The 137,672-nt window shown below is 43.7% G+C and overlaps 2 protein-coding genes across 6 annotated transcripts; one reads left to right on the top strand and one right to left on the bottom strand.

Moving 5' to 3' along the window:
* Positions 1–47,178: 47,178 nt before the first annotated feature.
* Positions 47,179–48,315, bottom strand: LOC147612138 (GDSL esterase/lipase At1g28570-like). The gene has a single exon (XM_086784174.1). It carries the CDS (start codon positions 48,313–48,315, stop codon positions 47,179–47,181), a length of 1,137 nt encoding a protein of 378 aa, XP_086640300.1.
* A 19,689-nt stretch (positions 48,316–68,004) lies between these two features.
* On the top strand, positions 68,005–137,268 carry LOC147612137 (DEAD/DEAH box RNA helicase family protein). Of its 5 annotated transcripts, none has more exons than XR_015263658.1 (21): positions 68,005–68,251; positions 69,005–70,864; positions 70,970–71,089; positions 99,843–99,896; positions 100,139–100,251; positions 100,387–100,596; positions 100,670–100,748; positions 117,137–117,190; positions 117,300–117,374; positions 129,698–129,751; positions 129,968–130,012; positions 130,292–130,386; positions 130,509–130,644; positions 135,309–135,407; positions 135,524–135,579; positions 135,669–135,758; positions 135,859–135,987; positions 136,130–136,293; positions 136,401–136,425; positions 136,527–136,642; positions 136,739–137,268. XR_015263658.1 is itself a non-coding variant. In XM_086784004.1 (21 exons), the coding sequence occupies exons 1-21, from the start codon at positions 68,198–68,200 to the stop codon at positions 136,803–136,805; spliced, it is 3,708 nt and encodes a 1,235-aa protein (XP_086640130.1). In that variant the 5' UTR covers positions 68,005–68,197; the 3' UTR covers positions 136,806–137,268. The 5 variants fall into 5 exon arrangements, 2 of the variants coding, with proteins under 2 accessions (XP_086640130.1, XP_086640131.1); XM_086784004.1 differs by having other exon boundaries at positions 135,656–135,758; XM_086784005.1 differs by lacking the exon at positions 68,005–68,251 and adding an exon at positions 68,435–68,726 and having other exon boundaries at positions 135,656–135,758.
* Positions 137,269–137,672: the final 404 nt, after the last annotated feature.

The following is a 137,672-nucleotide window of genomic DNA, read 5'->3' as shown; positions in this document are numbered from 1 at the left end:
ATCTTAACAAGGTTTTTGAAAGCAAGATGTGTATAACTTTTCCCAATAAAGAGATGAAGTTTAATGGAGATTACTTTCATACATGTTCAATTATTTATTAACGTAGTGTCTCTATAACGTTGGGCATGTATGCTCAATGTTTCTCTTTAAAAATTAGATTTCTGTCAGAAGGACATTACTTATTAGGCTACCTTCATGTGATTCTTGTAAATTTGTGTTAATCCTTCTTTGGATTAACAAAGATGCTCCTCCATTTAAGGACATTAATATGTGTTATGTAAAGGCACTATAAAAGTTATACATTATGAGATGCTGGCCACCCAAGTTCTTAGTTAGTACGTTTTGGGCACCTAAGTGTGAATAAGGGCCAGTTGTATATAAAGCAATTTCTCATATAATGAAAGAACACAATCCCCCTTTGTGCTATGAGAGCTCTTGCTTTGTCTTGTGTGTGTGTGTGTGTGTGTGTGTGCGTGTGAGAGAGAGAGAGAGAGAGAGAGAGAGAGAGAGAGAGAGAGAGAGAGAGAGAGAGAGTACTCTAGTGCATGTTCCTCTTCTATGCATGTGTGTGGGAGAGTGAGAGGTAGATTGCCTTGCATTGTGGTGCGAGTGACTTTGCGAGCAATGACATTGTGGAGGTGCAGATAAGAGGGGTGGAGCTTTCAAACGTGAGCTTGGGGAGCCTCAAGGAATGTGAGCTCAAAGCATTGGTAAGTACCCAACGATAGTTGTTGTCTATTGCTTCTCCCTGTTATGGTGGTGTGGAGTTCTCACTTGGGAGGTGTGGTAGCCCATAACATTTTTGGCCTCCGCCTACTGCTGGGGAAACACCATTGTTTCTTCCATCCTCTTAGAGCTCCATCTCCCATTATGCAAGATTCACTATTGCCTTTGCATTTAGAAGGTGCATTGTGAAGAAACTGTGTAGATAAGGTTTGAGTGGAAGAGAAGAAATTAGAGTAATTTTGGAAAATCGTGTGTTTGGAAGTGTGTGTGAGAACTTGGTATTGCCTAGAGGAAAGCTACACTTGATTTTTCTTTCAATGATGTTTTCGTCACCAATCTCGCTACTCTGAACTAGCAGGGGTGACACGTTTTGTTTTGTTTTTTCTAAAAAATCACGAAAACTACAAAAACAAGAAGCCATCGATTGTGTTCATGACTTGCATTGCATTCCTAATCCTTATGGATCATTTGGATAGGAAAATCACACTCTAAACATCATTTTGTTGACACTGTTGTTAAACACGTGAAAGTGCAGGGAAATAGTTCACGACGTGAATTGCAATCTACTACTTTATGACGTGAAACACTTTTCGCCAATCAGTGCTGGGAATTTTGGAATTACCTTACTAAAGTTAGGGCGTCTTTTCCTAACACATCTGACACAAAGAAACATAAAAATATTATCTCATGATGAAAAAGCAGAGAAGCACTTCAGGACGTGAACAACACTCTGTTTATGCTTCACAGCGTGAAGCATAGTCTATTTCACGACATGAACCATAATCTGCTACTTCATGATGTGAACTATCATTTGCTAGTTCATGGAGACCTGCTAGTTCATGGATCTAGATCACAAATTAAGGGTTGTCAGACCAATGATAAGAGAGTACCCTAACTGCACCATTGGAGTCTATTCAACTCGGATTAAGGCAATTCTAAGTTGAAAATTCGAAGCGTGTAACACAAGTTGCCGTGGCATGAAATACAATTCACGATGTGAACTGCAGTCTGCTACTTCACGATGTGAATCGTAGTCTTCTATTTCATGAAGATCTGCTATTCATGAGACTAGAACAAAGACAGTTCAACAGAAAACCAAATAAAACGGTTGGAGTAGTGATTTAGCCCATTGAATCATAATCTCATGCAATTGAGGTTAGGGAAACACATTGGAGAAGACATTACCCCTGATGACAGTGCATCCAGTCACCCAGGTTCTTCCTACCAAAGAAGTGTTGGTTCAGGTTGCTCGGCGAGTACTCAGTGTTGAGTGTTTCAGCTTGGAGAAACCTGACTACCATAGAAACAAGTACTAGCGAAGAATCCATGGAAGAAGGGCTAAGATTATCTGGCCTTGGAGAGGAAGAAAAACCCTCTTCTCTAGGGAAATTTTGGTCTTCAATATGACATGGAAGATGACATGTAATTTACAGGCATGGTCCCATCAACAAGCACAAGACACGGTCTAAGACCGGATTTACCAACTCAACCTCATGGCCCCAGGAATGCTAACATAGTGATGATTAGTGGGATGACCCCTAAGGTTAGGAGGGATAAGGAAAATGTCACCAGGATAGGTCAAGTCTTCTTCCCCACATAGGAGGAAGTGGAAATAGACTTGGAGATAGTTGAGACAGAGCAACAAGTGTGGCTATTGGAGCATTATTACTAAACAATGTTGGGAAGACTGGGGAAAACCAGAATTGGAAAGAGCGGATCTAATCGTTTAAGATGGTAGACAAAATATCCTCAAGACCAATGGGGCTATTGAAAAACGTTAGGCTAAAGGTCTTTTCGTTTCTCTACCATCATACATTTGTTGTAATGAACTTTTTGCACTAGTCAGATTCATATGATATTATCTTGGGCAGACCCTTCATGTGAGGGAAGCCAAATTGGTGCATGATTGGGCGTTAGATCAAGTGTATATTTGAAAGGATTTGTAGATTCTAAAGATCGACCCATATACGTGGAAGGCACACCCCATGGAAGGGCAACTATTTGGAAATGATTTGGTCACCACAGAACAAACCACATCCTTACAAGTCTGCCAACCAGTTGAGGAGAATTCACGACCAGGAAGAGACCAAAATGTACGGGTCGCTTCCACCTCGAGATTTTAGTGAAAACTGGATGCATGTGCTTGCCCATTATAGATGTGTTGCCCCCCAGAGGTACCCACCAGTACGTTGAATCAGGAAACATTCCCACCACGTCAGTGCGCATGGTAGATGTGCAATTAAGAGAAGAGGAAATAGAAGATGAAGACTTCAGCACAGAAGGGTCTGGATTGCAAGGCCACAACATCACCCAATGCCTCAGGAGATGGTGGAAACAAAAGAGGTATATCGCTTGACAAAATGCCCTATTATGAAGTAAACCCACGGACGCCTAGTGACTAAGATATCTTGAGGTCACTAAGGTGCACGAGGAGTTTTCTAAGAACTAGGGCAAGGATTTGAGTAAGATAACCCTGGAAGGAAAATGAGAGGAGAAAGCTATACCTCAAGAATCGAAAGTGCCTAAACTCACCAAGGCAGGACATAGAAAACAAAATAAGGATGAAGCCAAAAGTGCGAGGCAAAGAAGGCGATGGCTTGGACAAAAGATGAGGAGGACAACAAGCTAGACCTGATCTCAGAGCCAGACCATTTTAAAACATATATCATCGACAAACGAAAAGTGGTCCAATTGATGGCTGAAAGGGTAAAGGAAGATGGCCAATCCACATCTTACGATAGCCCAATAGAAGTTATGGATGTTGATATTGCAGAGCCAGGGGAGGATACCAAACTTGTTTACATTGCTAAGGAGTTAACTGTAGTTGAAGAACAAGAACTCCTTACTCTCCTTAAAGAGGATTTCTTTGCTTGGAAATACATGGAAATGAAGAGTGTACCACCTAAGGTGGTTCAGCACACTATTCCGATCATGGAAAGATTATGACCATCTCGACAAAAATCGTACCAGATGAATCCGAAATATGTAGTGATTAATAAAGGAGGAAACTGATAAACTCATATCGTTGCGGATTTTATTTATGAGATCGAGCACACCGATTGGCTTTCACCAATCGTGATTGTGCCAAAGAAGAATGGAAAATTGAGAGTCTATGTTGATCTTGAAAAGGATAATGTAGCCACTAGGAAAGACCACTACCTACCACCACTGCCGTATATGGAACATGTATTAGAATGGGTAGTAGGTGAAGAAGCTTACAGCTTCTTAGATGGGTTTTCAGGCTATAATCAGGTGTCCATAGCACCATAAGACTAGCGCAAGACGACTTTCAATACGATGTGGGAGACATATGCTTATAAGGCTATGCCTTTTGGCCTCACCAATGCCCCAACAACTTTCCAATGACTAATGTGCATGGCCTTCAAGGATTACTTGCAAAAGTGGATGGAGGTATTCATTGACGATTTGTGTGCACACTCACGCTGGACTGAACACTTGGCTTGCTTGAGGAAGGTGTTTGAGAGATGTCGACTATAACGTACATCCTTAAACCCTTTAAAGTGTTAATTCTGGGTCAAGCATGGTGTAATCTTAGGGTACATTATGTCTAACAATGGTATTTCCACTGATGAGAGCAAAGTAAATGTGATCTTGGTTTATGGGACACATTGGGTATTATCGATGCTTCATCATATTCTATGCTGAAATTGAAAGGCCATTGTATAGACTACTTGTCATCTTTGAATGGATTGAGGAATGCCAAGAGAGGCATATGATAAGTTGAAGAAAGCACTGGCTAGTGCACCAATTCCTGAGACCACCCAACTGGCTAGTGCACCAATTCCTGAGACCACCCAATTGGGATCTTGTATTCCATGTGCACATCGATGCATCAAATTTATTGGTGCAACCTGGGGAATTCAAATTGGATTACCAAATTTGCTTCGCCACATAGTAGTTAACTAAACGATGTAGAGATAAACTACACCACCACTGAATGTGAAGGGTTGGCCATGGTTTATGCTGTCAAGAAATATAGACATTACCTACTATTGGTCAACAAATTTGTATTCTTTGTGGATCATCAGGCCCTATTATATCTAGTGAACAAGCCATGAACCACGAGAAGAATCACACACTGATTGCTTCTACTCCTAGGATTCAACTTTACGATCACAGGTGAGAAAAGAAACACAATATGTTTTGGTGGACCATATGTTTAGAATTCTAAACATAGAATCTGCAACAAGTGGCATTGACGATGACCTCCCAAATGCTTGTTTGTTCAAACTTGACATGGTGTCTGAGTGGAGCAAGGAAATATCCGACTACCTAGCTCATGGTTTTCCACAAGATCGGCCTTTGAACAAGGATGTGATGCGTCGGCTTATTAAGCTGGCTACACCTTCTCAATTGATTGCTAGAGAACTATATAAGCTAGGCAATGACAATATTCTTAGGAGATGTGTGCAAGAAGATAAGTTTGTCATGATATTAGAAGAAGCACACTCAGGAATAACCGGAGGACTTTTTTTTGAAGAAGTTACAACTCGCAAAGTGCTTTAAGCGAGACTATGGTGGCGTACGTTATTTGGGGATGCCATAGAATTTGTGAAAATATATGAGGAATGTCAAAGATTTGCTATTCCACAGTAAAAAGACAGGATGCCACTCACCCCTATAATTGTGAGACAACCCTTTAAAAAATGGAGTATTGATTTTGTTGGACCAATTAGTCCAGTAACGCATCCGTCACAAGCTCATTATGTGATCGTGGCCACCACAGATTATTTCACTAAGTTGATAGAGGCGATAGCCTCTAAAAGAGCTGATGCTCAGACTATGGCCAAGTTCTTATATGAATAGATCATTTCTAAATTTGGTTGCCCACTTGAATTAGTTAGTGCCCGGGGTTCACATTTCATTAATGAGGCGATTCAACAATTACTTACAAGATTCCTTGTAGTCCATTGCAAATGGCCAAGCAAAGAGAACGAACAAGATTTTATGTGCTATCTTGACTAAAACCTTAGAAGCCAGTCACATGGATTGGGAACACAAGGTGACTATAGGATTCCTTGTAGTCCATTGTAAATTATCACCTTATTACCCAGAGGCAAATGGCCAAGCATAGAGCATGAACAAGATTTTATGTACTATCTTGACTAAAACCATAGAAGCTAGTCGCATGGATTGGGAACACAAGCTAATTGCAGCACTATGGGCTTATCGTACAACAGGATATACTCCCTTTCGTCTAGATTATGGCATTGATGTGGTAATGCCTATGGAATTATTAGTCCAAGCAGCCTACATACTATAGTGCAAGAAACGCTTACTGAAAATGCGTTAGCCGAGAGGTTGGTTAGCTTAGAAAAACTGGATGAAACCCGGCTAATTGCATCACATGGGCTTATGGTTGAAAAACTATGAAGAAAACATTAGTTTGACCATAACCTGAAACATAAGGAATTGGAAACGGGGGACCTTGTCCTCATGTATGGTGTTGGAAGCACCAAGAAAAAGAAACTAAAATACAGAGGGTTAGGACCTTTTTAGAGTGTCTGAAATCACCCCTCAAGGGTCAGTTCGAATTGAAACAATCGATGGGGTAGAAATGGAAGGATATATCAACGGAAGTAAACTCAAAAAATATAACGGACCCTTGACCTAGGAAATGCTCACACAAGAGCATCTTCTGAAACAAAAGAAAGAGCTAGTCAAGGAAAAAGAGGAAGCCAAAGCAAAACAGAGACTCCACGGAAAAATGATACATGTAAACATGGCTTCACTCACCTTGCTTAATGAGGGAGGATGACCTGGATATTGAGCTTGCATGCCTTAGTGTCAAAGTCTCTACAAAGGATAGTTATAGTAAGAGAATTGCATTGATTGATATGGGATCAAGTCATAATAACTTGAATCCTTTCACAAAGGCATACGGGAATGGACCTGTGAAATAACAGTTTGCTATTTCATGGAGTCAAAGTTAAAACCTTAGTTTGGGGGATAATGCATGGATTGCTAAAATTATATTGCTCACACCAAAGGCAACCCATTAACACTCATACCACACTCTTAATCTCATGAACCCCACAATCTGCTAGTTCATAGACTAACAATTCACGTGTTAACCTTTCACAGGTTAACATCTCACGTCTTAACACTTCACCTTTTAACCTTTCATAGGTTAACATCTCACGTCTTAACACTTCACCTTTTAACCTTTCATAGGTTAACATCTCACGTCTTAACACTTCACCTTTTAACCTTTCATGGGTTAACATTTCACGCCTTAACACTTCACGTGTTAACACCTCACGTGTTAACACCTCACGTTTTAACCCTTCACAGGTTAACATTTCTTGGACTGCTAGTTCATGTTTTAATACTTCACGCGCTATTACTTCACACTCTGCCATTTCACAATCTGCTAATTCATAGAATAAAACTAATTCACGAGACAAACACTAATTCACACACATCCTTTATTGATTCATCGCTCACCACACTAACACTCTTCCCATCATGATCAATGCATAAAAATAACACACACACACACACACACACACACACACACACAAACAGAAAAAAACAAACTAAGTCCATAAGCTCCTTAGTGTGACTGATGTTCTTGTCAAAATGTTATAGATGGCCTCCTCCCCCACCTCCGACCCAGAGTTTGAGGGGAACCCAGCCGTGAGACTCAGACCAGTGCTAAAGGATCACTAGCCAAGAAGAAGAAGAGAGCACCACATGGCACTAAGCTGACTTATGTTGGTCCGTATGCACAGGAATCGCAAGGTACCATGATCCACTCTGACATAAAGAAAAATCAAGTGAAAATCATTTTTGAGTATCACAACCCCGAGTGCCTGAGGATCTTAGAGAATACTAATGTAAAGTACAAGCTGGAGAAGGTGGGACTTGGCAAGATGGCAGAAGTCCTCCCCCGCACCATAATCCAAAATTATGTACAGAATTCCTCAAGTCTTATGACATAAATACCAAGAGAGGTACAATTACGAAGCCTGATGGATCATCCGAGCAAGTCCTCATCACAGAGGTAATGATACATGCGGCTCTACATTTCCCCCCCCATTGAGTCACATGTCCATACACTCGATCAGATGCCCATGGAGGACATGCTAAAGAAGGTCTCCTACAACTCGAAAGGGGGGAGAGTATGAGAATATATGAGAGGAATTTGATGAGAGAGATTAAGATTGCAGAGCAATGTCAATGCTCATGCAAGTGAAACCAGTAGACAGATATAACATGATACCGCCTCTCCATCGAATTGTAAAGGTCCATGAAGAGAAACCAGAGAATTGGGCATGGTATATACACAGGGAGATGGAGAATTACTTGAAGCCGCATTAATCAAAGGTGTGTAATCCTTATCTCCTCATAAAAGTACTAAGCCATGCAGCAAACATCACCATTCCCCAGGGAATTCAGGAGGTAGAGATATCTTAGGTCGAAGGAATCATGGAGCCATCTGCCCTCATTCTAGAAGAGCTATAGTAGGGACAAGTTGTCCTAAAGGAGACAAAGGAGCTAGTATAGAAGCTGAAGGATGGTAACAAATCCAAGAAACATAAAAAGATAAGGGGCAGCCTCCAGCAGGCAGCAGGTAGAGGGAGAAACACATCACCTGGAAGTAGAAGTGGCTCAAGACTATCAGTAGGCTCTAGAGCAACAGGAAGCAATAGGAATGGAGAATATAAGCTTAACAGCAGACAGGCGCAACTCAAGAGTTGACACTACACAAACCACCTTCCAACCTTGCCCATTTGGTCTTCAAAAACGTCTCCCCACTCTTTGATTCAATAATCTTAGATCTGCCAACCCCAGTGGAGATTGGTGCCACACAAGCTCAAGCAGAACAACCATTGCCACAAAAAGATGTGGGCAACGAGAATGAAGAAGCAACTCTAGCACACCTAGAGGCAACTCAAGCAGATCAAGAAGCCGAGAAGCGAAAAAGAGCTGAATAATATCGAAGCCCCAGCAAGCGAGGAGACTAAATGCCAAAGAGACTATAAGTGAAGAGTACTTCTTACACAATCTATAATAGACCATGGAAGGACTCGACAAGCTGATGCAGCTACAATTTCAAGAAACAGATGGCTTACCCTCCACAAGTAAGAGTATTCGATTTGAAGAACAATGATTATGGTGCTGTCACTTTGTCACCACTCATATGCTGCATGACATAAATACCGAGCTTTGGAAACAGGTCAAGGATACCATTGATCAAGTAAAGGCTCTCAAAGAACAAATGGCTACAACCGACGCCACGCACAAAGAGGTAATTCTTAAGGGTTTAAAGGCAGTTGAAGAACATGAGGCAAGGCTTCAAACCTTGGAGGGTAATAATAGGCTGATCAGCAAGATGATAGTCTGCACCACCAAAGAGAATGAGGAGCTTAAGGCTAAATTAGAACAAGCAAAAGAACAATTTCAACAAGGAGTTGTGACCAACAAAGAGCTGCAACACACACAACAAATGAGAGATGCATACGCTACCTTTCAAGCCAAGGAAGAGGGCTTCACAGGACACATCGATGAACTCAAAGAAATGATTGTTGCCTTAGAACAAAAAGTGGTAAGCCTCCAAACAGAGCGTGAACAGTTGAACAAGGCACATGCTGAAAAGCTAAAAGCCCTTAATGAGGTGATCAATGCAAAGACAAAGGAGATAGATCAAATGCTGCCATCAATAGGTACTTGAGCATGTACACCAGCAACTAACTAGCATCCAAAGCTTAGCAAAGGAGTGGCTAAAGCAGGTTGAAGAGGCGAATGCTCAAGCCACAACTTCCAGGATAGCATAAGAGAAAGCTGCATGTAGATATGAAGAGCTGGCTGCTGTATGTAGATATGAGGAGCTGGTTTCTGCTCGAGAGGTGCATAAGGGAGCCATCTCCGGACTCCTTAAGGAACTAGAATGATAGCTCACCCTCCAGCAATACTCTCAAAGGGTTGAACAACTTGATGAATTATGGCAACTCATCGCACGTGCTTTGAAGATAGGTTCGTTGCCCATAACTCCTTGGGCCCCTCCTCAGACTCTAACCTTGTTTTTATCTACACTAACCCTATCTCTTCTTTAATACAAAATTAACCTCACCAAAGACCTCACACTAATTCATCAAAACACAGAAAGGGATGCAGACCCAACCTTGGTAATCCGAATACTTCAAGGGGATATAATCCTTATTGACCTTGCAAATATTTTCTTCTTCCCCTTACATCCCATAGTGCTAAATCTTCCTAGTTGGTGTCAGGTGCTGTAGCAAATCAGACATCTTGGATGACAGTGTCGATAAAATCAAAATGTTTCTCCCAGATGACATACCGTTAACATCGGCCAACTACAAATTTGTTGCACGTAGCTACTAATAATGGGTAATTAGCCATGGCTGGATTGAAGTTTATAATACTCATCAACATCTTAATATCTATGAATCCACATTATATCATCCGTTTGGTATTATAAAACTCTATAAAACCATCCATAAAAAGCATTTGGAGGAGGCTATGCTCACTAACATGGTTTATAATTTTAATAAAAGGAGCATATCGAATATCCTAATATAGCCACAATGAATATACTAGAACTCCAAGAGTTTATGAAAACTAACAAATCCAGCCTACCGCCCCCAAGTTTAGGAGAAAGTCAAGAAGAAACACCAGGAACCTCCACTTCTTTTACTTATCCAATGTTTACTTCAATTAACCACAATAGATCTACTTGAACTCCAAGAGTTTATGAAAACTAACAAACCCAGCCTATTGTTAAAATGCAAGAAAAGTGATGAGCTATGGTGGATCAAATGCAAGAATCAACATCATAGCAAAGTGATTTGATAATGATTAAGATACGATTAGTGAGCAATTAATTGATAGCTTAATGTAGGCATGGATACTCAAAAACCAACAAATACTCATTAGGCCAATGCCTCAATTTATAGTGTTTACCTCCACAAGATGCCAAGCATCTAATCCCACTGATCTCTCCTTGATTCACTCCACCTATTTTGCTTGATTCTCTCCACCTCTTCACTTTTCCCAGAATATCTCCACACATCCTAGAACTTCTACGATTTCCTCATCATTGTCATCAAATTGACGAGCAATAGAGGGTTTTATATTGAAGAAGAAAAAGGCTTGAGCTTGTCAACCCATGCATCAAGCAGCCTTTGGAAAAGTAGCAAGGAGAGGCATCAATACAGAAACAATACCCCATAGCCAATGATACCAAAGGATAGAAGAGAAGCGAGAGAAGATACAATTAGCCTCAATTTTGTTTTTTGTAGGAGATAGACTAGGAAAGGGATTTAGTAATTTACTAGCAATTGAAGTAAACATTGGATAAGTAAAAGAAGTGGAGGTTCCTGGTGTTTCTTCTTGACTTTTTCCTAAGCTTGGGGATGATAGGTGTTGAAATATACAAGTAAATGGGTGTGTGCGTTAACAATCCCTTAGCAACCAAGAGGCTATAAAGAGAGTCTGTAAATGAGTGAGTAGCAGTGAAAAGGTGAGAGGTATCTACTGGGAGAGAATAAAGGGTAGCATGAGAAGTTCTAGGATGTGTGGAGGTATTCTGGGAAAAGTGAAGAGGTGGAGAGAATCAAGCAAAAGAGGTGGAGTGAATCAAGGAGAGATCAGTGGGATTAGATGCTTGGCATCTTGTGGATATAAACTCTATAAATTGAGGCATTGGCCTAATGAGTATTTGGTGGTTTTTGAGTATCCATGCCTACATTAAGCTATCAGTTAATTACTCACTAATCTTATCTTAATCATTATCTAATCACTTTGCTAATGATGTTGATTCTTGCATTTGATCCACCATAGCTCATCACTTTGCTTGCATTTTAACATGGTATCAGAGCCTAGCTTAGGATCCATCCAATTTTTGAGCCTATTTATCTTGCTAATCATCTTATTAATCTTAATTAGTATATAATCTCATTTTTAGTAGATAATCATCTTTAGCTTAGGATCCATCCAATTTTTGAGCCTATTTATCTTGCTAATCATCTTATTAATTAGTAGATAATCTCATTTTTAGTCTATTTTCAACATCTTTTTGCACCCCCTGCTGGTGGAGGGACTTAATCTCCCTCCAGGCTTAACATCAGGGTAAATGCTTCTAGGCAAACATAGCCACCTTGCCCACCACAATTCAGCCCATCTAATCGGCGCACCAAATCTCTGCTCGTAGCTATCGAATTTTGCGAATCTATAGGCGCCTATTTCTTGAAGAAAAACCTAGATCCACACTTGAACAAGGTGAATTGGTCTAATTCCTCTTAGCGTGAGGGGTTTTCAAGGGTGCTCTGCATGCTGGTGATCTCAAATTTGCAAAATTCCTCAAGGAGAAGTGACATCAAGCTCTGCATCAAATCTGCAAAGTGACTTTGGTAAAACAGAGATTAAGCATTCAATGTTTGGTCAAATCTTTTGTTTCTTGGCTTGATCCTCTACCAGACTAACTACTATTGATGCCTTTGAAAAAAGTTGAGCTCATTTGAACTACCCCAAACTGGCCTCCCTGCACACACTATTTTTTACACACAAAACAAGGGATTATTTTACTAATCAGTGATTAATCAATACTAATCACTATATTTTGGTACAATTGAGGGTTCAAATTTACCATTGGGTATCTAATATAGATCCCTATAACTTCATATTACAATTCAGAGATGGTTTGATACTCTAACCATTCAGTACAGATTTGTTACCCTTGGCTTTATGTAATTTTTGATGAATTTTGTAATCATCATCTAACACCAGATTTGAGTTGTAAAAAGGTAGGCACTGCCCTTGAATCTTGAATTGGATCAAGAGGTAAGACCCCCTTCACATCATCATGAGCACGGCACAAGAAATAGCTAAATTTAATGGGGAGCAGTTTTAAGACCATGTATTTGCTCATGAGGAAAAATTTGTGGGGGCTAGTTGAGGGAAGAGATGAATGCCCAAAGGTGATTGGGGAGAATGAGTGTGGAAGAGTAGGAATGAGAAAGCATTAGGACTCATTGCACTCAGTTTAAATGATGAAATCATTCACCACATCACAAGGATACAATGGGCAAAAGATGCATGGGATGAACTCAATAAATTATTTGGCACTCAAAGCAAAAAATTCAAAGATAAATCTGCTAATGCAATTCTACAAACTTGATATGAAGGAAAGTGAACCTTTAATCACACACTTGAACAAATACAAAAGCATTAAGCAACAAACACTGGCAGCCATTGGTAAGAAGGTAGATGATGATGATGAGGCACTAGCAGTGCTTCTGAAGAGTGTGGACAAAGGAGAATATGAAAACATTGTGGCAACCTTAAAGAATGTACCTGAATTGGAGCTGCATGAGATAGAAGGAGCTCTACTAGAGCAAGAGACCAAGGTCAAAGAGAAGAAAGGGGCGGACCCAAGAGCTAGAGAGAAAAAAGCATTCTTCACCACCTGAGGAGGATTTTCACAATGAGGATGAGGATTCTCACGAGGACGAGGACAAGGAAGAGGCAGGGGAGGAGGAAGGACCTTCACTTGCCACAACTGTGGGAAGCTAGGACACATGGCAAGAGACTGCTATATACAGCAAACCCAGTGAAGAAGGAACGACATCGGTAAACTTCATGGAGACTCCTAAAAGGAAGTGGAGTCAGATCATCTTATCTTAGAGAGAAAGAGAGAGAAACCCCACAACCCAATGTAACCTGCCCCAACAAAGTAAAACCACCTCTGAGCCATCGATGACGTAGGCCATGTGGTAGATGTATATGTGAGCACTTTAGTCAAGGTCACGGGCACTTGTAGTAGCCTTGGACACAGAGAGAGAGAGTGTCAAGGACTATGAGTTAGGGACTTGAGGCATTGGTCGTGGGCTACCAAGTAAGAGGAAAACTTGGTATGGGGTCCAGGTGTGCTAGGATTATTCACTTGAGTGAGGGGAGGTGTTGAAATATACAAGTGAATGGGTGTGTGCGAGAACAAGCCCTTAGCAAGAGTTTGTAAATGAGTGAGTAGTAGTAGTGAGGTATCTACTGGGAGAGAATAAAGGGTAGTTGTAGGATACCATCCATAGGAGGTATCACCATGAACTCTTCTCAGAAGGTAGCCTTGGAGAATTAGCTCTTAAACCTAAAGATTTTCGATACTACTAACATCATGGATTATGTTATGGAGTTCATAACCATTTAGAAGCAGTTGGTCTCTTGGGGAGCAAAGCTACCGAGACGAGGACTTTGTGAATCAGCTCCTAGCCAAATTGCCCACCAAGACTTTCTCTACTTTTTATGATGCTATAATGCTTCTTCCTTCTACTCGTGATCTACATACCATTGTTGGCGTGCTTTAGGATAGGGTCATGAGAAAGAAGACCAGTTAGGGTACGTCCGAGACCCTTCTTTAGGCTAAGGGAAAAAGCAAATGGCAGTCCCAAGGTTTCCATGAGCAACAAAGGTGACCACCAAAAATCCCTCATAAGGAGCTTACTTGTCATTATTGTGGTCTAAAAGGTCACTTCAGCCTGATTGTCACGCAAGAAGAAGAAAGAAGGTGGCTCTGCTAACGAACCCCCAATCAATACTTTTCATCCACCAACCAAACTACAAAATCTTCTTCTTCCACCAAGGAGACTATCTTCATTGGTATTTAGGAGCTTCCCTCTGACTCTCTTGTTCCTTCCACCTCTTTCTCAATGGAATCAATCTCGGCCTCCATGGTTTCCTGCCACTCAGGAAGAGCAAGAGTCTCTTTATCTATAATAGGCTCATATGACTCTATCACTATACTCATCAAAGCAAGGTTACAAGAATGACAAAGCTGTCGTAAGCTTCGTACCACTTGGTCTTAAAGACCCACTTGACCCCAATAACCTGTCAATGCAAAGGCAACGGTCCACAAGCTCCCATGCACGATTCTTCTCAATGGAATCAATCTCGGCCTCCATGGTTTCCTGCCACTCACGAAGAGCAAGAGCCTCTTTATCTATAATAGGCTCATATGACTCTATCACTATACTCATCAAGGCAAGGTTACAAGAATGACAAAGCTGTCGTAAGCTTCATACCTGTGTCAAAGATTATGCTCAAGAAGCTGATGAAGTTATATTAAAGAGATGAGAATCATAAACAGTGGTTATGAGCCATCGTGGAATCTTGGGAGAAATTCTCTATTGCACAAGACACGAGGAGAAGGAGGAGAAGCCGGGGTAGGAGAAAGTGGGGGTGGAGAGGAAAGGGGTAAAGAAGTTGATGGTGGAGAAGTTGGTGGTGGAGTTGGGGTGGCCAAGAAAGCAGAAGGGACCTCGATGATAAGCTTGGGAGGATGAGAGCAAGAATCATGTGATGGGGTTCAACAAAGTGAACATCCCAAGAAATCACCAAGGATTGTGACTCCAAATCCCATAATCTGTAAGCTTTGGAATGAGAGCAATATCCAAGGATTTTTCACTTCTTGGACTTGGGATCAAATTTGGATCTGTCAGAAACAACGTGGAGGTGGAGCTTGGAGGTTTGAAGCTTAACAAGTGAGCTTGGAGGCCTCAAGGGAATCAAGTTTAAAGCATTAGTAAGTGCCCTACGATGGTTGTAATCTATTGTTCATCCTTTAGGTGAATGCATTGAGTTCCTTCTTGGAGGTGTGGTAGCCCAAAACATTTTTGGCACCGCTACACCGGGGAAACACCTTTGTTTCTTCCTTCCTCTTGGAGTTTCAACTCTCATTGCATAAGATTCATGATTGCCCTTGCATTCTGGTTGTGCATTGTGTAGAAAATGAATGGATAAGATTTGTGTGGAAGTAAGAAATTGTGTGAAATTTGTTGTGGTTGTTGTGTGTATGTGTGTGGTGGAGTGATCTCAGGATAGAGCTTCACTATTTTTTCTAGCTAATTTTGATAGTTGCATCATTGGAACCATCAACGTGAATGAGAAGGTTGGTGTTTTGTTTTATTCTTTTCCAAAAATTCACAAAAAAGGAGCCATTTATTGTGCCTTGAACTTGTATTCCACTCCTTAGATGTGGCACAATCATTTTGGGAACGGTTGGATAAGTATTTTGCACCCAAAATTATAATAGCCGACGTGGGAAGTTTCCACGTGAAACTGTAGAAAAACGTTCACACTGTGAACCATTTTCTGTGCAACTTCATGCCACGCGAACCGCTCTTGACATCAACACTGCAATTAATGCCATTGCTGTAAATCACGAGATTGCCTTGCCAAAAATAGGTAACCTTATCCTGACACCTCTGATGCCACGAGGTTTAACAAGATTTAGAATCGTGAAAGTGCAGAAATCTATTCATGCTGTGAGCTTTTTTAGAACTCTTCATGGCGTGAACTGATTTGTTCACGACGTGAGCCATTTAGAAGACCTTCACCACGTGAACCCTTTTTTTTATTCACCACGTGAACCCTTTTTTGTTCACAACATGAACTTTTTCTGCAAACTCACGGTTTAGTCCAATCCAATGCACAGTTAGGCTAAGGCTACGAAGGCCGGTAAAGGAAGGACACCTACAACAAGGACGAGGGGTTCTGACCCTAAGAGTAAAAAGTTTTGAACATGTGAAAGTGCAAAAAAACGTTCACGATGTGAATTGTTTTCTGACACTTCATGCCGTGACTATTCTGTGCAATTTCACAGCCTCAGAAATAGATCGACAGAATCTGATCAAAACTAAATTGGGTCATCTAAGTAGCTTATCAAATCATACATACATGCACTTAAGATATGGAAAGCTCATCGGAGATGATCTTACACCTGACGGTGGTAGTGCATCGAATCACTCAGGATATTCCTATCAAAAGAGTGTGGGTTCAGGTCACTCAGCAAAACCAAGCACTCACCTGAGTGTCTTAAGAAACCTGACCACCGTTGGAAACTAGTAGTGAAGAATCCATGGGTGTGGAAGAAGGGCTGAGGTACTCTAGGTTTGGCGAAGAGGAGAAACCACCCTCCCTAACTAGGTCCAGTGGTATCATTGATATCGCTCTCACAGGGATTTTTTGGTCTCCAAACCAGTCATGACGAAGAAGCACAATCTGCGGACATGGGTCTGTCAACCAGCACACTGGACTTGGTCCAAGACAAGAAGTGCCCATCCAAATGTCAAATTCAAGGCTGTCGAACACCGAAACCCCCCTCGAATGAGATGGGACATGGAAAGTGCGGCCAAGGATGGGTAATGTAATCTTCCCCACCTAAGAGGAAGTAGAGTTAGATCTCAAAAGGAGCGAGGTGGAATGATAGCTATGAGAGTTGAGCTTAAGGAGCTTGATACTTGAAGGGCGAGAGTTGAGCAAAAGGAAATGGGAAGTTTAAACCTACTCCAACCACGAGGTAAGGAGCCGAAATTAGTCATGGGAAGAAGTGAGGGAGAAATTCCAAACTTAAAACCCATAAATGAGGAGCCTAGAGCTGAGAAAGGATTTGTAACCCTGGAAGAAGAGGAAAGAGTGGTGGGCAAAGTGGAGGACCGTCTGTACACCAAAAAAGATATTGAGCAGATGATCAATCATCCTATGTTCCTATAAGACTTGGAACTTTTAATTCTGCAAAGGCGTATGTCAGGCGTTTTTTTGAGTGGTCTTTTTGGCTTGTGTACATATGTGTGCATGGTGTGAATGAAAACTTGGCCGTGGAATGCGTTGCCAGATGTACAGGGTGGATGCATTTCATTTTGAGGCTCTTGCAGGCCTATCCGAACTGTGATCAACTGCAGATGATATCAGCTGTTCGGCCGTCTTGAAGTGTGTGGGCGTCCTAGAAATACAATGGCATCGTGGGTTGCATTTGAATGTGTATGGAAGCATGGGCATTTAAGGTTGAAGTGGCCAATGTTGCCTTGAGCTTTAGTGTGAAAAGCATTTGGTGGCCATCTCTTAGGTAAAATGAAAAATAATATAATATTATGTGTTCAATGATTAGAATAGCCATGTGGAGGCCTTATTCGCAGCCAGCAGATCTTCTGGAAAGGTGGCAAAGGCATGGAAAGTGCGAGGAGAGGTGGTAAAGGAAGAATAGGCCGCCTAGAGGGGGTGGCCCCGGGTTCTGGAGGTAGGGCGAAGCAATGAAGGACTGGTAAGCCGCCTTGGGGTAAGCTGGCGTAGCTGCAAAACAGAAAAAAAAGAAGCGAGGCTGCCTAGTGCGCGAAGGCACTGGTGAATATGCAGGCGCCCTGGTCATAGAGGGGGCCTCCCTTGTGAAGTGGAGAGACGTGGAAGCAGCTGCTGCTCTGCAGGCTTAGATGACGAAGTGCTCGTCGCTGTAGAGACAGGCGCAAGGAGTTGTCCTAGAGTGATCGTGGAGGGCCAGCGGAGAAGGTGTGGCCGGCTTGGGTTGACCAGAGGGACTGGGGCGTGAGCAGACTAGCGTAAGGAGGGCGCAGCTGCAGGTCTGCAACGACGTGGAAGCTGTTTGGGCTGGCGACAGGGCTCTGGAGTGGTGCTACTGGGAAGCGCTGCAGCTGCGAAGGACAAAAAGAAGGCTGCCTTGGGTTCGAGGCCTGGCGAGGAAGCGTAGAGTGTTGGCTGGGGTAGCCCCTGCAGTGATCGATCGAAGGCTGCAGGCGAGAGCAAAGAAGGCCGTCAGGTAGGAATTGAGGAAGTGATGGCCGTCCGCTGACTGGTGTAGCGACGTCACAGAGGTGAGACAGAGGTCGTGTGGCTGACCAACATATGAGGATAGAACCACTTGGGTGCAATTGTAAGTGAAGCCGGTTGTGGAAGCACCGGCGGGTGCTGGCATCAAAGGGAGCTGCTAGCGAGGACAAAAGGGGAGCAGATAAGCTGCAGGTGACAGAGGGCTGGTGTGGGCCGCATAGGTGAAGCCGACAGTGGACAGAGTGGGTGCCGAGTGAAGAGGAGAGAAAGGTTGGTGTTGCTGCTTGGTGGTGGGCCGGTATAGCAGGGCAGATAAGCTACTTGGGTTTGTTGTGAGGCTGGCAGAGGATCAATACAGAGACAGAGAGAGTGAGAGAGAGATGATGGTGTAGCTACTGCTGGCGACACATGCAGAAGGGATGGGCTGCAGAGACTTGAGGGTTAGCTGGTGGGGCGCCTTCTGAAGAGTGAGTGGCCGGGTTCATTCTGATGTGATTGGTACAGCAGGCAGGCGAGTGGATCATGCGGTGATTGGGGATGTGGTGTATCCTCGGCAGAGACTGGCCTGAGTGTGTGTTTGTAAGTGGTGTGAGTAAGGCTTCTATCGGGTAGAAGCTTGTATTATGAAGTGTTGTAACTGGAATATATTGCTGGGTGTTTGCTTTGGTCTATGGTGCCCCTGTTTTATGCTGTCTTGCTGGCATGGGTTGGGTGGTGAAGTGTGAGAAGAGTTCCAGCCGGTGGTGGCTGGTGGTGCCCCCGCGTTCGTGTGTGTGTTTCCAAGTTTGCGAGGTGGAAGGGCTATAGAGGCAGGTCTTTCTTTCTTTTTTTCACCTCACATCCTTCTGGTGCCCCCACTGAGGATAGCATTGGTGTTGTTCTTTGCCTAGAAGGGCGTGTGTTCCACTGAGGAGAGCTCAAGGATTGTACAGGTTGTCATGATGTGGTCTTATCCAGAGTTTCATGGCAAGAAGGGAGAGGATGTGTGTGACTTCTTGGAGCAGATGGAGTTGGCATGCATTAACAACCATGTCACGAATGAAGAGCAGGTTCTGAGGCTGATAAAGATTTTCTTAAAGGAGATGCCCGAAAGCTGGCTTAAGGATTTTGAAGCACAGGATGCTGGTGTTTTGACCTTAGACAGGTTGAAAGAAGGCCTTTTGGAGCGTTTTCAGCAAGTGGAGGATTCTAGTGTGCTTTGGCAGGAGTTGAGCATCTTGAAGCAGGTACATGGGCAATCACTGGATGATTTTGTGAAGGTATTTACATGTTTGTGGAGTAAGTGGTGTATGACATTGAAGCAGGAAGTTCCTCCTATGTTTTTGAAGAAAAGCTTGTTTATTGATGGTATGTTACCCCATTTGAGGGTCAGGTGGTTGAGTTGAAGAATCCCAAGTCATTTGATGATGTAGTTAGGGTTGCTAGGGAAAAGGAAGGCAAGGTTTTGAAGCAGATGGAGATGGGTATTTATCCGTATGAAGGTGTTGTGTCTGCAAGAGATATGCAGGTAAATTTGGTTGAGGTGGATAAGAGTCCTATGCAAAGTTTGATTAGACAGGAGCCTCAAAGGCCGATACAGGTACAAAGGGGGATGTTCTATATGCCTTCTGATATGATTAGGGACTCATATCACTTTACTTTATCTTGTTTGCACAATTATCCTGAGTAGCTTCACTCTCACTTAGCGAGAACCCTTGACTAGCCTTTTCGAGTGTTGTATCCTTGGGATTTCCTTTGGACCTATGGTTGACACTGAGTGTGCATAGCACAAAGATGTCTCTTGTACTTTCTTGGATAATAGTGAGAGCACCTTGTTCCTTCCATGTCTATCTATTGTCTTTTATTGTCTATTGTCTTCATTTTCTTTCAGTTTGTCTTGTTGATTCAATGGGTTTGACATTGAGTTTTGTGTCTATTATGTAGGATAAAGTATCTCCATATTAGTTTGTTTATGTTAGTTTATGTATGTGTGTTGTCATCAAAGGACACTCTACTCACGACACAACTCCCGACATATTGTCATCAAGAGAGCACAACTCCCATGACATACTATCATCAAGAGAGCAACCACTACCAAGTAGTGTACTTAAGGAAGAGAGTCCCTCTACAAATATAGTATTGAAAAGTACTCAAAACCATCTAGTTTGATATATAAGGTTAACACACTCTCAACAAAGCAATTAAAAGAAATAAAATAAAGCATTGAACTTAGTGTAGTGTCACTTTTTTCATTCTTGCTAGGTTTTGGAGTATTTAATGTTTTTTCAAAGCCATAAGAGACAATTAATATACCATTTTTTGAAAGTTGTTAGAGATGCTTAATATATACCATTGGTATGAAGCCATACACTCCATGAACAAAAACTATACCAAGCATCTTTTTCATTTTTCTCATGTGAATAACCCAGTGATTTTAGCAAGACTCGCGACTATATTGTGCACAAGTTCAATTATGAGGTTATCTTTTAAAAACACAAGTGAGAAAATTTGTTGAAGACTCCTCCACCAAATTCTGGAAGATATATATAATAATACTTGAATTTATTTTGAAGGTGGAATTGTTATCTAGATTCCATCACAAGAATCTTGTCAGCTTATTGGGATATTGCACCAAAAGTCAGTTTTCTTGTTTACGAGTATATGGCAAATGGATCTTTATTTGAAGCTCTTACTAGCAAGTGTCTCCTTTTATTTCTCTCTACTCTTGGTTGTCTTAGAGTTTTGGTTGAAAAATATTGTTATTTGTTAGTTTAGAAAATCGTGTGAAGGTGTTGACATCCTTCATTATAGAGAGGGTTGTTTGTTTGCACATGACCTCAGCATGCATTTTTGTGGTATATAAAGTAGAACCAATGCTCATCATATTTATTTATATAGTGCCCCATGCCACATTTTATGTGATGCATTGTATATAAAATAATGTATTACGCAATTAGCACTGAGATGCTCAAGGAACAATCAAGCTTTTGCAACTTGTTTCAAATAATCTACATTCTTCAAATTTACACATGCATGCAAGTAAAGGTGCAAAGCTTGTTACATGGAGAGATCGCCTCTATATAGCTTTGGATGCACCAAATTGTAATCATACATTGCCTTTTTTTTATCCTTTGAAAAAAAAGAAGCAAATGCATGTTTGCGAATAGTGGGCTAGTTAAAAATAGGACTTTTGAGTTTTATCTATTTTTTAGCTAATGTATACTACTATTTATGTTCCATAAAAGGCCAAGAAGATGAAATACTTTTTTTCCATCTCTCTAATTCATTTAAAGGCATATTCTATCTTTAAAAAAGGTTTGTAGGATATTCCATATTAGAGGTTTGCTAAGAATAGGAAAAGACATATATCAAATCCTAGGATGCTTTTCATGCCTTAGGAAACATTAGGAGAAGTAGATATTTATTAAGGAAATCTTACATGCATTGCGCACCCTTTTTGGACATGAAGATATGTCAATGGTTGCTTCATGTTGATAACCAAATTTTACACAATTGGGTTTTTGTTGTTGATCACAAGAGTGAAGCTCGAGCATTCACACTCATCATATGTAGTGATTAGGCAAGACTAACAAATCCTCTCTTTAGAAGACTTGGGAAGAGGAGCCAATAAAAAAATGTGTGCCATTTCTCGCACATGTGGTCTTGACACCCTGGACTTAGCACATGAAAAAGGCATATACTCATTACTAAGAATCATGTGTGTGTGTGATTCAATGAGTTCGTAAAAAAACTCACTATTTTGTACCTCACCTTAGTCTTGGCACACAATTAAAGGCATATGCTATGAATCTTGTGTGTGTGCCCTTTAATGACTTGCTAAAACATGTCACTATTTTGGCTTTAATGTTTTAATAAGTAACCACTTTTTATTGAACATGAAATCGATCCCCCCCCAAAACAAACGCAACCCCCACCTCCCCCCGCCCAACCCCCCAATGAGATGTTGTAAGTTTAGATGTGTCAGGCACCGCACAAGGAGTAACATCATAATGGTTCACCGTGTGTGTAGGTTGCAAAGTGTGTGTGAGACCATGGTATTGATGAAACAAAAACAAGGTGGGGATTTTTACTTTGAAGTCTTGTTTATATTTTGATATCATTTTAAACTCTCCTTAAAAAAAGGGATAGAAAAAGTCCAAGTATAGACAAAATCCTGGTGACTTGGAGATTGATTGGGCCAAGCTGCACAACATTATATAAACAAAGAAACCTCATGCTTAAGGATACTCAAGTTTAGCAATGAGCAAGCTATGTAGAAGTTTGTGGCCAACTTAAGGGTGTGAGGTGCCGACACCTTTCAATTCATAGTGTGTGCACTCCCTTTTGGAAATTAGAAGATCCCATTATTAGCAAAGACAGGGTTCCCAAATTGGGTTCACCTCTTATCTTAAAGAAAGGGTTGTTGAATTGGGTTCACGAGGATGAACTAAGAGTGTGGTAGTTAAATTTGATGCACTAGTCGTCTATGTGGCAACAAACTCCAAGGGTCATTCCCAGCCATCATGGTCCGGGGGGGGGGGGGGGGGTGGGGGGGCACTCTGAAATATGATATCAAAAATCACAAATCATTAATCAGGAAGCTAAGCTGGTGTTATCTCCTTCGATCTAGATTCTACATGCTAATGTGGTGTAATTTGCTACATTCCAGATTTTGGGTTTTGTTTTTTTAGAAAAATTAGAAAATTATATTAAAATGAAGTTTATGTACAAGAGAAGGCTTACAAAGAAAGCCTTAAAACACCATTGGAGGTAGGATAATCTAAGAGTAAGTCCCTTCAGTAGAACCAAAAAACCTTGGGGATACAAAAGTGATACCAAGATAAAACTAGATGTACAAAAAGGGTTAACCTTTGTAGCAGACAGAAATTCAAGAGACAGTATAAACACTCTAAACTCCTTGAGATAAGTCTTTTCACAACTCATGACATAAATAATAGCCTCCTTCAGCTTTGAGATGTATCCTAAAAATTCACTTTGCTTATCTAAAATAATTCTAGACAGTTGGGCAATTTCCATTGAAAATTCTTTGTAGTTGAGCTCAAGTCAGGTGCATTGGTTATCGCTTGGGCTGCTTCCAATGTAAGAGACTTTGTGATTATCTTCACACATTTAATGTAGAGCTATTTTTTCATTTTAATTAAATTTGAGTAATTTTATTCAATTTAATTTAATGTGGGGTGGAGGTGGCAAGAAGAGGAAGGTAGGGGGGATGGGTGGCAAAGAGGAAGGCGAAGGGGGATGGGGACGCACACAGGAGAGGATGGCAAGTTGAGCAGGGGCAAAGGAAGTAGGGCAAGGTGAGGAGGCAAAGATTACTTTAGGCCAAGGTGAGGATGGGGGCGCACACAGGAGAGGATGGCAATTAAGCAAGGGTGAAGGAAGTAGGGCAAGGTGAGGAGGCTGAGATTACTTTCGAGCCAAGATTACTTTGGGCCAAGGTGAGGAGGCCCGAGATTACTTTCAAGCCGAGATTACTTTGGGCCCAAGATTACTCAACAACCACCCACCGCCAAGATCAACGCCCCTTATGCCAAGATGTGACCCCCAAAACTTCTCCACAATTGATCCCTCTTGAGGTTTCTCGAATGGAAGGAAGGAGTGAAGAAAGGAGAAGATGGAGGGGGAGAGCTCAAAATTAAAAAAGAAAAACCATCCTGACATTCAATATGTCAGCATCTGCACAAAAAAACTGTAGCTACTTTTAAAAGTTCTAAGACAGTGATATATTGTGTCTTGAAAATTGTTGTTTCAGCAAATTGAAAAACTCATGTTGGAAATCTACAAATTGGCTCTTTCAATATCTTTTTCCAATTAGTGCCATGCAAATACGGCCACCAAAGACCTATTCAACCAGCCAAGTAAAAGAGCCTGTTTGTTCTCCTTCAACTTATATTTATCATTGTAGCATTCAAGGAGGCACTTGATAGTGTTATTAACATACAAGCTTAGAGGGTGAGGCCTAAAGCCAGCCATCAACATGCGTGCTCTCCACTTGTCTGTCTACAATCTACGGTGAGGGGTTCCCCTTCTTCTTAAGCCAGGATGTCAGGTATCCAAAGTTCGCACAGGTAGCCTTGGTTACCCTGGAGGGTACAAAACCAAGGGTGAGACCCCATACTTGCACCCATGCTTTCCCCTCCTCCTCCCTGTTACAAGCTAACTCATGGCATTCAACTCTTTGTAAACCTTCACATGTTATGACATTGACAATATCATGAGCTAAGTAGTGCTCCTCCACATTGACTCTATCTTTGCTTTCTCTAGGAAGGGCTACATCATTGGACTCGAAGACTATAGAATAGCAGTCTAATGTTTCCATGAACCTTTCCAAAAAGGGTGTCATGTTCGTATTTGCTTCTTGTTTTGCCAAAGTTAGCACTTTGGGGTTGAGACTTCTAACCATTCTAAGAAGACATTCTCGTGGGTTATCTAGGAAAACGCTCATAGCAAGGGCCTCTGTTGAGAAAAACAATGTGTGAGGGTGCAACATGAGTAGAGCAAGGGGAGGAGCATGCACATTAGAAAGAGAAATAGACTAAGGATACATTAGCAAAGGTTGATTTGTTTGGTCATTTGTAAAAGATGAAGTCAAAGGTCAAAAAGGTAGCACATGGAAAGTGCAAGGAGGCACATGTAGTGTGAGCATTTATGGACACATGGTTGGCACACATCTTGTGAGTTGGGAGCTCCATGAGAGCTATAAAAGGATGTACTTGGACCAACTTTAACGCAATGAGATTATGTGGGTTTATGATTAATTACTTCTCATTAGCTTAATCCTATTTTGAGTATTATCCTAATCAATATGCTTAATCATTTTTCTTATATGCTTTGATCCACCTTGAGCTAAATCAAGCTTGATTTCTCAGCATGATATTAGAGCCATGCCTCTTAACTCATCCCATCTCAATCAAGTAGCTAAATAGAAATCATTAATCTTGATTAAGTCCACTAATCTCATCTTATCCCTTTTCTCTCTTGTGGCCAAAATTTGATGAGGCGTGTTCTTCCAATCCCCTCCACCATTTGGTGGTAAAAGCTTCTAGCCACATTGTGTCCATCCCTAGGCAACTTTACATCTAGGAGGAATCACTCCAATTCGCGCCATCCTACACGTAGAGTGCGCAGCCAGGTTGACTAGAGAATCGGACCATTTGCCGCGTACAGAAGGAATTAGCAAAATTCCTTTGAGCTGTGGTTGGACATAGTATGAGAACCTTACATCTCAAATCTCAGCTCAATTGGTCCACGCTATGAGCTACACCAACAGAAAACGTAGGCGATAGAAATCTCAGGAAGATCAAAATTTTTAATTACATACTCCTTGTTACAAATTAAGCTTGTCGTTGTTATATTCAACTCATGCAAAGTATGTTTAGCAAGTTTCACATCATTTGGTGAGCTTATCAAGTTGTAAATTAAGTTTAAAATTAGCTTGCTCTCCAAAAAAACCTCTACTAAAACAAGGTTCTATCTCACTCATTTCTTGGTGTCTTTGAACAAGTGAGAGCTCAAATCACAAATTTGGGAGCCACTCTACAAGCCTATATCATCACATTCCATTTCCCCCTTGATTTGAAGGGTCAATTGTTCATTTAAAAACTAATAATTTTTTTGCACAAAACAATGAAAAATCGGGAAAGACAATTGTCATTCTTTTTGGCTTACTAGAGGTAAAGGAATATAGACGGCCTAGTTGTTTTGCTTATGGTTTGTTCTTTAGCAGGTCCTAGATATGGACTTGTAACTAGGTAAGGTTTTGATTGACATTTTCAAACGCTTTCCTCTTGTTTTGCCGCTTATTGTTTTAATCGATCATAGGCATATGTATGCAATAAATGCATATATGTGTCATCATAAATGTGCGTGTACGTATGTTTATGAGACCAAAGTAAGATAAGTTTCAAGGTTCACTTGTATTCAAGAGGGATAGATTGCACACTTATCGCTTGTAATCAAGAGAGGGATAGACTACACACTTGTCTATGTGAGAGATCGGGAGAGAGATACATATTTGACATGTTCAAATGCTCTATCCTCTTGTTGTCTCTTTGACTTTTGAATTGAATAGGGATATGTATGTGCACCATACGCATGTATGTGATATCCAAATGAAATGTGTGTGTGTGTATGCGTATATATGTGTGGAAGAGATGTGGATATAAACAATCACTCTTTGTACGTGTCTAAATGAGAAAGAGAGGGAGAGAGAAAGAAAGAAAGATATATTAAGCGTCTACTAAAAACCCAATGGACCTATGAGACCAAAATGATACAATAATGTCCATGGCATATCTCATCATGGAATGGAAAATAAAATAGAAAGAAAACATAAACATAGCTATCTCACTTGGGTGATACAAAATTGTCCATGGAAACTCATCATGAAAATACTAAGAACATAGAAACATGAGAGAAGCATCAGCTCTCCAAGTAGATGGTATACCACTCTCCAAAATATCAAGCATGGGGCTAATGAGTATGGCCAAGAGGTCTCCCTCAGCTATGTCACGTGGAAAGGTAGCTCGATGGCAGTGGAGCATGTCCTGGATCTGGAGAGCTGATGAGGTGATCGTGTGGTTGACGAGGGGGCGGGGGGCGTCGGGCACGCTGGAGTGTAGAGGCTCGGTCCGAGGTAACTCCTCTCGGGTGAGGTACGTACGGAGTAGTTCGTGGAGGGTCCACAAGATCCACTATATCAGTGTCCTCCACCTCCTGATAACCTTGGAAGGAAAATGAGAGGAGAAGGCTATGCCTTAAGAACCGAAAATGCCTAAACTCACTAAGGCAGGACGTAGAAAACGAAATAAGGCCGAAGCCAAGCACGAGGCAAAGAAGGCGATGGCTCGGACAAAAGATGAGGAGGACAAAAAGCTAGACCTGATCTCAGAGCCAGACCATTTTAAAACATATAAGTGGTCCAATTGACGGCTAAAAGGGTAAAGGAAGATGACCAATCCACATCTTACGACGGCCCAACAGAAGTTAAGGAGGTTGATATTGCAGAGCTAGGGGAGGATACCAAACTTGTTTACATTGCTAAGGAGTTAACTATAGTTGAAGAACAAGAACTCCTTGCTCTCCTTAAAGAGTTCAAGGATTTCTTTGCTTGGAAATACATGGAAATGAAGGGTGTACCACCCAAGGTGGTTCAGCATACTATTCCGATCATGGAAGGATTATAACCATCTCGACAAAAACCGTACCAGATGAATCCGAAATATGTAGTGATTATAAAGGAGGAAACTGAGATAAACTCATATCGTTGCGGATTTTATTTATGAGATCGAGCACACAGATTGGCTTTCACCAATCGTGATTGTGCCAAAGAAGAATGGAAAAGTGAGAGTCTATGTTGATCTCAAAAAGGTCAACATGTATTAGAATGGGTAATAGGTGAAGAAGCTTACAGCTTCTTAGATGGGTTTTCAGGCTATAATCAGGTGTCCATAGCACTAGAAGACTAGCACAAGACGACTTTCAATACGATGTGGGAGACATATGCTTATAAGGCTATGCCTTTTGGCCTCACCAATGCCCCAACAACTTTCCAACGACTAATGTGCACAGCCTTCAAGGACTACTTGCAAAAGTGGATGGAGGTATTCATTGACGATCTGTGTGCACACTCACGCTGGACTGAACACTTGGCTTGCTTGAGGAAGGTGTTTGAGAGATGTCGACTATAACATATATCCTTAAACCCTTTAAGGATATATCCTTAAACCCTTTAAGGTGTTTGAGAGATGTCGACTATAACATATATCCTTAAACCCTTTAAAGTGTTAATTCTGGGTCAAGCATGGTGTAATCTTAGGGTACATTGTGTCTAACAATGGTATTTCCACTGATGAGAGCAAAGTAAATGTGATCTTGGTTTATGGGACACATTGGGTATTATCGACGCTTTATCATATTCTATGCTGAAATTGATAGGCCATTGTATAGACTACTCGTCATCTTTGAATGGATTGAGGAATGCCAAGAGGCATATGATAAGTTGAAGAAAGCACTGGCTAGTGCACCAATTCCTGAGACCACCCAATTGGGATCTTGTATTCCATGTGCACATCCATGCATTGAATTTTGCGATAAGATGCATATTGGTGCAACCTGGGGAATTCAAATTGGATTACCCAATTTGCTTCGCCAGTAGTTAACTAAACAATGTAGAGATAAACTACACCACCACTGAACATGAAGGGTTGGCCATGGTTTATGCTGTCAAGAAATATAGACATTACCTATTGGTCAACAAATTTGTATTCTTTGGATCATCAGGCCCTATTATATCTAGTGAACAAGCCATGAACCACGGGAAGAATCACACGCTAGCTGCTTCTACTCCTGGAATTCAACTTTACGATCACGGTGAGAAAAGAAACATAACATGTTTTGGTGAACCATATGTTGAGAATTCTAAACATAGAATCTGCAACAATTGGCATTGACGATGACCTCCCATTTTTGGAGAATCTGTTTTCTGCTGCTCCATCCTGTCGTGTACAAGGATGTGATGCATGGGCTTATTAAGCTGGCTACACCTTATCAATTGATTGCTGGAGAACTATATAAGCTGGGCAATGACAATATTCTTAGGAGATGTGCGAGAAGATGAGTTTGTCATGATATTAGAAGAAGCACACTCAGGAATAGCCGGAGGACATTTTTTTGGAGAAGTTACAACTCGCAAAGTGCTTTAAGTGGGACTATGGTGGCGTACGTTATTTGGGGATGCCATAGAATTTGTGAAAAGATATGAGGAATGTCAAAGATTTACTATTCCACAATAAAAAGACAGGATGCCACTCACCCCTGTAATTGTGAGACAACCCTTTGAGAAATGGAGTATTGATTTTGTTGGACCAATTAGTCCAGTAACGCATCCGTCTCACAAGCTCGTTATGTGATCGTGGCCCCATGGATTATTTCACTAAGTTAGTAGAGGCAAGAGCCTCTAAAAGAGCTGATGCTCAGACTATGGCCATATCATTTCTAAATTTGGTTGCCCACTTGAATTAGTCAGTGCTCGGGGTTCACATTTCATTAATGAGGTGATTCAACAATTACTTATAGGATTCCTTGTAGTCCATTGCAAATGGCCAATTAAAGAGAACGAACAAGATTTTATGTGCTATCTTGACTAAAACCTTAGAAGCTAGTCACATGGATTGGGAACACAAGTTGACTATAGGATTCCTTGTAGTCCATCGCAAATCATCATCTTATTACCCAGAGGCAAATGGCCAAGCAGAGAGCACGAACAAGATTCTATGTACTATCTTGACTAAAACCTTAGAAGCTAGTCGCATGGATTGGGAACACAAGCTAACTACAGCACTATGGGCTTATCGTACATCGTATAACAAGATATACTCCCTTTCATCTAGATTATGGCATTGATGTGGTAATGCCTATGGAATTATTAGTTCCAAGCCTACATATTGTAGTACGAGAAAGGCTTACTGAAAATGCGTTAGCCGAGAGGTTGGTTAACTTAGAAAAACTGGATGAAACTCGGCTAATTGCATCACATGGGCTTATGGTTGAAAAACTACGAAGAAAACATTGGTTTGACCATAACCTGAAACATAAGGAATTGGAAACGGGGGACCTTGTCCTCATGTATGGTGTTGGAAGCACCAAGAAAAAGAAACTAAAATACAGAGGGTTAGGACCTTTTAGAGTGTCCGAAATCACCCCTCAAGGGTCAGTTCAAATTGAAACAATCGATGGGGTAGAAATGGAAGGATATATCAACGGAAGTAAACTCAAAAAATATTACGGACCCTTGACCTAGGAAATGCTCGCACAAGAGCATCTTCTGAAACAAAAGAAAGAGCTAGTCAAGGAAAAAATCAGACGAGCTCAAGAGGAAGCCAACGCAAGGGAAGGCAAAGCAAACCAGAGACTCCAGGGAAAAATGATACATATAAACATGGCTTCACTCACCTTGCTTGATGAGGATGACCTGGATATTGAGCCTGCATGCCTTAGTGTCAAAGTCTCCTACAAAGGATAGTTATAGTAAGAGAATTGCATTGATTGATATGGGATCAAGTCATAACTTGATTTCCAATGAAACATGGGTAGCTCCAAACAAACCCCGTCTCGAGGCCACTAATGCACAGGTTTGCATTGTGCATTTATCAACTACGCAAACCATGGGATTTTTGAATGTTAATATCTCTATCAGAAATAATACCTTGGTTGGAAAGGTGTTTGTTATGCTTACATGAACCATGGAAGAGGAGATGATTTTTGGACGATCCTGGTTTGCGCTAGCAACTATCAAATCCAATGGGAAAAATGGGTTATACTATTAACAATGGCAAGGACACCATCACCGTCCCATTATGGAGTCCATTAAATAAGGAAAAACAAGTAGTGGCATGTGACATGGAATTGCCATTGCTAAGAAAAGCATAGGACTTAACAGAACAAGCGTCTACGTCAGAACATCACCAAAAGTATCTAGTCCGACAACAGTGGGTTTCCACCAAAACCCAGCTTCAAGCCCAAGGATACTATGAGTAAGCATAAAACCTCGTGGGTATCAAGGCATGAAAGCCATGCTACAGGTAAGAGATAAGGGAATCAAACCAAGGAGAGGAAACAACATTCAAGCAAGCCTGCTAATAACAACAAGGCATTCAAAAGCGGTGGGTCAGAAAAGACTTACTAGTTACACAGGGCTACTATCAAGGAAATGCAATGGTATGGGTACCAAAATACAATCCCCAAGACCCAATGCCACGTGTACCTCCAAAAGACACAAATAGGTCCTAGCTCAATCAAGTGTTAAGGCAGCACCAAAATTGGTCTAGAGGAAGAAACCAGTTCAACCAAGTAAACAAGTGAGTGCGACACCATCAATGTCATCCACCAAGGAGATAAGCCGACACAAGTTGTGGACTAGGGTAAAGAAGACATGCACTCACATGCATAGGAAACAAAACAGGTTCATCAAGATTTGGTATATGTACTCCTCCACTAGATGGAAGGAAAAATCAGAAGTTCTCACTCTAAACTTAAGCGGTTGCAATAACACATACCCACAGGCTCCAAAAAGTACAACATTGGTTCCCGTGTGGCAATAAAAGAAAGGAGGATGACAAGGGGTAGCCAGCTCTAAGAAATTGGGTACAAGGTAAAGGGGTATGCTTTTCATGCTGTGAAACATGTTCATTCATTTCACGTGTACACTTCTACTCCTCTAAATACATAATGTGTGGCTTTGGAATGTTTGAGAACATAGGAAACCATAGGGTATCAATATTTGTATGCATAAGGGAACAGGCTGTTTCACGTCGTGAACCGATTTGGGCTAGTTCACGTCATGAAACGCTCAGGCTATTTCACGTCATGAAACACTTCAATCTAGTTCATGTCATGAACCGACTCATGCCAATTCACGTCATGAAACAGTCAAAAAACCTCCATGAATCATAGACAGACACGTTGTGTGAAGTTTTTGGGAACCTCAAACTCGACTTGTACATGTGTACATGAGTGATGTTCGTGTTTGGGTCTCGAGAGACAAACCCGACATAAAGTGTACCAGGAGGTACTTGTTAAATGGACAGATAGGGATGAGGAGGTATAGACTGTGGAGTCTATGGTGTGAGGCTCTGATTCCTGAAGTACCCCCGCAGATGATTAAGAGGGAGCAGTTTGTGGCTGGTCTGGAGCCAACGATCCGTTTTGAAGGTGGAGCTGAAGAACTTGGATAGCTTTGAGGAGGCTGTCAGAGTGGCTCGAGAGAAGGAGTGGAAGGTGAAACGTCTGAGGCAGATGGGAATGCAGGAAGAGCCGAAGAGGTTTGTGAAGATGCCAGAGATTGAGAGTATGCATCCTGGAAGAAAAGCTGTTGTTGTTCCTAAACAGGAGGATTCTTTGAGGAGGGAAGTTCATGATGCAGTGGAGCTCATGAAGTCTTTAAGCATGAATTGGATAGAGTCTGCAGGAAGAGGAAGAGGCATAAGTGATATGGGAAGGAAGACTGATGCATCATCTGGTTTTGAAGGAAATTCAGCAGATATTGGAAGAGGGAAAGGGTATCTGAGTGATGTGCAATGCCGGAATTGTGGTGAGTGGGGTCATATTAGTCCACAATGTGAGAGACCAGCCAAAGCTAATGGTGGCGTATATCAATTGCCTTTGGGAATGAGTGATAAGGTGATGGGCCCTAATATGCAGGTGAAGGATGCAATCCAGCCCAATGTTTGTGAAGCCCATAAGGTCACATTTGCAGAGCAGGATATGGGACAGATTCATTTGTTGGAAATGGAGAAGGATGAGGTTTCTGGAATCAGCCCTGAAGAGCTTTCAGGAGGTGAGGAGGAGAAAGATGAGATTATTGATGGAGCTGTGAATTGTGAAAGTGATGCTGCTAATGCTGAGGAACCTGATGAGTTTGAGTATGGATATGACTTGAGTGATCTCTTTGATTCAGAGAAGAGTAATGACTTGCAGGTGCCAGTACTTCAGCCAGTCAAGGTAGAGAGTGATGATCAAGGTGTCACTAATGAAGATACTATGGATGGGGTATCTATGGACGATCCGGGTGATGAGTTGGATATAGCGGCTTGTGAGAGTGTGGATGGTGAGTTGGACAGTGTACTTGATAGTGCACTAGATGATCTGTTGGAGTTGGCTTCCTTGGTGAAGATTACTTGCATGCCGGTTGTGCAGCAAGAGAAGAGTGATAGTGTGACTGATGGTGAGCTGGATGCTCCTTTGGTTGATGGTGTGATAGATTTTGGATGTGTGGTTGCTGAACATAAGGTGTGTGTTCCTTGTCATGCCCAAGAGAATGAGTTGGTGGTTGTGAGTGGTGAGGATGCATGTGAGGCTATTGTTGTTGGTCAGGGGGACTAGGATGCTTTGCCTGGGAGTTTGGGGAGCTTGGACTTGGTAGGGATGCCTGTGCAAGATGTGGAGAATCTTGAAGGATCGCCAATGGTCTTGAAGCTGGAGAAACTGCAGGAAAGCGACAATGATGAGTCTACAGTGCATGAGGTTGCTGTGTGTGATGTTGATGGGTTGAAGGGGAATGGGTTTATGAAGGACACACCACATGTGGATGCTCAGCATATGGATGAGCGGTTTGGTTATAGTTCGAGTTTGGCAGGTAGTCCAGAGGAAGGGTTGGAAGCCAATGATATGGGCTGTAAATTGGGCGACCATGAGATGGGAGTTGATGATGAGATGTGTGTTATTTCAGTATATGATTATGAATGGGAGTCAGATGTGTCAGAGGGGAGTAGAGGTGAGGAGTGGTTGTTTCCCTCACAAGGTTATGTGAGCTGGTATGGAGGAGGAAGTGCAACAGTAGATGGTGAGGATGCCATATTTAAAGAGCCAAGGGGGTTGCTGGAAATGGAGGATCATGGCAGGGTGTATCAACGGTTGTTTGATGGAGGAAAATGCTTGAAGGACTAGAAGGTAGATGCACCAAGGTTTCTGTTTGATCCAGGGGGATAAATGGTTTCTGTTTGTGCAGCTGCTGGACATAAATGTCTCAGCAGAAAAAGGGGGTTGCTAAATATGTGTGAAGTTTTTGGGAACCTCAAACTCGTCTTGTACATGTGTACATGAGTGATGTTCGTGTTGTGATGAAGTCATGGGAGCACCCATTGACTCAGTGTGGGCGTTGTGGATGCGGTAGTCAGGCATAGAGTTTTGATGGAAGTGTATATGCAGGAAAAAGATGAAATTCTGGATGTACAGCTTGTCCGGAACATAGGGTTAGTGTAGATAAAAACAGGGTTAGAGTTTGAGGAGGGGCCCAAGGAATTATGGGCAACGAACCTATCTTCTTCAATACAAAATTAACCTCACCAAAGACCTCACACTAATTCATCAAAACACAGAAAGGGATGCAGACCCAACCTTGGTAATCGGAATACTTAAAGGGGATATAATCCTTATTGACCTTGCTAATATTTTCTTCTTCCCCTTACATCCCATAGTGCTAAATCTTCCTAGTTGGTGTCAGGTGCTGCAGCAATCAGACATCTTGGATGACAGTGTCGATAAAATCGAAATGTTTCTCCCAGATGACATAGCGTTAACATCAGCCAACTATAAATTTGTTGCATGTAGCTACTAATGGGTAATTAGCCATGGCTGGATTCAAGTTTATAATTCTCATCAACATCTTAATATCTCTGAATCCACATTATATCATCCGTTTGGTATTATAAAACTCTATAAAACCATTCATAAAAAGCATTTGGAGGAGGCTATGTCACTAACATGGTTTATAATTTTGATAAGGAGCATATTGAATATCCTAATATAACCACAACGAATATTCTAGAACTCCAAGAGTTTATGAAAACTAACAAACCCAACCTACCGCCCCCAAGTTTAGGAGAAAGTCAAGAAGAAACACCAGGAACCTCCACTTCTTTTACTTATCCAATGTTTACTTCAATTAACCACAATAGATCTACTTGAACTCTAAGAGTTTATGAAAACTAACAAACCCAGCCTATTGTTAAAATGCAAGAAAACGGCGGATCAAATGCAAGAATCAACATCATTAGCAAATTGATTAGATAATGATTAAGATAAGATTAGTGAGCAATTAACTGATAGCTTAATGTAGGCATGGATACTCAAAAACCAAAATATACTCATTAGGCCAATGCCTCAATTTATAGTGTTTACCTCCACAAGATGCCAAGCATCTAATCCCACTGATCTCTCCTTGATTCACTCCACCTCTTTTGCTTGATTCTCTCCACCTCTTCACTTTTCCCAGAATATCTCCACACATCCTAGAACTTCTCATGCTACCCTTTATTCTCTCCCAGTAGATACCTCTCACCTTTTCACTGCTACTCACTCATTTACAGACTCTCTTTACAGCCTCTTGCTAAGGGCTTGTTCTCGCACACACCCATTCACTTATATATTTCAACACCTCCCCTCAAGTGAATAATCCTAGCACACCTGGACCCTATACCAAGTTTCCCTCTTACTTGGTAGCCCACGACCAATGCCTCAAGTTCCTAACTCATAGTCCTTGACACTCTCTCTCTATGTGTCCAAGGCTACTACAAGTGCCCGTGACCTTGACTAAAGTGCTCACATATACATCTACCACATGGCCTACATCATCGGTGGCTCAGAGGTGGTTTTACTTTGTTGGGGCATGTTACATTGGGTTGTGGGGTTTCTCTCTCTTTCTCTCTCTGAAAAGAAGTGAGGGAGAAATTCCAAACTTAAAACCCATAAATGAGGAGCCCAGAGCCGAGGAAGGATTTGTAACCCTGGAAGAAGAGGCAAGAGTGGTGGGCAAAGTGGAGGACCGTTTGTACACCAAAAAAGATATTGAGCAAGGCAGGACCATCCCATGGACAGGAGATACCTAGAAGAGCCAATACAAGAAGAGGATGAGGTCTAGGAAGGGGGGGGAGCGATTCCTCAAAGACCAAGGATGGTTCCAACCATTGACCCATTGTAGCCACAAGGACAGATGTGCTAAATTTTGCAGCAGAGATGGGTCGAGGAATGGTCAAAGAACTAGGCACTGCTCTAGAATCCCGACCCTCCTAGATGAAGACACATATCATTTCCAAACTCGTCCAAAAAACAACCCAACTCTTCCTATTGACCTAGGGGGATGTTTCGGGTAGTACAAGATGCTTCACCTCTGCCACCACCGGTTCTACCACCACAACCATCACAGGCTAAAATCAACAATCGCAAGCTAAAATCAACCAAGTATTGATTGAAGAGCCATCAGAAGATGTTCAGGTAGTACATGAAGTAGAACTTAGCGGAGAGTACTATGAGGAAACTACGGAGGTCACACCTAAATTCTACGTCCTACAGAATAACACACCAATACCTGTGTTTCAAACCACAGTATACAGTGGAAGGGCAAGGACATGAACTCAAAAATGAGGAGAGGACCGCTATAACGTTTTGGCTGTGGAGGGCCGCATCGAATTGCTGAGTGCCCATATAAGAATATGGTTCATACGCACCAACCCCAACAAGTGATTGTTGTGCCCAATGACATGCCAGTACTCACTTGTACTAAATGTGGTATTGATCATTTGATCAAAGATTGTCCATACCGTACAAGTGGTTTGACTTCTATTGCCAATCAGGCCACCATCTGAACCATTAGTGTGCAGCTTGAAAATATCACACCACTCAATGTCCTGACACAAGCCCAAGCTCAATTAGGAGACAAGGGAAAGAACCGATTAGATGCAGAAGAAGAGTGAAAAAAGTGGATAAGGATGACATAAGGGTCACAATCTAAGATGGATCCGAAGAAGATACGATCGACACTGGATCCACCCAATCGAGAGAAGAGGAGGATCAAAGGATTAACCACCACAAAGGGCCGACCTAGAGGGAGACCCTTCATGAGGGAATCCAAATTGGTGCATGATTGGGCATTAGATCACGTGTATGTGCGTAGGGATTTGCAAATTTTAAAGATAGATCTGAGAACATGGAAAGCACATCCCATGGAAGAACAATTGTTCGGTAATGATTCAGTCACAACGGGACGGACCACATCTGTACAAATATGCCAACCCTCGGTGGAAAATTCCAAGGAAGAAGAGGAAATGGAAATGTATGCGTCACTTTCTCCTCCGGACTTCAGTGAAAACTAGATGCCAAGATGTGATGCAACCCACAGGGGGACCCAGTATGTGGAATCTGGAATTGTCCCCACGATCTCTGTCTATATGGTTAATTGGTAGATCATTGTGATGAAGCATCAGAAGAGGAGACCTCTAGTATAGAAGGGACCATAACATAAGGCCATACTAACGCTCAACACCTCAGAAGGTGGGGAAAACAAAAACGATATATTGCCCGATGAAATGCCCTATTAAACGAAGAAAACCCACGGATGCCCAGTGGCTGAGATACTTTGAGGCCACTAAGGTACACGATGAATTTTCTAAGGATTGGGGTGAGGAGTTGAGTAAGATATCACTAGAAGGAAGACACAAGGAGAGAGTCACCCTTCAAGCCAGAAACACCTAAGCTTACAAAAGCTAGGTGTCAAAAACACAATAAAGCCTTGGCAGAAGTAGAACGTGAGGCTAGAAAGATCATGACTAAAACAAAAAGTGAAAAAGGAGGATAAACCAGACTTGATTGATGTGCACAGCCTTCAAAGACTACTTACACAAAAGTGGTAGTATTCATTGATGATCTGTGTGCACACTCTCAATGGGCGGACCATCTAGCTTGCTTAAGGAAAGTGTTCGAACGATGTCGATTATATCGTATATCCCCGAACCCTTTAAAGTGTCAGTTTTGGTGTGATATTGGGACACATTGTCTCAAAGAATGGTATATCCATGGATGATAGCAAGGTCAAGTTGATATTGGAGCTGCCATCGCCCACTAATTACAAAGGTGTGCAAAGATTTATGGGCCACATGGGGTATTACTGCCGCTTCATAATTTTCTATGCTGCTGAAATCGCCAGACCATTGTATAAGCTACTCATTGTATTTGAATTGACTGAGGAATGCCAGGAAGCATATGATCGACTGAAGCAGGCATTGGCTAGCACACCAATTCTACAACCCCCCAATTGGGATCTCATATTTCATGTGCATATTGATGCATCAAACTTTGCTATTGGATGCGTACTAGCCTAGCTTGGTGAGTTCAAATTGGACTATCTACTCTGCTTTGCTAGTCGTCAGTTAAATGATGCAGAGGTGAACTACACCACCACAGAGAGGGAAGGATTGGCCATGGTTTATGTTGTCAAGAAGTATCAACATTACCTACTGGCCAACAAATTCATATTCTTCGTGGACCATCAGCCTTATTATACTTAGTGAATAAGCCTTGCACCATGGGAAGAATCACACGATGGTTGCTATTATTGTTGGAATTTGACTTTACAGTCACGGTGGTAAGAAAAGGAACACAGCATGTGTTAGCCGATCATATGTCAAGAATTCCAAATGGGGAGTCATTGGTGTTGAAGATGATCTCCCTGATGCTTGTTTGTTCAAACTGGACATGGTACCCGAGTGGAGTGAGGAAATATCGGATTATCTAGCTCATGGTTTTCCGCAAGAAATACCTTTGAACAAAGATAAAATGTGGCAGCTTATTAAGCTTGCTGCAAGCTAGGAAAAGATAATGTGCTAAGAAGACATGTGAGAGAAGATGAGTTCGTCATCATGATATTGGATGAAGCTCATTCAAGGATAGCAGGCGGGTATTTTGCTGGAGAGATCTTGGCTCGCAAGGTGCTTCAAGTAGGATTATGGTGGCCTACATTATTCGGAGATGCCATAGAATTTGTCAAAGGTGTGAAGAATGTTAGCATTTCGTTATCCCACAACAAAATGATAAGATGCCTCTCACCCCTATTATTGTAAGACAACCCTTCAAAAAATGGGGAGTAGATTTTGTTCGACCTATTAGTCCAGTGGCACATCCATCAAGCCCGATATGTGATCGTGGCCACGTACTATTTCAGAAAATGGATAGAAGCTAGAGCCTCAAAGCGAGCTGATGCACAAACAACAACAAAATTCTTATATACGAGAAAATTATCTCAAGGTTCGGCTCTACCCATTAGAATTAGTTATTAGTCGCTCGCGGCTCACATTTTATTAATGAGGTGATTGATCATTTACTTGCGGGAGTCCATTAGAAATCATCACCTTATTATCCACCACCACAGGCTAATGGTCAAGTAGAGAGTATAAACAAAATTTTGTGTCCATCAGAAATCATCACCTTATTATCCACCACCCACAGGCTAATGGTCAAGTAGAGAGTATAAACAAAATTTTGTGTACTATCTTGACAAAAACCTTGGAAACAAGTCGAATAGAATAGGAACATAAGCTGACAGCAGCCCTATGGGCGTATCGAACATCATATAAGGTAGCGAGGACGGGATACACTCCCTTCCATCTAGCTTATGGTGTTGAGGTAGTAATGCCTATGGAATACCTAGTTCCGAGCAGCTTAACGATTGTAGTGTGCAAGAACGTTTGACGGAGAATGCATTAACTAAAAGGCTAATTGACTTAGAGAAGCTTGATGAGACCAGGCTAATAGCATTGCATGGACTCATGGTCGAGAAACTATGTAAGAAGCATTGGAGATAACATTTTGAAACAAAAAAAAACTTGAAATGAGGGACCTTGTCCTCATGTATGGTGTAGGTAGCACCAGGAAAAAGAAACTCAAATACAGAGGCCTAGGACCATTCCGAGTGTCTGAGATCACACCTCAGGGGTTAGTGTGAATTGAGATGATTGGCGACATATTGATGGAGGGTTACATCAATGGAAGTAAACTCAAAAAATATTTTGGACCACTGACCCAAGAGATGCTCTTGCAAGAACATCTCTTAAAAAACAACAAAAACAGCTCACAAAGGAAAAAATCTAGCAAGCTCAAGAAGAGGCTAAGGCAAGGGAGGCCAAAGCTAAACGATTACTCCAGAAGAGACTGTTACATGTCAACATGGCTTCCTTGACTCTCTCGGACAAAGAGGAACTGAACATTGAGCTAGCACGACTCAAGGTGGGACTTACTATAGCTAAAGGCCATGCAACGAGCATTGCACTAATAGATACAGGATCAAGTCATAACTTGATCTCATATGAAACCTCGGTAGCATTAGACAGACCATGCCTTTAACCCATTGATTCACAAGTACGCAGTGTGCACTTGATAACTACGAGAGCTGAGGGATTTTTAACTGTTAACATTTCCATCAGAAATAATTCCTTGGTTGGGAAGGTGTTTGTCATGCCTACAGGTTCCATGGAAGAGGAAATGATTCTAGGATAATCTTGGATCTGCCCCAGTAAATGAAATATCCAATGGGAAAAGAGGACAGTGTTGTTGAATGAGGGCGACAAGGTCATGTCCATACCCTTATGGAGCCTGACAAACAAAGAAAAACAGATCATGATTGAAGAAAAAATGATACCGAATACAATAACATCAACTCATAAAACAGAACAAGCATCAGTCCCACAAAACTTACACAAACAATACCCAAAGTCTCAGGGTACACAGAAGTGGGTGCCTAAGGTTCAACTCAAAAACCAACCCCACAAGAAGAAGGAGAAGATGAATAATATGGGGACAACAAGAAAAATCCATAAAGAAATCAAAAGTCAGACCTGGCTTACACAAATAGATTGGCAGGAGGACTCCAGGCATACCAATAGTCCACGAGGTTTCCATAAGTTTCTTTCCTTTCTCATCATTTTGCAACATGTGACCATCACTTCTCGCTTGCGCTCCCGCTTCTGATAGTTGTGCATCATCCATCCCGGATTTTCGTGCTATAATCGACTGTCATCTATCTAGGTGGGAGCTTGGTCCATTCCCTTTTCGTATTCTTTTTCCTTTTTCCTTTTTTTTATTTTTGATCTTCATGTTATGATCAATATCTTCTCGATAATAATTGTTGTACATAAATAACACCCGAATCGTAGTTATTTTGAAAATTTCTTTACGGTATCATCACTTGCATAAAGAACAGTCTTTAATAATGGAAAAAAATGGAAAACCAATACAATAACAATCTGCACCTTCAGTAAGGTTTCACGGGACTACCACACCTGTAGTTTCATGGAACCTCAGTTTCATGAAACCTCACACTTCACGGAACCTAACTTCACGGAACCTCAGTTTCACAAAACCTCACTTCACGGAACCTCACTTCACGAAACCTCACAGGTTAATGGAACCTCACTTCATGGAACCTCGGTTTTGTGAAACTGTAGTTTCATGAAACCTAATTTGTAAGCTTATATACTAACTTCCATTTTTTTCTATGCATAGTTTATTCTTCCAATTGCTATAGTTGGTTGTGGAGACAAGAAGGTGAGAGAGGCTATTTACAAAATGGGAAGCTTGGTGAGGTATGAATCTTCTCTTCAATTCAAGTTATATTACTTATTTGGAATTCTCATGCGCTCACAAGTTATGTATTGGTAAATAGTACACATAATTGCTATGTATGTAGGTACATATCCTTAAAGGAGATAGATCCTACATCCATTGAGATGGCTCATCTCAATGCTATTGAGGCAATATGTATGATCGAGGATAACTTTCCTAAAACAATTCTCACTAGCCAATTGCATCTTGTAGTGCATTTGGTTGATGAAGTGGTGTTGTGTGACATTGTTCATGTTCGATGGATGTTTTTCCTTGTGAAAGGTTCATGAAAACCTTGAAGGGCTTTGTGAGATAAAGAAGAGCAAGGCCAGAAGCAAGCATGGCAGAGGGATGGTTGATGCAAGAGTATCTTGTGTATATCTCAAAACATCTATCTCACATAGATCCTTCCATGCTACGATTATGCAGCAATGAGGAGGATGACTGACTAATCACTAATGTGCCTCTCAGGGAAAAGGAAGGCAACAAAGACTGGATGAAGCATTACACCGCAAGGTGATTACATTTTGAATTCTAAATAGTCCCATCATGGAGAAGTGGATTGGGTGATATAAGGATGCAATCAATAGATGAAAGGATTAGAGAAGAGCTTTCAGAAGAGAAAATAGACGCTTGCCATTCCCACCTAGCTTGGAACCTCTACCAAATGTGATCAATATGGAATGGCTTCGTATGGCAATATCGATGGCATCGCAAAATGGAGAGATGATCACAAGAGAAGAGTATGAGTATGCAAGAGGATGTGTCCCTCAAGTAAGTTTATTCTTCATCTGTATCTCATGTATATACCTTGTTTAATGCACTATGTATACTAAATGTCATGCTTTTGTTTAATGTTAGTACAAACTATATAATGTAATATGGTCAAAGGGAAGGCACTTTCACGGAGTGTGTGGATTCTAAAAGAAACACATATATAGAGGTGCTCAAGAAATTGTGAAGAAACATCCAAATGGGTTCTTCCAAATTGATTCCACCAAGTTTTGGAATGATGAGAAAGATACCTTCGTACTATCTCAACACTATCAAACAGGTTAGTAACCCAACCAATCCCAAATTAAATCTTGATGTAGTATAATAAAAGTGTAACTCCTTTGCTTTGATATTAGGTTGTCTTTCACGCGCCGATTGAATTGATCCAAAATGGTGGTATGTTATACAAGTTTCCCTACGTTCAAAATATATCTTTCAAGATCAAGATGTGGAGGCCGAATATCTGGATAAGGTACAAGTACTACCTCAAATCGGCTCATTGGAAGAAGAGGATGAAGAAAACATTTTGGACGGGACTGATGAAGAGCTTGAGGAACATCAATCGGAAGAAGATGATGAGTCACCTATCAATCATGACAATGCTTCATTGGATCATGATAGTGATATTTATATTGATATAGAACCCCATGTTTTCATTGAGCTTCCATTAGATATAGACATTGATGAAGCAACACATATGGATCTATTTTACAAGATGGAATAGATTCATGATCTTGACATTGTTTCGCTTCTCAAAAGTTTTCAACTATCTTTTTTTTTTGCTCAAAACATGGCTCTACGGGTTTTAATGGATGATTTTTTAAAACTATATATCATTTTCTGTGTGCATGTGACATGTATTTTCAGAATTCAGCATCCAACAATCTCTGGAATTTCATGCAGTGAAAATAGCAGCGTAATTTCGTTGCTATCTTCGTTGTTCAGTATAACGAAATCATAGTATAGAGAAAGGTGCTACCCAATAGCAAAATTTCACGGCTATAAATGCTGTGGAGCAGTAAAATTTTGCTGCGGAGCAGCAAATGGAATCCCCGACATCCCAACAAAAAAAGTGCTACTAGAAAATGTTGCTATGCCCTTGACGTGTTGTAGTGATTGAGGGTGTGGATTATGAGAAAACTTTTGCTTCTAAAGTGAGTTGCATCAAGCCCGCGCTCCCGACATTTCTTACAGTGTTAGTGTTCTCAATCAATTTTCTTTCTCTCCTTGACATTCTCATTGGCAAGCTGCTCTGAGGGTTCTTCGATACTTATTCAGTACCTTGGACTATGTCTCTCTTTCAAAGGAGGTGAGCTTGTTGGATACACTGATGCTGATTGGGCAGGTGATCAGGACACTTGATGATCCACTTCTGGATATTGTTTCACTCTTGGTTTTGGTCTTATTTCATGGAGATCCAAGAAGTAGAATACAGTTTCATTATCTCTTACTGAGGTTGAGTACTGTGCTTATCTGGATACCTACTATTGTGAGCTATTATGGTTGTTCTAGATGTTGAGCAATCTTGATATGTTCTCAAATTCTTCGATCCGTATTCTTAACAAATATCTAGAGTGCCTTGGCATTGGCTCGAACTTCATCCTTCCATAGAAGGACCAAATATATTGAGGTCCACTTTCTTTTCGTTCATGAGCTAGTCATCACCGATGACATCATTACTCTTGAGTATTTTCCTTTTTAGGACAACCTTGCTGATCTCTTCACCAAACCTCTTCCTCAAGATACTATGATAAACTCCTTACTTGTATGGGAGTCAGACCCCCACGCTGGAGCTAAGATGAGGTGTTGGACATGTCATCTCCAACTCTCTTTTACTCCATTTTATGCTCCTTTTTATTCAAAAATTTATCTCATGTCATTAGGGATTTGTTCCATATTTTCCACTATTTTATAGCTTATTTTTAGGCATTTATCACTTCTACTACAGCCGTGTGCATTTTGCTACTGGCCGATTGCTCTCCATGAGATGTATATAAGCATGGCCATTGTGCCTTCATAATTCATTCAATACTTTTTAGTTCTTGGCTCAAGTGTTGGATCTCTCTTGGCTGTCTACTCTCGTTTATGTGATCTATATTTGCTTCCGCTTTATATTCACATATTCTAAGAGGGTTGGCTTTATTTACGAAGCTAGGTTGTCTGTGCTCGTTTTACTATGCAAGCCTTGCCCCTGCTTAATCAAAGACCTCACCTCATTGAATTAAGGTTGGTTTGTGCTTAAGTTAAGGCACTAGTTGAAGGGTGCACTCATACATTGTAATTGAGTTGGCCTTCACACCTTTGATTTGGTCCATACTTGCTTCATTTCTAGGGACCAGGAGAACAACCACTTTTAAAAAAGATGAGCTGGCCACTCTTCAGATGAACATTGATGTCAAGAAGAAAAACACATTGTTACTGTAAAAATCTATAATTTTCTCATCCTTCTTGCTCTAAGGCTTGAAACTATCTCCTTGTAACCGCACGCATTTACTATGCTGCACAACATTATCAGGATATTCTACTCTTGAGCAGGGTTTTCTTTAGACAGCATTGACTCTTTAGAGGTCATTGTTGAGGTTCTTATTAGTAGCTCTTCATTGGGATTTTGGTTGGTGCCCACATGTATGGCTGGGCAGCCACACCCTTTGAGTCCTATGTCCATGGGTGGCCTACACTAGCTGTAAGTGGAAAACTTGCACTGGCTGTATATTGTCCACATGCTCTCTTCCACTGTGCTGGAGAATAGTTTTTGTGTGATTTATCACCTGGTCTTTGACAAGTCTTGTTTGATTACCCTTTGATTAATGCATGGAATGCCCTACGATTGCACATTTCTCTTTTTTGGCTGTTGAAGTGGTCATACATACCCCTCTTCAGTCCAGTATCTTTGATATGAATATTGTCTAGTAGAGAGTGTCAAAAGTCTCACATTAAGCAGGACTTTCAAAAATTTAGCGAGTATTTTGATTTCCTGATTTGGGCTCCAAAGAAATGGTGGAGTTGTACTTCTTTTGCTTATGGGGTTGGAAACAGATGCCTAAAACAAGGTTGGGATGCCTAAAACGGGAAGTTTTGACCACCATGGATCTACCTGAGTTTTTAGGCTGTAGAAAGATGACCATTGCATTAGAGGGCATATTCAAAAGCTCAAAAAAGAAGTCTGCGCTGTGGTCTTTAATTTAGTGACCATTCCATGTCATACATGAGACAAATGGTAGAGAAGAAAATAGGGACAGATTTGGTCTATGGAAATTGGAGGAAATTTTGAGATATTAGAAGACGGGGAGTGGGATCTTGGACCATGTCTCTGTTTTTTGAATTCTGGTTTTCATGGAGTTGGTTGTCACCAACAATCTTGAAATAGAATGAGATCATTGTAGAGCAACCATAGTTTTTTTTAAACTCTCTTCTGTCGTTTTAAAGTCTTTCTCTCAACAACAACTAGCTTTTTGATATAAAATCTGAATTGGATCCTAACAATTTTTGGTAGGTAAAGCTAACACTTCTTGTAGGCACTTTTGGCTACACTATTGGCACTGGAGTTGGGTGCCTTATTGGACTGCACCTGTTTGTGACATCTCTTGTAATAGAGCCGGCTACCGTATGCTGATATAATGCTCTTTTCTTGGGATAGGATGGAGAAACAAGGTTCCAACTTGTGCAAGAGGTTATATATACTAGGTAGAGCTACAGGATAAGGCTAACATTACCTTATTCTACACTGTTTGGAAGTCCAAGCTAGGAATTTCTCAAAAGGCCACTAATCAAGTTCTTGTATTTTTGCTCAGTTTAACGTTGGTATGGTGTCAATTACGCCCTTATAATCTTAGCCCTAACCCTCAAATTATATGTAACATAGACAATACATTTTGAAGGTGCTACATTACAATATTCATATATTCAGATGGATTTGCAAAGAAGGGGAAGAGAGGGATTACTAGTTAGTGAGAGGACTCTGCATGAAAATTTTGATCAATAGAGCATGTACAGGGTATGAGTAGATCATGCATAGTGTATGAACATGATTTGAAGTTGTGAAAGAGAATCTCTAGCTCACATCTTCAGTACACAGATTTAATAACAGTTCAATGTAAACGTGGACATACTTTTGTTTGCAAAATTGACAATTTTACATTAAGATAATGTACAAGCAAGAATAATAAATGCACGAGTTTGAAATAAGGACAAGGACAACTAGCATTATGATGTACAATATCATGAAAAAAAAGGAGGGCTAAGGGGGGAGAGTAGTTCCAGTTTTGAGGACAGAGCATGCCAACTATTGGTTATTTTTAGAGTGCACATTTCAGCTATATGCAGTTCACAAAGGGTTTATTCTAGTTCCCTCTTCATAGAGCAAAGTGCCTGGTTTGGGAATTCTAATTGCAAGTAACTTTCAGATTATAGTGCAAGTGCCTCTGCATTTGTAAAATGGTTAGTGGAGTGCCTATTGTCCAAACTTAACCCCATCCCAACACACACGCGCGCGCATGCGCACGCACGCACACACACATACACACACAACCCCTAAAAATCCAAACCAATCAATCAATCTTTCTATTTGAGCACTACAACGGAATGAGAGTCTAACAACGAAAATAGTAGCACTTTTATAACTATAAGGGCATGGAGATGTCAGCTATTCCGTTGGTAGAAACACTGCTTTTTTCGCTGCAACACGATCAAAAAATAGTAGCAAAATTTTGCTGCTCAGCATCGATCTAGTAACTTGTTAAAAAAAAGCTGGGGTAGACTTGGGAGTCATTCATAGGACTCCCTAGTTTGCCCTAGCTTTTTTGTTTTTGATACACATACAGTAAAACTTCATACTCATCGTCATCAACACTGATTTCAGTAGTAAGGAGCATTCAATTTTGCATGTATCATCCTGTGCGTGTGTGTGTGTGAGAGAGAGAGAGAGAGAGAGAGAGAGAGAGAGAGAGAGATTTCGCATGTATCAACACTGATTTCACTAGTAGTAAGGAGCATTCAATTTTACAACATCTAACATATAAGTAGCCCCTACAAGATTCGGGCAGCTCCGGGCTTTTACCTATAATCTCAGCTTTTGCTAAACCTCAAGTAGCCATCACGCAGCTTCCCCTAGTTTTACATATGATCTGAGCTACTGCTAGACCTCATATTTAAGTTTCATGAGCTACAAGCTAAAGCAGAGCTGGTGACGAAGTTGGGAGAGGGCAAGGCAAACTGTGCGTCGGTGAGGAAGAGGTTCATCATGGCGGCGTACATGGCTTCGGTGAGGTGGATGCCGTCCCAGCTCATGTAGTTTTCCGGATTGGAACAGGCAGCGTCGTTGGGATTATCGGTTGGAAGACCGAGAAGCAAGGCAAGCCCTCCTACGTAGCAGGGGTCTTGCACATTGGTGAAGTTGTAGGCGGCAGCGTTGTCGAGGATGTGGAGGTACGCCGCGGAGGTGTCGAAGAAGACGATGTCGGCATCAGGATGCTTCTTGGCCGCATCGGCGACGGCCTCCTTGAGCACCTGGTTATGTTGGTCGCTGAGCGCTGTCACCGCCGCCACGCACCCGTGCTCGTCATGTTGCGAATGGTTGAGCACCTTGAGGTAGAGTGCGATGCAGCCCATGGGGAACTGTCCTTGCACCACCACTTTTTTCACGCCTCTGTCCAGTATCTCCTCCAGAGAGGCTGCGACCTTCTCGATGACGGTCGGGACGAGAGAGACGACCTCTTCTGGACTCTTTCTGGCACCCAGGGCGTAATTGTAGTCGTTGCCGCCGATCTCACCTAAGTACACTAGTGCATTGCTGAGATCAATGCCGGCTGTATCAGCCTGAAACCAGTCGATCTGCACTCCCAAGGAGTCGCTGGTGGTGGAAGTCACGTTGGCGAGCTGCTGAAGCGTCGCGACATCAAGAGCCGTCGCACCGGCGACGGCGTAATTCTCGCTACCTCCGATGACGGTTGTGGGGTCGAGATGAGGGGGCAACAAGGGTAGCTTCAAAGCCGTGACGAGATCATCCACCATGATCCTACCGTCGCTGAAACGGCCGGTAGGCATGTTGAAGAAGGTGTTACCGTAGGGAGGCTTGGTGGCCTCGGCATAGAGATTCGCAGTGGTGCTGCGTATGGCGTTGCCCGTGTCGGTGGTGGAATCTCCGAAGGCGAAGACAGGGTTGAAGGTGGGGCAACGAGGGGACGGCGCAGCTTCTCGCAGCTTTCGACCTGCCAGAGCTGCTGTTGGAAACATACCCCACATGATCAAAGCCAAAAGGAATAGCTTGAGAGATTGACGAAGTAGAGAAGCCATCACAACGCTTAAGTGCTTCAACCGACGATGCTGTTGAAGCACGACTGTATTTATAAGCGGCGCAAAAGCAAAAGCAAACAAGAAAAAGCTTGTGGGTTCATCAACTATGGCCTCTTCGGGAGGGACACCTATGCTTTGTGGTTGTCCTTTTGTCAAGAGTACTCCTCTGAAGTAACTCCGCGCGCCCCGTGCAAGGTTACCGTCAAAGCGGGCTTTTGCTTGAGTATCATAGGTGCCTAGATCTACATGACTCTTACTCGAATGGATCTAGTGCGTGCAATTGACCAATATTTGGAAGGTGTGATACTCCCTTGTGGTATTTTGGTGTGTTTGTAATGGTTGGAAGGACCCACACTCTCGAAAAAAAAAAGAAAAAAAAGGAAAAAAACTTATACTTCTAAGATCTCCCACCCCTTTACAACCCACAAAATTCAATGGCTCTATCATGAGCAAGACAAAACTTATTGTCCAATGTCTAGAAATCCATCAAAAAGCCTCATTAGGGGAAATTCGGGCTCCAAATGGGCCCCTTTAGAGCCTATTAAAATAATATAAGGCCATCCAATGAGAGTGAAGCCCCTCAGCTGAGTCTAAGAGGAGGACGATGTCATCTGCATAAAATAGTATGGGGATCAATATGCATGGCAGTGTGGGACCAGCCCCACCTAATCCATCAATGAAGCTCAAGATCTCATCAATGTAGAGGCTAAAAAGAGTGGGTGATAGAGGGCAGCCGTGTTTCACCCCAATAGTGCTGGAAATCTCCTGTGATGTACCTCTTGGGCTCTCACTCATCCGATGATGACGGACTCATAGAGGATGATAATGCTCCAAACCATGTCAGATGGGACTCCTATCTCCTATAGACAATGTAGGAGGCGGGCTCAGGGTATAGTATCAAAAGCTTGCGAAAATCCACAAAGCAGTAGTAAATCCTTTGATGCATGCTCTACCCTCCTCGATGATGGTACAGAGGGTGAAGATGTGGTCAAGGGTAGAGTAGCTCCTCCGAAAGCCAGCCTATCCTAAGGCTCTGAATCCCTAGCTCTCTGCAAATGAACTGAGCTCTGCCTCTAGCATTGATCCATAGAGTTTGGCCAATCATGATCGTCCTATAATTATTAGGATCAAGTGGATCTCTGGCTTTGAGGATGGGGGTGATGGTGTTGGTGGCCCAAGAGGGTGGAAATCCTTCACAAAGGGCTCTATTGAACATGTAGGCTGATAGGGGCATTGGGGTATCATCGGCATGCGAGATGTATTAGCACAGTGAGTCCCTCATGATCCTAGGCCTGCCCATTGCGTAGTCTACGAATGGCCTTGAGGACCATGCCCTTTGTGAAGAAGGTGGAGGTGGTGGGACGTGGATCTGATGGGTAGGGGTGGTTGATGGGGGATATGATAGAAGGAGCGTGCATAGGAGTGCCATGTGTCCGGGTAGGTGATAGGTGTGGGAGGGCAATGTTCTCAGAGTTTCCTCCATGCCTCTTTGCAGTTCGGCCCTAAGAAAACTCGGCATAACTCATCCTCTTTCCGAGCGTAGAACTCCCATTTCTTACGTTGGGTGAGCCGTTGAGAAATCCGTTGCGCTGGCACTTCGTGATTTGCCCAATCCGTACCTCATGCTTTAAGACGGGAGCATGTGGCTCAACATTTGTCATCATACCAACAGTTCTGGGGCATGGAACCGCAAGGTGGCTTGGCGGTAGACCACTGTGTGTAGATGAAAGAAGTGGTGTGGCGAATGTGTGGAGTATGGTGGTGAGTTGTGATGTGAGGGTGGATAGGGGGATAGTAGGTTCCACATCCTAGAGTTGGCGATAGATGTGGTTGGAGTAAACAAGGTTAAGCTCAAGATCAAAAAGGACCTGAGTGTAATGTGAGATGGGGGGTGGTGATAGAGGGGCAGGTGGTGTGCAGGTAAGAGTGAAAGAAAGGTAGGCATGGTCAGCCTCAAAGAGGGGTGGCGGGATGGAGAAGTCGGGGAGAAGGTGTGCTAAAGCTAGAGATCCCATAAGGTAGTCCACTGTGCTAGTACCTCCTGAGTGAGGGAAGGAGGTGAGGGTGTCAGGGGAGGGCCATCGAGACATCCCGTTATAGATAACGAGACCATGTGCAGCTCCCAGCTCTAAGAAATATCTCCCATACACCGTGACCTCCTCACCGTCCTGTGATGATCTCTATAGCCCTGTGTCAATGACGTCCAGCTCTTTTAGTCTAATAGGGTCATCCCGATCGAGTAGTGGGACCTGCTGACTTCCCATCCTAGCGTTGAAATCCCCGAGCAGGAGGACTTCCCCCAGCTATAATGAGAACTCCATAATATCCCCATATAATGGTAAGTACGATGACTTGCCATGCTATGCGACGCAAGGGAAGTGGCGTGGTGCAAAATGCACGAGGCGTGATCAGTAGTGGGGCAGAGAGTCACGCCATGGCGCGCAGAGAGAGAGAGAGAGAGAGAGAGAGAGAGAGAGAGAGAGAGAGAGTGCATGTGTATTTTGCATATGTGAATGTTTAACATGTAAGTAGTATGTAAAAACCGACTCTAATATGTGTTTATGTCTCTTCCATGCAAGTGGTATGCAAAAACTGCCTCTAATATGTGTGTATATCTCTTCCATGTAGTTGGAGCTTTTAAAAATTTATCTTCGTCAACCAAGACTACTCTTGTGGCACTATGCAAACACCGGTTAGTCTCATTTGTGTAAATTCTAAGAGATTTCTAAAAACTTGAAAGAAAGTGGAAACTAATTTTCATACTAGGCAATTGAGAATATGACTTTATGTTGCTTTAAAAACAGTATAATGAAGTGAGAGAGACCAAGAGATATCTTGTGAGTCACTTTGTAACTATGTATGTGGCTTTCTTATTAGGAATCTCCCTATTGTATTGAGATCAAGGGAGATAATGGACAAGTTACCAATGTCATGCCTCCAAAAAGACATATCATTTATAGTGAAAGAGTGGACATGGTGCATCACCTAAAAATGGATCATATGCTTGATGTTGAGATTCCAAAGTTCCATGGGTAGATGGAGACAAAGTGAGAGAACCTCTAGGATTATACCCACACGATATTCTCGTCAATGTGAAACCCGATTTGCAAACATTGATCTAAAGATAAACAATGGCAAGAAAAAGTGGTAATAAAAAAAGCACTCTCTTTGGGAGTCAAAGGGTGACAAAGAAAGAGTTCCTACTACGAGGAGTGGAAAGAAGCTTATGTAAAGAAAAGGATAGAGAAGTGGGAGAAGGGAACACGTGCTCGCATTGTCGGCATACAGAGAAGAATTGCACAAGGCTATAATGCTGCCAGTGAGTATAGTTATTTAGTACCAATGGTAAATTTTGCACAAAGCGTTTATTTAGACGTTGAATTTCATAAGGTTTTATAGAGGCAAAATAAGTCAAATCAAGAAGAGGCTGATGTCCATGAGATGGGGGATGATGATGAGACCAATGTCCATGAGATGGGAGATGTCAATGTTCATGATGGCGATGAGGCTAATGTTCATGAGGTTTTTTTAATAATATCGTAATTGTTATTCCTTTTGGTTTAGGATTTGAGTCACTCTGAAAATGTGCATGTGTCTTTTGCTCTACAAAAAAGGGAGCCATAACCAGAAAATCTTCAATAGGTGAGACAAGAAGGGTGGTCGAGGGTGTTAACATGTGATTTTTTATCTACACATTATTTTTCTCTTTTAAGCACATGCAAAGTGTATACCATAGTAAATTTCATGTATTTTTGTATTTTTTTAAGAACAAAAGTAGATTAGTAGGCATCTATTACTTCCAAACATATTGCATTTTATTTTTCATGCATATTTTTAATTAATGCGACCCCTTGTGCTTTAAAACATAACGAATATTTGACAACAAAAAAAAATCATCTACATCCATTGACATTGTGTCTCCCAAAGAGAGTAGTGAAAATAGAGACATGAATGTTATTATCAGCAGTATAAGATTTAATTGCCAGAGTCCAACCCCCAACTTACATAGATAGGTAATTGTTATCATTGTATGCTTCTCAAAGTATCTTACTTCTATGATATTCGTCCTTGGCTAAGTTAATTTGTAATTGTAATAAGCTAAGGCATGGTATGATTTACCATTTGAGATCCCTGAGATCGAGGCTAGAGGTGGAATTTAACTTTAAACTTACGGATGGCAGTTATGTGGATGTGGAGGCTAGCACAAACTCTTTGAATCTTTTTGCCTTGTAAGTTTTTTTGCAGTGTCTCTTTTTAAGAAACATGTTTGTGTGGGTCCCAATATTAAAGAAGTTTTATATAGGTGGATGGAGTACACATTACCAAATAATATGATAGATCATGTGTGGTTCATGGACAGCTTATGGTTGTTCTTGTTGTCCCTTTAAGTTGATAATATGTCACTTTAAATTACTTTGACACCAAATCTTGGGAGCTATATGTTTACCTTTTTCCCGATCATTGATAGGTAGGCCCACTTGTGAATTGTACAACTAGTTCATTTGTAGATTGAAATCACTTATGATAAGTGTAATTATACAAATCTCATTGGGTCCTTATGGCATTCTACAATGGACACATTCGACGTGTCAATGAGCTGTCTCGAAACCAAAGTGAAATTTTATTTTTTGATTCCTTGTCTGTGCATTTTTTATTAAACTACTTGTCGCGTGTTTAGAGGTGTAAATCTACTTTTAATATTTTATTGTATATGTTGTATAAAGAAATAACCCCACGAGCTTATTAAGATGGAGGTTATGTGATTATTGTAGGGTTCTTGCATTTTTAGCATACCACAGTTCTTATCTTGTGGTACAGAGTGGGCTTTTAGATCCGGATACATTGTGTGAGGTCACGACAGTGATAATATGTTTACCATTAAATAATTAGCTATTATAAAAAACAAAACTACTTTTATGCTTATTAGATTTATATTTTATGTACAAGATTTCTTAACAGCCCAATGGGTACGATTGCGACGGGTATTATATTATGACTATCATGTGATTTTTTAACACATTACAACATTCTAGGCTAAAAAATTGAGTATAAACTTGCATTTCTATGTTGTTTAGTTACATGGTTAATTTATCATTTCATTTATCTTGTTGATATGTTGTATTTAACTTTTAATAGCTTGTTTTCACATGCGGATATAGAGAGCATGAAGGGTGACCTCCAAGTCTCGATCCATACTTGCATATTGGAGACATGTGACAATAGATGATGGAAAAGCTTTGGGGTTTTACATCTTCCTACATGAGACGGTCATACATCACTAGATGATGTGGGTGCTTGTGGGTTCTTTATATCTTTGTAGGAGACCACCCAAGCACGTTTGGATTGTATATCTTTTTGTATGAGATAGTTTTTGTATGAGATGGTTTTTGTATGAGACGGTCATTGAGATTCTACATCTTTTGTATGAGATGGCTATATATAACCGAGAGTATTTATATAACCGAGAGTATTAGCATCATCTAGTGGTATATAGCCATCTCATACAAAAGATGTAGAATCTCAATGACTGTATATAACCCAGAGTGTTGACATCATCTAGTCGTATATAACCCTCTCATACAAAAGATATAGAATCTCAATGACCATCTCATACAAAAAGATGTAGAATCTCAATGACCATCTCATATAAAAAATCATCTCATATAAAAAATCATCTCATACAAAAAAGATATACAACCCAAACGTGGCTGAGTGATCTCCTACAAAGATATAAAGAACCCACATGCATCCACATCATCTAGTGATGTATGACCACCTAATACAAAAAGATGTAAAACCCCAAAGTTTTCCCATCATCTATTGTCACATGATGGCCATCTCCAATATGCAAGTATGGATCGAGGATTGGAGATCACCCTTCATGCTCTCTCTACATCTACATATGAAAACAAGTTATTGAAAGCTGAATACGACATATCAACAAGAGAAATGAAATAATAAAGCTTATATCCAATTTCTAGACCTAGAATGTTGTAATCTGTCCTTAATCAAAAATCACATGGTAGTCATAATATAATACCCGCCAAGGTGGTACCAAACCTTATGTACTGTACGGATCCATATGCACTGTACATTGTTTGGTACGGAAAAAATTTTTAAGGTACACAAAAATACGTACCATTGGTAAAAATACATAAAATCTCAGAAATTTCAGCCACCTACATAAAATTTCAATCCATGTCCACATTGACATATAAAACTTTCGAAATAGAGACACAACAAGGTCACAAACCTACTAATTCAAAAGTGAGAAATTAGAATCACAAGTCGTCAATCATACTTAATAAGTTAATCGTACTTAATACTTAATACTTATTACTTAAGACAAGTCACATTATCACAAGTGAGTCGTGACAACTCATAAATCACATCAAAAAATGATGAAATTTAAAAATGAGTCTATGAATAATGACAAAATGTGCCATGTCCATACAACACCAAATCAAAACTAAGGTAATCCAAATCAAAACTCATCATCCGATGAGGCTCATCATCCGATGAAGATGATGACCCTGGAGAATCAAGCATATAACCCTCCGTGATGACATTGCCCTCGTCATCATACTCAGGCCCTGTCATCATGGGCACGGGTGGGTGGGCTGCCTCAGATGTCCCTGTCCCTGCCTCTGCATCATCCTGCTGGGTAGTGTGAATGACGCGAACGGCCTCATTCGCACGTGCTCGAGGAGTCTAAATAGACAGCTTCCCTCTCCGGACGCCTCTCCGACCAGAACTCTCTCCATCTGCAGGTCCCTCATGTAGCTGAATTTTATAAGCTCGGGCTCTCGATCTCGTCACCCGCCTGTCTACACTCTCCAGCTCTCTATGCAGGAGGCAAAGAATGTCATCCTATTCATCTCTCAACCGTTGCTCTGCCTCATCAATGGTGGTAGGATCTGGTGCCATAACTCTCTGCATCTGCAGATCCCTCTTCCAGCTGCCCCCATTGCAGGAAAATTTTCAGCAATCAACTGATCTCTCAATGCTTGTGGCACTCTCTTGCACCTTGCACAATTGTTGGTGGTGCCAATGCCTGTGAGGTGCTTGATGACACGAGTAATTGTACTCGTGAGGGTGGAATTGCAATACTTGCACTGCCATTTTCGAGTGCCACTACCTGCCTGCCCTGGAGTAGTCACAATGCGAATGACGTTTGTGTGCTCCTTCCAGTATGGGTTCTCTCGCTTCGGCATAATTGCTCTAACAAATTCAATGCACAATGCCATACAATTTCAATCAGGATTCAGCAATCATGCAATGCATAATATTTAGTGGGCAGCTCAACTAAGAGGGAGAGAGAGAGAGACTTGAAGGAGAGAGAGGCTGAGAGCTCAGTGCACGGTCCACAGATGGTGGGCTAAGGCTCTGAGAGAGAGAGAGAGAGAGAGAGAGAGAGAGAGAGAGAGAGAGAGAGTTATGTTGCTTCCTTGGGGACCTGAGCAAGGGTGGGTGGGGAAAGCGGGACAGGCCAGCATATTGCCAGCCGTACTGGGCGCCAGTGGCGAACAGAGAGGGCGACTGCGCACAGAGGCGCGAAGCGAATAGGGGCGGTGAGGGCAGAGGCGAACTGAGGCGACGGTGAGCAAGGGACGGCCCAGGGAGAAGGCGACGGCGACAGTAGCGAACAGAGAGTGCGATTGTAGAGAAGAGAGAGCATGGCGGCTGGCCCTTATGGAAAGGTTAAGGTCGTACGGCCTCCAGAGTCCAGACGCAAGACGCAGACACGTCGCACAGAAGGACAAAACGGCGAAATGTTTCGCCGACGAAACTCAAAAAAAACGTACGGATCGATCCGTACGTACGGATCGATCCGTACGTACGGATCGATCCGTTCGATCCGTGCGTACGGATCCTCATACGGTACGAATGTACGGTACAGATTGGATCCGTATGTACGTTTTGATCCTACCTTGATACCCGCAATCGTATCCATTGGGCTATTGAGAAATCTTGTACATAAAATATAAACCTAATAAGCATAAAAGTAGTTTTGTTTTCTATAATAGATAATTGTTTAATGGTAAACATACTTCCACTGTCGCGACCTCACGTAATGTATTTGAATTTAAAAGCTCACTCTATACTACAAGATGAGAGTTGTGGCGTGCTAAAAATACGAGCACCCTACAATAATAACATAACCTCTATCTTAACAAGCTCGTGGGATTATTTCTTTATACAACATATACAATAAAATATTAAAAGTAGATTTACATCTCTAAACACACGCGATAAGTAGTCTAGCAAACAATGCACAGATAAGGAATCAATCTTCTACTATTGATAACAACATTCATGTCTCTATTTTTGCTACTCTCTTTGGGAGACGCAATGTCAATGAGTGTAAATGTTTTTTTTTGGTCAAATATTCACTACGTTTTATAGCACAAGGGATTATATTAATTAAAAATACGCATGAAAAAAAAATGCAATATGTTTGAAAGTAATAGATGCTTACTAATATACTTTCGTTCTAAAAAAATACAAAATGCATGAAATTTACTGTGCTTACAAAGAGAAATAATGCGTAGATAAAAAATCACCTGTTGACACCCTCGACTACCCTTCTCATCACCTATTGGAGATTTTTTTATTCTGGCTCTCACAAAAGACATATGCACATTTTCAGAGAGACTCAAATCATAAACCAAAAGGAATAACAGTTATGAATTTTTTAAAAAATATAAATTTTATGCAATCATTTTTCTTGTACAAAGGCTTATCGGAGTAGTGACAACATCATCTCTCATGTCATCTACATCGGCATCTCTCACCTCATGAACACTGATTTTATCATCATCCTATACATCAACCTCATCGCTATCATGAACATTGACATCTCCCAACTCTCATGGACATCGACCTCATCATCATTATCCCCCATCTCATGGAGGTTGGCCTCTTCTTGGTTTTACTTATTTCACCTCTATAAAATCTTATTAAATTTAGCATCTAAACAAATGCTTTATGTATAATTTATCATTGCACAAGACTAAATAACTATACTTACCGTAACATTATAGTCTTGTACAATTCTTCTTTGCATGCTCAATGGGAGTATGCATTCCCTTCTCCCACTCCTCCATCCTTTTTTTTACATAAGCTTCTTCCCACTCCTCGAAGGAACTCTTTCTTTGTCACCCTTTAACTCCCAAAGAGAGTGTGCTTTTTGTATTACCTCTTTCTAAAACTTTTTCTTGTCATTTTTTATCTTTATATCAATGTTTGTAAATTCGGCTTTACATTGATGAGAAGATTGTGTGGATAGAATCCTATGGGATCTGTCACTTTGTCTCCGTCTACCCATGGGATGCTTTGGAATCTTAAAATCAAGCATATGATCCATTTTTAGGTGACACATCATGTCCACTCTTATACTATAAATGATATGTCTTTTTGAGGTACGATACTGACGAATACCTTGCATATTATCTCTCTGGATCTCAATATAATAGGAAGATTCCTAATAAGAAAGCCACATGCATAGTTACGAAGTGACTCACAAGATATATCTTGGTCTCTCTCACTTCATTCTACTATTTTAAAAGCAACATAAAGTCATATACTTAATCTCAGTATGAAAAATAGTTTCCACTTTCTTTGATATGTCTTTTTGGACAATCCTCTGAGGCACGTCACTAGCGAATACCTTGCATATTATCTCTCTCGATCTCAATATAATAGGGAGATTCCTAATAAGAAAGCCACATGCATAGTTACGAAGTGACTCACAAGATATCTCTTGGTCTCTCTCACTTTATTCTACTATTTTAAAAGCAACATAAAGTCATATTCTTAATCGCAGTATGAAAAATAGTTTTCAGTTTCTTTCAAGTTTTTAGAAATCTATTACAAAATACATAAATAAAACTAACCTATGTTTGCATACTGCCACAAGAGTAGTCTCGGTTGACGAAGATAATTTTTTAAAAGCTCCAACTACATGAAAGAGACATACACACGTATTAGAGTCGGTTTTTGCATATACCACTTACATGTTAAACATTCACACATACAAAAGACACATGCACTTTAACTCTCTCTCTCTCTCTCTCTCTCTCTCTCTCTCTCTCTCTCTCATTTGGACACATACAAAGAGTGATTTCTTATATCTCTATCTCTTCCACACACATATATGCACAAACACACACATTTCATTTTGATATCACATACATGCACATGTCACACATACATAACCATATTCAATTAAAAAGGCAAAGAGACAACAAGAGGAAAGAGTATTTAAACATGTCAATTTTGTATCTCTCTCTCTCTCTCTCTCGCTCTCTCACATAGACAAGTATGCAATCTATCCCTCTTGAATATAAGTGAACCTTGAAATTTCTCATACTTTGGTCTCACAAAGATACCCATACACACATTTATGATGACACATATGCATTTGTTGCACACATACCCACGATCGATTAAAATAACAATCGACAAAACGAGAGGAAAGCATTTAAAAATGTCACTCAAAACTTTACCTAGTTATAAGTCCATATCTAGGACCCATTGAAGAATAAACCATAAGCAAAACAACTAGGCCGTCTACATTCCTTTACCTTAGGTAGGCCAAAAAAAACGATAATTGTCTTGCCCGGTTTTCCACCCAACTAGGGCTTGCATAACCAGTTTACATTTAAAGGTATCCTTATTTAGATAAGTACTAAAAAAGGTTTACTTCAAGGGACTTAAGGACTTCAAGCTTTTGGCTCTTCTATCTACAAGGCATTGAGCTATGCAGAAGCTATATGAAATCTACACTTACATAAAGTTCGCATATATGGCAGCACATGGTGCAATAGCTGAAGCATTCAAAGATGAGCCCAAGGTTCACATCTTTGATTCCTAGATTGACCAAGGTACTCAGTGGTCTTCCCTCATTTAAGCTTTAGCAAGCAAGCCTGGCGGTCCTCCTTGTGTGAAGGTTACAAAGAGGTGGAACGCCATGAGTTAGATTGCCCTTGGGCAGCGAGGAGGAGGAGGATGGAGAAGCATTCGTGCAAGCATGGGGTCTCACCCTTGGTTTTGTACCCTTCATGGTAACAAAGGCTGCTTGTGAGCTTCGGATACCTGACATCCTGACTGAAGAAGAAGGGGAACCCCTCAACGCAAATCATAAAGAGACAAGTGGAGAGCACACATGCTGATGGATGGCTTTATGCCTCACTTTCTAAGCTTGTATGTCAATAACACTAGCAAGTGCCTCCTTGAATGCTACAATGAGAAATACAAGCTGAAGGAGGACGGACATGCTCTTTTACTTGGCTAGTTGAACATGTCTTTGGTAGCCGATTCTGAATGCCACTAATTGGAAAAAGATTTTGAAAAAGCCAATTTGTAGATTTCCAACGTGAGTTTTGCAATTTTCTCGAACATTAGTATTGAAGACAATATATATCAATGTCTAAGAACTTGTAAAAGTAGCTAGAGTTTTTTTGTGCAGATGTTGGCATTCTGAATTTCTGAGGATGGTTTTTATTTTTTAATCTTGAGTTCTCTCCCTCCACCTTCTCCTTCCTTCACGCCTTCCTGCCATCTGGGCAGCCTCAAGAGGAATCGATGGTGGAGAAGGTTTAGGGGTCACATCTTGGCATGAGGAACGTTGATCTTGATGGTAGGCGGTTAAGTAATCTTAGGCCCAAAGTAATCTCAGCATGAAAGTAATCTCAAGCCTCCTCACCTTAGCCCAAAGTAATCTCAACTCGAAAGTAGTCTCCGCCTCCTCACCCTGCCCTGCTTCTTTCACCCCTGCTCAACCTACCATCCTCTCGTGTGTGCGCCCCCATCCCCCTCCGCCTTCCTCTTCGCCACTCATCCCCCCCCACCTTCCGCTTCTCGCCACCTCCACCCCCACATTAAATTAAATTGAATAAAATTACTTCAATTTAATTAAATTAAAAAAGTAGCTTACGAGTTACATGCTTAACCACCTCAGCAAGCTTCTTCATCGTTCGGCACACTCAGCTTCACTAAGCAGACTAGTCACTCCCCATTCATCATGTGATCCAGGTATACTCTTGACTTGTAGCTTGCACACAATCCACAATAACAAACATAAGGTGCGGGAAGAGAGAAGAGACAAGGAGGAGGAGAGAAAATAGGAAAAACCAAGAAAAATAGAGAAAACTCCAGACCAAGTAAGAGGTGAGAAAACGTTATTGGAGTATGTTTTACCTACTTGAGGGCATGCACAATATCATCGATAATATCGACGCTTGTCATTTTGGCCAAAATCCCACCAAAAGTGTGGTTAAATAAATTCATTTAAATGTTGTACCCCGGACATTCAATTCTCCTCACTTCTCGAAAAGATTTGCTACCTCCCGCCCTGGCATGAGATTACTTTCAAGCCGAGATTACTTTGGGCTCGAGATTACTCAACGACTGCCCCTGCCGAGATCAACACCCCTCGTGCCAAGATGTGACCCCCAAACCTTCTCCACCCTCGATCCCTCTTGAGGCTGCCCGTGCCATATAGAGTTGAGGGTCAACTTGGATGTTGCTAATCGCGATGCTGAGATTGACTGGATAGATGGCTTTGATCACCTTCGAGAAAGTTCACATGAAGATATCTTATTTGGTGTATCATTCACTGGGGGTAGCCCCCCAATGCGAACTTTAAGGATGATGCTTTCTCATAGTTGGGTATCCACTTTATTGGTGATCATTGAGGCTGCTTCTTGAACTTGGGTTTTGACCTCTTTCATCGGTTTAGCGAGAATGGTTTCAATCTCCTTTGCTTCACCAAGCATGGCTTCCACATGCTTCATTTCCTTGTTTTTATGAGACTCCACCACCGTGAGGTAGGCATCGATTGCCACGAGCTGTTGTTTCAACTCTGCATTCTCTCTTTGGAGCTTCTCGATTTTGGCTTGGAAGTGTGTGGCTCGATCGATCTTGGTAAGGGCGTGGTAAGAGCCGTTGTTTCAACTCTATATTCTCTCTTTGGAGCTTCTCGATTTTGGCTTGGAAGTGTGTGGCTCGATCAATCTTGGTGGGAGGGCGTGGTAAGAGCCCCCACAAACGACAACTTGCCATGGGATGCCCTAGTGGTCATCTTTGGTCATGGTTTGGTTTGAACCAACCACACCACCAACAAAAGATTCTTGTTGAAATCCTAGGGTACACCTTTGTTTATGCTTGAAAAAGGAAAACCAAAGACAACCCTTGTTGGGAAAACTCGTGTGCTTTAAAAAAAAGCCAAATAAAATTGTTTTTGAAAGCTTAGCTTTTGAAAAAAAATACCTCTTTTCTCTGTAAAAACACAAACGTGGCACTGTTGGAGATGGTGGCTCGCTACAGATGACGACTTTCTTTATGACCTGGGCTCTCGCAAGCTGAGTAAGGGCAAGAGTGGATCTCTTCCTGTGTGGTGTGAGCTATGGGCATCGGAAGCAGGGCGAGCACCGGCTGCACAAATTGCGATGTGAGTTGTGGGCGACAGAAGCATAGAAGGTTGGCTTGAGGGGGGGAAGGGCAAGCTGGAGAGTTAACCTACACCTAGGCGATGGGGATGAAAACCCTAGTTGAGGAGGGAGCTAAAAGTTACAAGGGGAGTGACTCTGTGTGTGTGTGAGAGTGTGAGAGAGAGAGTTTTGAGCTCATTTGGCAGGAGGGAGCGTATTGCTCCATTATGATGGGTAGGAGAGCAAAGAGCTCCACATTTGGTCTCATAGATGCCGCCGATGAGGATAGCGATGATGAGAAAGTGCCCTCACGTGAATTGGTTGCACACGCCCCCCTAAATTGAGCCATTTTTATAGAGCTCTCTCTGCATCTTTTGAGAAGATGTAGGTGTGCACCACTTTAGTTCTCGTGTCGCATAGTCTCTCTATTGCTCTCTCGCTTTTGAATAGCACTTCATTTTTCTTCGTTTTGTCTCTCTCTTTTTGTACCTCTCTCTCTCTCTCTCTCTCTCTCTCTTTGGAATGTACATTGATGCGGTCTCTGATTATGTAGACAGATTGGGAGGCCCAGGGACATGCCTGGCAAGGGTGTTGATACCCATCTTGTTATATGCTGATGATATTGTTCTAATCTCAGACTCTCTGGAGGGATTACATAGACACCTCGATGCATTACAAGGTTTCTGTGCAGATAGAGATCTAACAGTGAACCTTGTGAAAACCAAGGTTATGGTGTTTAACACCACGCAGGCATGGGTGATGAGATCGGAGCCTCATTTCACTTTCCGAGGGGAGCCGGTTGAGTACGTCAGGTCATATGTCTACTTGGGAGTTACTTTCACACAGGACCGCGTTTCTCCCTGAAGGAGGCAGCACAGCAGCTAGATTAGCTCGAGGGCATGCAGCCTTGGGGAAACTTGAGAGGCAGTGTGCACACATACAATTTCAGGAGCCACGCACCAAATTGTGGCTATTTGATACGCTTGTCACACCGACCCTCCTGTACGGAGCTCCAATTTGGGGGCCCAGCATACATCACAGATCTCAGAGAGGGATGGAGGCAAATGAAGAGACCATTGATTATGATGATTGCCCATATGATTCGGAGTAAATCATTAGTACCGCATGAGATTGTTCGGGCTGAGCTAGGTGTCGCACCAGTGTGACCAAGGCCCTATTCCATGTAGTTACCTTTTTACAGGCGGCTATGGGAGCTCCCTCAGTAGAGGTACTCCCGATTGGCATTGACCTTATCCATATAGTTGGTAGAGGATGGAGATACTCATTGCTGGCACGCTCAGATGAGATCATGGTTTGACCTACATGGTTTGCGATAGAGGCACTACCACCCTTTCAGTACAGTTTGGATTGTCCATTTTTGGATCTCACCGGCTCACAACAAAACCGCATGATCAGGATGGATATCATCATAGTGGACACAAAGAAGACATGGACTAGCCCCCTTGAGCCCTTAGGCACGAAAATGGCTCATTACAATAGCCATTTTCTACACCTCTCACTAGATGAATTTATCACCTGCCCGGCGTACATGGATGTACACCTATTACATGGGATATGTTGTGCCATTGGACAGATCCGGACCTCATCACACCAACTGCGGATTGAGACAGGACGATATGTGCATCAGATCTTGGATGACCGCATTTGTCAGCTATGCTGCCAGGAGCCAGAGACAGAGGAGCACTACATTTGCCGATGTACAGTCTATTATGAGATCCGAGGGAGATATCACTGCCTCTTTCGAGAGGGTTTTGGGCCGTTACGCAGGGTCATGGAGTTTGAGGATTAGAGATGCCTGGGATTGTTCCTACTTGAGCTCAGGAGACACATAGAGACCTTCTTGGCAGACAGGAGACCGAGCCATGATGTACCTAGATAGAGGACCCTGACAGATTTCTTTGGCACCGGCAACCCAGCCCACACACCTCATGATACCTTCTCCATTGGGCCATCAGGGCACTGACCATGCTCCCAGGGAGTCACCACCACTGATAGAGCAGTCATCTTATGTCATGCTCGTCGGCCACGCCCACCAAGATCCCGACCACCACGGCATCACCCCATCGCTAGATCAAAGCTATTATTGCTCGGCATCGGAGGCGCCTACCTTGCTTCTACGACCTCTCCGTTCTAGACAGCCCCATGGCGGAGATACTTGATCTAAGGAAAGGGCAACACTTCAACTGATCAGCATACATGGATCTACCTGATATACATTTTCTAGTATTTTCTACTCAGTATCATCTCCGAGTCTTACAATTCTATTTTTATAAATGTAAGACAATCAGTTTATTGTACTTTTTAGTCTCATTTAGTTGTTCTCTTTGATGAGACACCAACTTCAGATGTACTCTCAGTTTTGGTCTCATAGGCCATTCTGGCCTCTTAGAGACATTAATATATCATTTCATTCTCTCTCTCTCTCTCTCTCTCTCTCTCTCTCTCTCTCTCTCTCTCTCTCTCTCTCTCTCTAGGTGCACATGCGCGCACACATACTCTCTCTCTCTCTCTCTCTCTCTCTCTCTCGTGCTTTTTGTTAAAGTAATGAAATAAGTATCATTAGGCAATAGCTCATTCTGTGAGGATTGAGTGAATTTAATATGAAATTATTGTTGGAGAATGCACAAGCGAAAGCATGAACAAGACAAGAGAGAGCTTGTGGACAAGATCGCCTGTTATATTAGTTGAAGCTTTACAATGGCAATTGGCCAACAAGAGAATTTTGAACTTGTGCAAGGGATTGGATTATTAAGTGAGAAATGGGAGGCCTCCTTTATATAGTGCATGAGGGAATTGGCGACTGCCTCGAGGGACGGGCCGACTGTCCACGACCCATAAATGAAAGAGAAAATACAATAAATGAAGAAGATGCAACCATGGACCCTCCAGCACCGCGAATACTAGAGTCACCTCGGAGAGAGCACCCACCAACCTGTTTCCTCGAAACAAAATGCCACCACGAATAGCAAGGAACTTTTCTTGGCCCACAAATTCCCACACAAGTGTGCAATGAACTCCAAGAATAGATGATGAGTTGTCGGACACACCGTGCCCATAATTCCCAATAGTGGACGGTGAACACATCACGTCCCAAAGCCTCGAACAATGAACTCGAAATAGATCCAGTTCATAATCTCTGCTACACAAAAGATAACCATGTCCTGCAAGATGTCTAATGCTTGGAACTTCGAATCACAATCCCCATGCACCAATAAGTGGAGCTGTAATCAGCTCCCTCTCCTACCCACAAGCCTCCTCTGGCTGAAAGCACATGGGAGGGGAACTACATGTGTACTAGAAAGTACACCATCTGGGTTCTCCTGAGCCGAAAGCGTCGTGGGAGCCTTAGAAGTGGTACTAGAATCTGTATCACTATCATGTGTCGTGTCTTTGCCTTTTCTCTAAGATGAAGCCTTGCCCTTGATCTTGTCCTTCTTCTTTGACAAACAATCCTTGGACAGATGTCCTCTTTTCCCACAAGAGAAGCAGCGACTCAAACCTTTCTTTTGAACTGAGAAAAGTGCCTGGTCAGAACTGTGATTGACACCTTCAACTTACCCTGCGCAATGAGAATGGACTCCTCCTCCAAAAGTAGGAAGCTAAGATCATCAAAATCCAACTGAGTGGATGTGACTTGGCACCGTAAAGATCGAGAAATCACTTCATAGTCTAGGGAATCTTGGTGAGGATAAGTGTAGCCAGCTGAGCAAAGGACAAAGTAGCACCCATAGCCAGTAAACTGGTCATGGATAACCTTGGCCTTCATAAGAAACTACTGCATGGAACTACCTTTAGGATATAATAAACTGTAGAGCTGACCTTGCAAGGTAACTGCCCTCATATCGACAAATCTGGAGCAAAGATATCCTCCAATTTAGACCATACCTGATGAGCACTGGTGAGAGTTTGGACAACCGGTGGTGAGACCTCCTCTGTGATGGTCCACACAAGTACCGAATGTGCCTTCGAGTCTCGATTCTCCTAGTCTTGTAATTCCACAACAAATTCATCCTCCTGATCCTGAGTCCACCTCCTAGAGTTTTGAGGACGCTCGGGCTTCCTTTCAGTGCCTTGAACAATATCCCACAAACCCTTGTGGATGAACTAGATCCGCATCTGAAGCTTCCAATGGGCATAGTTGGGTCCTTTCAACTTGTCGTCCTTGTTTGTACAAGGAGGAGCCATATCCATAGCAACAAGAAACTCAGATCTCAGCTCTCAAAGACTTCTCTCAAGTGCTTTCCAACGAAGCAAGGCTCCAAAACCAATCAGCTCCCTCTCAAACTTGAGAGAGAAGGAGGCTGGACAACAGCAAAACAGTCCAAGAAACCAGCAAGAACCTCCTACCGGAAGGGTAGGGACTTGTGGAGGAAGAAGGAGATGTACAGCCACTTGTCTGGCAACTCCACATGCAAGAAACTCACCAACAACTGACGCCGGAGCAGAATTTGCAGCCAAAACTCTAACGCTTGCATACGTAGAAGAAAACGCAGCCAAGATCTTGGCCGGTTGCCTCTGTAGGAGAAAACGCAACCAGCAAACTAGCCGGCAACAAGGGAAGGGCTGGCTGGGACCAGAAAACGTAGCAAGGCAAGAAAACGCAGCCACTGTTTGGGACTGATCTACAGTCGAGGAACTAGGGCAGAAAACGCAAGGCAGAGATGAGAAGGTGGGCAGATTTGCAGAAGATGGAGTAGCCTGAACCTGAGTGAGTGATACCATGTTGGAGAATGCACAAGCGAAAGCATAAACAAGATGAGAGAGAGTACAGAGAGCTTGTGGACAAGATCACCTTTTATATTAGCTTGAAGCTTTACAATGGCAATTGGCCACAACCAAAGAATGTTGAACTTGTGTAAGGGATTGGATTATGAAGTGAGAAATGGGAGGCCTCCTTTATATAGTGCATGAGGGAACTGACGACCGACTGCCTCTAGGGACGGGTCGATTGTCCACGACCCATAAATAAAGGAGAAAATACAATAAAAATAAATGATACAACCCAAATACATTGAGATGCATAAATTCTAACAATTATGGATTTAAACCCTTGTGTCATTGGCTACCTCAGCAACTCTAGATGACTATACCTTCTAATCCCTTATGCTAGCATGTATGGTCTTTGTGAAAGGGCATGCGGGCCTTTGAGAGGAGACCTTTCATCAATGTAGTCACAAAACTTTTCTTAAAATAAGGTGAGAGCATCACTAAGGTTTGCCTGTAGGGTAATCTACATATTTCATTCAATTAGAGCAAATTCTTATGTATAAGAGAGAGAGAGAGAGAGAGAGAGAGAGAGAGAGAGAGAGAGAGAGAGAGAGAGAGAGATTGGCATCCTCGAAGGCCTATGACCTATGGGACCAAAAAGAGGCATGTTACACATTGTGGTGTGGGGTGATGATAGTCTCGCAGTATGTGAGAATGGCTGTTTGAAGTGGTAATGGATAGGCTGTAAGGAGGTACGAAAGAGTGGATGGTGTGTGCCTCGGGAAACGGTCCCAGATGTGGGTGAATGTCGAGCACTCAATAAGAGTGTGGTGTTCAGATGAGAGAGAGAGAGAGAGAGAGAGAGAGAGAGAGAGAGAGAGAGAGAGAGAGAGAGAGCTGTTGTGCGATCAATAGTTAGGGAAATCGAGAGACGAGAGAGAGAGAGATAGATAATATTGTTTAAATGACAACACAGAGAGAATCACACTTAGATGACGAGATAGAGAGAAAGATGTTAAGTGCAAAAGGAAGTTTGATCTAGAGACTTGAGAAACACATTACCACTACACTAAACTTTCAAACAACGAGGTTATGTGGTTTCAAGCCACAATTCAATGTGCAATGTGTTAATTTCCTAGTTTACTTTCCAAGTTCACTTAGTATATTTGACAGCCCAAAAATAGTGTCGCAATTTAGATCATTGGAGAAAGTGCTTTACTCTGCAAAAAGCAGGGAAGGCCAAATAAAATAAGCAACAAAAAATATCCTCACAAAAACGACCAGTGTTCACAGAAAACTTGCAAACCCTTACAATGCACCTGCAAAATTCAAGTTCTAACTTGTAAAAATTATTTTTACAATTTTATAATTGACAAAATTTTAAGAATTTTAGTTATAAATTAGTAAAATGTTGAAGAAAAACTTGTAAATTGTGAACTTGCATCTAAGAAAAAAATATTATTCGTGAATATTGAAAACGACCTTTCCAAGTTGGTGCGCGGGAAAATAGTTTCGCGGGCTGTTTTGACAGCGCGTGTGTTGCGCGCGTAAGAGAGAGAGAGAGAGAGAGAGAGAGTATCGACAGAGGACCTCGCAAGGCTATGGCATAAATTAACAGAGCAAGCTTAAGAGAGGCATGGCTTCTGCTGTTGTTTCCTCGGCCTCCCTCAAGCGAATCCGGCAGGAGCTCAAGGAATGGGAGCACACCTTCCACCGTCTCCATGGCTGATCCCCCTCCAAAGAAGATATCATTGACAAGGCCTCGCCTTCCATCCGTCAGTCTCTTTCTCTCTCGTCATTTTGTATTCGTGCGTCTGTATGCTTTTCTGCATCTTGTGTGTGTGTCTGCGCGCGCGCGCGCGCGCGTGTGTGTGTGTGAGAGAGAGAGAGAGAGAGAGAAAATTCAGTTTTCTGCATCCTGCTTTATGTGTGTGTGGGGGTGTGATCTGTGCGTGCAGGTGTATGTGTGTGTGTGCGCGTGCAGGTGTGTGTGTGTGTGTGTGTGTGTGTGTTCGCGCGCCACACTTCCATTTTCTTCATTTCGAAACGTTTAGTACCTTTAGGTGCTCTTCGCGCGTATGTGTGCGAGGGTGCATGCATGCATCCTTGTGTGCACGTGTGTAGGCTTTATTTTCAACTCCCTCAGAATTTACATTGGTAAACGTTCCCTTTCTTCGAGGTGCTTTTTATCGCCAATACGCCTAACTTAAGGTCAAGGCGCAAGCAAAACCTTCAGCAGCTGCAGAAAATGTAAGTACCATGTTGCCATCTCTGCATCCTTTGTCAAGTAAGTTCAAATCGTTCAATTTGTATGCACACATACAAATACATTTGTACACACACACATCCACACATATATGTACATAAATACACAATCATACTTATACATATATCTCTGTACGTACATTCATATGTATATACATACATACATATGTATATATGTATCATGTACTGCAGTTCAAAGAATACCTGAATAAGATTTGAACCAGATAGTTGACATGAGCAGCTATGGGATCTTCTTCTTGCAGTGCGATCCAAGCACAGATCACAATTTATTTTCGGTTCGCCCTACAAGTACTGGCATGGAGTCCTCAGAGAGCTCTCAAGGTTCTCATATCTCAGCCACTCCTCCAAGAAAGAAATCATTTAGTTGTAAAGGTGAAGTCTCATCCAAGAAAACAGACACAGCTTCTCACAGCATACCACGGCATACCTCAGAGGCATACAGGCCTATCTTTGGCAAAATCACCAACACTACAGCCATTTTAAAGAACAACCATGTAGAAAAAGAGTTTTCAGGTGCTTGTATGAAGAATTTAGGTAATGTTTTAGCTCACAGAAGCTTAAATAGGGCGGAAGAAAAACCTAATGCCCATCAGGCACTCTCAGAGAAAACTTCCAAGCTTGGGTTTACCATCAAACTGCAGCGATATGGAGAGCGTGACAAAGAGAGTTTCGAGGTTGATAATATACCTGCTGGTTTTTGCCTCAATCGTATCTCGTCCTCGAAGTTTGCAGTGAAGCCTCTTTCATGTAGAACCTTTGCAAGAGCTGACACAACCGACTCTATCAATACGCAGGTTCCTTTTGAGATGGAGGCACCTGACAAGGCATCACATGCCCTTCCATGTGATCGGAAAGAAATGAAACGTTCTTTGTCAGACTCTACTAACGATGCAAATGTGTGGGTTGGTGTTTCAAGCATACAACCTGAAAGTGAAAAGCACTCAGTTGAATTTGAGATAGCAAGAGATATTGAACCCACGGATTTTTCAAAGCTTACTGTTCCAAATTTAAAAAGGTTGCTTCTAGACAAAGGACTGCCTTCAAATGGTAGCAAGTCTCAGCTTATTTCTCGATTGACTCGAGCATCTTCTGAAGTAATGAATGTGGGCAAGGGCAACAGGGCAGGAAGAAATGGCCCAATGAATTCTCCTACACGCAGGTCTGAAAATCTGTCGTCTGGGGGTGCTTTCTCTCCAGCAGGTCTAGAAGGGATGAACGTTGCAGCCTTGAGAGAGCTGCTTTCTTCCAAGGGACTGCCAGCTGATGGTAACAAAGCCGTTTTGATTGCCCATGTGCTGCAAGAGTTGAAAAACTCCACCGACTTGAAACTGCCAACAGGTGTGACAGAGCAAGCCACAAGGAGAACTAAGCGAAAGAGCAAATGTGAAGAGGCCTGCACTGAGCATAACTCTATTCCAGGCTTGAGCAATGCTTTGCCAGACAAGGACAGATCCCAGATCCATATAAACCAGAAACCTGAGAGGTTAAAGAGTTTACAAAGTAATCAAGTGGGGAATTCCGCACCTAAAAGAAGTAAATCTACAGTAGAGTTCATAAATTGGCATTCAGTTGGTAAAACCGATCGCTTGATAAAGAAATCAGGGACCAGAGAGAACTTTGTGAAATTAAACATGCGAAAGAGAGGTAGCAGGGCTCACAAGTTTGTAAATACAGCCTCAAGGAGGAAGCTGGGAGCAGGCAAATATAGGTTCAAACGCTACAGTAAGCAGAAGGTCAAGAAGTCTCTTAGTGCCAATGTGGAGGATGCAATTGAAGAGGAGTCCGCTTATGACCTGGATGGGAAACTTTTACAGCAAGAATCTGAGAACTCATCAAGGCAACTGGAGAATGTTCAGCATTCAGAAAGTGGTAGGATGCTTCTTGAGTTAAGTAACCAGGACCGTGTTTCTGCATCTTTGACATCAGCTGCTACAGAAGCTCTTCAGACTCCTACAGAACAAAACTTGCAAAAGGTTCTTCATTTGCTGCTGGGTCACAAATCTTTTCGATGTGGACAGCTTGAAACAATACAGAAAATCTTGGCAGGGCAGTCCACAATGCTTGTTCTTCCTACAGGCGCTGGAAAATCCTTGAGCTATCAGGTGTTCGTTTCTTTAACTAACTTTGTATGTTTTATTTTTGTGTCTTGTGGCCTTTAGCAGCGAGTTGTTTTTGACTGATTTGGCTCAATTCCATCTCATTTGCAGCTGCCATCGTTTCTCCTTCCTGGTCTAACTTTGGTTGTAAGCCCCTTAGTATCTGTGATGGTAGATCAACTTCAACATCTTCCTCCTCTTCTCCCTGGAGCTGTGTTAAGCTCTATGCAGGTACATAATGTCAATTTTCTGCTTGAAATTGATATGCATTGACATTGTATATACAGCAATGTGGCAAGGGAATCTCACACGTGACACCATTGTTCAAAGGGGTCTTACTTCGCTCTGCAATAAGTCGTGTGATTTTATCATGTCATGAACAAGTTTCTCAGTGAAGTAGAAAGCTCAAAGGAGGAGTAGGGCTTGCTTTTGAAATTGGGTTCTTTGCTTTGAGATTGTTCATGATTGTAGTAGTTTGACTCCGATTTCTGTTCTTCTAAATCTCTTACCAACCATACTTGCTTTACTTGATAAGGGCAGTGTTATTTGCTCATCATAGGCTGAATCTAGACACTGTCTTGTTCATGGTATTTTTTAAGAATGAGACTAGATACTCATGCTCAAGTTAGAGTGGTGAGCTGGTGGACTTTGCCTCCCTGTTTGGCACCTCTTTCATAGGCGGAGTCGGCAGGTCATGGGATGAAGATTTGTGGTTTGCCATGAAGCGCGAATGTGTGCGACTGCCGTTCCAGCTGACGCAGGCATTTTTGATTTGCTAGGTGAGAGCAGAGTCCATCCTATGCATCCATGGTGGGCAATTCTTGTCAAGAAGGGTGAACATTGGGGGCGATTGATTCCCACATTCTTGATCAGATTAGTGATAGAGCTTAGAAGTGGATTGGTCAGGCATGCTATGACTAGTAGCCTTATGGTTCCAGTGCTTTGCAGTAGCGACAGACAACGTGGCTTTTCCATTTCCCTATTCTTTTCAGAAAGGATGAGCACTGGGACCTTTTCATGGTTATAATGACATTAGGAGTGACAATAACTGCTTGCCATTGTGGCATTATAGATGCCATGGTGCAATAGTGGATGATTTCGTGGACTTAGGCAGCTGCCACGAGCTTCATCTAGGTTTGGTGGGGAGGTGGATGTGCTCTCCATAGCACAAGCTGGTAGGCTCAGAGATTTCGCGTTGTTGGGATACACCTATTTGCGAGCATTCTGTTGGAGCTCATGGTAGGAGTATATATTTCTGTTGTCCCAATATGGTTGAACATAGGTTTAGTGAGGGCATTATGGGTTGGGGCTTACAGGTTGGGGACTCTTGATTTGGGATCCTCAGGTGCTTCTGGCGTGGCGGCTGTGGCAGTGAGACAAGCGATGGCGGCGGCGTTGGAGTTGGTGTTTATACAAGTGGTCAAGGCAGTGACGTTGGCGGGTTGGCTAGCTGATCCTACCAACTCCTGGGGGTCCTAAAAAAGGGCACGTTTCCTCTCTATTTTCATCGAGCATTCTAGGCTCCCCACTTCTCTTGGCGCTTCAAAAATAGGATAAGTGTACAGGCGAGCTTGAGTGGGTGTATAAGTGACCCTACATCTTTGGGTAGTGGACATTGTGGGTGTATAAGTGAGCCTACATCTTTGTGTGGTGTCACATATCTCATGACGCCAGGGATGAAAATCTTGCAAGCTCACAAAATGAGGGGTAATTTACCCTCATTGGGATCCCTTTGATGGTTATTAGCAAGGAGAGATTGTTTCATAGTGTGAAAATTGGTCGCAGACTATGTTGGATTGCCAAGATAGCTATCCCTAAGCAAGGGAGATAGCTTGGAGAGTGCTCACATAGTGATTGAGGGAGGTGGGATGCAGAACTTGCATGTTCCATATGGATTTGAGATCTGTATCCATGCAGGTAGAGGATGGTGATATTGGAGCAACCATTGTTAGCCAAAAAATCCCTATCCTCATGGTCATGAGCTATGCGCCATTGTAGGAGGATAATTGCATCATCTTCATCAAATAAATGCCCTTGACTAATCCGGTTGCTAGAACAGTTCAATCGCAATGGGATCCCTTTGATGGCAGACTATGTTGGATTGCCAAGATAGCTATCCCTAAGCAAGGGAGATAGCTTGGAGAGCGCTCACATAGTGATTGAGGGAGGTGGGATGCAGAACTTGCATGTTCCGTATGGATTTGAGATCCGTATCCATGCAGGTAGAGGATGGCGATATTGGAGCAACCATTGTTAGCCAAAAAATCCCTATCCTCATGGTCATGAGCTATGTGTTGGGATAAATGTAATCCCAACTCCTTAGTCCAATTTAATGTGTGGTGGTTAGGCTAGTGGTCAGTGGGGTTGGTGTAAAGCCTACAAATGGTTGGTGCATATGGTTCATGCAACTCATGCAACTAAAAATAGGGTAGAGGAGTCTCTAAATAAGATACAAGTCGTGATCAAGTGATTATGTAAGTTTGGTTCATGCCTAATCATAATTAGTGTACTTTTGTATTAATCTTAATATAATTTTTTGTATATATCAGTTTCTTCTCTCATGTTCATGATATTTTGTACAAGCTTTGATCCACCTTGAGTATGTTTTGATCAATCTTCATAGTTGAATTATCACATATCCAACATTTGGTATCAGAGCATGATCCAATTAGGTTTAGTTTATTAGCAAAAATCCTAATCTTTCTCTTAATCATCATAGCTTGTTTTTCTCTGTTTAGAGAGCATGCTATAGATTGCTTCCATGCTTGTATCTGAGGAGATTATACCTCAAAATTTTGATATAGGCCTCTTGCTTTGCTCCCACGCATGCTCTAAAACGAAGATCATAGGCGGATTTGGTCGCATCTTCACGAATTTGTCATCGCCATCAAAACAAGCCGTTTTTTGCTAATCGGGTTCATCCGGCGTCGTCTCTACGAATTAGTCTAATTCTTCTTAGGTGCTTCAAGTCTATCATGTAAGGATTCAGCATACCAAATCTTGCAGTATTTAGTCCACAGGAGCTGTTGTATGAATCATTTTTTCAGTCGCCTGTTTTTTGCTTCTTTTGCTCCAACAACATGGTGCTTGTTATTTTGATCTATATTGATGATATTATTATTATTTGGGCTTAAATCATCTATATGAGTAAGTTATCAACATCAAGCATCATATTGCATCATCATGAGTTTCAAATTCTCCGACAAATTCAACGGAACTGGGTTTCATACCTGGCAAATTAAGGTGAAGGGCTACCTCATGAAAAAAAATCTGTGGAGTACGGTCAAGTCACTTCTTGAAGATGAAGCAGGTATTTCTGCTGCAGTTACAAGAGCTACAACGGCTGCACTTCAAGTAAAAGATGAGCAAGCACTTGGTATTATCATTACTGCTTTAGAAGATGATTTTATTCATTATATTGATAATGTTGAATCAGCTATGAAAGCTTTGGAATTATTAGAGCGTACTTTTGGTGCAAAGTCAAAGCATTCCAAGATCAGTTTGAAGATGCAACTCTTTGATCTAACCATGGAGAGTAATGAAAATTTAACAGCTGTGTGATTAACAGGTTGAAGAGCTTAATGGCACAATTGGTTTATGTTAAGTCTCTTGTTCCTGAAGAGGATGCTATTGCTATTTTGCTTAAAACTTACCTTTAAGCTTTAGGCAAATTGTGACGGTACTTAAAGAGAAAGAGCTAGTCTCTTCCTTGGAAAGTATCATAAATTCTTTGCAGGAAGAAGACAAGAAGATTACAAAGGATGTGATAGATCCTTATGCATATACTGTCACTTCGACATCGACAAAGAAGAAGTGTACTATTTGTGGTCGTACAAATCATCTTACTAAGGATTGTTTCTCCAAACATCCTTGTGAGTATTGTGGAAAGACGAATCATCCATCTGCAAAGTGCTACCAAAAAGATCAAAAGCTAGCAAAGGCACATGTGGTTGAAGAAGTCAATCAACAGGAAGAAACAAATCTTTGTTCTAGTCTTAGTATAAAAGATGTAGATGATGATTATGCTTTTTAAATTATGTGGTTGAGTCAAGACTTATGTTGTTCTTGTTAGAAGTCATCTCCTGTCTAGTTTTATACACTAGGGTCTTTGTTGTGGGTGTGCCTGTCCTTATGAGTTGTTTTATTATTTTTTCCCACTCTCCGCATTTTTTCTCTATTTTTCTCATTTTTTTTGTGGCTTGGGAGGCAGCCCTGTAGTGGCAGGAGGACCCTGAGCCTGGCCGACTGCATCTGTGAGATAGCCGACTGCACCTCATGAGTCGTGGGACTCTTCTGCTGCTGGCCGACCCATCTTGATGCAGGTCGATTGTGTTTATCCAGTTGTGAGGCTTCTTGTGTCCAGTCGGTTGCCTACAGCAGGTCGACTGCTGATGTGAGGGCATATAAATAGGCCCCCAGTCTCCATACCACATTTGTATCATACTCGAGATCTTCTTGTGTATATCAGAGCAGAGTTACACGCCTACATCTCTCTCTCTCTTGTGTTGTTTTTCTGCATGTGTTTTTTTTTGCTCGTGTTCCCAAATTTGGTCATCATCTCCGTTGCGTATTCTGACATGATACCTAGATAGGTCTTGGGATTTGTGTGAGCAAGAGGGGGATTGTTGTGTTGCTGATTGGTGGACTGTTTTGGGCTGATTGGGAAGAGAAGGTGCAAGAGGAAGGCGGGCTGATTTGCTGGATAGCCACTTGCAGGTTTTAGTTCTTCTTTGTTCCCACCCACCCACCCTATTCAGAGTACATCTCCTCAATGGCAGATCTGTTTGAGATGGCCGAGAGGCATGTGAAGATCCCGACACTCCCCACGTTCCCGGTGGACCGTCAGTTGGACGGGAGCAACTACGGCATATGGAAGGTTATGATGGAATCTGTTCTGGAGTCTTACGACCTCGCTGATTTCGTTGTTGTTGGTGTTCCACGGCCGAAAGTAGAAGAAGGGGAGTTACCGTCAACCCGAAAGGACCGGGAGGCTCAGACACAGATGTGGGATCGTGTCAACGCGAGGGTCCGTTCGTTTATTTTTCTCAACTACACACCACAGGTAATCAATCATGTAAAGCATATGACGTTGGCTAGAGGTATATGGCAGCATTTGGCTTCTCTTTACAACAGGGTATCGCCCATGAAGAGGATTTCCTTGGAAGTACAGATGCGGGTTATGAGCCCTACAAAGTCGTCGACGATGCGGGAGCATATTAACAAGCTGCAGGCTCTTCAGCAGAAAGTTCTTCAGGTTGGGAAGGAGATATCATCAAAGGACATGGCCATAACGTTGCTGTCGCACTTGCCCTCTTCGTACTCAGCATTTTACTCGTCGTTGATTACCAGTGGTAGGCTCAGCACCATCACGTGGGAGGAGCTTGTGTCCATGATCCTGGACCAGGAAGAACGATTCACGAACCCTCCTCAGGGTGGAGGTTCGAGGGCCTTAACTGGCCAATGGTCGAAAGGCCGTAACTCGGGCAAAGGGAAGGCTTCATCGGAGAAGTCTTCTGAGAAGAAGTCCGATGCTGACCGCGAGAAACTGAAGGCAGAGAGGACCTGTAATGATTGTGGCGAGAAAGGCCACTATTGGAGGCAGTGTCCCAAGCGGAAGACCGAGAAGGGTGAAGATTCCTCAGCAGCAATCATGAAGACTCCGGCTTTTGTGCACCTGGAGGTGATGGACATCGATGTTTCATTTTCTTCAGGCAGGGAGGAGATTGGAGGACTCTCCGCAACGGATACTCGGGAGTGGATTCTAGATAGTGGTGCTTCCAGGCACATGACTCCTTCCCGTTCCCGGTTTACAGGATCTCTGCAGGCTTTCTGGTCATATTCTTATTGGGGATACGTCCACTATCCCAGTTCACAGTGAGGGCAGGATGGAGATAGACTCCACGGTAGGAGTGACTCAGTTTGGGGAGAAGATCCGAACACGAGGAGATCCACTTTAGGCCCAGGAGCAGTTTTTTGGAGCAGTAAAAGACAGTCATCTTTTGCCTTGTCGCGGACAGAGGCAGAGTATCGGGCTACTTGTGATGCTGCTTGTGAGGTGGTGAGGATGCAGAGGTTGCATGGCAGGCATAGTTTCCACGAGTTTCGGAAACGGGGGTGCGGAGCACGGCGGGAAACGGAGTTTCGGAGTTTCGGCCTTCGGGAAGAAACGGGGAAACGGAGTTTCGGTTTTAGGGTTTAATACATACATATATAATTAATAAAAACATTACAAAAGCTTGAAAAATACATCTTTGCTCAAGTTCAATGTCAAAGACTCAAATGATAGATCAAAATTCAGAAATGACAACTGTAGGCTCAAGGCTCAAGCCTCAAAAGAGTCAATACAAAACAAGATCCATCATCCATCATCCATCATCCATAATCCATATGTATAGACTATAGTAAATACAAAACATGATCAAAAAATATCCATGTGGCTGGCAGGCTGGCAGCAGCTGTTGGCATGACAAAATCCTAGAGCTAAGTGCTCCAAAAATCACTCATCAAGATCATCCATGGAGGAGTCACCCTCCGACTCATGAGAGTCAGGCTCAGATGAAGAAATGGTAGGATCGTGGTCCTCTGCCTCTGCTGAAGTGGAAGCGATGGATCCCCCCCTCTGCCTCTGAGAATGGGTGGTGCAGCGGGTGTTGTGGCTCGGCACTGTCAGCTCCTCATAAAGCAAGGTGTACATATCACGCTCATTCCGTGGGATCTCTGGGATGAACCTCTCCCTCCTAATGTCGATCTTATCCACATTCACCTGCGAAGGCTCCGGATGTCGGGAGACTCGGAGAGATTCGAGAAGTGGAGGCTGTTTTTCTGGTCCTGCAGGCTGCGAGCAAGGTGCGACTCCTTCTTGCTTGGTAGAGCTTAGATGGCAAAGGTGGAGGCCCCAAGTAGAGAGGTAGAGGGCGTGGTAGAGGGCTGATGTGGAGGTAGAGGGGTAGAGGGCAAGGTAGATGGGTAGAGCAGCTCCAAACAGGCGGCGAAAACAAGGCGCAAAATGCCGGCGAAAGAGAGCACTCGGGTTTCTAAACCCTGGAAAAATAACACCTTGGAAACGCCGTTTCTGGAAACGGAAACGTTTCCGAAACGTTTCCACGTTTCAGTGGGCCAGAAACGGCGTTTCTGGAAACTATGATGGCAGGTTTGGGCTTCCACTGGCGGAACCCATGGTCATCCAGAGGCACTTTGTTCGTGAACAGATCGTTGCTGATGACATCTTGCTAGAGTTCTGTTTGGACGGAGGACAGTACGGTGGATATCTTCACGAAGTCGCTCTCTCAGGATTTGCTTAGGCGGCACCCCAGCTCCCAGTGGTTGGTTTCACAGCCAGGAGCTGAGAGGGGGTGTTAGAAGTCATCTCCTGTCCAGTTTTATACACCAGGGTCTTTGTTGTGGGTGTGCCCGCCCTTATGAGGTGTTTCATCATTTTTCCCCACTCTCCGCATTTTTTCCCTATTTTTTTCATTTTTTCTGTCGCTTGGGAGGCAGCCCTGTAGTGGCAGGAGGACCCTGAGCCTGGCCGACTGCATCTGTGAGATAGCCGACTGCATCTCATGAGTCGTGGGACTCTTCTGCTACTGCTGGCCGACCCATCTTGATGTAGGCCGAATGTGTTTATCCAGTCGTGAGGCTTCTTGTGTCCAGTCGACTGTCTACAGCAGGCCGACTGCTGATGTGGGAGCATATAAATAGGCCCCCAGCCCCCATACCACATTTGTATCATACCCGGGATCTTCTTCTGTATATCAGAGCAGAGTTACACGCCTACATCTCTCTCTCTCTTGTGCTGTTTTTCTGCATGCGTTTTTTTTTGCTCGTGTTCCCAGATCTGGTCATCATCTCCGCTGCGTATTCTGACAGTTCCAACTTGACGAGTTGTAGAGGAGAGTACACCACCCTATGTTGTTAAGGGGGGACTCTTACTCATTGTGTCAAGGAGGTATGTTAGATTTGTTCATGTTCTTGTAAGAAGTTGGTCTTAAGGGGGGATTGTTGGATAAATGTAATCCCAACTCCTTAGTCCAATTTAATGTGTGGTGGTTAGGCTAGTGGTCAGTGGTTGGTGTAAAGCTTACAAATGGTTGGTGCATATGGTTCATGCAACTCATGCAACTCATGCAACTAAAAATAGGGTAGAGGAGTCTCTAAATAAGATACAAGTCGTGATCAAGTGATTATGTAACTTTGGTTCATACCTAATCATAATTAGTGTCCTTTTGTGTTAATCTCAATACAATTTTCTGCATATACCAGTTTTTTCTCTCATGTTCATGATGTTTTGTACAAGCTTTGATCCACCTTGAGTATGTTTTGATCAATCTTCATAGTTGAATTATTATATCCAACACTATGTGCTCCGTAGGAGGATAATTGCATCATCTTCATCAAATAAATGCCCTTGACTAATCCGGTTGCTAGAAGAGTTCAATCGCAATGGGATCCCTTTGATGGCAAACTATGTTGGATTGCCAAGATAGCTATCCCTAAGCAAGGGAGATAGCTTGGAGAGCACTCACATAGTGATTTAGGGAGGTGGGATGCAGAACTTGCATGTTCCGTATGGATTTGAGATCCGTATCCATGCAGGTAGAGGATGGCGATATTGGAGCAACCATTGTTAGCCAAAAAATCCCTATCCTCATGGTCATGAGCTATGCGCCACCGTAGGAGGATAATTGCATCATCTTCATCAAATTAATGCCCTTGACTAATCCGGTTCCTGGAACAATTCAATCGCAATGCGATCCCTTTGATGGCAAACTATGTTGGATTGCCAAGATAGCTATCCCTAAGCAAGGGAGATAGCTTGGAGAGCACTCACATAGTGATTTAGGGAGGTGGGATGCAGAACTTGCATGTTCTGTATGGATTTGAGATCCGTATCCATGCAGGTAGAGGATGGCGATATTGGAGCAACCATTGTTAGCCAAAAAATCCCTATCCTCATGGTCATGAGCTATGCGCCACCCTAGGAGGTTAATTGCATCATCTTCATCAAATAAATGCCCTTGACTAATCCGGTTCATGGAACAGTTCAATCGCAATGTGATCCCTTTGATGGCAAACTATGTTGGATTGCCAAGATAGCTATCCCTAAGCAAGGGAGATAGCTTGGAGAGCACTCACATAGTGATTTAGGGAGGTGGGATGCAGAACTTGCATGTTCCGTATGGATTTGAGATCCGTATCCATGCAGGTAGAGGATGGCGATATTGGAGCAACCATTGTTAGTAGCCAAAAAATCCCTATCCTCATGGTCATGAGCTATGCGCCACCGTAGGAGGATAATTGCATCATCTTCATCAAATAAATGCCCTTGACTAATCCGGTTGTTGGAACAGTTCAATCGCAATGGGATCCCTTTGATGGTAAACTGTGCTGGATTGCCAAGATAGCTATCCCTAAGCAAGGGAGATAGCTTGGAGAGCACTCACATAGTGATTTAGGGAGGTGGGATGCAAAACTTGCATGTTCCGTATGGATTTGAGATCCGTATCCATGGAGGTAGAGGATGGCGATATTGGAGCAACCATTGTTAGCCAAAAAATCCCTATCCTCATGGTCATGAGCTATGCCCCACCGTAGGAGGATAATTGCATCATCTTCATCAAAATGCCCTTGACTAATCCGGTTGCTGGAACAATTCAATCGCAATGGGATCCCTTTGATGGCAAACTATGTTGGATTGCCAAGATAGCTATCCCTAAGCAAGGGAGATAGCTTGGAGAGCACTCACATAGTGATTTAGGGAGGTGGGATGCAGAACTTGCATGTTTCGTATGGATTTGAGATCCATATCCATGCAGGTAGAGGATGGCGATATTGGAGCAACCATTGTTAGCCAAAAAATCCCTATCCTCATGGTCATGAGCTATGCGCCACCGTAGAAGGATAATTGCATCATCTTCATCAAATAAATGCCCGTGACTAATCTGGTTGTTGGAACAGTTCAATTGCAATGGGATCCCTTTGATGGCAAACTATGTTGGATTGCCAAGATAGCTATCCCTAAGCAAGGGAGATAGCTTGGAGCTTAAATGCCCTTGACTAATCCGGTTGCTGGAACAGTTCAATCGCAATGGGATCCCTTTGATGGCAAACTATGTTGGATTGCCAAGATAGCTATCCCTAAGCAAGGGAGATAGCTTGGAGAGCACTTACATAGTGATTTAGGGAGGTGGGATGCAGAACTTGCATGTTCTGTATGGATTTGAGATCCGTATCCATGCAGGTAGAGGATGGCGATATTGGAGCAACGATTGTTAGTCGAAAATCCCTATCCTCATGGTCATGAGCTATGCGCCACCGTAGGAGGATAATTGCATCATCATCAAATAAATGCCCTTGACTAATCTGGTTCCTGGAATAGTTCAATCGCAATGTGATCCCTTTGATGGCAAACTATGTTGGATTGCCAAGATAGCTATCCCTAAGCAAGGGAGATAGCTTGGAGAGCACTCACATAGTGATTTAGGGAGGTGGGATGCAGAACGTGCATGTTTCGTATGGATTTGAGATCTGTATCCATGCAGGTAGAGGATGGTGATATTGGAGCAACCATTGTTAGCCAAAAAATCCCTATCCTCATGGTCATGAGCTATGCGCCACCCTAGGAGGATAATTGCATCATCTTCATCAAATAAATGTCCTTGACTAATCCGGTTGCTGGAATGGTTCAATTGCAATGGGATCCCTTTGATGGTCCATCGGTGAGGGGAGATTGTTGTATCATGTGGAGGTTGGTGGCAGACTACGGTAGATTGTGGACCTGGCAGCTTTGAGTTGGGACCATAGGTGTGGTGGTGAGTCAAAGCTGTGGCTTTATGTGAGATGCCAACTTCTCAAGAAGCGTGCTTCCTAGTGTATTGACGCTAAGCATGAAAGATTAATGCAAACACCAAGAAGTAGAGAGGGAGAAGAGAGAGACTCTTAGCCTAACCTACTTCTACTTTGCATTGTTGAATGAGTGATTACAATGGGCTTGCCATAGATCCAATGTAGATCTAGGCTATGAATGCTTGCATGAACTAACTGCTTACTACCTCCACTTTGCGTAATTGCAAAACGTTGATTTGGAGATGATGATCTAGACTAATGGGATGCTTTGTCCTTGCTTTGGCTCTCTTGCCCTTGGTTGGCTCCACAATCTCTACTTCTGAATGATTGACTAAGAACTTATTCTGTCCTTTTTATATGTGAGAAGTGATGGTCGTTTTTGAGGTCGGCCATCCACTTAAATGCTATTAAAAGTCATAAAAAATGCTATTAAAAGTCATAAAAATGTCATAAAACATGTTCGTATTTTGCCCAAAACCTGTCCCAACCATTTGTCCATGCCTTAGGCACCTTTTGGCACTTGTAGCATTGCTAAAATGGCTCCAAATTGGCCATACTCTACGTGGCTCCAAATAAATGTTTTATGGAGGAAGTCTTGGAATATGGGTGTAGCGTGAAACAGAAGCTTGTATGGATTCCTACTCATCAGCTTACCAACTTATGAGTATAAATTGTATTAGTGAAATGTGCACATGTGCCCGCACACACTTATTCATGATTAAGAAAATCCCCTTGGAATTGGATGGGATTAGATGACCTCCCTGAATAGCGTGCAATTGCATAACAAGCACCTATTTAGCCTTGTACAATATCATCTTGCGGAGAGGGTTATGCATGACTGACTCGTTGAATTAATGGTTACTCTTGAAGCCATCGCTTGCTGAATACCCCAAAAGAGTGTAGATTAATCAAGGAGAACAAGAAGACATCCGATTCCAACCTCAATGAGGTGGAGAACAAACTACACCGGCACATCATGGCCCTCGAAGCACGGGTCACGGACCTTGAACAAGAGAACACAGCACTCAAGGAGGAGGTGAGTGCATTGAAAGTGGAACTGGTAGCTGTCAAGAACACTAAGAAGGAAGAAGGGGAGATCAATGACAACACTCTCACGGCCATCAAAGAAGAGATCTCCAAGGAGATCACAAAGGACATGGAGGGAAAACTCGAAGCCAAGCAGTCAGGATGGGTTGAGGTGGTGAAGAAGAACATCCGTAAAGAAGTGAGGGAGGAGACTCAAAGGGAAGAACACCAAATCATTCACACCACCATTGAGGAGGAGAAGATGAGGCATGCCCGCCGCCTCAACATTCGAGTCACAAGTATAGCTGAGACACCCGACTCCACTCCCGAGAAAGATGGATAGCTTCTATGTATGAAGCTCGGCTATAGGGAAGAGGACCCTCTCCCCTTTACCAAAGCATGGAGAGCCGGGAAAGACTCAACATGCAAGCGAGCCCGTTTGCAGGAGAGACGGAGAGGGTCACCTTCATGAGGAAGAGGGTGATTCGAGATCCCATCTATTTGGATGACGACCTTACAGGATGCAGATAGAACACAGGAAAACATGCATGCCGAGAGTCCTACAGGCCCGGAAAGAGGGCAAGAGAGCATTCTATCGCGATGGCCGTGTCATCATCGATTGCAAGGCCACCATGTGGATTAGACTGCAGCTCTCAACAGACAGGGTGTTATACATTGCTCTATGCTACTTCTCTCCTAGAGGATCGAGATATGCCATGACAACAGAGGATGAGAGTAGAGGCGGGGAGGAGGACACAGGGCCACTCTACTCCAATCTGGGGGAAGTCCTCCTTATAGGGGACTTCAATGAACGGACACAGAGCTGACAGTGCGACATTTATGATTTCGAGCACGCCGAGGTGATGCACACACTAGAGGTGGAGGACATGGGAGCTTGCAGGGTGTCGGAGGACATGGGGCTGGATAACACTAGATATGGTCATCACTTACTTGAGCTGGGAGCGCAACACCATCTCGTTATTTATAACGGGATGAGACAGTGGCAGGATTCAGGAGCACTGACATGCTTTCCATGATCAGGGGGGGTAGCATAGTGGACTACATCAGAGGGTCCATGGAGACCACACAAGCAGTGACATCTTTCACCATCTCCCCCTGTCCTATTGGTGCGGATCACACGTATCTCTTACTGTCACTGGCGAGCTCCACACTAGCACCCACACAGCCCACACAGGCATCGCATACAACTTTCTACTTCACCCATGACTTGGCATACATATATGAGCATCATGTATATGACGGGCTATTCCAGATGGATCCCCTGTCACCTCTAGACACACTCACCACCTAGCTATCATCTCTACTACATACGGCCGCGACCCGCAGCTTCCCCCATCACACACACATTGCACACAATGCTTTATATGAGCAGGTCTTCGGGCGCATACGATGCCTTGGGGGGCTATTTGATGTTATTGCTAGCACCATAGGTGTGAAGCAAGGATTGCCCACTCTCTCCTACACTATTTGGGCTATACATCGATGAGGTGGCTGACTTCATTGGTCACGGTGGTGGGGACGGGGTAGACATCGGAATGGCTGCGTCAATCTGTGCAATCCTCCGACTAAAGCCTCTCAAATGTTGCGTGAGATTCAATCTCTGTACCTCGGTGAGGCTCTGAAACCTCTTCCAAGCCAACACTGTGGGGCAAAGCGTCTCCCAGCCAGCCCAAAGAATATGCATAGCTGCACCAAGAGGCCTACCATGCACATCTAAGATCAAATCATTCCACAGAATGGGGTGCCGGTTAACTTCCTCCGTTGAACGCGGGGGCATGTGTACCAAAAAACTCCTCAGGCAGTCCCAGGCCCGTAGGAGGGACCTAACCAGGGGGGGTGAAGGGGAGCGGTGAACTGCATCCGAAAAAATAAAGCGTGAGCTGAGAGTCTAGTCACCTCCGCGAACAGGGACACACTTCATGATCTGCTGCATGAGAAAGTCCTTCCATGGCTCAGAGCTTGGAAGAAAGCCCCTAACAACCAGCTTACACAGCAAAGCCTTACATTGCACCTCAGAGTCAATGATATTCAATCCCCCTTCCTGCTTAGGCCTGATAATGGTTTCCCAAGCAACTCTAGCCTTGGTGTGTGCATTTCCATCAAGCCCTGACCAAAGAAAGTTCCGAATAAGGCGACGAAGCCGTCCAATGTAGCCCTTATGAAAAATCCAGCACGAAGCGATAAACCAAGTCGTGGCTAGCAAAACTTGGTTAACCACCAAAGCTCTAGAGGTCAAGTCGAGCTTCCTCCTACTCCAGTGATGAAGTTTGCTTTTAATGCTTAAGAGCATTGGAGCAAACTGTTGTGCAAGGGAGATGTCAACACCCACCTGACAAACAAAGCAGAGCATCCTCTCTCAATCCAAGTAAAACCAACATCTGTACCCCAATCTGCAAGAGGAGAATCACTGATCCAAAAACCAACTGACTTATGCCAATTGATAGTAGCTCCTGTTGCCAAACAAAAGGCCTCCAAGGTTGTCCGGAAAGCACATAAACAAGCATGTGAAGCCTCAAGGAACAATGCCGTATCATCTGCTAACTCAGAGTCCAATAACTCTTCCTCCGTACATAAAGGCAGCTTGAGACCCACAACACCAGGGGCAGCTTGAAGAAACCTGCTCATAGCCTCAGCTACAATGAGGTACAGTAAAGGGGCGAGGGGACAGCCCTGCGTCACTGAACGGGAAATCTGAAAACGCTCACCACGCCCCCCACAGGCTAAAACAATGCTATGAGCCTCCCTGTATAGGCAAGACACACCTCTGATCCAGTTTTGGGAAAACCCCATGTGTGCCATAGTGCCCTCCAAGAAATCCCAATCCACTCTGTCATAAGCTTTTGAAAAGCAAAAGAATGGCAAGAGGCTATTGACTAGCCTTTGCCCACTCGACAGCTTCCCAGAAAGAAAAGATGTTATCAAATATACTCCTTCCTTGGAGGAACCCATTCTGGGTATCATGGATAGTCCTTTGGAGAATCGGCTGCAACCTTATACTCAAGGCTTAAGCTAAGATTTTATATGTAGATCCAAGGAGGGTGATGGGCCTCCATTGTTTGATGTCAGTCTTGTCCCCACTCTTGGGGATAAGGTGAATCAGCCCATCCGTGAGGTATGGAGGCATCATACCCGACACCCACATTTCTTGAAGGGCAACAGTGATAGCATCTCCAATATGATCCCAAAAAAGAATAAAGAAGGCGGGAGAAAGACCATCATCCCCGGGGCATGAACCACTGGAAAGAGCATGCAGTGCGTGAAGGAATTCATCCTTCGAGAAAGGGGCATCCAGGGAAGAACACATAGCATTTGTAATGAGCTTGGGCATGCACTCCCAAACTTTCTGTCGTGCCACATCTCTCTGAGGGGAGGGCACCTCTGCAGTCAACAAAGACCGATATAATTATGAAGCAATATCTCTCACCTTATCAAGCTCAATCTGAACCTCACCCTGTGAATCTTGCAAGTACCTCCTAGAGTCCCTGCTATGGGAAGGCTTGTGTGCTGAAAAAAACTCTTTGTTGCATCTGCCACCCATCTGAGTCCAAAAGGCCTCGTTCGCATGAAAGGCGAACTCAGCCCTCCTGTCCATGGCCAACTGTAGCTCTGCTCTAACGGTGGTCAAGAGGTCTGTAATCCAAGTCGCATGTGGATGCTTTCCATGTTCCCTTTGAAGAGCAGCAATCCTACGCCTAATAGCTCTCTCCTTGTCCAGAGCCTCTTGCTTCTTAGACAAGGCAATGCTATGATAATGATGGCTGGTCCTCTCAAGAGCTAGCGCAATATTATGACGAGGATCAGGACCGTCACAAGATCTCCATATCTCTCTGATCTCAAGGGAAATGTCAGCATCTAGATAAAGAGAGTCAGGGATACGGATACGGGGAGAGGCTGAGCGAGCCCCAGGCTCCCTGAGACACAAAACGACGGGGCAATGATCGGATTTGGTGGTGCCAGGCATAATCGCAATGGTGCCTCCTCTGTCCAAGGACCAATCATCCACATAAAACCTGTCCAGACGTGCAAAGATGCTCTCATCCCCGCTCTTGTGGTTATGCCAAGAGAAAGATAAGGAATTTGGCCTTCTTTGGAAGTCATCCTCAGTCCAGCAATCCCTGCCAAAAAAGGAAAGCGTGAACCTCTCCCATGAGGCTCGCTCCAAAGGGTGTAAACCCCCTTCGCGTCCACCCTTCTTGTCAGAAGGTCGCTCAACCATATTAAAGTCTCCTCCCACTATCCAATGATCAACCTGGGGAATGACATTTGTAATGGTGTCCCAAAAGGCCACCCTTTCACCTCTCACGTTAGGTGCATAGATATTTAAGATTCCCAATTTCTGACCCTCATGCATGATCAAGATCCACTGCGCTCTAGCAGGGATGATAACACCGTGCCCAATAACATGAGGTATAATAGATGCTGCCACCACTGAAATACAAACACCCCCTCTAGTCCCAACTACCGAGAACCAGAAGGTGTGGCCAGAAAGCATCTTACCAGTTTTGCCACACTAAGCTCTATCCAATTTGTGTTCCTGCAACAAAAGCACATCCATAGACCCTCCTGTAACAGCAGGGTGAAGCTGGTCCTTCTTCAGAAGGCGCTTCCTACCACGGGTGGGAAGCCCTCCAAGGCCTTCAACATTCCATGAGACGATTCTCATGGAAGAGAAGAGGGTTTGACCCCCGATCTAAGAAGACGATGGGCAGCCTGAGGACGCCTCATAATGCTGGAAGACGGGAAAATCCACAGGGCAAAGTCCACTGACATGCCCTTGTCCGAGGCCCTGCATCGTGCTTGCATATGTACGAGAAACCTGTTTGCCCTCCGGGGCATCAAGGGCAATGGCATCATGCTGAAAATCTTGCAATACATGATCCCCACTATGCTGAACATCGTGCATATCGCCCCCTCCAAGTAGAGAGGACTCCACAAAGTTATCCTGATCTGAAATATCATCTCTCTGCAAAGATGCATCAGCTGACACATCCCTCTGACCAGAAACATTATCTATCTGTACATGATCCGAGGAAGCCTTCCCATCAATCGCACCAGGGGGGTGGGCGTGAGAGACAGCACGCCACACCTGGTGGACTGAAGGACGGGAAGGAACCAAGGGAGGAGGTGGCGCTTGAGAGGCACGCTTACGAGCCTCCTGTGACCTCGAGCCCGAGGACAATCTCGAGCAAAGTGACCCTGTTGGTGACCCTGTTGATCGGGTTTACTTGCAATCTCCATACGTTGCTTCAAAGGGCCACAAGGGCCGGGAAGCAAAACATAGTCCTCAAAGAGCTCAATGTCACGGGCAAGAACCATGACCCTAGGGACAGCATCCGCCGAGGCAGTGACCACCTGGGCAGAAGATGTCGGCAAGGCGTGCAGGGGGGGGGCACTTGAAGAACAAGCCCAAAGGCAGACCCAATGGCCTCTAACATAGGCCAATATGCGTGTGGAAGACTTGGAAATCTGAGAGTAATCGAGAAACGGTTCCGGTCTTCCTCAACAGGGTCAAAGTAGTTGGAGTAGGGAAGAAAGAATATCTTCCTCGGGCCCAATGGCAAAGGGCTGTCCTTCAAAAACTCTGAGGCTGTGTCCTCAGAATCAAAATCCACTTGGAAGAAACCTCTTCCAAGCAACCTGATATCTTGAAAGTGTAGAGCGAGGTCGGAGGGCAGAGCTGCCAGGACCCAATCTCGAGCTTGGAGATGGGACGGGTGAGATCCAAAGATTATGGCAATGAGGGTCGTTTTGGAGTCTTTCTCTATTTCGGCGAAGAGGACCGCGAGCTCGGCTTCGGAGAAAACAATGGTTTTCCCGGTCGAGGGAGAATGATTAGCCATGTTGCTAATCGAAGAAAAAGGCCGACTTGAACCCGGATGAGGAGCAAAATCGAGGGGAAGAGGAAGGCGATGAGGCGGAGGAAAGGAAAGGAGGGTGGAAAAGGGAACAACAGAAAAGAAAAGGGAAGCAAGGGGAAGAGGCTGGACACAAAGGCGAAGAGGGGCGGGGGAGGGGCAGCACAACAACGTTGCGCTGAGGGAAGAGGCAGAGGAAGGATGGGAGGCGATTAGGGGAGGGGAGGCGAAACGATCAACAGGAGAGCTAGGGCGGGCAAAGGCAAGGAGGGGAGGCAGAGGAGGAAAGGGGGCGAAGCAGGAAGAAAAGCAAATGGGCGCAGCGAAGGAGGAAGGAAACGAGGAAGGAGGAGGGGGCAACGAAGAAGGAAGGAAGCGAAGGCAGAGAGGATGAGAGGAGGAAGGGAACGATTCAGGCAGCGATGGAGGAAGGAGGGGCACAGCGATGGAGGGATGAAGCGATTCAGGGTTCGGGGAGCTCGCGGTCCCGTACTCTAGAAATTTGAAGAGTGCAAAAAACACCATGGTACGGAGTTTGAGTAGATGGACTCCATCTTTCATATAGAGTCTTTACATCTTGCGATGCCGACCTTTTCAGAGGATGCTTTTGTACAACATTTAGCTACTCTTGGTATAGAGTTGGAACAGATTGACTCTATTTCTTTTGAGGGTTCCAGTGAGGAGCAACTTGCTTCTCCCAGGATTGATTATCTATAGGATCTGATCTTGGTTGGTTGAGGTTTTTCATATCTTCTCTAGGTTGGATACATGACATTCGACTTCGGGGAGTGTTCTTACACTTGGGTTTGGTACCTTTATTTGGAGCAGCACGTCGTAACCTACTTGGTTTTTGTCTTCCAGAGGATGTTGAGATGTTAAGCTCAACATGAGCTGACACTCATGAGGTGCGTGCATGACCGTTCGACATTTATATCACTGGCGGGTTTGGTAGCTGGCATCGATATATCTTTGCCACAGATTCTATAGCTGGACTACATCAATTAGTCCACATCTACCCACTCCTCTTAACGTGTTCACATTATGGACCACTTGTATATACTCTATTATGTGTGTTAGTCACTTTATCTTCTTTGTAGACCTCTTGTTGTGTGAAAAAGAAGATGAATTTTCAACCTCTCACCTTGTGTGTTTTTTTCTAGGATTTGTGTGAGTGTGTGCTTGCAAGAGCTCAAGCTCTCTTCTTCCTTGCATCTTTTCATGGTATTAGAGCGTGGTTCATGTTAAGGGCTGAGCGGCAAGCAAGACAGGCACATGAAGCGGTACAAGAGTAAGAGCTGCATCTACTCTTTTCCTTTTGTGTTGGTTACTACATCCTTGTCGGGAGCTCTTTAGGAGGCACCGACAAAGGAACTCCGATTGAGGAGCTTTCTTCGCGAGAGGAGAGCTATTAGGCAACTATATAGTTCGTTGGACTGAATTTTTCGGGCAAAAAATGCATTTCGAGCGCGTCTGGACCTTCGTTTTTTAGTTTGCAGACGTTCACCAACACTGCGGATAAGTTTCGATTCTTTGTAGAACTCTGTTTTTGGAACTGCAGGAAGGGCGATTGGTTGTGCAGACATTGTGGTGCAAAGAGGTCTCAAAGTTGCCATTGGGTGTATGTATGCAAAGTAAGGTCACTGGTTGTGACAATTTGGATGCAGTATAGTAGTGCTGCAGAGAATACAACAGTTTGTGCAGGTCAAACAGAAGTGTTGTTGCTTGTAAATTTATGTTGCAAGAAAGATATCAAATGATGGAATAAATGTGATTGTTGTAGAGAAGCTTGACAAAAACAACTTCCATGCTTGGAGATTTAGATTGATAAATTTTTTGATGGGAAAAGGTTACTGGGACTACATTGAAGGTGAATATGAGGAGGCAACGGAGATACCGGAGATTAATCCAACTGTTCCAGATATAAAAAAGTTCAAGGATTGAAATCAAGGAGCAAGGAAAGTCATGTATTGACTTTCTATCAACATACAGGACACTATGATTGGGCATATACAGGATGCCAAGTCACCTAAGGAGGCATGGGACACCTTGGTGAAGGTACGAAAAATTTAGTTGAAGAATGAGCTTCATACTGTGAAAAAGAAGAATATGTCTGTGAATGATTATGCTTTGAAGATCAAGGGCAATGTGGAATCCCTTGCATCGATTGGTGTTTTTGTTGATGATGATGATAAGGTGGAAGTGTGTTTGCGTGGTCTCGGGCCACAATACAATGCGTTGAAGATGTTTATTCAGACTTGAGAGAACATTTTCAACTTCACAGATTTGGTGTCAATGTTGATCATTGAAGAGAAGAACTTGGGTGAAGATCAACAGTCTTCAAAAAACAGAAACAATTCAGAGCAGCAGGCCTTCTACACAAGTGCAAGAAGAGGACGAGGACGAGGACGAGATAGAGGTCGTGGACGTGGCCCAGGTGGTGGCCGAATAGGTAATCAGAATTATGGTCTCAGCAGCAGCAATAGTCCCAGGATTCACAACAACAATATACAAGTGGAAGAGGCCAGTTTAGAGACAGGGGGAGTCAATAAGGTCGTGGTAATTGACAAAGGCAACATAATGATACACGAGGCTATTTTTATTGTGGTAAGCTTGGGCATTTGCAGGCAGATTGCTACAAGAAGACAGAAATGTGAGCAAGAATGTGCTAGATGTTGTGCATTTAGATGTGTGGGGTCCTGCGAAGACCATGTCTATGGGTGGCTGTAGGTACTACGTAACATTCATTGATGACAATACGAGGAAAGTGTGGGTGTACTTCATGAAGGAGAAGAGTGAAGTGTTCACTCGTTTTCAGAATTTCAGAGTTAATGTGAAGTGCTTAAGGTCAGATGGAGGGGGAGAATATTTCTCCAATGAGTTCTCTGAATTCTTGCGAAGAATGGCATTCAGAGACAATTTACATGTAGATACACTCCGCAGCAAAATAGAGTTGTTGAGCAAAAAAAGAGGTACATTGCAGAGATAGTACGAGCATTGATGGTATAGAAGAATATGCCACATAGTTATTGGACTGAGGCTGTGTCTACAATAGTTTATATCATGAACAGGACTCCTACTGCAACCATACATGATGTAACGCCAGAGGAGAAGTTTATTGGCAAGAAACTTGATTTGTCTCACTTGAAAGTTTTTGGGTGTATTGTATATGTGCATGTGCCAGATGAGTTGCATATTGGGTATTCCCTTGAGCAAAAGGGATATAGATGTTATAATCTTGCTACACGTGAATTGAGATAAGCAGGGATGTTGTATTTGATGAGATGAGTAGCTGGTATGTTGTTGAAAAAGATGCTGTTGGGATTGTTGTAAGTGGAAATGTGGTTGCACAAAATGCAAGTCAGCAATCATAGTCATTGAGTGGACCAGGAGAGTCCTCATCGAGTGATCCTGCTGATAGACCATGGAGTAGCAGGTTGCGTCATAATACCAGTCCTGAAAATGTAGTTGGTACATTACATAAAGACAAAGAGAAAGTGGTTGAGTCCCTTGGTATGTCTGATATTTTTGCAGGGCATTCTCTTGTTGATGGAGATTCTAGTGGCTCGGAGATGAGCCTTGATAAGGAGCTTGGGATTCCAACAATGACGACACTTGGTGTGAAGAAGGCTATGGAAGCCATGAATGCAAAGTTATGAAAATCTAGAAGAGTCAAAAACCTTGTGTAGAGGTTGACATATGATGGTTATGTGACACATCACTATGTTTATATGGCAAAAGTTGTGCAGGTTGTAGAACCCATATGTTTTGATGAGGCTATTGGAAATGTGTGTTGGGAGAAAGCTATGGATGAGAAGATGGATGCATTTTATGGAAATGAGACTTGGGATTTGGTGCCATTGTCTGAAAGCAAGAAAGCTATTGGCTGTAAGTGGGTGTATAAGGTGAAACATTACAGTGATGGTAGCATAAGCAGGTACAAGGCTAGATTGGTAGCCAAAGGATATGCGCAGACACATGGGATTGATTATGAGGAGACATTTGTCCTAGTTACAAAGATGGCAACTATGAGAGTTGTGATTGCGGTGGCCGCAACTAAAGGTTGGTTTTTACATCAGATGGATGTAAAAAATGCGTTCTTGCATGGTGACTTGCAAGAAGAGGTGTATATGGATCAGCCACCAGGTTTTGAGGGTACAGGTCACCCAGAGTATGTGTGTAAGCTTCGCAAGACCTTGTATGGGCTGAAGCAAGCTCCACGAGCATGGCATGACAAGATTGTTGAGTATCTTGTTACTATTGGTTTTCATATGGCAGATGCAGATCACTCTTTATATGTGCGCAAGAATGATAAGGGTATTGTGATCATCACCATTTATGTAGATGATCTTATTGTTGGGGGTGACAACTTGGAAGAGATTGAGCATGTGAAAAGTCTTCTCAAAAGGAAGTTTGAGATGAAGGATTTGGGAGATCTGCATTATTTTTTGGGAATTGAGGTCATTCGCACACGTGAGGGTATATGGCCGTCACAGAGACAGTATGTATTAGACATGTTGTCCAAGTATGGGATGGCTGATTGTAAGCCAATCTCGGTGCCATTAGATCAAAATGGCAAGCTTAGTGCGGATGTAGGTTATGTGTTGGAGGATCCCATTATGTACATGAAGATTGTGGGGAGTTTGATCTATGTCACGATCAGCAGGCCAGATTTGAGCTACACTGTTGGCTTAGAGAGCCAGTTTATGCAGGTTTTGCGTAAACCACACATCTTGACAGTGTGCAATGCACACTTCAATATTTGAGGGCCATGGTTGATTATGCATTGTTTTATGCAGCACGTGTACCATTGGTGCTATATGGGTACACAGATGCAGATTGGGCAGGTAGCATCTCAGACAACCTCTTTTGTTATGTGAAGAAGAAGAAGAATTTTCAGCCTCTCACCTTGTGTGTTCTCTTCTAGGGTTTGAGATATCAAGCTCAACATGAGCTAACACTCATGAGGCACCTGCATGACCGTTCGACATTTATATCACAGGCGGGTTTGGTAGCTGGCATCGACATATCTTCGCCAGAGATTCTATAGCTGGACTACACCGACCAGTCCACATTTACCCACTCCTCTTAGCGTGTTCACATTATGGACCGCTTGTATATACTCTATTATGTGTGTTAGTCACTTTATCTTCTTTGTAGACATCTTTTGTTGTGTGAAGAAGAAGAAGAATTTTCAGCCTCTCACCTTGTGTGTTCTCTTCTAGGCTTTGTGTGTGTGTGTGTGCTTGCAAGAGCTCAAGCTCTCTTCTCCCCTGCATCTTTTCAGAGGAGCGGTGTACCTGGCAGTATGTTCTGTTGCTTTTATAGTTGAGTTGCTGAGGAGATTGCTTGTGGAGCTTTGTTGGTACTTATTTCTACAGTCTTTCATCTTTGATCGAGGACGGCGTCTCTGGCTTCTTGGAGTTCACTCAGCATCCGGTGATGAGAGGGGGTGTTAGACATCATCTCCTTGTTGCTGGCTTTCTGTTTGGTGTCCTATTTTAGCTTCTAGGGTTGACCATGTTAGCTATAGGGACTGGTCACTCCTCACATATTTTTTCCCTATTTTATTCCCATTTTTATGGTGTCTTGGATATTTATCCTAGTCTTGGACATTTATCCTAGTCATGTGGATGCTAGTCGGCTGCCTACTTTTGGACATATATATAGCTAGCTTGCCTCCCTCATTCTTCACTGCTTGCTTAGCATTGTTTGCTGCAGTCCCTCACATACGAGGTTTTCTTTCCTCTTGCTCGGGACATGTATCCCTTTGGATGATGATATTGAGAGTAGGTTCTCACCTGTGTTTCCTCTCCCTCTCTCTCTCTCTCTCACACACACACTCTCTCCTGTGTTTCCACTTTCCCTTCTTCCTGTGTTTCCACTTTCCCTTCTTCCGTTGCACATTCTATCACACTCACCATTATATATAGACTCACTCACCTATTTCATGCTGTGTTTTGCTTTGATCTCTCGTACATCTGGTCCTTTTGTCCTTTTACCCTCACATGCCTATGTATACTAAATATAGGGACTTGCCCTATACTCACCCACGACATGCCTAAGTCTACACAACATGAAGAAAATGGGAAAAACCCAAGAAAATGACCAAAGAGGGTGGCCAATCCTCAGCTAACATGGCCAGCCCCTAAAGGGCGACACAGGGGACAGGAAGGGAAACAGAAGGAGATGAAAATGCTAACATGGAGATAATCCTCATGTGTCCTATAGATATATTTCCACGTGGCACCTAGGATGATGTATATATGACAATGGGCTCGGCACTCTCTTGGGAGAACTTGGAGATTTTGAGATTATGGTTATGGGATTCAAGATTATGGTCTTCTAAAGGTCAAAAAATGGCCTATGAGACAAAACATGTGTACATCATCATCATGTCTCAATGGACATCAAATGGATGCAAAAGAAAAAAAGTACAAAGTACTCTATGATGTGGACCTCCAATCGGTGCCAATGATTGGGTGTAGGATGTCATATATCAGGTTAGGTGCAAGATATCTCCCAATCTGTGCTAGATCAATTTGGGGTCTGTCCTCTCTGCTATGTCTCCTCAAGATCTCATCAATCTGTGTCTGGTGGAGACTTGGGGGATCGTAGCTCTCTTGCTCGGGCTGATGTCACTTCTCTACTAGTAGATGTAGAGATAGTGCATCTTTGAGTGACCCGGGTTTGGACTGAAGGAGTTGTGGAGGATGTCCCACCACTGAGTGACTGGAAGAAGGTAGTGATCCGTGTTTGAGATGTAGTATCCCTTTGCTATGGAAGCTGCTGTAATAGCCGCTCTCTATGACGTTGTAACTCCATCAAAAATCCCCCCAAGCATCTCTGATCATGAAACTGCATAACTCTGTTGAGTGGACCAAATCCCTCCCTGAAGAGTTAGTGGTATCTCCCCCGAATCTCATAGTATATTGGGCAATGGCAAACATAATGCTCCTCTGTCTCCACCTCTATGTGGCACAATCTGCCAATACGTGTCTCCCTCGGGGCTCTTGTAGCTCTCCCTGCCTCTATCTCTAGAGTGTGTGAAGATACCCGAAGCTGCCCAATAGTAGTGCTCATGGCATGAGACATATATACATCCATGTACCCTGGTCTCTGCACAAACCCATCCTTTGGGAGGTATAAGAATGATCGTGGTAGTGTTGCCTCTTCACAGGAAGAGGCTATGGAGGACCAATCCATGTATGACGTGTGTATAGCTGTGTCAAATCCTGACATATCAATCGGTTCCTCTCCACACGAGAATCTCATGGTTGGATGGTCCTCATGATACTGAAACGGAGGGAGCTTGTCCATACTCATTCCATGTAGTGAAAACTATTGTAAAACCTCTGCATACCATGACTGTCGCCTTGATGTTGCTACTCGCTCTGATGACTCTAGGGCTTGTCTCGGTAATCTATCTGGGGGCATGTATCTAACCCGTTGAATAAATGTCACTGTCTGAAAGAGAGCCTCCACTAGCATGGGCGAAGACGCAAACTTTGCCAAAACTATCTCATGTGGCGTTGAGGTTTTACTATGAATCATCCGTGAGAACCTCGCCATCCGCTCGCTGATAGTCTGGAGCCCAGATGGGGGATACATACATCAAGGCTGGTGTGACCATGGTATCAAAAAACCATCCCTTTGTACGGGGTTCCTGAAAATGCGCCTGGTGACATTGCCTCTCAAGTAAAGCTAAAGCTGCATACCCTTTGGCTACCCTGTCCTGAACTGCCTGTCTCATGGAGAACCTCCCCGCCAGGCTAGTAAAGGTGACACCCAAATATACATATGAAGTCACTACATCCACACGTCTGTCCTGGTATATGATGTGGGTGGTCTCTCGCCCTTGTTTCGTGGTATTGAAAATCATAACCTTGGTTTTACTAAGATTGACCATCAAGCCCCTCATTAAAAACTCTCGCAAGGCATCCATGTGCCGCTGTAACCCCTGCTGTGTATCCGAGACAAGTACTACATCGTCTGCGTAAAGCATCAAAGCTACATATAGATTTGCCAAAGATGATCCACTGCCCCCCCCCTCTTCCCACAAAATTTGCTAGCTCATCAATGTATAATCCAAATAGGGTGGGAGATAATGGACATCCTTGCTTTACACCAATAGTGCTAGCAAGCTCCTCTGATAATCCGCCCGGGCATCGCACACGACCCACAACTCTCTCATACAAAGCAATAATCCCCCATATCATCTTTGATGGTACCCCAAGTGTCTGCAATCTCTACATAAGTCTGTCGCGAGGCACAGTGTCAACAAATGCCTTGCGGAAATCCACAAAGCAGCAATATAATCTACGTCTCTGTGCCTTCAGGCTCTTGAGTGTGAAGATATGATCAAGAGTGGAGTGGTTTTGGCAGAAACCAGCCTGCCCAGTAGCTCTGAATCCAGAGATCTTTGCCAATTTACTGAGCGCAATGACCGACCCATAAAGTTTGGCCAATGTGTGGCCTACCATCACAGTCATGTAGTTACCCGAATCCATAGGCTTGCCAGCCTTATGGATGGGGGAAATAGTATGTAAAGTCTATGCGGGCGGGAACCCCTCTACGATAGCCCTGTTAAAGAGATGTGCTATAAATGGCGCCACTGTGTCGGCTGCATATGAAAAATGCTCACCTCTAAGGCTTGTGTGGTCCTCCGCACGTCTGTGCTGGAGTTGGCATATAGCACTCTCCACCGTATCTGCTGTAAAGAAAGTAGAGTGAGTGGGCCAAGGCTCTGAAGGATAGGGTATAGGCGGCTGATCTGGCACATCATATAGTGACTGAGTATACGCATGCTAGATCTTAGGGTTAGAGATGGGGGTGTGTGAACGGTGGTGTTCCCATAGCCTCCGCCAAGCCTCAGCTGAATCGTTGCTCAAAAATAAGTGGTACATGTCTCAGTGTTTGGTTTCCTCGAACATGCGTTTCTTATGGCGAGTTAAAGATTGGTTAAGTCGTTGTGCCTTGCGGCTCGAGATTTCACCTCTCTCTACCTCCCGTGTGAGACGTGAACGAGTAGCCTAACACTCGTCATCGCACCAACTATTTTAGGGCATCTTTCCAGTGTTACTCTTGGCGGTACTCCTACAGGAATGTGGGAAGCTTAATAGGGCGGATGTATGTAATAAATCTGTAAGCTGTGTAGTAAGAGTGTCAAGAGGTGAGTGTGGGTCTAGATGAAGAAGGCCTCGGTAGATAGAAGTACTATATAGATGATCACAATCATGTGTGAAATATATAGTAGGGCGAAGTGATGTACTAGTAGTAGGTAAAGTGGAAGTGGTAGAACTAGAAGGATGTGCTCATAAAGATAGTAGCAGGTATGTATGATCCGCCCCAATAGGACAAGTAGGGATGGAAAAAGAGTCCACGAGATTCATGGACACTATGGGACCAAGAATGTAGTCAACAGTGCTCCTCCCTCCTCCATATGGAAAACAAGTGTAGGCTCCTGAGCCTGGTCACCTCTCGAGCCCATTATAAATAATGAGCTGATGATGCGCACCAAACACCAATACCTATCTCCCATGTTTTTTGATCTCCCCTCGATCCTCCGAAGATCTTTGTATCCCAAGGTCCTCCTCATCCAGCCCCTCAAATGTGGATCCTCCACGTCATACACCTCACATTGTCTACTCTGGGTCCTAGCATTAAAGTCTCCCACTAGCAAAATATCCCCTCTCCTCCTATACTCCGTTATCTCCTCTGACAATTCTGTGAATATCTCCCCTGCCTCTGCTATAGCATCCTCATGCTCCTCTGCATTCTCCATCTGATCTCTATGATGCTTCTCCTAAGCAAAAAGTGAGCCATCTGGGGAGAAATAGCATACAACAATATATACCGCCCTCGTATCCGTGAGCTGCACTCTGACCCACATGAACCTAGCCTCCTCATCTCGGCTCATCACTGTAACACGTGGCTGGAGCTCCTCCCTAAAAGGTACAGCCACTCCCCCCGATCCTTGAACACCTCCTGCCCATCTAGTCTGTCCTCTAAAGGCAGACTCCCATGTCTGTCACCCTCGGCAAACTTCTCTCTTGACTCTGGTGTGTCTCTGTGAGAAAAATAATGTCCCGATCTCCCAGCACCTCCTCAAAACGCCCTGGATCTGACCACAGTGACCCATTGCAGTTCCACACTGCCATCTGTACCTTTGTCTCATAGGCCGCGAGTCCCTATTCGACGATCTTGCCATCAATGATGACATGACTGTCGTGATAGAAGGCTTTTTTTCCTGCCATTCGTGTGTTTGGCTGCTATCACATTGAGGCCTACCAATTGGCCTAGATGGGGGCAGATGGAGAGAGTTGGAGATGCTTGCTTGTGGCAATGAAGACACCCAAGCACTAGCCATAGGAGTGTTTGTGGCACTCCCACTTTGGACGGGAGCTCACAAGCTTTTTTGAAGAGTGATTCCAAACCTAGGTTTCATTACTTGGGGGGACCTTCTATTGGCTCTCGCTTATTCATGGATGACATCTTCCTTATGAGATAGATTTAGGGGACATGATTTTCAACATTTAGAGTGGAGTTTTTGCTGTGAGAGGGTCAAAGACTCCCCCTTTTCTTGGTGGTACATAATGTGGCAGGACCATGGACAAAGACTGTTGATATTCTCGGGAGTATAGTAGGTTGACACTTATGGAAGGCTCTGTGTTCACAAGTCTTAGAAGGAGAATGAGGCACCCGATAATTATTCAATACAAAAACTCTACTGCTAAATGGGATCCATCCTGTCATTTAGAAGGGTCTAATCAAAATAGCCATGTGTGATTTTCAAAGCAAAGAAACTCTTGTGCCATTTCAGAAGGGCTATCCACAAAGGTTTCAAAGCAAAGAAACTCTTGTGCCATTCCAGAAGGGCTATCCACAAAGGTTTCTCTATCTGGCCGTGCAAAGCCTTGGATCATGCTAGTGGGGAAGCTGAGCTACTGTTATGAGCTGTAGCCCCTTTTTTGTTGATGTGATCTGGGAATTTGAAGAGCTTAAGGCCTATTCCTACGCATGGTTTATGGACTCTTTGCTTTACTTTCTTTTGAGGCCATTTTGGCAGCAAATTGCCTCAAAGTAGTTGAGAATTTCGTAACTTGATTGCAATGATGCTCTCAAGTGTCATATTCACTTAATAAATTAAGCTAACTAACACCCTAGGTAATGTTCTGATGAATACTTACACTGATTAAAGTGTATATTGGTACAAGCTGAGTCTCCGAATTGCTTTACAGACATTCAAGGAGTATTCTTCCATTCTGGACAGGCTGCACTTGGGTAAATTGAAGGTCAGTGTCCAAGTCTTGCTTTTATTGGCTACAAAGTTATGTTGCTCACGGTATATTTGACCTTTTAACTCTTCAATGGCCAGCGTTATTATTCATGTGTATGACAAATTTTCACATTTTTTGTAACACAGAATTTTTCTTGTTCATGTGCACCTCAAATTTCCTCATTTTTACATAGAAATGAAAGTACAAAATATGGTACCCTAGAGAGTGTTTAACAAAAGCCAATGAATGTGATCCAGGTTTTGTTCGTTTCACCAGAGCGCTTGCTATGTGACAAGTTTCTTTCTTTACTGCAAGGTCTTCCTTGCATCTCTTTGGCTGTGGTGGATGAAGCACATTGCCTCTCAGAGTGGTATTAAAAGGCATCAATAATTTGGGTTTTTCGAAATTGAGACGATCTTTAGTCTAAAAGTTTAAGGTTGGAGGAATATATGCAGCATACTGCTCTTTAATATTCAATCTGATATTTTAGGCTTCTATGTGTCAGGTCACACAATTTCAGACCATCGTACTATAGGCTTGGAGTCATTTTACGAAAGAAGCTGAATATAAATTGTGTACTTGCCATGACTGCCACTGCAACAAAGAGGACTTTGAACTCCATAATGCGGACACTGTCTATTGCCTCCACTAACTTGGTGCAAGTTTCACCTGTAAGGAAGAACCTTATCTGCACTGCATCTTTGAGTGACAACAGGTATTCCTCAAACACTATCTCGACAAAGCCCTCTTACACTCAAATGTTTGACTAATACATATCCTTTTGACAGATGCAAGGATCTGCTGTCTTTGTTACTATCATCTCCTTACAAGGATGCCAGAAGCATAATCATTTACTGCAACTTTCAGGTGCTGATTCAAAATATTTTGTAATTTTTCTCAATCTGAGCGGAGACCTTGGTGACAATCTTACAGGTTGTGCCATATAGTGTTTGTCTCCTTGTAGTTGTGCTATGTGAAGTCTGTATCATTGTTTAGACTCCTTCTTGCAGCTAAAAGTTATGCTTTTGCAGTGAATGCTGTTTCCCCCCCCCCCCAAAAGAAAAATAAGGGCTTAATATTTTGCTTGAAACATAGTACATCCACTCTGCAAGAATGCGAGAGTTAAGACAATAAGGTACAGCGGCTCACAGCAGCGCTGGAGCCAAGAGCTTAAAACCAAGCTTTGCTTTGGGAGGGAGAGTGGATCTGTGGGGGGGAAACTCTGCCGCGCATGTACGACCCAACATTATGCACCTCCCAAACCACAAGCCAACAACCTAAGAAAAGCCTACAAAACCGGCATGATCAATCAGGCGGTCGGGCTTGGAACAACTGTGGCTTGCGACATCCTGCCAAGACCTAGCAATCTGAACAAACAAACCCAGTGATCAATTTGGTTGTTCCGAAATCCATCCTAAATGAAACCCCCAGCCAAGCAGAAACCCGTGCGTCCACCGCACGGACCAGAGGCTCATCAAACAAGGAGCCTGATCAGCATGTCGTTCCATTTCTCAGGAAATCAGGGCCAAGGCCACTCACCCACCCATTGCAGAAATAGAAAGTAGCACATGTAGGCCCTCTGTGGAGCTGAAGTGGATTCTGAACACAGCTGGCCAAGGGAAATGGGGCCACCAAGAATCCAGTTCCAGACACAAAGTCACCAAATTATGAGGAAAAGCCACACGGGATTCCTCTACACTCATGGAGAGGCGAAGCCTCGCCGACCCTGGTTCCTGAAATTGAAACCCGAACTCCAACACCTAGCACAAACGGGTACCGTGGGCTGTGGAAGTAGGCAGCAATCCTGTATCTGAGCTAACTCCCACCCCTCGTCTCCCTCCAGTACCATTGAAGCAGCTTCAACTTATGAAGAACGTTACATTGACCTGCAACCACAAAGCCTGCCACAATCAGCTGTAGAAAAGCTGCAGGCCAGGTCGCACAACGGGTCAAAATCAGCTGCTGAGACCTGTAGGTCCGAACTCAAAGGACAAGAACAGGTGAAACCAAAAAACCTCGAAAGGGGCTGAGAAACAAGGCAGTGATATTGTGGAAGAGAGCAGCAAGAGAGAGAGAGCGCGAATGAGGGCAAAGGCGAGGTGAGAGATAAGACGCAAAGGGCATACGGATAGAAACACAGGTGCAGGGGAGGAGTGGGCTACAGAGATGATAAGATAAGGTGCGCCCCTTTGCAGTGAATGCCGTTTACCCCTTTGCAGTGAATGCCGTTTACCCCTTTGCCTGCCACAAAGCCTTTATGATGAAGCCTTCATCCTCCCTGGACCCTGGGATTGTCATGGAGGTCTACATTCTCTGTGAGGGTCAGGTAATGAGCCATTTTTTAGTAGATACAGGAGATGATTACCCTTTATTGGTTGCAAACTAGCTGTTTTCCGGATGTTAGAGGGCAGAGAAGCATTTCTATGTAAAGTTTATCCTTAGGGATTGTGGAATGGGTTGCCCATGGACAGGTTCAGTGTTTCAGGGTGCTTTAGTTTATTTCAGGCAAACCCAAGCTAGGTCATGGATGAAAGTAAACTGAGGCATGTCGCTATCTATTCATGAAGAACCTGGTTGATATCTGCTTGGTCTTGAAGGGATCGAGGGAGATTGCAATGGATGGAATTTTACTGTGTCAAACAGTTCCCCCTAGAAAGTTTTTTTTTAAACTTCTCAATATTGCTCAGTGGCACACAATTTTCTTTAACAATGCAGCCTTTGAGTTTTAGGGCCTCCCGGTGAAATTTATTAAGAGTTTTTCTAGGTCAATGGCAGGCTCTTGACTTGCCATTATGAATCATCCGTCATCTGTGAATAAAACAAGCTCTTTGCTTCTTTCATGAGGGGAAAGCAATCCTGGCCACAACCGTGTGCTACTTGTGGAGAAATTGCATGATTGACACACTTGGAGTGGGCACTGTCAGAATGGTCAGTGGAAATGAGACAAACTCCTGTGAGAAAAGAAACGCAGAACGGTAGGAGAGAGAGAAGCTGTATAAACTCTACTATATACACATAATCCGGTACAGAATGGTGTGGGGGGCAAGGGTGGTATATATACCACCCTGGGCTTCTGGTCTCGGCAGCAGCACACGACTGGAAAATACCAGTCGGCCAGCAAAAAGTGAGTCGGCCAGCACCTAGATCAAGTCGGCTAGTGAACAGTAGTCGGCCAGTGAACAGATCAGGTCTCGGCCATCACAAAACAGTCCCCCACGACCATAAAAAACAGGGAAAATATGGACAATGAGGAAAAATGGAGAAAACTCCTAACCGGGCGAGCACACCCACAACAAAGACCCTCACTCCCTACTGAGTAATATGGTACAGACAGGAGATGACTGCTAACACCCCCTCTCAGCCCCTAGATGTGGAACCAACCCCAGTGAGCTGGAGTGCTGATGGAGCATGTGCTGAGGTAGAGGCTTTGTGAAGAGGTCCACCGCATTGTCCTCTGTCGAACAAAAAATAAGCAAGATGTCACCAGCCAAAATCTTCTCATGAACAAAGTGATATTGTATCTCTATATGCTTGGTCCGGGCATGGAAGACCGGGTTCTGAGCAATAACTATACAGCTCTGGTTGTCACACTGGATGATCGTGGGTTCCTTCTGTGGAAACCCAATCTCGCCAAGTAACCTCCGCAACCATACCACCTTGCAAGCAGCACCACAAGCAGCTCGATACTCTGCCTCAGTAGAAGACAAGGCAATAGTTGTTTGCCTCTTGCTGCTCCAAGAAATAGCTCCTGAGCCAAGGATAAAGCCGTAGCCTGATGTAGATCTCCTCGTGTCTGGATCTCCTCCCCGATAAGAGTCACTCCAACCTCGGAGATTGACTTGGTCCTTAGTTCCCCTCGAGTGTCATAGAAGAGTCCAAGATCCTTCGTACCCTACAGATACCGCAATATCCGCAATCTTGCGTCCCAAAAATGAGTCTTCAAAGGTGTCTACATAAATGAGCTTAACAGCCCCATTGGAAAATTCGAGTCCAATATGGTGTTTAGGAACCAAATCAATGAACCAACAAGTTTCTGATACAAGGGGGCATCGAGGCATCAACTTGCTCACAAGGATCATTTACAGTAAGTTTGGTATTCGGGTCCATTGGAGATGAAATAGGCTTGCAGTTCTCCATCCCAAAGGCCTCTAGCACCTCATGAACATACCGTTGTTGAGAAACAAAGAACCCCGTCACGTGCATCCCACACTTGGCTGCCATGTAGACATATCTGAACAAGAAGGTGTAAGACCTGGGGTGGAAAACTGGTCCCATGTGAGCCCAATCCGGGATGAGTCAACTAGGGTTCCACTCCATTCGTCTGAGGTCAGGTGTGCATTGTCCTGAAAGCTCGAAGTCAATATCTAATATCCTTTGATAGGCAAGGAGTGATGTGTCAACACATGCCACATTCTAGCATTTCAGGATATCTAAGAATTTTAAAATTAGCACTCACAACATAAACAATGTCTAGACATACCCAGATACACCATGATTTGAATTTGACAATTCAAGTAGATAGTAGAAACAAATGATAAATCAACATCAAATGACAATGTCACTTCTGTCTGATGTCATGAGCGCAAACGGGCTATACAAAGTGATCACCGAACATAATAAATAGAAAAAAGGACACGGGGGAAGAAACCAAAACACAAACGTTTTTTAAGTTTGAAACGTTTGGAAACGTTCGGAAGTCCAAAAAGTACTAAATAATAAAAAACGGGTTTTAAATGCAACCTTGGTCATGTGTGCATTGTCTTGCACATGAAGCAGTGCCAGTCCCCGTTGCGAGTCTCCCTTTGGAATGATGTTAGTTGCTCTATATGTTTGGTCTGCGAGACGACCAGATGTCAGACGACTGTGTAGATGTAGGTGTTAATTAGGTATGGGCACGAGGAAGGCTATGGGCCACCCCAAGTGGGCCAGGAAGGCCCCAGGCCTTGCCCACCAACCTTAGTATGGGCTGGGCAGGCTGTTGGCCAGCCTAAGGGGCCTGGCCAGGCAGCCGACAGGGCCTTTGGGCCAGCCTTGCTAGGCGGCCAAGCCAAGGGGCTGCCCAACAGCCAGTCGGCCAATGCCTAGGGGCTGCCCAACAGCTTGTGCAGGCCTGGACAGCAGCCCACAAGGCGGCCAGGCTAGTACATAATTTACAGTGTGAAAACGTTGGCATTTATTAGTATTAAATGCTAATTTCACTAGTCATGGGTCTTTTTCAGCAAACCGACCCCCGATAAACCAGCCGACCAGGTCTAGGAAAGGGTATATAAACCCAAGGCATAGTTCAGTCCAATCCATCTCATGATTCAAAAGGTGCTGAAGCTACTCAAGGGCCAGGACAGCCAAGGGAGAAGCTACATACTAGTATTTTCAACTACGATTGAGCAGCATGACATTGATGTGGAGAAAGTCCTGAAGTTGCTGGAAAGCAACGAGCTTTACGCGAATGAGAAGTCGGAATTTTATTTGTTCGAGGTTCATTACCTTGGATATATAATTAGTGCAGAAGGCATTCGACTTGATCCGGCCAAGGTGGTCGAGATTGTCAATTGGGAAGTACCACAGATTGCTTATGACATCAGAATCCAGATACTTTGTGGATATATGCCAAGCATACTCCACCCACATAGACAAGTTTTCTAACCTCTTGGCGGACCTCACCGATCTGCTAAAGGGTGTCAAGACAAAAAGGCAGCGGATTCGAATGACTTCACGAGCGTTGGAGGCATTCAAGAACCTCAAGGTGGCTTTGTCAGAAGTGCCTTGTCTAGCACTTGCCTCGTGGGACGAGCCGTTCCAGGTTATCACCGATGCGAGTAACATCACAATTGCAGGTGTATTACAACAGAATGGTCATCGAGTAGCTTACATGTCTCGTAAGTTATTGCCCGCAAAAAAGAATTACTCGATCTATGATCAAGAACTCCTCGCAGTTATGCAAGCCTTGAAACATTGGAAATATTTTCTTTATGGCCGTGACTTTGAGGTTCGCACTGACCATCAGGAATTACGTTGGATTCAAACAATGCTAAGTGCACAGTGGAGTGACTGACAACACCGCCGGAGCCAGATATTCCAGCAATTTGGTGGTATGATTGAGTATCTTCCAGGACAGGCCAATCCAATGGCCGATGCTTTGAGCCGGAAGGGACATGTGACTTTGATTCAGACCACTAGACTCGACCTTGTTGGTACGGGACTAGACGACATGAAGCACACGTACGCGGATTCTGAGGTTTGAACCATACTTATTTCATAGTTCGAGACTCATACACGTATGTCGTAGGGTTGCTGTATGAAAAAACTATGCCTACAAAAAGTGACAGGTTTTGGCATTTGTCCACTCCACACTCCCTAGTTCCTACTTTTGTAACATGTTACATGATACATCATTGATTATACATGTATGATGTAAACAAGTTACAATAATATGAAGTCCGGAGTTTGGATTCTGGCTCTACATCATTTATGTTTTTTCTAATCCCAAAATCTTTGTAGTTTCAAGTTTCTTTGGTTTTTTGTGTCATATATAGCATGTTTTTCCTTAAATTTAGGGTGCCGTATGGTATTCAACGTATGGAATTTCTTGGGAGTGTGAACCGTACTTTTTTCGTACTTCCATATCCGTATGCGTTTGCTTTATGGTTGTCGTATACGCCTGGTCTACAACGGACCGTTTCGCTAAATTCAACCGTATGCAAAAATTGACCTACTTTTTGGGGATCTTTATCATAAATATGCTATTTTTATCATAAATCTATTTTCTTTATATTTCTCTAATTGTTTAGAGATATTCATGTGCTCTCATCTCTAACTATAATTTTTATTGAATAAATATAATTAAATTCTCAAGAAAGTTCACTCACATAACAATAGCTCTTTCTAAATCCAAGGCCTTGCCTCTAAGACAAGGTACATGTGTGATAAAAGTCACTAATATCGTAGAGAGCAGAGACCAGGCTTTAAGAGGCCTGTGAGAAATCATGAGATCTCCAAATATCAAGTATACGACGTGATAGCTCTGCATTTGAAAACAAATGATCAGGGATGCGTACATGGGGTGCTGATCCATGGCAATTCGGATCTCTAATACATAAAACCATTGGGCAATGATCAAATTTAGAGGTGCTTGTAGCAATAAAAGTATGCCCTCCTCTGTCAAGCACCCAATCCGCATAAAATCTGTCTAACCATGCATAAATATATCTTGCATCCCTTCTCTTGTTAGACCATGAATAAAGAAGAGTGGATTGTCTCCTCGAAATGTTATCCTCATGCCAACAATCTCTGCCATGGATGGAGAGTATAAACCTTTCCCAAGACGCTCTTTCAAGAGGATGCACCAAGCCCTCATGTCTACCTCTTTTATCCGTTGGTATCTCAACCATGTTAAAATCCCCACCAATAATCCAATGGTCGGCAAGAGGCATTAGCGTAGTGAGAGATTTCTAGAAGACAATCCTCTCACCTGTATGGTTAGGAGCATAGAGGTTGAGAATACCAATGCGTGTAGTACCTTGCATAAGAAGGATCCGCTGCACTCTCGCAGGCAAAATGACACCATGTTCAATGATGCAAGGCAAGATCAAAGCTGAAACAGAGATAAAGACACCACCCTTTGTACCAATAGCTGGTGACCAAAAGGTGTGTCTTGAGAGAAGCTTGTTTGATCTCCCACACTGGTTAGCATCCAGTTTATGCTCTTGCAAGAGCAATACATCCATAGGTCCACTTGTAATTGCACAATGAAGCTGGGTTTTTACAATTTGTTTTCGCTGATGCGGAAACAAAAATCCAAGACCTTGAACGCTCCAAGAGACAATCCTCATAAGGACTCAGAGTAGGAATGACCAGATCTTGTCGTCAACGAAGGACCCCCTTCAAAGACAGAAGTACGTCTCGCATATGTAAGGAAGGGAAAATCAGATGATGTAAACCTTACCTCTCTCTCCCACTCTGGGGAAAAGCCAGGGCTAGTCCTCAAAATTGGAGAGACACCATGACAATGCGAATGCGCAACATCATCCTGTAATTGTAATGCAACCTCCTCTTGTGAAGGATCAAGATCATGTGTTTGCAAAGTCTCATCATCCAAAGAAGGATCAATATCCTATGAGGCAAGAACTGCATAAGGGTTAGTGTGTTCCACAAGGGGTGTGGGTGAAGGGGCAGGTACGGGGGCCTGAGCGTACCTGCCATCCCTAACCACAACCCAATGCTGTGTGGTCTGTTGTGGCAAAGGAGCAACTGGAGTCTAGGCAACTGTAGAAGGCATCTGATGGGTAGGACCACACCGCCTCCTAGCATGCCCCCTTGATTTGGGACAATCTCTAGCAATGTGGCCTTGTCGACGACAGATCCGACACTGGTCAGGTTTGCTTGCAATCTCCATCCTCTTGCGAAAATGAGATCCGTTAGGTCGCTGAAGCATAATATGGTCGTCAGTAATTGCTGGATCAGGAACAAGCACAAGGACCATGACATTGAGCTCGTTCTTGGCATGGAACCTTTTTCTGGTGCTCTTTCATTGGTTGAGGTGATTTGAGTTGAGAAAGCTTAAGGCCACTTAATGGAAAAGTTGGCTAAGGGCTTGGTCTAGTTTAGCTCCTAACTTTTCTGGGACTCTTATTGTCTCAGTTAGGAAGGACGAGAGTATGCATCATGTCTGGTTTGCAAAATTTAAACAAGCTCTTGTAAAAAGCACAGTCAAACTAAAAATTTTCTGTGCTTTGTCAATTAACTTTGTTTCTCAATTCAAATTCAAGATGGTTTTTCCAAGTAAGCTAATTGTAGTAGCTAACATGTTTCAGTAAATCCCCTCGAGATTATCACAGCATTGACAGCTTTGTGTTGAAGAAGACATAGTATGCCAAAGATCATGTCTTCAAAGATTGTTGAAGCAGTGCGAGCATAGTTTCCGTTTCTGGAGATCTTGGGTATTGCCCAGCTCCATAATGGCTGTATTTTCACAGTTGTGCATCAAGTTCACACTTTGATGTGTATGCTGATGACATGGCTTAGTAATCATTTTACAGTTTGGGGACGAAATCATTTTACAGTTTGGGGACGAACTTGCAGATTAACTCAATTTCAGAGGGAGGGTTAAACTAAGACCATAAACGAGACTACAATCACTATGCTGAGGTGTTATTGCTAGCAGCATCAATTTCTTGAGATAAACTAAGAGCATAAGCAAGACTATGCACAATTTGCTGAGACGTTATTGCCTTTGACAACCCATGGCATCAATGATACCGTTATGGCCTTTACAAGAAGGTTTCCTGCTGTTGAAGTTGTGTAGGGTGGTGCCATTATATTGTGCCCTTAAGACTTCCACTGGACACCATAGAGCAAATTAGACTGTCGAGGTTAAAGAATCAGTTGTTTGTTGAGAAGCGGTATGAAAGACTCAGAGAAAACAGGTTTGTCATGTTGAGTACCTTTTAATGAGGATGTTTGATTTGAAGTTAAGAATGCAAGATCATAAATCAACTATTGGGGTGATTGTGTCTATCACCATTTGGCCACCCAATTGGTCCACCCGTGCTTTCTCATCATGTACGTACATTGGACTGGTGTCCATGGCAGTTGTATATGCCGGGGATTGATGCCACTCATGTGATACTTTGGAATTGGCTTTCCGTTGGGAGTTGTGCCTGTGTGTACATGCCTGGAAATGCCTGGTGGATTGGTGTTCCATTGGGTGTGGTACCTCGTGTACTTGCTTGGAGCACGTCTATTTTGGTATAGTCTCATGAACAGGAATTGTTCATACCAATGTTGCATTGCATAGCATCTTTATGTGCTTGCTTGCAATTGAAATTGCATGTTGTTTTCATGCTTGCTTGACCAATGTGTAGTTCTGGTTAAGGGGACGCTCACCCGTGAACCATGCGTGTGAAACTGTCTGTTGCTGACATGGTTATGTGGCATGTGATAGCTAGTAAGTATTGGTCGTAAACCTAGCCTTAGGAATTAGCACTAATTTACAAGTGAGTGTGTACACACTTCATTAAGTTTTGGGCTACCAAAACTCACTTATAAATTATGACCAGCCCGGTGTTCACACACACGGATGTCCCGAGGTGGACAAAACCCAATGTCCACTGCCCAGACCTTATTCCCTTTGTACAAAGGGAGTAACCAGCGGTGTCCGTTCTAGCTTGCACCACAAAGCATCTACATGACACCTAGAGTGGACAACTCACCACCTCACTCTTTCCTCTCTCTAGAAGTAGGCGCCTCCTTCACGAGGCCTCTTGGGCTGTATTTTTTGCACTTTCTCTCCTTCCCAACTCCATATCCAAGCTTGCTAGGGTGTTTCCCAAGCTTCCAAGAGTGTTTTCGGGTGCTATTGACTCTCCTACACACTCCCAATGATTGAAATTCAGCAAAACAACTCTCTTTCTTGTTGTAATTTCTGGTCTTTTTGCTGAAAATCCTGATTTCAGTCTTCATTTCTCAAGTTGAACCATAGGGAAAGCTTTCACAGGGTTCCCTTTATCCTCTTGAAGACTTTTGTCGTGAAGAATTGCGACAAATCGAAGATTTCAACACTCCAAGCACTTCCATTGCGAAGACTTCCGCTGTCATCGATTGTACTTGCAATTGGTAAGTTTTTATGCTTAAATATGGAAGCAAGTAGCAAGAGGGAGGAACTGGATCCCAAGATCACATGTCTACGTACTCTCTTGCAGATCGTTGCTACCTTGTGTTGGTGGAACAATAGAGAGCAGATGGTAGGGAACATGGGCACTTGAGAGGGTAGTGTGAGTTGCAAGTCTACATCGACAACCACTTTGTTTGCAATACTGTATTCATATGCACTGGTATGGAAATTTGGTCAAAAATACCCATGACACTATGTACTTGATTCTCCCAAGATCATTATACTTTATTTGAGGGAGGGGCCGACCGTTCTGGCTCATTGTGCGTCTCTTGTCAATTCAGCAAATTACTTCTTGTATTGAGCATGTTGTCCATTAAATCTTGGTGTATTTAAGTGTATTGACTAGCATTGTGTTCAACCAAGTTACATTGGTATTGAAGCATATGGTTCTCTTTCACTTCTATCGTGAAAGACGATCATCGCGTGAACACTAGCTATCTCTACACTTAGAACACTATGGACAGCCATACAGTGAATATTGGAGATGCTAACACAAGAGGCGGGGACAATGAAATGCATGCCTCCAATGCTTTACAGGATGAGCAAACTCATTTGGTGCACAGTAGGGAACATGAATATGTGGGACAGCCATCCCGTCGCATAGAGAAAATGCAAGAAGAAGAGTCCATTGTCTTAAGGATTGAGCTTACTCGTATGCAGGCTCTTCTCCATGCACAACAAGAAGAATTGAAGCTGTACCGCCAGGAGGATCCGTTTGTACATGAACGTTTGAAAGCCAAGAAAGCTGAATCTTATATGGATCATGCAATGGCAATGATTGCTTAAGAGTTACACATGCAACCGATGGATGTAGCACGTGCATACTTGGCTCGTACTACCGAGGATGCCTATGCAGAAAAGGCAACCATGATGGATTCTTTTTGTATGTGTGTGGATTATAGAGCTTTGAATAAGCTCACCATTAAGAATCAGTTTTCGATTCCACGCATAGACAACATCCTTGATAAATTGGATGGATTGGCATGCCTTAGCCGAGTTGATCTCAAGAGTGGGTATCATGAACTGTGTGTAGTGCCTGAGGATGTACATAAAACTGCTTTCAAGACAACATTTGGGCTTTATGAGTATCTTGTTATGCCTTTTGGTCTTACGAATGTCCCGGCTACATTCAATAGAATGATGGATCGCATATTCTGTGGATACAGGAAATTTACAGGTGTCGTCTTTGATGACATCCTAGTTTTCTCGAAGACCGAAGAAGACCATAGAGCTCATTGGGCTATTTTTATTTGCTGTACTAATTCTTTCTATTTGCTACTTTCCTTAGTGCTAGGTTTGCCGCTTCATTATGGCTGAGTCTGCCTTGCATCTTCGGAGGTTTGACAGAAACTCAGTATGAAGGGCTTTGTGTGAATATATGCTCTTGTGTGTGTGTGTGTGTGAGAGAGAGAGAGCATATCTTGATACAAAGTTCTACACTCACTATTGGGCACTGATGACGTTAGTGGGGATGTCGTAGTATATAGTCCATACTATACATAATGGAGTTGATCGTTATATAGTCTTGTGGGTTGACTACCATGAGTATATAACATGGACGTTCCTAACAGGTGAATTTGGACATGTTCCTGGATTCATCTAGGTATATATATTGTTTTTGAAGAACTCCGTAAGCATAAACTCTTCATAAATGCAAAGAAGAGTGAGTTCTTCTTGTCAGAGATACATTATCTTGGGCATATTGTGGCCAAAGATGGAGTGCGGATGGATCGTGCAAAGATTGATGCAATTGGGAATTGGCCTGAATTGAGTTCGGTGCATGAGATCCGTAGTTTTCTTGGCTTATGCTCTTATTACTGCAGGTTCATTCGGCACTTTGCATGGATTGCTTCTTCTTTGCATGATTTGACAAAGAAGAAGGCTACATTCAAATGGACCAATGTAGAGAGAGATGCATTCCTCAAATTGAAAGATGCAACTATTCATGGTCGAGTGTTGATCATTTCGGATTTGCAAAATCCTTTTAGTGTGGAATGTGATGCATCTGGAAATTGCATAGGAGCTGTCCTAAATCAAGAGGGACATGCCGTGGCTTATGAGAGCCGTAGATTGCATGATGCAGAGCTCTCTCTTGGCATTTATGAGAAAGAACTCTTGGTTGTCATTCATGCTCTTACTATATGGAAACATTACCTTCTTGGGGTTGATTTCACTATGAAGATAGATTGCTAGAGTTTGAGGTATTTTCTTACCCAAACAAAATTGTCAGCAGAGAAGCATATGAGGATGGCCAATTTCCTCTCTATGTTTCATTTTCAGATCTTACACACCCCAGAAAAGAAGAATGTAGTCGCAGATGCATTGTCACGAGATCCGTATGTAGCAGCTATTTCGGTTGCCTCTCATGGAGACTTGTCTGCCATGCGTGATTTGTATCATACGGATGTTGATTTTGCCACTATTTAGGCTGATTTGATGGTTGGTCATGCACATGCCTCATATGTGATTAAAGAGGGTTATCTGATGAAAGATAATTGCCTATGTGTGGTGTCTGACATGAGGCAAAAGGTTTTGGATGAGTGCCATGCTCCTCCATGTGCTAGTCATAGAGGCATAATGTCTACTACGCACATGATTGAGTGGTATTTCTTTTGGTTAGGCATGCGGAAGGATATAGAGGCACATGTACGTGCATGTACCACCTGCCAAAAGGTGAAATATGATAGGAAAAAGGCACCAAGTTTGCTTCAGTCATTGCCTATTTCCACACAGCCATGGAAAAGTATTACAATGGATTTCATTATGGACTTGCCACGGACCCAACAGAGTAATGATGCAATTTGGACAATTGTGGACAGATTTAGCAAGCAAGCTTACTTCTTGGCGGTCAAAAAGACCATCAAAGTTGAGCATATGGTTAAAATATATGTTACACAAGTGTTCAAGCATCATGGAATGCCGAAGTCCATTGTGGGGGATAGAGATCCCAAGACTACAAGTCTGTTTTGGCAGGTCTTATTTGATAACATGGGTACCAAATTGGACTTCTCATCAGCTTATCACCCTCAAATGGATGGGCAAAGTGAGGCTGCAAATTCAGCCGTCTTGGATCTCTTGAAATGTTGTGTGGTGGAATAGAAGTCTTCTTGGGAGAAGTACTCACCGCCGTTTGTGGAATTTGCATACAACAATACGGTGCATGCATCTATGGGAAAGGTCCCGTTTGAGATTATTTATGGTAAGGTGGTTTTGCCACCCATCCTTCGCACAAAGGATGAGATATTTGTAGCTGATGAGTATGTAAGAGACTTAGATATTGCTTTTCTTAGGTGCGGACAGCCATTGCAAGGTCACAACGCAAGCATAAAAAGGTTGCCGATAGGCATAGAAGGCAATTGGATGTTAAAGAGAATGATTGGGTATTGCTGAAATTTGAGAAAGCAAGACTTGCAAAGAGGCCTGGCAAAGAGGGTGCATATCCTAAGCTTGCAACTAGGTACTATGGGCCTTTTCGAGTGATCGAGAAGATCAATAAAGTGGTTTTGAGATTGGCATTTTCTAGTCATTGGCACTTACACAATGCTTTTCATGTGAGTCTTCTTCGTAAGTATGTAGGGCCGGAGCCTAGTTACACGATCATTGAGGATCCACCAGAAGTGGATGAGCTTGAGGAGATCTTGCAGCCAAAGTAGATTGTCTATCAGAAGGAACGCAAGCTTGCTGCAGGCAAAGTTGTCAGGCGTTACCTTGTGAAGTTTAAGAACTTTCTTTCCATTGATGCTAAATGGGTAGATGAAGGGTTCTTCAGAGATTGTCCGCATGTGCTTCAAACATATTTGGATGCTTTTTAGTTGCGGAAGGCGGGGGGGATGTCACCATTTGGCCATCCAATTGGTCCACCCGTACTTTTTGATCATGTATGTACATTGGATTGGTGTCCATGGCAGTTGTATATGTCGGGGATTGATGCTACTCATGTGATACTGTGGAATTGGCTTTCCATTGGGACTTGTGTCTTTGTGTATATGCCCAGAAATGCCTGGTGGATTGGTGTTCCATTGGGTTTGGTGCCTCGTATACTTACCTGGAGCACGTCTATTTTGGTATAGTCTCATGAACGTGGATTGTCCATACTAATGCTGCATTGCATAGCATCTTTATGTGCTTGCTTGCAATTGAAATTGCATGCTGTTTTCATGCTTGCTTGATCAATGTGTAGTTTTGGATAAGAGGACACCTGTCCGTGAACCGTTTGTGTGAAACTGTCTGCTGACATGGTTATGTGGCCTGTGATAGTTGGTTAGTATTGGTCATAAACCTAGCCTTAGGAATTAGCACTAATTTATAAGTGAGTGTGTACATACTTCATTAAGATTTGGGCGACCAAAACTCACTTATAAATTATGATCAGCCCGGTGTTCACACACACGGATGTCCCGAGGTGGACAAAACCCAATGTCCACTACCTAGATCTTATCCCCTAGAAAGGGAGTAACTAGCCATGTGTCCGTTCTAGCTTGCACCGCATAGCATCTACATGACACCTAGAGTGGACAACTTACCACCTCACTCTTCCCTCTCTCTCTCTAGAAGTAGATGCCTCCTTCACGAGGCCTCTTGGGTTGTATTTTTTGCACTTTCTCCTTCCCAACTCCATATCCAAGCTTGTTAGGGTGTTTCCCAAGCTTCCAAGAGTGTTTTCGGGTGCTATTGACTCTCCTACACACTCCTAATGAAATTGAGCAAGACAGCTCTCTTTCTTGCTGTAATTTTTGGTCTTTTTGCTGAAAACCCTAATTTCAGCCTTCCTTTCTCAAGGTTGAATCATAGGGGAAGCTTTCCAAGGGTTCACTTTATCCTCTTGAAGACTTTTGTCACAAAGAATTGTGACAAATCGAAGATTTCAACACTCTAAGCACTTCTATTGCAAAGACTTCCGCTCTCATCAACTCTACTTGCAATTGGTAAGCTTTTATGCTTAAATATGGAAGCAAGTAGCAAGAGTTGCAGATTGTTGCTACCTTGTGTTGGTGGAACAATAGAGAGAAGATGGTAGGGAACATGGGCACTTGAGAGAGTAGTTTGAGTTGCAAGTCTACACCGACAACCATTTTGTTTGCAATACTCTATTCATATGCATTGGTATGGAAATTTGGTCAAAAATGCCCATGACACTATGTACTTGATTCTCCCAAGATCAATATACTTTATTTGAGGCAGGGGCCGGCCGTTCCGGCTCATTGTGCGTCTCTTGTCAATTTAGCAGATTACTTCTTGTATTGAGCATGTTGTCCATTAAATCTTGGTGTATTGAAGTGTATTGATTAGCCTTTTGTTCAATATAGTGTCAAGTGGCTCTCAGCTTCTTTTAAGCATCGTTACTTTTTTTTTTTCAATTGGCCTTTGGCCCAAGATCCTCCCATAGTTGCCAATTTTTCAGTGCCCATCGGTGCTCGCCTGTAGGCGCTTATTTATCCACCCGTAGGCCATGCCGACGAGGAAGCAACAAGGGTGGTTTTGAACCCAAGACCTCTTGGTCCTAGGCAAACACCTTCACGACTTGAGCTATCACCTCATTGACTAAGCATCATTACTTTTGGCACCAAGGAATTGCAAAAAAGAGGTATGATTGTGCTCTTTAGAGAATAGGGATGAACTTTGGGTTGCCAGCATTGGCAGTTCTTGACACTGTTTAATAATTGTGATGTGGGTCAGAATACCATTGAAAACCTGGAGATCCATGTTTCAATTTTTGGCGATTAAAATTTCTGGTAAGTTTGAAATATTACAAGAGGTCTTTCTTCAGTGTGTAGGGGAATGTCAGCCAATTAGGAGTTTTGTGCAGGCATGTAATCTCGTGATTGTGTGAGGAAAATACACTATGATCCCATGTCTTGAGAAAGATTTTCCGTTTGCTTTTTGTTGCTCTAGAGTTGCCTTCAATTTTGGCTGCAAATGGCCGTTAAGGTGTAAACCAGGTCATTTCAGATGAAACAAATGGTTTGCATAGTGAGCGCCTGAGTACCCTCCATGGCCTGTGTACACCTTGCTTTCCAAATAGTCCATGCACAGCACACTTGCTGCAACTTCCATGCAGTGTTTTGCATTGTTTTGGGGGACACAAGTCTGATCTTTGATTATCCTGGAGCCTTCTCCTGCTTGGCATGCTGGAGATCCTTGTTTGGCAGCTTATGAACTGCCAATGTTTCACAATTGGGTGGCTACATTGGTGTGTGTAATGAGATGCTCTATTACTGCTTAGGTCTGTGTAATGGGATTATGTAGACTCTAGAGCTGCAGCCAGTTTATAGGGGAGTGTCAGAGGCAAAGCACAGCCAGTTTATAGGGGAGTGGTCTCTTGGTGTATTTCTCTTCCTCTCTTCTGCGGCTCTTCCAGCAGCATTTTAGATAACCCTACATTTTTGTAACGTCTCTACTTTGTAGCATTTTATCCTAGTTTGGACTTTGTACTAATGTATTGTATTTTGCAAAAGAAAATTGTCTGACCCTTTTTGATGAAAAGCATGACCAACTTAAGAGCAAGAAGAACATGGAATGCAGTTTGAATTATTACGGTTGATGTTTATAGTGAGGAGTGATTCTAAAGCTTCTGTGGTGTTTGCAGCTTGAAGCAGAAAATGTAAGCATGATTTTAAGAGATAATGGTATAAATGCAAAGGTAATTATTGTTCACAAGCACAGTTGCAAAGATCTCAATCTACAAGCATTCAGTTCACCATATAAAATCTGACTTAAACCTGCTAATACATTGACCACTGGTAGAGCAGAGCTATCATGGGGGAATGAGCCCAGCTGATAGGAATCGCACACAAGAACTATTCTGTACCAACAAGTTACAAGTGGTATGTCCGCCAGAACTAACTGAAATTTTGTTCTCATATCAAGGAAACAAGTGTTTGTAGTATTCTGACTGCACCATTGTCTTGTGCAATATTGATTTGAAGCGATTCTGACTTAATGTTTATGATCCAAAAAGCTACGTGTGTAGATCTAGGAATAAGTTTAAGTTTGAAGATTACTAGTTGCAGATGCTCATCTAAGGAAGGTAGGGCAAGAATGTGTATAAATGCATTGGTTTTATGCATGGAATTCGTCTTTACCATGTTGTCTACAAAGTCTTAAATCTGTGGGTGTTTGAGCTGCAAACAAAGTGTATCATTGAGGGAATACAGTTATTTTTCTTTTTCCGAATCGTCTCATTGATGCTCATATACAGGTTGAACACTGTTTTTATCAGTCTTATTGGCCTTAAGATTTACGGAATACTTTGAAGATTAATCTTCTAGTTTGTCCTTTTTGTACCAAGGTATTTTTAGGCTTGTGATGCTCAAAAAACATGCAATGCTACTAATCTACTTGTTATGTGTAATTCACTTTCCAAGTATGTCCCTTTTTTGAAGCCATGCACAAAATAAGTATCCATTTGCCACAGAGAAATTGGAGTGCTGAAAATAAGAAATGCAAGTGATCCACTCATACAGGATGGTGGCTGTATCATTGACCTAAAATTTACATTCACAGTTTGCAGAAAGGCAGTTTCAAATTTCCTTTTGATTTTTTCTTTTCTAAAGCCCTCCTTTTGAAAGTTTCTCAAGAGCTATAGTGCACATACCTCATCCTGGTGCCAAAGGTTGAACCTGGGTCATCACTTAAGCAGGGTCTTCATGCAATTTGTGATTCGATAAAAAAACAAAAATCAGTCAGCTGTTTTGAAGCGTGGGGTCATAGCTTGTAGCAAGTTAAGGTTGAATTATTTTACTGCAGGACTATGAACCAAGAAAAGGTGTTGGTTTTGTCATGATTTTGGAGCTTTAGGAATGTTTGAGTGCGTGTGTATCATCTGAATAAGATCGGTGCCTATAAACAAGTCCACTAGTCATAGAAGCATGTGGCAACATTCACAAGATATAGTTTCCGCATCGGCATCAGTGCTGCATTGGGGAAGTAAATTAAGGCACCAAGCTAAACTAGGGTTTTAGGTAAAGTAGGGTGCTTAGATAAACTCGGAAAAAACAAGGGTACACTAGGGGAAACATCAAAGGGGGATGTAAAACATAGATATCCAGGCTTTAATGTACCGACCGAATAACAGATGTAAATACATAGAATTATGCGTCAGCATCAATAAACAGAGTGCTGAAATAACGATCGAGTACTAATTGAAAAACCACCATGAGCACTCAAGGAGATGCAGACGATGGGTAGCTTAAATCAATTCAGGATGCAGAAAATTGAAGTGTGGCACACGCGCGTGCACGCGCGCACACACACACACACACACACACACACACACACACACACCTGCACGCACAGATCACACCCCCACACACATAATGCAGGATGCAGAAAACTGAATTCTCTCTCTCTCTCTCTCTCTCTCTCTCTCTCTCTCTGTCTCTCTCTCTCTCTCTCTCTCTCTCTCTCTCTCTCTCTCTCTCCAGCCAACCATCACCAGTTTCTTCCGGACCGAGGAGGTGGAGGGCACCGACATAGTGGATCTTGTGGACCCTCCACGAGCTGCTCTGGACCTACCTCGCTCGAGAGGAGTTACCTTGGACCGAGGCTCTGCACTCTAGCATGCCCGACGCCCTCGACCTCCCCGTCGGCCATGATCACCTCATCAGCTCCAGATCCAAGACATGCTCCACCGCCATTGAGCTACCTTTCCACGTGACATAGCTGAGGGAGACCTCTCGGCCATACTCATTAGCCCCATGCTTGATATTTTGGAGAGTGGTATACCATCTACTCGGAGCTGATGTTGCTCTCATGTTTCTATGTTCTTCGTATTCCAGGATGAGTTTCCATGGACATTTCTGTATCACCCCAGTGAGATAGCTATGTTTATGTTTTCTTTCTGTTTTATTTTCCATTCCATGATAAGATATGCCATGGACATTATTGTATCACTTTGGTCTCATAGGCCCATTGGGTCTTTAGTAGACGCTTAATATATCTTTCTTTCTTCCTTTCTTTCTTTCTCTCTCTCACACACACACGCACACATGCGCACACACACACACACACACACGCACACACACACACACACACACCACGCACGCACGCACGCGCGCACACACACACGAATACAAAATGACGGGAGAGAAAGAGACTGATGGATGAAAGGTGAGGCCTTGATATCTTCTTTGGAGGGGGATCGGCCATGGAGGTGGTGGAAGGTGTGCTCCCATTCCTTGAGCTCTTGCCGGATTCGCTTGAGGAAGGCCGAGGAAACAACAGCAGAAGCCATGCCTCTCTTAAGCTTGCTCTGTTAATTTACGCTGTAGCCTTGCGAGCTCCTTTGTCGATAGTCTCTCTCATAGGTCATTTTGGCCTTCTGAAGACGTTAATATATCATTTCATTTCATTTCATTTCTCTCTCTCTCTCTCTCTCTCTCTCTCTCTCTCTCACGCACACACACACACGAGGGCTCTCTCAAAACAGCCCGCGAAACTATTTTCCCGCGTGTGATTTTTTAAAGCTCGTTTTTGTCAGGATATTTTTTGATGCTTATTTTATTTGGCCTGCCTTGCTTTGCAGAGTAAAGCACTTTCTCCAGTGATCTAAATTGCGGCGCTATTTTTGGGCCGTCAGATATACTAAGTGAACTTGGAAAGTAAACCTCTCTCTCTCTTTCTCTCCTCCCTGCTTGTGGGAAGGGCTGCAGAGTAATCTGGAGGAATGGGCCCAAGTCTCCAAGAGAAACTCAAGGCCCTCGAGACGGCAATGAAGGCACTAATCAAGGAGAACAAGAAGACATCCGATTCCAACCTCAATGAGGTGGAGAACAAACTACACCGGCACATCATGGCCCTCGAAGCACGGGTCACGGACCTTGAACAAGAGAACACAGCACTCAAGGAGGAGGTGAGTGCATTGAGAAAGTGGTACTGGTAGCCGTCAAGAACACCGAGAAGGAAGAAGGGGAGATCAATGACAACACTCTCACAGCCATCAAAGAAGAGATCTCCAAGGAGATCACAAAGGTAGCATAGGATCCAGAGGCCAGATACATGTGGATCAGCTTACAGCTCTCACAGGACAGGGTTATATACATAGCCCTATGTTACTTTCCTTCATCAGGATCCTCCTATGTCATTACAGAGGACATGCCACAAGAGGAGGAGACAGGAGCCTCGCCATACACTTGTTTGTCAGAGGAGATTATGCATTATTCTACACTAGGGGAAGTATTTCTTACGGGTGACTTCAATGCCCACACACAGAGAAGATAGTGTGAGATGTATGACTATGATGACATGGAGATCCTCCACCTTGTGGATCCAGAGGAGATAGGGGCTAGTCGGGCATGAGAGGACACTGGACCAGACAGAGGACAGTATGGGGACCACTTACTAGAGTTGGGAGCCAGGCATTGTCTCGTTATTTATAACGGGATGCTACAGTGGCCGGGATCAGGAGGTCTGACATGCTTCCCACATGGGGGTCATACACGGATGGGAGGCACGGTGGTAGACTACATTATGGGGTCTTTGGAGGCATCACAACTTGTCGCCTCATTCTCCATCCCACCTCATCCTTTTGGGGCAGATCATACATACTTGGCATTTTCACTAGTCGGATCACCAGTATCACCAGCCCCCCACATACTGACGCCACACACTACCATCTACTTCACACATGACATGGCAGACATATACACTGGTAGAGTAGAGGATGGGCTCCTACTCATGGATCCCCTGGCCCCTATGGACACCATTACAGCCCAGCTGACATCACTCCTACACACGGCTGCATTACAGAGCTTTCCACATCGTGTCCACTCAAAAGAGCCTGCGAGATCTGGGACTATGCCCGAGAACAGATGGTATGATGACGAGTGCAGAGCCCTATACTCACGGCTCCGCATACAGAGAGCCTTGGGAGCCATCACAGAGCAGGAGTCGAGGAGAGAGATGAGGAGACTTACTCGCCGCAAAAGGCGGGCCTTCGCAGAGATACAAGAGCTAGAGATCTTCCATTTCTTCATGAGTAGAGATAGCCCTATCTTATGGTGGCACTTCAGAGAGCCCCGGACACCGACACCCATTGTAGACCCACAAACATGGCACACATGCAGAGGGCCTATACCACGCCCCACAGCAGCCACCTATACCTCAGCCACAGGAGCCTCGACCTACCACAGCTAACTTCTTTACCCACTCGATGGTAAAGGAAGCTATCCGCCGCCTACAGCATGGACAGGCCGCCGACCATATGGGCCTACAGGGTGAGCATCTCATATATGCAGTAGATTCTTTGGCTCCTTTTCTTGCACACCTGTTTAACAGGGCACTAGCAAAGGGTTTGCCTGCGGAGTGGATGATGCACACCATTGTGCCGATCCACAAAAGAGGGGATATGCTCGATCCGAGCAACTATAGGACGGTTATGGTTGGCCATGTGTTGGCCAAACTCTATGGTGCAGTGCTGGAGCAAGAGCTTAGCTTATATGCTGAGTGAGTAGGTTTACGCTCATGAGGGCAGGCAGGCTTCAGGAGAGCTCTCTACCACTCACCATGTATTCACTTTGAGATGTATGATTGATCAGGCCAGAGTGAGGAAGAGAAAGCTCTATTGCTGCTTTGTGGATTTCTGCAAGTCATTTGACACAATACCACGAGAGAGGCTCTTTCAGCGCCTGCAGTCTCTTGGCATACCAGCAGATATGACATGGGGCATCTATGCATTATATGAGCAGCTTTTTGGGCGAGTCAGATGCCCAGGAGGTATGTGCGAGACTATTGCTAGCACCATTGGTGTGAAGCAAGGATGGCCACTTTCCCCTACGGTATTTGGGTTATACATTGATGAGGTGGTTGACTTCATTACACGGGGAGGCGGAGATGGAGTTGATCTAGCAAGTACCTCAGTACATATTATGCTTTATGCTGATAATATTGTATTAGTGTCTGAGTCTCCAGGAGGTCTACAGCAGCATCTACATGCACTTGATGATTTCTGCACACAGAGGGGTCGCCAGGTGGAGGTGGTGACATCATACGTGTACCTAGGGGTTACCTTCTCTGCAGTAGCCACGCGCTTCACCATGGGTTCAACAGCCAGAGCTAGATTGACACGGGGATATGCAGCATTGGCTATGCTAGAGAGAGTGCCACTAGGCGCATTTTCGGGAGCCCTGGACGAAGGGTGGTTATTTGACACATTAGTCACACCGGCACTGATGTATGGAGCAGCGGTATGGGCACCAAGCCTTGCTACCCATTGGTGGACACAGATAGAGAGACCACAGGCCCTCATGATGGCACGCATGATACGCAGCAAACCGTCAGTACCTCATGACATTATCCGAGCATACTCTGACATTATCCGAGTAGAGTATGCTGCCCCTCCTATGATGGTAGAGGCCATATTCCAGACTATATGCTTGCGAGACAGATTGAGAGAGATGCCATAGGAGAGATTGTCATATAGAGCTTTTGAGGCATCTAGACAACTGGCTGAGGCAGGAGACAGAGGATCATGGTATGCACAGGTCACACATTGGTTCTCACAGCTTGGCCTAGACATGGATCATCTACCACCATTCCAGTATGACAAGGATGCACCACATATCCGTCTCTCATAGTGAGAGGAACAGAGTATTGAGACAGGACCTATGGCAGCTCTATACACGAAAGACATGGATATCGCCTACACAGCCTCTTCCACTGAAGATGCTGTACTACAGAGATCACTTCATGAGTATCAGTGATGATGGATTTATAGAGAGGCCTAGATACATGGAGGGCTTTTTACCACACGGCTCCGGAGTAGCTATTGGTCAGCTTAGAGTTTCATCACATCGATTGGAGATCGAGACTGGCAGAGCAGCACGGGTCCCACGAGAGGAGATAGTATGCAGATTGTGCAGAGAAGAGGTGGAGAGTGAGGAGCATCATGTATGCAGATGCAGAGCATATACAGCCATCAGAGAGAGATATCCCATTTTATTCAGAGAGCCACATTCCCTACGCCAGCTCTTTGAGGCAGCAGACCAGTGCATATTGGGGAGATTCATTCTAGACATACAGCGTCACAGAGAGACATCATTACAGGCTCAGACAGCTCCAGAGGGCAGACGACAGACACAGATTACTACATTTTTTCAGAGATCCACCCCACTCCTAGTCCCTACATAGCAAGGAATTACTCTCCAGAGAGCAGAGACACTCAGAGCCTGCAGGAGACAGAGGACACCTGGCTTTGAGATCGGAGCTCAGTTTCACAGAGAGTGTGCGGAGCGACTCACAGAGAGGGTGCGGAGCGACTGGCTCGCTTCAGAGCAGACCCAGGCATGTTCTTCAGGGAGCTGTGGACACCCCCTTCATTGATGTATACCATTTTATACCCCCAGTATGGTATAGGATGGAACTAGCTATTGCATATCATGATTGTATACTCCATGCATATAGCTTTGCATTCTCCTAGTAGTAGAGCTCCATCCCCTCCCCCACTCATTGTACTTATTGCACACCTAGATTCCGCTTTTTAGTTCAGTACTTTTTCATTTTGTTGGGATGACAGAGGATACCCCACACAGGTACACTGATTTGTCTCATAGGCCAAGTTCGGTCTTTTGGAAGACGTTAATAAAATCTCTCTCTCTCTCTCTCTCTCTCTCTGTGGGATAGCAACCCACTCTCTACTTATCTTCACCATCGACACCACTTGGGACGGCAGCCCTCTCTGCTTATCTTCATCACCACCACTCGGGACGGCAGCCCTCTCTACTCTTCATCACCCCTCAGGTATCACAACACCCTTGTCACCAGAGCCTGCATCACTTCACCTTCCGTTGCCCACTACCACCTCGGAGTGCCTTTGCATCCACTGACGAGAGCCTTCGACACCGGCCACCTCTTGGAGTGCCTTTGCCTCACATCGATGCGAGTCTTCGTCATCGACTGTGCTTCAGCTCCGACATTGTCTTTGCTTCTGCACTGGTCTTCTACTCAGAGTCACCTCTCATCAGAGAGCCTCTTGTACATATTTTCACTCACCATTATATATATACTCACTCACTCATTTCATGCTGTGTTGTTTTGCTCTCATCTCTCGTAGATCTGGTTCTTTTGTCCTTTTGCACCTTGCAAGCAGCACCACAAGCAGATCGATACTCTGCGTCAGTAGAAGACAAGGCAATAGTTGGCTCTCTTGTTTTGCTGCTCCAAGAAATAGCTCCTGAGCCAAGGGTAAAGCCGTATCCTGAAGTAGATCTCCTCGTGTTTGCATCTCCTCCCCAATCAGAGTCACTCCAAACCTCGGAGACTTGACTCAGTCCTTCGTTCCCCCTCCAGTGTTATAAAAGAGTCCAAGATCCTTCTTACCCTCTAGATACCGCAAGATCCACAATCGTGCATCCCAATGAGTCTTCAAAGGTGTCTGCATAATTGAGCTCAACAGCCCCACAGAAAAACTCAAGTCCAATCTGGTGTTCAACAACCAAACCAATGAACCGACAAGCTTCCGATACACAAGGAGGCATCAACCTGCTCACAAGGATCATGTACAGTAAGTTTGGTATTTGGGTCCATTGGAGATGAAATAGGCTTGCAGTTCTCCATCCCAAAGGCCTCCAACAACTCATGAACATACTGCTGTGTGTAGAAACAAAGAACCCCTTTGGGTCTGCCAAATCTCCAATCCCAAAAAGAAATGTAGTAAGCCTAAATCCGTCATCTCAAACTCCTCGGACAAGGCAACCTTCATCTCACAGCTATGTGCTCCACATGACTGCCAATGAGAATAAGATTATCCACATAGAGGATAATCAAGATGACCATACCGCTTTCCCAAAAGAGATACAAGTTCGGATCTGCAATACCCGCATGCCAGTCTTGCAAACCTCATGCACTGACTTGCCTTCATTGTGAATGGGGATAGTGGACTTGTCGCCAATAAGAATGTGACCTATTTGCCTTCGAAGATCTTGTAATAACTCTCGAGAATGAGTCATGTGCGTGGAAGCACCAATGTCTAGAATCCACTCCCGAGTATCTCCAATGGTGAGACTGATCACCTCCCTGCTCGGAGAAGATGAAACTCCGGTTTCCATAATCTCCAAGTGCACAAAAGCTAGAGTCGTCACGATTGTAGTTGAGGAATCAACACCTTTTTCGGTGCTCCGCTGAGGACATTTCCTCCAGTAGTGACCCTTTTGGCCACAATGGTTCCAAGTCCGCTTGGCCTTCAAGGCCTCATGACCCGAGTCGCGCTCCTGCTCAGAACACTTCGACTGTGAAGACTTCCCTTTTCCCTTGTTGTTGTTGCGGCCTTTCGACTGCTGGCTAGTCAAAGCCTCAGAACCTTTGCCTTGTGGAGGGTTCAGAAACCGCTCTTCTTGGTCCAAAACCATCGGCACAAGCTCCTCTCATGTAATGGTGCTGAGCCTCCCGCTGGTGATCAAAGAATAATAGAAAGTTGAGTATTGTGGAGGGTTCAGAAACCGCTCTTCTTGGTCCAAACCATCGACACAAGCTCCTCTCATGTAATGGTGTTGAGCCTCCCACTGGTGATCAAAGAAGAATAGAAAGCTGAGTACTGAGGGGATAGATGAGAGAGCAAAGTGATGGTCATATCCTCTGATGATATATCCTTCCCAGCCTGAAGAACCTCTTGCTAAAGAGCTTGGAGTTTGTTGATGTGCTCTTGCATCGTCGAAGACTTTGTAGGATTCATCACTCGCATCTGCTTTTCGAAGGAAATTCTCTTCATGGGCGATACCCTATCGTACAAAGAAGCCAAGTGCTGCCAAATCCCTCGGGCGCCAGTATCATGTGTTCGATATGGTTGATCACTTGGGGTGTGCAATTGAGAAAGATGAAAGAACGCACATGGGCATTGACATGATCCCACAATTGTGCCTGAACCTCCCGCTCTTTCTTGGTGGATAGTGAAAGCTTCTCCTCCTCCAACTTTGGCCTTGGAACTCCAACCACAATGAAATCAGCCAAATCATAAGACTCCAAGACAAACTCCATCATTACCTTCCAGATGCCATAGTTGTTCTCGTCCAACTGTCGGTCCATCGGGAACGTCAGGAGGGTGGGGATCTTCACATGTTTCTATGCCATCTTGAGCAAATCTGCCATCTCGGGGGTTTATTTGGTCTTGTGAAGGGAAGGTGGGTGGGAAAACAAATATGAAGACGAGGCTGCAAATAAATGCAAGGTGGCAGTCCAACAGTGATGCCGCCTTCTACCTTCTTCTCCGTGTCCTGAACAGCTCAACAATACTCCAATCAGCACCAAATGCAACAGTCTCGAATGCTCTCACCGTCTCTAAATCTTCAAGCCACCTGGGGTTGTGATACCATGTCAAAATGGGCAGCAGAAATGAGACAAAGTACTGAGAGCAAAAGTACAAAAATGAAAGAGAGGAGAAGGTGGTATAAACTCTATTATATACGCCAGAATTCGGTACAAAACTGATGTGGGGAGAAGAGGAGCTATATATACATGTAGGTGTAGCCAGTCGACCAGTAGCAATAGGGCTGACAACCCCTTTATGGGCCCATGATTGGATAATATCCAGTCGGCCAGCATAAAAAGCAGTCGGCCAACGCCAGATCAAGTCGGCCGCAAAATCATCAGTTGGCCAGCACAAACAGTCCCCCCACGAGTAGCAAAACTGGGAAAATATGGACAACGAGGAAAAATGGAGAAACTCCTACACGGGAGGGCACACCAATGGCCCTCACTCCCTATTGAGTAATATGGTACAGACATAAATTGCACCTTAGTGCTCAATTTGCAAATCTCATGTACAGAAAGGAGATAAAATCCTAAATATGGCACATATAGCACTCTTGAGGTGTACTTCTCTCCATTGCCATCCGAAATGAGGGGCATTGTCCCTTCACCAAGAATGGGGACAGTAAGTTGTGATAAGTTATGTGCTGTGTGGCACCGCTATCCAAAATCCACTGAGGAGAGTGAGAACAAGAAGGAAAAGTGCTCAACCAAGAGTCTCGGACTCAAGATCAATTAGGGTGACGAAAGTTGACTTCTCCATGGATGAGCTTGCCCCTTTGTCCTTTGACTTCCCTTCCAAATCCCGCATGTGACTCCGGCATTGTCGCCATAAGTGCCCCTGTTTGGAGCAATAATCACCTTCCTTTTGGTTGCCAGAAGAATTAGAAGTTGCAGACCACTTCGGCTTTGCATCCTTGGAGTCCTTGGCATCCTTAGAGTCTTAGAGGGAGGTGCCCCACCTTTGCCTTTGTTAGGCTGCCCCCCTCTTTGTCCAATGAAAGCTTGGTTACCTTTCTTTGAAGAAGAATTCTGAATGTGCTCTCCTAATCAAGGACCATAGGCACCAGCTCATTTCAGATAATGGTTTCCATCCGTCTTGAGGTAAGAAATGAAGAATAGAAGCTCTCATATTTTGGGGGCAACTGAGCAAGCAACCAGATGGCCATATCCTCAGTGGAAATCTCCTTCCCGCACCCAGAAATCTTAGATCACAATGACTCCAGTTTGTTGATGTGATCCCACATGGAAGTAAAATCAATGGGTGGAAGTTTCAACATTTGAAGCTCTAGGGAAACTCTCTTCATGGGTGTCTTCCAGTCGTAGATGTCAGAGAGTCTCTTCCATGCAACATGTGCATGGGTATCCCGTTTGATGTGAGCGTTGACTGAGGGTTGAGAGTTCACAAGAATGAATGACCGGGCACGGGCATTAAGCCAACCCCATAGAGCAGCTTCGTGCGTTAAGGGCATCCCTTGTATCCTCATCCTTTGCGGTGTCCGGGTTGGGCTGGAGGACCGGTCGAGCGATGAACTCCAAAAGTTCACAAGTCTCCAAGATTTCTTCCACCGTGACTTTCTAGATGTCATAGTTTGTGCCATCCAACTTGGCATCTGAAGGAAAAGTCGGAAGAGTGGGTATTTGAACCGCCCGAGGTTGGATGAGTGCCATGATGTGCTTCCTCTGAAAAACACAGCCACCAAAACAGCCCAAGAGCTGCTCTCTACACTTGTAGGGAGGGTGGGTGGGATGGAAAGAGAGTGGAGAGGAGAAAAAAAGAACCGCAAAAATGTAGATCTGCCCCTTTGGTGAAGAAAACACAGGTTTGAAACAGTGGACAGCTGCCAAGTTCACGTGGAAATGCGGCAAAAATCAGCACCAATCTTCCTCCAATCAGTGATTCCAGGTCTAAACGTCTCTAGGCTCTGATACCATGTCAGAGGGTAGTGGAAAGATGTAGACGAATGACAAAAACACTAAAGCTCCCAAGAGAGATGAGAGAAAACAGCAAAACGCTGATGCACTAATCCTCAAGGAAAGAGTGGATACACCCATAGGTGAGGAGTGGACTCCATAGGCAGAGGGCTGAAGGTGCTCACCAAAGTGATCAAGAATGATGAAAAGTGAGGAAGAGGGCAGCATATATATACACTCCTATATGATGGTTGACTGCCTCCTAGGCTCCTACATGACCTGAAAATAGGTAAAATATCAAAAAAAAAAGGGTGGGCAACCCACATCAAAGGGGAAAATATGGGGAATGCTAGAGCATGGAAATGGCCCCCGTAGACACCAGAAAAGCCACCAACAGGAGATGATATATGCTAACATAGTCTTCAGTTTAAAAATAGCACAAGCACGAGAGACAGTGAGTAAGACTTCTAAAATGAGCGTGTATAAAGATCAACGAGATAAAGTTTACCCCCAGTTGGTCTGGATAATTGAGTGCCTTTGTTGCTTTTCAACAATTGAGGTATTTCAATTTTACTTGAATTTTTGTGGAACAAGAAGTCTACCACTGAACTTGGCAGGAAAGGACAAGACACAATAACAGCAACCTAGGGAAAGAAGTTTTCCCTGTGAGCACACAAAGATACACAAGAGAGGGCAGCTGGAATGGTGAAGAGAATAGTGACAGCTTGGAGTACACCTTAAGTGTGAAAGGCAGAGGCTCTATAAACATACAAAGGTGGGGAAGCAGGTGGAACTAAGAAAGTGAACTGTTTTGGGCAGAGGTGCCAGAGAAGGCAGGTAGGACTGAAGGCCATAGGAATCTGTTTGCATTAGGATAAGAAAATTCTTATGCTATCTCATGTCTATAAGCCAATGGATGAAATTTCCCTTTTCAAGTTTATAGTTGTATTGCTATATTGTTGCCACTGATTGCGGTTGCTCTTGTGCTGGATTGCAGGTAGTGGCAACAGTTGCTTTTGGACTAGGGCTTGATAAGAGTGACGTGCATGCTGTAAGTGAAAACATAGCTTTATTTGAAATCTTTGAAGTAGCTATGTTTTCACATCTTTGGAATTAAAACGAACTCTATGCAGGCTCGAAGCAAGATGTTGCAATGGCTATGAGCATGACAAAAAGAGGGCTGGCTTAAATTTTTATCAACTGTCGACTTCAAATTTGTTTATATGCTCGCAAGCAGTCGACATGTATTTTTTTCACTGTGTCTCAGGTTATTCACTATGGACTACCCAACAGTGTGGAGCATTATGTGCAGGTGACACTTAAGTAGTGTTTTCTGATGTAGATTCTATTATTCTTGTATCTCCGTATGTAGTTTGTCCAAAGTACATGAGTGGCTTTGGATGGGGGATGTCACTGCATTGCCAATGAATGTTGGTGACAAACTCATGATGTGACTGTCATGAATTGTCTCGAAGGATGCCATATACTTAGTTCTATTGCCACCTGGTGTTTATTTGATCAGACCTGCTCTTAAAATTTCTCCATGTTTGGTAAGAATCAATGTGGTGAAACTCATGTGATATATTTGTAGGAAACGGGTCGTGCTGGCCGAAATGGTGATCCTGCTCATTGTCATTTACTTCTTGACAACTCAAATTATCTGAAACTTCGGAGCCTGGCCTTCAGGTGCTCTTGTTGTTCTTGTAATTGTCATGTTAATGCTTCCTTTTAGTCTTGTCAATTTCTTTGATTATCACTCCAGACTTGGCAATAGTTAACAACCTATCGTGTCCGCTCTCTTGCTGCAGTGACAATATTGACATTCCTGCAATCCAGGGTTTACTTTCCAAAATATTCAGTGAAACATCTCTGCCGAACTCTTCTTGTCAGCTACAATCCATCCCAATCGAATCTGCAACAAAAGATCTTGACCTGAAAGAGGAGGTATGGCTGCACGAAATTTCTGCATAGTCACTCCTGTAGAGCCTAGGCATTTTCTTGTAAGAGCTTAAACATCTCTCTAGTGCCAATGTTGTCCTAATGTGAGCTAGAGATGAGTGCACATTTTTTTTTTCCGAGAAAAGATCCTTTCATTAGTTATATAAAAACGCTCGTAGGGCTACAAAAGATCCTCTCCTGCTCATAAGAAAATAGAGCAGAGAACAAAACAAGGCAGCCAAGGAGACTCTCCCTAGGTGCTGAAAAGTACAAGTATCAGTACAAAGAAGCCGAGGGGCTATATCATACAATAGGAGGGGGGAAAAGCCAAACAGGTGGCCTATAGTGCCAACGGGGGGACCCCGCGTGTAGGGTATAGAAGAGGCCGTTGCACCAAGTGGTGTGAAAAGCCTGGCGCCGCAAGATCGCCTCATCCGAGTCGCCCCGGATGCGGTCATACTGTCCTCGTAGGGTGTGGATCAACCCCTGCCAAATCCCCCGAACAGTCTCTGCTGGTGGCTCCAGTCTCCCCTCAAAGGCCCTGAAACACCGGGTGTCATGTGCATCACGGATGCCATGGACATTTCCAGGGCTAGATCCAGAAGAGGCAAGCAGATAAAGATTATGAACCAGTAGAACCAGAAGGTAGGAGCTTCAGGTGACTCATCTGAGGTGGACATGGAGCAGAGCATGGATCAGATGGCTGTCGGCTGCAGAGGACAGTGGTGCTGGCTGCCAGAGGAGATGTCGGCTTATGTTAGCAGAGGGTGGACAGCATGCGCATCAAAGACAAAGGACTAGGAGCAGTCGGGCAGGGGAAAAAGTGAAGGTTTGGACATGAAACTGGCCGACCAGCAGTCGGCCAGCATAAAGTGTCCAGAGACTCATATAAAAAGGTCCATAGGCTCAAGGCTTTATTCATTCACTCCCACTAGGGGTGTGGGTCACTTAGAGGTCCCATAGGGGACAGATTTTAGGGTTTATTACCTTTTTATGAAGGCAGCCCATGGCTGTACAGATTTGTACCTTTTTGTACCATAGTATATACTGAAATTCCAGCACTTCTCACTCTCTCTCTCCACTCTCTCTCTACCTGCGTTTTTGCATCATGGTGCGTTTTTGCATCAGGAGGTCTTCAAGAGTGTTTAGGGCTGAAAGAAGACTACCCAGAGTTTCCGCGCGTTACATTGGTATCAGAGCATCAGGCTCAGCCAAGCTAAACACTGAATCAGTCCCAGATGATGGTGTACAGGTCCAAGGTACAGGAAAGTACACGGATTCGAAGCCCAAAGCAAGAACACAGATCGGGAAGAACTCCCAGGAGGTTTGTTGGTGGTGTTCCACAGTGCCAGATGGGGATGGCAGTTCCGTGAGCCAGATGGGTTCTAAGGGAACGGTCCCAAGGGAGGTTGATCCTCCAAGGGTGATGTGAGAGTGCCAGACTCAGTTCCAGGAACGAAGACCAAGACGGTGTTCAGAATCAGGGCAGGAATGGATTGTGGACTAGAGGAAGACCAGATGCATAGATCTTCATCAGAGACAGAGTGGTTTGGAGAACAGATCGGATTTTCAGAGAAAAAGTTTGCCAGGGATGGATGATGACAGAGGGACTTCGGAACAGGATTGGGATGATGACAGTCATCCAAGAGCAGGTTGGATTCCCGTCATCAAGTTTAGCAGAGGGGGATGTCATGTGCATCACGGATGCCATGGACATTTCCAGGGCTAGATCCAGAAGAGGCAAGCAGATAAAGATTATGAACCAGTAGAACCAGAAGGTAGGAGCTTCAGGTGACTCATCTGAGGTGGACATGGAGCAGAGCATGGATCAGATGGCTGTCGGCTGCAGAGGACAGTGGTGCTGGCTGCCAGAGGAGATGTCGGCTTATGTTAGCAGAGGGTGGACAGCATGCGCATCAAAGACAAAGGACTAGGAGCAGTCGGGCAGGGGAAAAAGTGATGGTTTGGACATGAAACTGGCCGACCAGCAGTCGGCCAGCATAAAGTGTCCAGAGACTCATATAAAAAGGTCCATAGGCTCAAGGCTTTATTCATTCACTCCCACTAGGGGTGTGGGTCACTTAGAGGTCCCATAGGGGACAGATTTTAGGGTTTATTACCTTTTTATGAAGGCAGCCCATGGCTGTACAGATTTGTACCTTTTTGTACCATAGTATATACTGAAATTCCAGCACTTCTCACTCTCTCTCTCCACTCTCTCTCTACCTGCGTTTTTGCATCATGGTGCGTTTTTGCATCAGGAGGTCTTCAAGAGTGTTTAGGGCTGAAAGAAGACTACCCAGAGTTTCCGCGCGTTACACCGGGCCCTCCAAGTGAACCAGATGGTGAGGTTGCTGAGGAGCTCCCATCGTAGATCCCTCTCCTGTGTCCAGCTAGTGGACGAGAAATCCGGTGAAGGAACAAGGCGAGGCTGGCCCCTAATGAATCTGATGGCCTGGCTGTCCTGCTCCGTCTCATAGCCCATAGCAGGCCCTGACGAAGTCGACCAAGCAGCGGCACCCCACGTGCCAACTCCCATAGTCGGCCTATCACATCTGTCACCTCCAGATCGCTCACATGGTGAGAAAACTCAACTGCCTGAGTCTTCAAAGTGCTAAGAGCGAGCTCCAGAGTCCACTCTCGGTCGCATGGGCCACAGAGAGGGAAAGAGAAGGCCACCGCTGAATCAAGTGCCTCCTCCCCGTGGGCCGGAGGTATCACTACATGAACTCTAATGGGTGCTGGCTCACGGGGGCCCTCTGCTCCAAAAAGCCGTGTGAAGGAGTAATCAAAAGCCTCCGAGCGCTGTCTAGTGCCGAGACGACTCAGTCGATTGCAGATAGATGATATCCGTGAAGCCTGAATCGGCATGGTAAGTCTCCTCTGCGGCGCTCGAGCAAGGTCGGTGCTTAGAGCCCTCCGGACTGCAGGTGAACGCCAGGGGACTGCCAGGGCCTCCCGGGGAGGTGAAGCGGGCGGGGAGAAGGGGGTGGAGAAGGAGCCTCTGCCGAAACCGGAGCGGGGACGGGAGGAGGCGAAGGTGGAAGCGAGGCGGGAGGGGGGGACGGGGGTGGGGGTGGGGGGTGGGGGCGAAGGAGGGGGTGCTAGCATCTCCTGGTCCTCAGTCGGCGCAGGGGTCTCCTCTTGGAGGGGAGCAAAGCTGTTCCTCACTGGGAGCCCAGTGATGCTGAGACTGTGGCTGCTTGTGCATCGGTCTCTGGGCGTGTTGCTGTGGCTGTCTCCCTCGACGGCGCCCTTGTCCAGGCTGCCACTCCGAGGTCTCTGTGGGCTTGAGCAGGTGTCCCGGAGGCTGCCTGCCGAGCCGCATCTGTGGCCTGCTGCTGCGGTGAAGGTCGGGGTCTCCTGCGAGGGCAGGCCTTGGCCAGATGGCCGCCCTGCCTGCAAATAAAGCACTGGTTCGGGAGCCCCGAGAACTCCACTCTCTGATCAATCCATCCCTCCCCTATCCTAGGTAGCTGAATGACCTTCGGAAGGGAGGAGATGTCAGGAACCAAAACTCTGACCGAAGGTAGCCCAGCTGCCCTGGCCACCACTGAAGCTGCTGTGGGGCCAGTCTCTAGCACCGAACCCACCAATGCTCCTAGCCTAGAAAGGAGCGGAAGGTACTCACGGCGGAGTCCAGGGAAACAAACTGTAACATGGTTAAGGCGCTCTCCCTGCTCGGCCGCTGCTGGGTCAAAGCCATGCTGCCAAGGTCTGAATAATGCCCGAGCACCCCTGATGTCAAGGGGACTCATGGCTAGGACCTTGGCCACGCTCTGGGCTGTCTCGAACTCGATCTGGTAGTGTCCACGGCCCAGTAGCTGAACGTCCAGGATCTTGCCCACATCTGCAAGAAGGCGGGCCTCGAGAAGATCCCGGATATCCCCTCTGTTGGGGCGAGTGTCGACTATATGGCAGATGGTGGAATGTGCCTGGAGGTGTTCCACCTCTGCGGCGAGGTTCACTTCCTCTTCTGGCGAAAGAGAAAGCCTGATGGGGGTATCCTCAGGGGCGGGCGAGGGGGCTGCGGGAGAGTCCCTCTGAGGTGGGGCGGGAGGAGCCTCCATCAGAGTCTGAAGCTATGTCGAAGGCGGAGTGAATGCGGAGAGTCCTGCAAGAGCCGAGCTGCACAAAAGGGCGGAGGGGGGAAGGCGGAAGGCAAAAAGAAAAAAAGAGAACCCCAGGGGACGGAAAAAACAGAAAGAATGGGAGGGGGGGTAAGGCGGCGAAGACAAAAAAAACCCAGGGGGGAGGCGGAAGCGGCGTGAAAAAGGGGGTGGGGGGGGGGGGGAAGATAGGGCGACGGCTGGCGACAGGGGGGGCGGGGTGCTGAAGAAGGGAGGGAGGGTGCGAAGGAGAGGAGCAGGGGCAGGGGACGGCGGGCGCTACAGCGCTGGGGCGCGCAGGACAGCCAGGCGGGGGAGGGGGGCAAGCGCGGGGGGGGGGACGCGAGGGCGGGATGGGGGAGGGCGTGCAGGCAGCGCGAGCAGGGGGGGGAGAGCGTAAGCTTCAGCGAACAACCAATGAGATGAGTGCACATTTAAAAAGGTCATCAATATGTAAAAGGGGGGACATGTACATTTTATTGATTTAATCATGGATGTCATCTTTACGTTGCCTGCTTGTTTCTGAAGCTGAACATCTCTTTTCAAAACTTTTGCTTGCAGGTGATGGCTACAACTCTTTCATACCTAGAAGTTGGAGATGCACAATATGTGTCCGTCCTTCCGAATCTCAAAACCACATGTACTTTGCAGTTTCACAAGGTTGATGCCCAACCTTTTGATGGTTCTTGTGGATGCTGCTTACATACTTAAATTTTGGGTTTAAACAGCTATATTAGATGTTAACCCACCACTTGACTATTTTTTTGTGGAATCAGAACTCTCCAATTCTTCTGGCAAGGAACAGCCTATTGATTGAAGCAGTTCTTAAAAGGTAAGTTCTGTATAGCAATGATTGGTTTGCGGATTAGCATCTCTATACAAATGAAATTGTGCTGGAAACTTTGTAGGAGCCAAGAAAAGCACGGGGAATTCATTTTTGAGTTGCCCTCAGTTGCTAATTATATGGGATTGAAGCTGCCAGACCTGCAGCAACAACTTCAAGAGCTTCAGGTGATCTTCTTAGAGTAGAAGTAGAAGGCAACCTTGCATTTGTCAGTCTTAAAGAGCTTTGTGTTTGTTGATGTAGTTCTGAACTTTAAGTTTTGTGTAGGTTGCAGGAGAAATTTCCTTTACTCTCAAAAATCCTTCTTTTTGCTTTCATGTCTTAAAAGCCCCGGAAGACTTAAGCATATTGGCTTCAAATATCTCAGAGCGCTTTGCTACAATGGAAAATCTTAAGGTAGGTACACAAGCTGATTGCTTCCTGTGTGTGAACTATGTGCTAGATATATGTACAAAGAATACAGCCCATCAATGCGAGCGAGAAGGGATTACTCACTCTATATCCTGAATCATGTTGTGCTTATACCTGTTCTTACCAGGTAAAAAAGCTAGACTTCATGTTTCAAACAGCTACTGGCTTAACCATCAAAGACACGGCATCTTCAGCAGTACAGTCCTCATTACAAGAGACAGTTCAGCTCTACTTTGAGTCAGAAGGGGAAGGCATAGAATGCAAGCCACCCAGCATTGTCAAGCATAGCAGGTTATATTATCAATGATCTACATACTTGCGTCCTTGTTTATCAAATAATTTAATGAGACTTACATGTCAAAGAGCTGACATTTTTTTGCTTGGATGGATCTTTGCAGCTCCTTCTTAAAGGCTGACATTAAGGTAGCACTCTTTGTCAACAATGGAGCAAACATTTAGAAACTTTATCCTTTCTGAAGACCATTTGGGAAGTGAATAAATATGGGATTTTTTAACAAACGCAGGTTTTCTTGCAAAACAACTCAACATCAAGCTTTACAAGCAGGTCAATTGCAAGAATTTTCCATGGCATATCGAGTCCTGCATATCCGTCTACAATTTGGTCGCAAAACCATTTCTGGTAAAGTTAATGTGGCAAAGTGTTGATCAAGTTCACCGCATTACCTCTAAGCAGGTATATCAGACAGGTATCTAAATTATGTTTTGCAATGGGCAGGGGAAGATACAAGAATACCGACTTTAACACTATAAAGGAGGCAGTGTCACAGCTTCTGAAGGCCTGAAGTTGAAGGCAAATTTTATGTGTATATTTGAGGAACATCTATGCATGTATGCTTGTGCGTCTCTTCCTGAGTGTCTGTTCTGCTTATGAGTGCAGGAAGAGAGGTCTTTGGGATTTCAATCCTACACATTGGCGCTGTTGTCGGGATTCGTTACCTAAGCTTGTTGTTGAGATTCGTTACCTAAGCCAGTTGAGTAGAAGATTGTCAAAAGTGTACAAATTAGTTCCATTCGGTTGCAAGGATTTTCGGGGTGTGTATGCCATAGTAGTGTCTAAAAAACAAAACCCCATTTTGGGATGAGCATAGCTCTCGGATTTACTAATGTCTAAAAAACAAAACCCCATTTTGGGATTTTGGGATGAGCATAGCTCTCGGATTTACTAATTGTACTAATTGTCACTAGTTTTTCACTAACCACTCATTAATTTTACTAATCAAGGAATCCACTTGTTAAGCATTGCGAAATCATTTGTTTTTTCACTAATCTTGCTCTTAATTGCTAAAACGGTTTTATGTTTTGTTTGTGTAAGATTAGGTGCCCGTTCGCGGGCTTAGAGGTAAAATGGTCTATTGTTCGGCAATGTGCAGTGCTCGAAGCAATTATTTTACAGAGGTGGAGCATTGCACTTCCTCGTTGAGGCATTGCCTTCCCCTCCCTATGCGAATTTGGCACTTGCATGCATCGTGCAAGTGTCTTGATTATGTGTATGTGCTAGTGTGTATGGTGTAAGTGTGTGTACATGGTGTGTATGTTTGTGTTTGTGTGTATCCATGTGCAAGTTTGTGCATGTACATGTGTGAGTATGTGAATATGTTCGTGTGTATATTTGTGTGTGCACATGCACATGCAAATGTGTATACGTTTAC

This window comes from Cibotium barometz, chromosome 46 (assembly GCF_041138505.1).
Source record: "Cibotium barometz isolate CiBa-2024 chromosome 46, ASM4113850v1, whole genome shotgun sequence".
In the NCBI taxonomy this organism is placed as follows: Eukaryota; Viridiplantae; Streptophyta; class Polypodiopsida; order Cyatheales; family Cibotiaceae; genus Cibotium; species Cibotium barometz.
This window is presented reverse-complemented; position numbering and strand designations above follow the sequence as displayed.

Coding starts and splice junctions, on each gene's coding strand:
- LOC147612138 (XM_086784174.1), bottom strand. CDS start 48,315: ATGGCTTCTCTACTTCGTCAATCTCTCAAGCTATTCCTTTTGGCTTTG.
- LOC147612137 (XM_086784004.1), top strand. CDS start 68,198: ATGGCTGATCCCCCTCCAAAGAAGATATCATTGACAAGGCCTCGCCTT. Junction 135,759..135,858: donor AACAACTTCAAGAGCTTCAG/GTGATCTTCTTA, acceptor AGTTTTGTGTAG/GTTGCAGGAGAAATTTCCTT. Junction 135,988..136,129: donor CTACAATGGAAAATCTTAAG/GTAGGTACACAA, acceptor TGTTCTTACCAG/GTAAAAAAGCTAGACTTCAT.